This window comes from Hemicordylus capensis, chromosome 5 (assembly GCF_027244095.1).
Source record: "Hemicordylus capensis ecotype Gifberg chromosome 5, rHemCap1.1.pri, whole genome shotgun sequence".
NCBI classification, from domain to species: Eukaryota; Metazoa; Chordata; class Lepidosauria; order Squamata; family Cordylidae; genus Hemicordylus; species Hemicordylus capensis.
In genome coordinates, this window is record NC_069661.1 from 66,787,182 (window position 1) to 66,929,586 (window position 142,405).

The 142,405-nt window shown below is 44.9% G+C and overlaps 1 protein-coding gene and 1 long non-coding RNA gene across 14 annotated transcripts; one reads left to right on the plus strand and one right to left on the minus strand.

The window, feature by feature from the left end:
* The first annotated feature begins 17,996 nt into the window (after nucleotides 1-17,996).
* Nucleotides 17,997-92,895, plus strand: NPY2R (neuropeptide Y receptor Y2). 13 transcript variants are annotated; one of them, XR_008309138.1, is made up of 7 exons: nucleotides 17,997-18,588; nucleotides 19,554-19,659; nucleotides 20,628-20,743; nucleotides 57,957-58,124; nucleotides 64,141-64,213; nucleotides 90,535-90,670; nucleotides 92,367-92,895. XR_008309138.1 is itself a non-coding variant. In XM_053258175.1 (5 exons), exons 4-5 carry the CDS (start codon nucleotides 26,674-26,676, stop codon nucleotides 40,119-40,121), a joined length of 1,230 nt encoding a protein of 409 aa, XP_053114150.1. In that variant the 5' UTR covers nucleotides 18,008-18,588; nucleotides 19,554-19,659; nucleotides 20,628-20,743; nucleotides 26,553-26,673; the 3' UTR covers nucleotides 40,122-42,645. The 13 variants fall into 13 exon arrangements, 11 of the variants coding, with proteins under 11 accessions (XP_053114156.1, XP_053114158.1, XP_053114150.1 ...); XR_008309139.1 differs by having other exon boundaries at nucleotides 92,393-92,895; XM_053258175.1 differs by lacking the exons at nucleotides 57,957-58,124; nucleotides 64,141-64,213; nucleotides 90,535-90,670; nucleotides 92,367-92,895 and adding exons at nucleotides 26,553-26,697; nucleotides 38,916-42,645 and having other exon boundaries at nucleotides 18,008-18,588.
* Nucleotides 92,896-101,803: 8,908 nt separating this feature from the next.
* Nucleotides 101,804-102,564, minus strand: LOC128328102 (uncharacterized). The gene is made up of 2 exons (XR_008309014.1): nucleotides 102,410-102,564; nucleotides 101,804-102,321 (listed from the first exon to the last, which is right to left on the minus strand). It is a non-coding gene; the product is annotated as an uncharacterized LOC128328102 (long non-coding RNA).
* Nucleotides 102,565-142,405: the final 39,841 nt, after the last annotated feature.

A 142,405-nucleotide genomic window follows, 5' to 3' on the forward strand; every position in this document is an offset into this window, starting at 1 on the left:
TCTATCCCGTCTGCTGGCCTTTGCATCCTTCCTTCCTTTAGTGTCAGAGTCCTTTTTCTTTCCTTTGAAAATCATTTTTCAAAATCACTTTGCATCAATGTACCTGTACACCCTTGCACTAAGCAACCTTGATAATCTTGTCTTCTTTGAGCAAGAAATCAAAGCTTAAATGTTTCAGAATGACAGAATTCTGCTGCTTAAGCATTCAGAAAACTGCCCATTACTTGCTTCTAAATCAAGGATTCTACTTGGGCTTTTAGTTTTGGCTTTGGCAAGAACTTGATGCAGTTTCTGCAGACACATTTTTACCAGCTATAGCACAGCAGCTATAGAAGTCAGAGACACAACCTTTCAGTAACACTCAGTAACAAGACCCCAGCAGTTAGCAGAATGGTGATTACTCCAGTGTGGCCTTTGGCAGCAGCATATGATCATCCATCTTATGAAACTAGATTAAAAAGATGTGAAAAAAGGGAATAGTAACTGTGTAGGAGATGGAGTATCCTCTCAAGCCTCCACTGGTATAGGGTCTTTGATAATCAGTTATGACGGCTTCATGGATTTGGTCTTCTTTGCCATGGGATGTGGTGGTGGCCACTAGCATGGATGGCTTTAAAAGGGGCTTAGACAAATTCATGGAGGACAGGTCTATCAATGGCTACTAGTCTGGTGGCTGTAAGCCACCACCAGCCTCAGAGGCATGGTGCCTCTGAATACCAGTTGCAGGGGAGCAACAGCAGGAGCCTGTGGTCTCCCCAGAGGTATCTGGTGGGCCACTGTGTGAAACAGGATGCTGGACTAGATAGGCCTTGGGCCTGACCCAGCAGGGCTGTTCTTATGTTCTTATGTTCATGATGTGAATTTTCTGGGGGGAAATGAATTAAAAGATTTCTCAGAGAATTTGCTGAATGGTTGGACTCTGCTTTAGCATGTTTGAATTTATATTTAACAAATTCTGAAAAAAGTGCCCCATGATGTTAGTGTTAAATACTGTGTTGGTATCTCAAAAGATTTTCCATTCGCCAAAAGGAGTTGGGCTGAAATATTCAAACACATTCTGGTTAAAAAGACACATTTAAAAAAAGAAGATTCAATTGTGCTTTGAAATTTCTCATTACAAAATTATCTGATGAAAATCCATCTCATTTCTGTTATGATTATTGGCCCACATATTGTGCGGCAAGCTGTTGATCCAAGCAACAGGCACGCTCACTGCTTCTGAGCCACTCTGCTGCTCACTGGCCCTGTGTGCAAAGGTGGGACTGCCCCATGGCTACTGGCTACTAAGATGTTTGTCATCACATCTGCAATGCTACTCCCCATAATTCCCAACTGGAGCAGCATTGCAAGTGCGATGACACACTCCTTTGTAGCCACAGAGCAGCCTTCGCAAACAGTGCCAGTGGGCTGCAGAGTGTCTCAAAAGTAGCAAGAGAACCTCTCACTTGGATCAGGGGCTTGCTGTTCAGTATAGAGGCCATTACGATGATGATAATGATGATGATGATGATGATGATGATGATGATGATGATGAGTAGTAGCAGCAGCAGCAGCAGCAGCAATAGTGGAGTAGGAACTGGTCCCCATCCCCACTGGAAAAAGATGTCACTAGGGCCCTGGAAAGTGCCCACTATCTTCCCCAGCCCCAAAGGTAAGCACTTTGCTTTGGAGCACAAGGAACAGGGAGGCGTTGGCTCATCAGGTGGTCTTCATTCAAGCCTTGCAATCTGACAATTCAATTGATTGTAAAGTCTCAACTGAAATGTTTTTCAGACATTTACTTGGAATGTTGATCAATTCTGTTTGAATTACATTGGCTTTCTATTTGTTTCTGGGCTCAGTTCAAAGTACTAGTCATTACCTTTAAAGCCCTATAGTCTTGACACATGAAGGACCACCTACTGTTGCCCACCCATTGCGATCTTCTGAATGGGATCTGCTCTGAATTCCATCATGGACAGAGGCTTGATTAGCATGCATGTGGGATAGGGCCTTTCTGATTACAGACCGAAAGCTCTGGAACTCCCTACCACAAGGAGCACATGATGTTCCCTTCCTGCCAGCTTTCAAAAAGGTGTTAAAAACTTACTTGCTTTGCTGGGCTTTTAATAGCTGACTGATGTGATGTTTTAAATGCTGCATTTGGTATTTTATTGCTCTCTCTTCTGGTTTTATGACGTGCATGTTGTGAATTTTTAATTCTAATTTGTTTTATGTTGGGGTGATCAAGGAAGGCAGGGTATAAATGGAAAAATAAAAAGAAAGAAAAGTCTAACCTGAGTTTGAGTCAAATGCTAAGTAGTTGTTGCATTCCAAATTGATAGCTTAGTCTCTTAGCCACTTTGCTATACCAGCTCTCATTAAGTATTCAGTGTTAAGTGGTATAGTAATATGAATGATAAATATGTTTTTAATTTTTTAATTATGTAAACTGCCTAGAGATGTGAATGTTAGACAGTGAAGTCATTCACATGACTGGTGGGGGGTGGGGAATGCTTTTTCTATTCACCTTCCCCCCAGACAAACACTGCACTCTTGTTGGGAGCGCAGATCGTGCTCCCAGATGATCCACTGTACTGTACTACGGAGCTCTGGAGGCCAGGATGACACATCCAGGCCTTCAGTGATCCCACAATGCATTGCACAATATGCATTGCATTGGGGGATTCCCCCAGGAGATGGGTGCTCTAGGCACCCATCTCTATGTCCACTAGGGCTGAATATAGCTCCAGCAATGACACAATCCTGGCACCTAGGTTAAGGGCTCACTTAATCCCTTAGCCCTGGCTAAGAGCTGGGTTTGAAAGAGGGGCTAGGCAGCGCTGCTCCACCAGGGTCAGACCCCATCCCAGTGGTTCTCACGTGCAGCCTAACCTCAGGCTGGGCTTTTCTAGCCTGGGTTAGGGTGTGTGTGAAAATAGCCTCAGTATATAAATGTTAATAATATATTGAAATAAATATGGTAAATGTCGTATTGAACTCTGGAACACACTTCTAAGTAAACATGCTTAGGATTGCATTGTTAATGGGTGAATTATGTTGCAGCCCTATATCCATCAATATTTTGTGCATGTCAGTTCATTTGTGTCTGGCTGTAATGCAGCAATCACAATAAGTGCACACTCAGCCTAGGAGTTTTTAACTACATGCTGCAGTTTTGATGTCTCAATAGTTTTTGGCACTTAGGAAAAACTGTTTGCTGCTACTTCAGTATGCTTATTTTCATGTGAACAGGAGGCACATGTAATCGGAATGCTTATTTCTGTATCAGCCTGGAGATGTATCCTCATAACAGCACAATTATAGATTTACATTAATCAGTGAATATTTATTTTCAGACTTATTTAAGAGAAAAAAGGAAAGTGCTTCATTCTCTGGAGTAATATACCTCAGATAATTTTGTGGAAATTACACAGCTTCTCATTCTGAAGTTTTAATTAAAAATATCATTTCGCCCTAGTTTAAACATTATAAATAATTTGCATTCAAACTACCTTGTTAGATTGTTTTCTTTTACATGCTTCAAATTAACTCTGAATAATAAAATGGTTGGGGGGAAATCTCCATGTGCAGCTAAAAAGTGTGTAATTAGCCTGAAAACAACAGAGAAAGGAATGATTTGTTTCCAAACCAAAATGAGAGTACCCCAAACAGCTCTAATTCCAAAAGTTAATTTACTGTTTGTTTCATTTAGAAGATTTTTACCCCACTAAAATGTTTATCAAATGTATTCAAAGTGGCTTTTAAAAAGAATAACAATACATTAATATAAAACCAAAATACAATCAAATATAGGGTAATGTGTAGTTTGGCCTACATGTTAACTCTGTCAGCTCTCAGTTGACAGAGTTTCATCTGTTCTGGAAAGGTTTGAGTTCAAATCACCAAGAATCCATCAAGTTTACTGAGTGACTTCCAGAGTTGCTGTGAGAATAAAATAGGAAAACTTTATATATTCTGGGCTTAGCTCTTTGGATAGACAGATAGATAAGCCATGATAATGATGCAGAGCACAATACAGAGGTTAGGCTTCCTTGCTTCTTAGATATTGTCTTCAGCAGGGAAATAGAGGAACCCTAGTATTCTGCCAGGGAGGGGGTGCTTCTCAGTGTATTACATGGAGTGTGCGTGTATGACTATCTGCTGAATTCAGGTGAACTGACCAGGGCCTGACACCCAGGTCTCATGACTGCCTCTGGTAATTGCTGTGAAGGCAGAGGCAATCCAGCATTGTATTCTCAATGTTTGTGGAATGGGTACTCAAGAGAGACAATGGCCAGGCTTGGTTTCAGGTGTCTCATACATATGCAAGTACTATCACTGTGGAATGCCTTTACAATGCATGGCAGGAATATTTACACACACTAGCAATTTGGATATGTTGGTGCCCAGCTCATTTGTGTTGAATCAGAACTCATAGCCCAGTGGGCCAGATTGAGTTCTGATCTTTGCCAGTACCGCTGAACTCCTTGCAACAGGAATTCAAATGGAGTAGAATGATTAAACTCCTAAAAATTGCCTAAGCTTGCTTTCAGGTAATGTTTTTTGGGGAAGCTAGGAGCCAGGCTCTCATTTCTTCCTGCAAAAAGTCTATGTTAATCATTGATGATTGCTCTGCCCTGCCCAAAGGTGATAATCCTGTCTCTCTTTGAGAGTCATTCGCTATGTAGAATTAGAAGTATTGTTACACCTGATTGCTGTCTTTAGAAATTCCACCCTAGGTAGATGCACACAAAAGAAAATGATTTAATTGTTGTCTCACACCTATAGCTGTGATTCCTCTTTGCTAACACCTTTTAACACTCTCAAGGGACCAGCCAGAAATCTGGGGACAAGAAAAAATGCCCATTTGCAAGCTCATAGATGCAGATTTGTTTTGGGCAAATCTCAAAGAACAATCTCCTCCCCAAAACAGCAGCTAACAGGAGATGGAGCTCACCCTGGACTGAGCTAATATCCTGAACTAATATTAATAACTAAAAGACAATATCCAGAGGGTAAAAGCAAATTGTCACATTTTGGGGATCCAGGAAGGATGAGGATATTTTGAATAGACTCTATGGAGATCAAAGGTAGAAACAACTATTAGGATGGAGAGGAGAGCTGGTCCTGTGGTAGCAAGCATGACTTGTCCCCTTAGCTAAGCAGGGTCTGCCCTGGTTACATCTGAATGGGAGACTTGATGTGTGAGCACTGAAAGATATTCCCCTCAGGGGATGGAGCTGCTCTGGGAAGAGCAGAAGGTTTCAAGTTCCCTCCCTGGCTTCTCCAAGATAGGGCTGAGAGAGGTTCCTGCCTGCAACCTTGGAGAAGTCGCTGCCAGTCTGTGAAGACAATACTGAGCTAGATAGACCAATGGTCTGACTCAATATATGGCAGTTTCCTATGTTTTCCTATGTTCCTATGGAGCATACTGAACAGAGAGCTAGCAAGCTTGGCCTAACCAGCAGATTTTGCTCAAGAACAATCCTAGGGTTCTCTGCTCCAAGCCATGGGGCTAAAGCAGGAACTCTTTCTAGGGAAAAGAGACTGTCTGTGACCTCTGCTGCTCAGTGAGAAGTCAAGACTTCCCCCAGCCATGCTGCTCTTGCTCCCCACTTTGCTCTGAGCATCTGCCCTCAGCCTGCTTGACTGCTTCACACCCCAGGCTCCAGTTCTCCAGCACCTGCGTTTCCCCTCCATCTGAAGCCTCACCACTCTCAAGCCTCAAGATCCTGGTAATATGCTGCTTCTACAGTCTTGGATCCCTCTTTCCTTCCCCCTTCTTCCCCTCCCTTGTCCCTCTACTAATTCCTGATTTCCCCAGTCATACCACTCCTGCACCTTCCGTACCTCCCCACCCCTTCCATCAATGTCTGAATTATGTTAGGCTCTAGGAAGATTTAATAACACACACACATGATAGTTAGGAACACTGGGTTGATGTTGTTGCTAGTCATGATTAAAATATTAGTAGTAGTTTAGATTGATTGTTCTGTACTCCACTCAGTTAGATTGATGCTGTTGTTCTTCAATAATCAATAAAGCCCATTGAACTGTTTGAAGTATTTTTGGGTCTTCTTTTTTCTGTCTTCATGCCCAGACTATGCATGGTCACCGTATAAAGAACTGGTAACTTTGTAACACTGGTAAAACCAGCTTAATTTCATATGCTAGCTCAGGACCATATCTAGTATACAATTCAGGCTTGGTTCACAACACTACTGAGCAGCATATTGAAGTCCAGGACTTCCAGGGTAGTATTATCTGAAGTGGTACTCATTCCACGCACAGGGCGAGTGAGACAGGCGGAGCTGAAGGGTCTCAATGTGTGGATAAGACATTGGTGCTGGGAGGAGGTGTTTAGATTTGTTAGGCACTTTTCCTTTCAGCTTCCTTTTTACCAGTCCCCTCATTTTTGAGAAGTTTCCTCTTCTGAATTCCAACACATCTGTGTTGGACTTCCTTGGCAGTGCTCCCTTCGCATATAAGCTGAATTGGATCTCACTGTTCCCCAATGGTTCTACAACTCTGACATTTCACACCAACATAGGAACATAGGAACCTGCCATACACTGAGTAAGACCACTGGTCTATCTAGTTCAGTATTGTCTTCACAGACTGGCAGCGACTTCTCCAAGGTTGCAGGCAGGACTCTCTCTCAGCCCTATCTTGGAGAAGCCAGGGAGGGAACTTTGAAACCTTCTGCTCTTCTCAGAGCGGCTCTATCCCCTGAGGGGAATATCTTTCAGTGCTCACACTTCTAGTCTCCCTTGCATATGCAACCAGGGCGGACCCTGCTTAGCTAAGGGGACAAGTCATGCTTGCTACCACAAGACCAGCTCTCCTCTCCTAGGTACCACTCAGGAATAAGTCCAAAGTCACCTTCTCTCTGGTTGGTTCTGTGACCAACTGTTCTAAAGGGAGTGTTACTATGGAAATGCTATCACCCTCCAGATCAAAATGCTGAGAGTGACCTGGAGTTTGAGAAACAAATAAGAGTGGTGTCAAAGAGACATGGAGCTGTAATAATGGGTGATTTGAATTACCCTCACATAGACTGGGCAAATTCATGTGCAGGTATTGACAGAAAGGCAACATTTCTAGACATGCCAAATGATGATGCTTTCCCTCCCTGGCTTCTCCAAGATAAGGCTGAGAGAGAGTCCTGCCTGCAACTTTGGAGAAGTCGCTGCCAGTCTGTGAAGACAATACTGAACTAGATAGACCAATGGTCTCACTCAGTATATGGAAGCTTCCTATGTTCCTATGTTGGTGTGAAATGTCAGTTGTAGAACCATTGGGGAACAGTGAGATCCAATTCAGCTTATATGCGAGGGGAGCACTGCCAAGGAAGTCCAACACAGATGTGTTGGAATTCAGAAGAGGAAACTTCTCAAAAATGAGGGGACTGGTAAAAAGGAAGCTGAAAGGAAAAGTCAGGAGGGTCAAATCACTCCAGAAAGAATGGAACCTATTTAAAACCACAGTAATAGAAGCTCAATTGGAATGTTTACCAAGTCATTTATTTTGTTTCAATTGATGTTTTAACCTTTTCTGTTGTCATCTTTTTTGCTTTGTTGTAAGCTGCCTAGAGATGCAATGTTGGGTGGTATAAATATATGTCAAACAAACAAACAAACAAACAAATAAAATTCAGGAGGACACCAACCTGGCTAACAAATAGAGTCAGGGAAGCTATAAAGGGGAAGAAGACTTCCTTGCCAGGGATGCATTTTCCTTCAGAAAATGTAAGTCCTGCCCAAATGAAGAGAACAGAAAGGAACATAGTGTTGGGATCTGTGATTATTTAGCACAGCACCAAGGAAAGTAGCAATAGCAATAGCACTTACATTTATATACCGCTCTATAGCCGGAGCTCTCTAAGCAGTTTACAATGATTTAGCATATTGCCCCCAACATTCTGGGTACTCATTTTACCGACCTCGGAAGGATGGAAGGCTGAGTCAACCTTGAGCCCCTGGTCAGGATTGAACTTGTAACCTTCTGGTTACAGGGCAGCAGTTTTACCACTGCGCCACCAGGGGCTCACTCCAGGGGCTCACTCCAGGGGCTCACACCAGGGTACCACTCTAGTTACAGAGTGCAGAGTTTAGTTGTTGCAGCTATTTCAAGAAACACGCATGGAGATCACTGTAGAGCAGGCCTGCTCAACTTTGGCCCCCCAGCTGTTTTTGGACTACAACTCCCATAATCCCCAGCCACCATGGCCAATAGCCAGGGATTATGGGAGTTGTAGGCCAACATCTGCAGGAGGGCCGGAGTTGAGCAGCCCTGCTGTAGAGTCTAAGTTACTTAACTAGTTTATTGGTGAAATACATTTGGGATAGGAAAGACCTATCCTATCTCTCAGCTACATAATGAATAGGTAGGGAGAGAGGTATATGTTTCCATCTTCTCTCTAGGAGGAAAGGAAGAGGACTGACTCACTACAGGAAGTACCTGAGGAGTCAAATCAGTAGAGTAGAGGCAAGCAGGGACAGGTAAGGAGACCCTCACTAGTTACCTCTGCTCCCAGTGCCCCTAGTGGTCATTAGAATAGTTGGTGCAAAAGGTTGATGCATTGGAACTCCATCTCCAACACATAAACTCTTGCAAAAGAAATGCAAGGAGACAATAAAAAAAGAGAGTGTGAAGAACATATTGCTAGAAGTGTCAAGGGGAATACAAAAGCTTCTTTAAATATATCAGCAGCAGAAAACCTGCCAGGGAGGCAGTTGGACTCTTAGATAATGAGGACATGCATGGGATTATTAAGAAGGATAAGGAGATTGCAGAGAAGCTGAATGAGTTCTTTGCATCTGTCTTCATAGTGGAGGATAATGACCATTTACCTGCTCTGGAACCGAGCTTCTCAAGGTTGGAGGCTGAAGAACTGGGACAATGTGAGGTGATGAGGGAAGATGTTTTAAACTGTCTTTAAAAAACTAAAAATTATCAAATTGCCAGAGCCAAATGGCATCCACCCAAGAGTTCTGAAAGAACTCAAATGTGAAATTGCTGGTCTCCTAGCAAAAATATGTAGCTTGTCCCTACAGTCATGTTCTATACCAGAGAATTGGAAACAGTAGCTAATGTATCTCTGATTTTCAAAAAGAGATCCAGCTGAGAGCTGGGAAACTACAGACCGGTTAGCTTAACTTCAGTGCTGGGTAAATTAATAGAAAGCATACTTAAGGACAAAATTGTCAAACATATAGAAGAACAGGCCTTGTTGAAGGAGAACCAGCATGGCTTTCACAAGAGCAAGTCTTGCCTCACTAACCTTTTGGAGTTCTTTGAGAGTGTCAACAGGCAGGTGGATAAAGGAGATCCGGTTGACAGTATACTTGGACTTCCAAAAAGCTTTTGACAAAGCTCCCCAGCAAAGGCTCTTGAGTAAACATAGCAGTCATGGATAAGGGGATAGGTTCATGTGTAGATTGGTAACTGGTTGAAGGACAGGAAATAGAGGGTTGGAATAAATTGACAAGTTTCACAATGGAGGGAGGTAAAAGGTGAGGTCCCCAGGGATCTGTACTGGAACTAGTGCTCTTTATTTAATTTATTTTATTTTATTTATTTATATGCCACCTTTCATTAAAACAATCCCAAAGTGGTTTACAGCAAAATTTAAAAACAAGATGGTAAGAAAGACACAATTAAAATATTAAGTGAAAAATATTTTTAAAAATCTGATTAAATTTTTAAAACAAAAGCATAAAAGCAATACAGAGTACAAAGAGCAGCAGCAGAGAATCAAATTAATGCCTGGGCAAAAAGCCAAGTTTTCACACTCTTCCTAAAAGCTGTGATGGAGACCGAGGAGCGAATAGCCACCGGGAGAGCATTTCAGAGTCTGGGGGCAGCAACAGAGAATGCCCTGTCCCGCGTGCATGACAACTGAGCCTCCCTCATTGTTGGCACCCGGAGCAGAGCCCCCTCAGATGCAGTACTGCAGCGGGCAGTAACCCTTGGGAGCAGGTGGTCCCTCAGGTACCCCGGGCCCAAACCGTTAAGGGCCTTGAAGGCCTTGAATTGGACCTGGAAACAAACTGGTAGCCAGTGCAGCTCTTTCAAAATGGGTGTGATGTGCTCCCACCGGGCAGCTCCAGATAAAACCCTAGCTGCCGCATTTTGCACTAGCTGGAGTTTCCGGATATTCTTCAACGGCAGCACCACATAGAGCGAGTTACAGTAATCCAGCCGTGACGTCACTAAGGCATGGGTAACTGTGGCCAGATCTGCCTTCTCGAGAAAAGGACGCAACTGGTGCACTAGCCGAAGCTGTGCAAAGGTACCCCTGGCCACTGCCTCCACCTGAGCTTCCAAAAGCAGAGCCAGGTCCAGTAATACCCCCAAGCTGTGTACTTGCTCTTTCAAGGGGAGTGCAACCCCATCCAGAACTGGTAAAATCTCCTCATCTTGATTGGCTCTCCTACTGACCAACGTTACCTCCATCTTGTCCAGATTCAATTTCAGTTTATTAGCCCACGTCCAACGCATCACAGCTTTAAGCCCCCGATTCAGGACATCCACTGCCTCCCTAGGATCAAGTGACAAGGAGAGACAGCGCTGAGTGTCATCTGCATATTGCTGACAACTCAGTCCAAGTCTCCGGATGACCTCTCCCAGCGGTTTCATGTAGATGTTAAACAGCATGGGGGATAAGACCGAAGCCTGCGGGACCCCACAGGCCAGTGGCCATGGAGCTGAGCAGTAGTCCCTCAGCACCACCTTCTCGACCCTCCCCCCAAGAAAGGACCAGAACCACTTCTATTCCCATACTCAAGTGGTGGCCCAGAAGGATACCATTGTTGATGGTATCGAATGCCACCGAGAGGTCCAGCAGAACCAACAGGGATGCACTCCCCCTGTCTAGTTCCCGGCGTAGGTCATCCACTAGAGCGACCAAGGCAGTCTCAGTCCCACATCCAAGTGGGACAAGTAAGGAGACCCTCACTAGCTACCTGTGCTCCCAATGCCTCTAGTAGTCATTAGGATAGTTGGTGCAAATGGTCGATATACTGGAACTCCATCTCCAAACTGGGCCCCTGCCGGTCCAAAATGATGATAGGGGGACTGCTAGTGCGTCATAGGGGGACTGCTGTCCACCTCCAAGGAACTGCACCACTGTCACAGGTAAGGTAACCTACCGCCCGCCCTTTTAAAACACAGTAGAGTTCCCCTGGTGTTTGTAAAGGGGAGTCCTTACCAGATTCCCCTTTAAAAGCACAAGAACTTGGGTTGAGCTGTTTCAACTCAGTTCAAGTTACAAACTGAACCACCAGCCGATTTATCAGAACCAGTTCATGAACCGGGCAGTTTGGTTCTAACCAAATTTCTCGGCATGGTTCCAGGCACTACTGTGTTGAGACTTTGTAATGAGCATTGTCACAGTTCTTTGTGTGGGGCATGCTTCTATAGGGGTGTGCTTGAATATAGTTACGCATTGGCTTCAGGGTGGAGTCTGGGTTTATTTGTCTGCTCCTTCACTTGCTGACTTAAAATCAAACTGAGAGGTTCTCCCTCTCTCTGCATAAGAGAATGTTAGCTTGTTTATTGTTTTCCAAGCCTAAGTTTATTAAGTAATAAATATCAAACTCTTGTTTCTCAGTTAAAGTTGGCTTCCTTTTCAGTTTCTTATAAAGGAGACGTAATTTCTCGGCAACGTGCTGGGAGCAGGGAAGGTTTCCAGCAGCCTGCTGTTCTCATCCCATGTTTCTTGGAAACTTTGTAGGGCATGCAAGAAAAGATGCTCTTCAAAATGCTGGTGAGGGTCAGATTGGTCCTGAAGTGCTGCTTTGATGGTGGGCATCTTGCCACCCTACTGGCGTCCTAATAACCTGCCACCTGCGCCGACTGCCTCTTATAAGGATTTCCCCTGTGACAGAAGCATGCCTGGCTTTTCAAATGTTAATAGAATGAACAGCAGAACTCCCTTTTATCCCTTCTATTCCATGGACCAGCAGATTACTTGTAGATGAAAATGAGGGTATTGGGGGCAAGTGAAAAATAAATCAAAAATATGAGCAAATATGGCTTAAATTGTTCCAGAGCTCGGATTGCCATAAATCTGTTCGCATGACCTGGGGTGACCTCCAAAGTTCATTTTGCCATACTGCATTATCATATCCATAATATTTTCCCCATCTCTGAGTTTTCCGCTCCTCCCAAGCCTGCAAGCTGAAGAGGTAAAGTTCAAGTAGCTTCATTGATTTAGCAGAAGATGAGCTAAAATGACTGCAGCAGAGCTCTGGACCTAGAGCCTCATGGGATATAAATCTGAGCATCTATAACTATAAGAATTCAACAGAGATTGAAAGGCAGAAAGTAGGCTGCCTGTTCCCTGTTTCTCAACAGCAGCCAGTAATACCACCTATACTTGGGCTGCAGTCCACAATCAACCTACTATTAAAGGCCATATATCTCTTAATAGGAACTCTGCAATGTGAATAACACAGATATTGTACTCAGATTCCAGTGAACAGATCCCATATGTGTGTGTACACTGAACAGAATCAAATGATAAAGCTCTTCCTAGGCTACAGGTAGGGCTGGTTTTTTTTTGTGTGTGTGTGGGATGGTGGCAGTGACTGAGGGAACATCAGCCTTGGTATGACATGTGAGGGTTTTGTTTACCTTTTGCGGTGCTGCTAAAAAATTTTTGGGGGCCTCCCTACACTGTGCTGCTCTAGGGAGAACAGGCAGCTCCTATAGCCAAACTCACCCTGACAGCCATGCCCCCTACCCATACCCACGCCAATAGCCACATCCCCACAGCCACATACTCCAATTTAATAGATGCAATGATAGTTTGTGCCAGTCATTCTGTGTCTAGCAGCTGGGTGACTGGCAGAAATTCAGTAGGTGGTGTTTCCCCAACATTTGGAGATTAGAACATCACGAGTTTAAATTCTGATGGTCATGCAGCTGAAATACAGGCAGAATAATAAAAAATAACAAAATACAAAGATCTACAAATTGAAATTGAAAGGCTATGGCAGAAAAAGACCAAAATAATCCCAGTGGTAATTGGCGCCCTAGGTGCAATTCCAAAAGACCTTGAAGAGCACCTCAACACCATAGGGGCCACAGAAACCACCAGCAGCCAATTACAAAAAGCAACTATACTGGGAACAGCCTGTATTTTGCAATGATACCTATAATAATAACAACAATATTGATAATAAAATTCAGCCATCCCAGGTCCTTGGGAAGGACTCGATGTGTGGATAAAACAAACCAGTCAATAAAACCTGTCTGACTGTGTAAACAAGAAATAATAATAATAATAAATATCAACAAGTACTGCTTCCATCCATAAAGTTGCACCTGTTGAGTGTCTGCCTGTCATGCAACTGTTAAAAAAACCTTAGACCCTCTGGCCCTTACAAGGAACTCAGCAGACCCTTCCCCTATGAGTTACAAGGTTGGAGGGTGGTAAAAGCACTGAAGCCTAGCAGTTCTGAGCTAAAATGAAGGAAATAATTTTTTTTCAAATAAAAGTATGCTTAACATGACAATGTTGGGGAGAACAAACATTTTTAAGTCATTTGTACTAACAGTTATGTAGTCCTGACCCAGGAACTACACAGATTCTCCGCTGAACAACTTTCCCCTTCTCACCGCAACTACGCCTGCTTTCTGTCACTTCTTTCCTTAGGGATACACACAAATATTTTTTCCAGTGTACTTTTTGCTGTACTCTTGCACAACAGTGCTATATACCACTTGTATCTTTCTGGATTTTTCAAAAGCACAGGTTTTTAAAATCAAATTATTACAGTACAGCCAACATGGCTGTTGCCTGTTTTGGGGGTTTGTGTGCGTAGTCAAATACAGGCCCGTAGCCAGCTAGTGGCAGGGTGTGTACCTGCCACACCAAAAATTTCTCTTTCCTCCCCAGCCTCTCTGACTGTTTTCACTGAACATTTTATAACCTGCCTCGCCTGACTTCTGCAATCCGCGCCCTCCCCGCTTTTTTGAGGCTGGTTACAGGCCTGGCCAAATAGGAACTTCAGGTCTAAATTTCAGCTGCCTAGGAGCAATTTTCAGGGGGGGCGGTACCTGGTGACTTGTAACTGCTTTTTGAGGAGAACTGAATATATATAGATATATAACATTCCTATTTACACAAAAAATGCCAGTAAGTAGAATGTAGAGTCACAGACCCAGACTGAAAAACTGGTCAAAATACAACAACTCAGGCCACACAGAAGCCAATTGCGCAGGCGTTGTGGCCTCCAAAATGGCCAGCGCGCGGGAGGGGGAAGGCCCGAACAGGCTAAAGAGCCAGCCGAACAACTGGTATAGGCATGAAGGGAGGCCGGCAGGGGGAGGGGGGACCTCTGCGGTCCTCCCCGCCACCTACAACAAATCCCCCAAAGGGGGTAAATAATTTTTTAAATTTTTTTTAAAAAAATGTTCACGAACCGCCCCGGACCAAACAGGGTGGGGGTTCAAGGAGGTGCCAGACCGAAGTGGGGGTCCAAGGTGGTGCCAGACCGGGTCCAGTCTCAAACCAAACCAGCCGGTTCTATGCACACCCCTAATAGCAACCAGACTCGTAGCCATTGATAGACCTATCCTCCATGAATTTGTCTAAGCCCCCTTTAAAGTCATCCAAGCTAGTGGCCATCACCACATCCCATGGCAGAGAACTCCATAGATTTATTATGCGCTGTGTGGGAAAGTACTTCATTTTGTTGGTCTTAAAGTTCCCGGCCTTTAGTTTCACTAGATTCTAATGTTGTGAGAGAGGGAGAAAAATTTCTCTCTGTCCACTTTCTCTCTTCCATGCATAATTTTATACTCCTTGATCATGTCTCCCGTTAGTTGCCTCTTTTCCAAATTAAAGGACCCCAGATGCTGTAGCCTACCCTCATAAGGAAGGTAGTCCAGGCCCCTGGTCATCTTGGTTGCCCTCCTGCTGCACCTTTTGTGGTTCTATCATGTCCTTCTTAAGGTATAGTGACCAGAACTGCACACAGTACTCCAAATGTGGTCCTGGGTGTTCAGTTTTAAGAAATCAATCACGACAGCCTTTATTCATCTATCTAGCTATATAATTCTCTAAGGCATACCCTTGGCTAATCCCATGTGTGGCAGCTCTTGCAAGAGTTCGCAAGCAGAAGCACCTGACTGGGCAATGGGGATTCTATATGCAGATAGGGAGGAGGAGCCTGTGAGAGCAGAAGCACCATGATGATTGGGCAGTGGGGATTCCTTATGCAGATAGGGAGGAGGAGCCTGTGATGGTTGAGGTCAGTTTGAATGCAACTGTTACTGTTTGGAAGATGTTCTTGATAATGGAGGAGAGGAATCTATATATCTATATAAAAGGATAGTGGCAGCAGGGGTCTGCAAAGAGAGGGGTCGTGAGGAAAGAGCCACTTCAAGAGGAGTCTGTTGTTGTGTGAATTAGATGAGGAAACAAGATGAACAAGATCTGTTAACTCAGGAAGGAAGAGAGAGAGAGAAAAGGGAAGGGAAGAAAGACAGAGGGGAAGAATGAGTGGAGGAGAGAGAAAGAGAGAAAAAGAAGAGAAGGGAAGAGAGAACGAAGGAAGGGCGAGGAATGGGCCCAAGCCTGACAGCGGCCTGAGGGGGAACGAGCGATCATGTTGGTGGTGGCAGTGAGCAGGAGTGGGGTGAGGAGGTCTCTGGGGATAGGGGGCTGCAGCTTGGCCAATAGGCACCAACAATGCTGCAGCCACGTGAGGGGGGTGGAAGCAATGGGATGGAGGAGGAGGAGGAGGAGGGGCGCGGCTCAGGTGAGGATAGAAAGATCTCTGTGGTGACAGGGGGTGTGACAGGGAGTGAGGGGAGCCATCAAGTACTAGTGCACAGATGCTCTGTGCGAGTTAAGCTATTTGAATAATTATACTGCATAGCCTCTGCCCTACAGCCAGCTACTGGGATTGGAAATCCCAGGAAAATCCTCTCAGTTGATTCCCAGGATATGTAAGGAGAAGGGAGAAGGAGATGGTGGCAGGATCAGGGGAGAGGAAAGGAAAGAATGGAAAAGATAAAAGAAATGAGGAGCAAAGCCTGAGATGAAGTTTTGAAGGTAGCAGGAGGATGAGGGAATATGAAATACTGAGCCAAGCGCAAAGGATATTTGAGAAGAGATATAAACAGAATGCTTGAGAAGAGAAAGTCACAGGGCAAAAGACAGAGAGAGTGGAAGACGGAAGGAAGGAGAAGAAGGGAAAAGGGAAAAGAAAAGCCAACTTTTCACTTTTTAAAGCTTGTTTTCCAGGCTCCACAGTCCAGCACCATTATTTTCATTTTGAGCGCCATGCTGTAGCTGTTGCTGCTCCCTTCCCTTCTCGCAAGTGTGCTGGTGAATCTCCCCCAATCTCAATTCCCTCACCTGTTGGAGATGGAGTTCCAGTGTACTTTTGCACCAACTATCCTAATGACCACTAGGGGCATGGGAGTCGAGGTGATGAGTGAGGGTCTCCTTACCTGCCCCTGCTTTACCTCTACTCTGTGACCCCTGCCTTGACTCCTCAAGTACTTCCTGCTGTGAGTCAGTCCTCTTTCCTTTCCTCTTAGAGAGTAGATGAAAACATCTCTCTCTCCCCATCTATCCATTATGTAGCTTTTCGACAGGGCTAGGTCTTTACTATCCAGAATGTACTTCACCAATAAACCTATTTAGTGTAGATTGTACTACAATCTCCTTGCGTGTTCTGTGGATGACTGCAGCAACAAAATTGTGCACTCTCTGTAACTGGAGTGGGTACCTTCATCCTAGCCTGTGCCAAACACCAACCCAGATGAACTTGCTCTCTCCTTTCCCCCCTACTAATCTTCATCTTTAATAGGTGTGTGCATGGAACCGATTCTGGTAGTTTGGTTCAAGTTCAAGCTAAACTCAAACGAGACTGCCGGACCACAAGCTGGTTCGAGTCAAACCAGCCCCCGGTCCAGTCTGAGTGTCGACCTGGGCCAAACCAGTTCAGAACTGGTTTGGCGGTTTGAGGGAGCATGCCTGTAAAGCGGAATCCAGTAAGGATCCTCTTTTCAAGCAAAGGGGGGAACCGTGCCTACCTAAAAACAAGACCCTAATGGGAATGGTGAGAGGGCACCTGTACTCCGAGCTGGCTGGTGGTGGCAGTGCAGCACCTCCAACTTACGCGCGGAGGTCAGAACCAGTCTGTGCTGGAGCACCAGTCCCGGTCTGGAGAGTTGGTGGAGCCGTGCCGCCAGCCAGCTCAGAGGTGCCCGATTGCCGCTCCTTTTAGGGTTTTTTTTTTCCAAAGGTAGATAGGGTTTCACCCTTTGTAAAGGGGAATCCTCATCGCATGCCCCCTCAAACCACCAAACTAGTTCTGAACCGGGTCATTAGAACTGGGGCCAGTTCAGCTTGAACTTGGACTGGCACCCCTTTTGGGGGGGTCTGGTTTGGTTCATGTCTGAACTGGCTGAATCGGGCCGGTTCTATTCGAACCAGGTTCAAATAGAACCGGTTCTGCACACCCCTACTTTTCATCAAAAGCTTCTTTTTGCTGCCAGCTTTCTCTCCCACTCTGCCAGTTCAAAACACAGAGGGCCAGGAAGGGACTCACACACTTCCTCTTGCTCCAGGCTGTCCTCTGCCTTGTTGAAGATGCAGAGAGGGTGTGGGGAGGGATGGGGGTCCCAACTGTTATGCACAGAGGGGCTGGAGAGGCAGCAGCCTTTCTGGTTTGTTGCCAAAACTGCCAGATTGTCAGTCCGTGCATGGATGGTGGTATTTCAATCCGCTCCAGGGGAGACTTCCCTGCACACAGATAACCAGCACTGCAACGGAAAATGCCATTCTCAGATAAATGAAATGAAATGAAAATCCTACATTAGAGAAAAAGCTTCTAGGCTGCCTTTGTGTTCTGAGCATTTATTTGCCTTTTCAGAAATAAACCAATCAGAACTCCCACCCGGTTACTTCATTCATGTATATCTTCCCGAACGTGGAGACCTGCCTCCCCGCTTCTTCCCCATCTCTTCGACCGAGAGACGTCTCTGAATCAGAATTTCCTAAGAGTGAAGTGCTGGGGCTTAAGTTTGCCCAGAAGCCACATGCTCGCATTACGCAGAGCCGCCTGCACGAAGTCCGGACTTAGGAGGCGGGTGGACGGCGGCACTCTGCACATGGTCAGAATTCCCCTGGCGTCTTTATGATGAGTTTGCAAAGCTGCTGCCGCCGCGCTGGCATTCCACACAAGTCCCGCCAGGGCTGAGTCTGCTTAGCGCGCTCCAGCCCAAATAAAGCCCCGCCCCCATAGGGAAGGGGCCGCGTCCTCAAGGCTGCGCGGCCGGCACCTGCTCTGCCTTCCCGCCCTCGCTTCGCTTCCCATCCCTCGCACGCTCCTGCCTGGGCTCAGTGGCAAGGCGAGATCTGCCGGGTGAATAGCCTCGCTCGCCTCGCCCTGCTCGGCACTGATCTTTCCTCGTGTCGCCCTGCCCGTCCGCTAGCCAGCCAGAGATTGAGAGGAGAGCCGCTCCAAACTTTGAGCCAGGGAACGGGAAGCCGATCGTGGTGGGACTGAGCTGGGAGAACCGCGCGCTTGGCAGCCTCCCTCCTTTTCACGGCGAGAAACACGGAGGCGGAGGAGATCGGTAAGTCGACGGGGCCCCGATCCATCTCCTCAAGCTGGGCAGGAAAAGCCCTGGGTGGGGCGGGTCTTCTCTCCATTTTCATACCCTGACTTTCCCTCTGACTTTTTGAAAATTGGACGCTTCTTCCTCTATCTTATTGCTTAATGAAGCCACTGGGATGCTACTGAGCACCGTGGTGCGACCCATAGCTGTGGCTGTACCCAGCTTATGAGAGAGAAGAACTCTAGAGGCAAGGAAGAAGCGGTGTGCTTTGGTGACGCTTGATCCATTCTCCTGCAGACCTGCTCCGCGCCCAGCGGGAGCAAACAATCTTCTGCTAGCTCACAGTTGCCTCCTAGTTCTGAACTAGTAAACAAACCTACAGGCATCAGTTGCAGAGGGGATTCGGGATCAACAGGTCAAAGTGATATATGGGAAGAAGACTTCATTATAACTAGCATTCTGAGTAGTTTTTGGGTTTTTTTAAATGTGCACTAATCCTCAAGGTTACAATTTGCACATTAGGAACTATGAAAAAGCCCTATGGAGGTCTGTTAGACTCTGGATGGAGTAAACGGTGTGTGGACTGCAGTCTCTTAGTATTTAGCAGCTGCTGGCTGTCATGATGCAGAGAATTACTCAGTAGTCCTGCTGAAAGGCATTGCACTGCTCTGAGTAATTCTGCATCATGTCAGCTACTGAGCTTAGTAGTAATCAAGCATGTTATACCTCTGCTGTAGTGTGTGTGTTTTCATTCCATTGTGTATTTATCACATTATTGGGTGATAATATAACAGCTTCTCAAGAAAGCTTTATGGTTATCTGTTTTGGTTGGAGATTAATGAGCAAGTGTTGTATGCATTAAACTGTGTGCCTGATCATCTCAACTCACTGTAATAGCTCTTCTAAAAGGGTATGGTATTAATAATGGATCAGGTTGTTTGGGGCATAGCATTACTTTGATTTATTCTTTCCTTTCTCAACAGCTCAGTGTATCTTCCAAGCTGGCAGCTTCTCTTCACTGGAAGACAGCTGAGGAGCAAGTTGAAAACTTTTGCAGGAGGCGGCGATCCTAGGTGTCCTTGTTTGGAAGTATGTTTCATTAAAACCAATGGCACCAGCTTCCAAATAAATATGTTTATGGCCAAGGTGTAAATATTTGAGATGTTCCGTAAAGATCTTGCTGAACTTTTCAATCAGGAGTTCCACTACAATGTGCAGAAATACTCTGGAGTAAGAAGTTTAAGGTTTGCAAGAAGTGTGCCAACCAGCATTAGTGGAAACTGGTGCCTTTCAGAATAGGGGAGAGAGAGAGAAATATGAGATTATACTGTACAGTGGGACTACAGTAAAAGGTTTTTTGATTGTTTGTTTGCAACAACCCATCAGATATCCACATTTTTTCCATGTTTCCACATTTGTTACCCAGATGCAATTTCTTTTCTGCTTGTGCTGTTGAATTTTAAAGTATCTATTCCTCCTCTGTGCCCCAGAAGAAAACAAAAAACTGCTTCCTCAGATGGAGCTAACTCAGCAGAGCACTGGGTTTTAAATTAAGGCTGCAACAGAAAAGACCTTAATAGATCAGAGGGCTTTTTTAAAAGTTAAAAAGAGGATGAAATGGTCAGAAGAAGAGTGGGGCATGGAAAAGAAGGCAACAACTTGCTGAGAAATGACAAAACTCTTCTGTGTAATGGGTTTTGGGGGTCAAGATGATGTTAAGGTTGATCTTTTCTCTTTGCTGTTGTTGACTGGGGATGAGTTGGGGGCAGGTTCTTGTAGCTGAATGTCTTCTATGTATCCTAGTAGTATGTTGCATGAATTAATGACAAATTTTGTAATTTTATTATTTATTTAGAACACAATCCTGTGCATGCTTACTCAGAAGTAAACACTATATTAAGTGTGACTTGTTCCCTAGTAGATATGATTAGGACTGCAGTCTTAGTTGTTGCTGTTACATACGTAAGCTCAAGTGTTCAGTTACTTACAAATATATTCTCACTGAAAACAATCATAGTCTATTTCAGTGTCATCCTTTTTCCTCTTTTCCTCCAAAGGGCTCAAGGTGGTGTAAACAGTTCGGTCCCATTTTATCCTCACAAGAGCCTTGACTGAGAGAGACTGACTGGCCTGTTCATCCAGCTGAAGAGGGACTTGATTCTGGGTCTGCTGGGTAAGTCCAACACTTTAGCCACTACACAGGCAGTAATGGGTTGGATGAGAGATAATAAACTGAAGCGGAATCCAAGCAAAATGGAAGTGCTCATTATTGGGGTTGTAATCTGAAAGACGGGATAGAATTTCCTGTTCTGGAAAAGGTTGCACTGTCCCAGAAAGAACAGGTTCATAGCTTGGCAGTGCTCTTGGACTGCCAAGATACCAGGGTAAGTTCTCACTCCGGTAGCTCAGGTTGAGGCTGTGGCCAGGAGCGCTTTTAACCAGCTGAGGTTGATTCAGTAACTCTGCCTGTTTCTTGAAGAGAATGACCTGAAAACAGTGGTACACTAGCTGGTAAGCTCCAGGTTGGACTACTGCAATATGCTCTATGTAGGGCTGCCTTTGTATGTAGTTTGGAAACTTCAGTTAGTTCCAGGTGCAGCAGCCAGATTGGTCTCTGGGGTATCCTGGAGAGGAATTGCACTGGCTGCTGATAGGGATGTGCACAAAACTGTTTTGCCTGGTTTGATTCGAGTCCTAACTGGACTCAAACCAGACTGGGCTTATTTTATTTTGGCATCGCTGAACTTGGGGATTGGTTCAGTTCTAATTTGAACCAGTTACGATCTGGTTTGGGGGTGACACATGTTAGAATTACTGGGGGGAAGTCGGATTAACTGCTGCTGATGGGTTTGGCGGCCCCAGGGGTTGCTGCTGCAGCCTCAGGCGGAGATCTCCGATGGCTTACCGTCTCCCTGCCAGCCTCCAGACCATTTTTGCCCTCTGTGATTGCATGGCAGCCTCAATAATGGCTGCTTTACACTTGCAGAGAGCCAAAATGGGCCATAGGAGACTGTGGGGAGGGGAAACCACTGAAGACCTCCTGTGGCCACAGAACCTGGCGGTGGTGGTGAGTCAGACTTTAAAAAACACCCTAATTCTAATGTGTCTGGCACCCCTGAACTGGCCTCGAACCAGCCCGGGTGGTTCAGCTGGACCTCAAGCCGAACTGGGCCTGGTTCAGTTCGAGGTTGAGCCCTCAAACTAAGCTGGTTTGCAGTCAAGCCGTCTCACACATCTCTAGCTGCTGATGGGTTTCCAGGCAAAATACAAAGTGCTTCTTTAAAGCCCTGAATGGCTTAGGTCTGGGTTACCTGAGAGAGCATGTTTCTCTACAACCAAGATTCTCAATGTTGGGTCTCCAGATGTTAGTGAACTTCAACTCCCATTATCCCCAGCCCCAGTGGCCTTTGGTTGGGAATTATGGGAGTTGAAGTCCAACAACATCTGGGGACCCAAGGTTGAGAACCCCTGCTTTACAATATCCTCACCACTCACTGAGATCATCATGAGGGGTCAGTCTTTGGTTGCCACCGGTTCATCTGGTGGCAACCTGGCCTTCTCTGTTGTTGCTTCTAAGATGTGGAACACGCTCCCTGTGGATGTAAGAGGATTATCTTCCTTGGAGGCCTTCAGCAGAGCCTTAAAGAGCCATCTTTTAAGTCTGGCTTTTAATGATATATAGTTTTAATTGTATTTTGCTTTTACTTGGTTTTTGATTTTAATTATTATGTATTTTAGATTTTAATGTAAACTACTCTGAGCCACTTTAGGAAGGGTGGTATATAAATCAAATAAATAAATACACCATACTGTCTTAATAGTATGTAAGTGGGGCTTCTGTGTGAATGTGGTTTTGGGGTTCTGGCTGCAAGGGTGTTTTCACAAGGGGGACCCAAAATAATATTTTAGTCCTGTTTGTGCTACTTATGCATGCATGCGAATGACCACAATGTATTTGTTTGTTCAGGAAACCTTAGATTTTTATCTCAGTTGTGCAGGAAGATGGGTTTGCATCTTCACTCAGCCATCATGTACTTTTGCTTGAATTCTCAACAGATGTGATCTACTTGAAACACTTTCTTGGTCCTAAGTCTTTTGCTATTGTTACAACTGAGGCCCAACTTCTATGACTTGTTCAGAGATGTAACCTCTGCAGTGTGAGAAACATCCACAAAAGTAATGCAAATCAACTGGTGGGATGGAGACAGCAGCAGGAGAAGGGTGTGATGCTCTAGGGAAAATTCAAGTGCTTTCCCAATCACTTGTGAGAGCTTTGAGGCATATCTGTATCATCACTTTCTCAGTGTGGCATTTGTGTGCTAAACTAGAAAGGGACAAAGCAGGCAGCTTGAAAAGCAGTTTTCTTTTCTTTTCTCTTTTTTTGGTCAGGCTACAAGCATGACTCTTGGTAATATAAGAATGTCCCACATTAGTCACACTAACAATGATGTGGATGGACAGAGCAGGTTGAAGTTGTGTGCATGTGTTGACTGTGGGGACAGGAACCACACTGGGTGCTGATTGTTCCCCTCTTCAAAGCTTTTCCACAATGGGGTGTCCATCCTGAAGCTCCTAGCATGTATTGGACTATAACTCACATCACCCCCCACTGCAGTTTATTGCAGCAAGGAATGGTGGGAGTTTCAGTCCAACAATAGCTGCAGAGCTTAAGGTTGTCCACTCCTGTTCTACAGCAAAAAGGTAAAGTGTGCCATCGAGTCGGCGAAAGTGACATGTTTCTGGGTTCTTGGGGGGGATATTGTTTTCCAGTGGTGGCCGGTGTGGGTGCTGCTGGGGGGAGGGGGTGGCAGGAGGCACCTTTAACTGTAAATTAGTGGGTGTTTACCTCTCCTCCCACTGCACCCAAAAGCTGTTCAGAGTAGCGGCGGCCATTTGTGTGGTTAGCAAATGGCCTCCATGCATGTGCAGAGGCCAGCTGAGTGGCAGAGCCAATCCTCTGCCATAGCGGGTGTTGAACTCCACGCCACTGCTCCGAACAGTTTTCAGGGGCAGTGGGAGGAGAGGTAAGCACCTACTAATTTGCAGTTATAGATGCCTCCCGCTGCTGCTCCCTTCCCGCCCAGCGGTGCTCGCACCAGACGTTGCTGTTCTTTTCTGCAAACAATTTCTGAGGGAAGAGGGAAGTACATTCCCCCCCCCCCACAGCTTTTGTAGGTGGCCGGGCTCTATACTAGCAGCATCACTAGGACAACCCTAAATAACCCCACAAAACCCAACCATGATCTATGTGTTTGGGTCTTCCCACTCTGTGTGTCTGTGTGTGAGAGGGGGGGGGGGAGAGAGAGATATGAAAAGCAGGGATGTAGCTATAATTGAGTTAATGGGTTCAAAGAACTTGGGCCCCCCAGCTCCACCCTTCCCTATTTTCTTCATTATCTCCCTCACTTTGAGGGGTCACTGGGAAGAGGGGCAAACATGGGCCTCATCTCTCCTAGCTACTCTCCTGAAGAAAAACTGTCTTGGAGGTTGCTCAGCCCTTCTTCCTAAGGGGTGAAATGGAGGGCAAACATTTTGCACCATGATGTCAACACTGTGATGACAATTTGGGATACTGTTGGTCATTCCTGCTCCAAAGCACAGAACAGGGGACTCAGTGGAGTGAGTGAATGAATGAATGAACAAACAAGAAGCCCTTCTACAACTGAGGGGCTGCTCTTCCAACAGCAGCAGAGATGCTTTGTCTGTTCAGCTCTTTCCAGGGCTTGACAAGCTTCCAAGCTCAATCGTTTGTGCTTTCCATGGACAGTAAATATAAGGAACAGAACACAATTACTGCTGACTTAGCCTAAGGGAAGATATCTTTGGTTTATTTTTGTTTTCAAATTACAACAGACTCTGGTCGGAATTGACTTGTGGTGCTGTGTGAGACACTTTCACAACAAGGAATGCCTTTCTCCAGTCTCCTCTCCTACTGCTAGCAGAAGAAGATGGCTATTAAACCTGCTCTGCAGTGATCTCTGTCTTGATCCTTGGCCTCCATGGCTGCTATTGGCACAGGAGGGAAGCTCCCGCTGTCACAAATGGGAGCTTTCATCTTGGAGTTGAGAGCAGCTATAGGAGAGGCAGAATCCTGCTGAGATGTAAATCATACAACACTGAAGAAACAGAATCCTGTTGAGATGTAAATCATACAGCACTGAAGAAACAAACTCAGTTACACATATAGTCAACTGGCAGAAGTTCCTGTTGTCCAAATGAAACAGTTTTATTCCATGAATTTTAAGAACGTGAGAACAGCCCTGCTCGATCAGGCCCAAGGCCCATCTAGTCCAGCATCCTGCTTCGCACAGTGGCCCACCAGACGCCGCTGGAAGCCACAGGCAGGAGTTGAGGGCATGCCCTCTCTCCTGCTGTTACTCCCCCGCAACTGGTACTGAGAGGCATCCTGCCTTTGAGGCTGGAGGTGGCCCATAGCCATCCAACTATCCGTTGCTAGACCTCTCCTCCATGAAGTTATCCAAACCCCACTTAAACCCCTCTTCAAGTATGTTTTGGGGAACATACTTGAGAAAAGCAGTATAGAATGTCACATTAAAATCCCATAAGCTCTCTCTGTTAGGAGCTAGCCCAGGGATGGGCACACTCTAGCTCAGGGAATCTCAAACTTGGGTCCTCAGGTGTTTTTGGACTTCAGCTCCCATAATCCCCAGCCTCAGTGGCCTTTGGTTGGGGATTATGGGAGTTGAAGTCCAATAACACCTGAGGACCCAAGTTTGAGAATCACTGCTCTAGCTGATGTTGAACTACAGTGCCCATCACCCCCAGCCACAATTTGTTGTGGCAGGGGATGATGGGAGTTGTAGTTCAACAGCTGGAGAGGCAAGTTTGCCCTGCCCTGGGCTAGCCCTTGCCTTGATACAAAGTCGTGAAAACAATGCTTGAGAGAGGTTCATCTGACACACAGAGCTGATTCAGGTGCCACAGTGCTGTGTGGTGGTTGCTTCTCACCTCCCTGCACAGTGGCTGTGTATTCACTTGCCAAGCCAGCTGGTTGTAGTGAGAGGCTATATGGGTGAAGCTGACCTTTGCATCTAAGCTGCTGGGCAGAAATATGAGGGGAGGGGGCAAGACTGTGGCAAGGGCTGCATCACCACGTGGCCTATCCCTATAGCCAGCAGCCACTGAATACTGATAAGATAGCTCTATTCACACATGTTCAATGCATGCATAGTGGCACACTTCCTATCTGTACCTGCATTTAAGGGGGCCTATATCCAGGGTTACGTTGAAAATGAATGCATGTACAGTCACTCACACTAAAACACTTGCATATGTATAGACACCGGTACACATGTACAATGTAATGTCTGAAGGGGGCATCTGTGTCCACCACAACCTGCTGTTTTGTTTCATTTCATCTGTTCATAGGACAGGCCATTTCTTCTGAGTACCAATTGCAGGAGTTTATAGCAGCAGCAAACTATGGGAAGGATCTAAAGGTAAAGTGTGCCATCAAGTCGACTTCGACTCCTGGCAACCACAGAGCCATGTTGTTTTCTTTGGTAGAATACAGGAGGGGTTTGCCATTGCTTCCTCCCACGCAGTATGAGATGATGCCTCTCAGCATCTTCCTAGATCGCTACTGCCTGATATATGTGCATACCAGCAGGGATTCGAACTGGCAACCTGTGAAATGAATGGGAGTTGAGTTAGTAATGGCATCTGTCTCATATATTTCAATGGTACTTCTTTTTTTTATTTATTCATTCAGTTTTTATACTGCCCTTCCAAAATTGGTTCAGGGAAGTTTACAAATAAAACAAAGACAGTTAAAACCAATCAACAATTAAAAATATAAAATGCCATAAAACAATTAAAAAATAAAACAGTTCAACACTGAAAAACAGGTACATTAAAAACCCTTTATAACAATTTAAGAACCCTGGAAGGCCAGGCCAAACAGATGGGTCTTAGGGGCTCCTAAAAACCAATAAAGAAGTTCAAATTATGGATTGTTGCAGGGAGCACATTCCATAGTCCAAGAGCGGCTACAGAGAAGGCCCGCCTCTGAGTCGCCACCAGACGTACAAGTGGTAACTGGAGATGGACCTCCTCAGATGACGTTAACGTGCGGTGGGGATCATGCAGAAGAAGGCGCTCTCTAAGGTAACCTGGACCTAAGCCGTTCAGGGCTTTAAAGGTAATAACCAGCACTTTGTATTTTGCCCAGAAACATATCGGCAGCCAGTGCAACTGTGTTAAAACAGGCATAATATGGTCTCTTCGAGTTTCCCTGGAGACCAGTTTGGCTGTTGCATTTTGAACTAACTGAAGTTTCTGAACTACGTACAAAGGCAGCCCCATGTAGAGCTGATTGTAGTAGTCAAGCTGGGAGGTTACCAGCTGGTGCACCACTGTTTTGAGGTCGTTCTCTTCAAGGAATAGACACAGCTGTTGAATCGCCTTGGGGTTTTCTTTTAATGAAAGGCGGTATAGAAATGTAAAAATAAATAAATAAATAAAATAAAAATCAGCCTAAGCTGATAGAAAGCACTCCTGGCCATAACCTCCACCTGAGATACTAGGGTGAGGCCTGGGTCCAGGAGTATTCCCAAGCTGTGCTTCTGCTCCTTCTGGGGGAGTGTAACCCGATCCAGCACAGGAAGATCTAACTCACCCCTCATATTCTGAGCCCCTACAATGAGCACCTCTGTCTTGCTTGGATTCAGCTTCAATTTGTCATCCCTCATCCAGCCCATTACTGCCTGTAGGCAGGCATTTAGGGAATGAACACCATTTCCATCCTGATGATGCAGTTGAAAAGGAGAAGTAGATTTGGGTGTCATCAGCATAATGATAACACCCAGCACCAAAACTCCTGATGACCTCACCCAGCGGTTTCATGTAAATATTAAGCATTGGTAACAGAATGGAGCCCTGAGGGACTCCATATAACAGCTCTCATTTCGAGGAGCAACTGTCACCAAGCTCCACCATCTGGAGTCTACCCGAAGGATAGGAGCAGAACCACTACAAAGCTGTGCCTCCTGGTACTTAGGCATGACTAACTTAGTCTGGATCCTGCCCTATGGTTGAAGGCAGACTATTAATCCATGTGGGAAAATGTTTTAAAATGCATGGTGTGGCAGCTTCTTCTGTGTGGGGATATGTCCATCAGTGCTCAACGGCTGTACAGTAGACCCTATACCATGGAAATATATGAGACAGATGCTATGGCTAACACAAGTATTTCTGAATTATTGTGGGAGCCTGATAAAACTTAAGTTACCTCCATGTTACATTTTTAACATGTGGCTAGCACTCGCTTATTTCTTTCTTCCCTGTGGCATTCTCAGTAAGTTGCTCTTAGTGAAGCAAGAAGTATTGTTAACAGAACTAGCTCTATGATGGGTTCCAAACACATATAATCTGTGCAGTTGGATGCATGTACAGATCTGGGTGCACATACACTTATTCACATTTTCTGCTGAATGCATGTATAGCCGTACACTTTCTGTCTGCACCCTGCATTTGAAGGGGCCTGCAATTTTACAATGAATGCATGTACAGTTATGCCCCCAACTCATGCATGTGTACAGACACCTGTACACATGAACAGAACAGTGTCTAAATAGGGCTGCTTTTTTCATTCTGGATTAATTCAAAAGCAACCCTAGTTCTTTTTGCAGTGTCATAACCTAGATTAGAGCCAGCTTTTCACAATGTATTCTGAAGCATATAATGAGGATTACCCATTCGGATTATTAAAGCTGAACTAAAGTGTGTGGTTTCCACCTACATTTTCATGTCTCCTTTCTGAGTGTTATCACAAACTTAAAGTAAAGTGTGCCGTTGAGTCGGTGTTGACTCCTGATGACCACATGGTTGTCTTTGGTAGAATACAGGAGGGATTTACCATTGCCATTTCCCGCGTAGTATGAGATGATGCCTTTGAGCATTTTTCCTATATCGCTGTTGCTCGATATAGGTGTTTCCTATTGTTGGAGATGGAGTTCCAGTGCATCGAACTTTTGCACCAACTATCCTAATGACCACTAGAGGCATTGGGAGTAGAGACAGTAAGTAAGGTTTTCTCTATATCTCCCTACTCTATTACACGTGATCTGACTCCTCAGCACTTCCTGTGCTGAGTCACAATCCTTCCTTTGCTCTTAGAGAGTAGATGGAAACATATCTCTCTCCCCTTACCTATTCATTATTCAATCCTTTAGAGTAGCATTAGGTCTTTCTTATCCAAGTGTACTTAACCAATAAATACTTAGTATTTAGTTCTACACGAATCTCCATGTGTCTTCTCTAAGTAGCTGCAACAACTAAACTATCCTCTTCTACCTACTCTGTAACTGGAGTATGTGCTCTCTTCCTTAGTGCTCTGCTGTTTACCTACTGGAGGTAAAATTAACAACCCCCAACAGGATAATGGGCCCAGCAGGAGCAACAACAGGCTTTTAGGAACAAACAGAGTTTATTTTTCCTTTTTTAAAGTGCAGCTGAGTTAGATAGAACTGCAGCATGGATTCAGAAACATATTTTCCTTTTCCCAAATTGGATGGAAACAACTACGAGCTATGGGCTTTGAAGATGGAAGGAATGTTCATGGCAAGAGGTATCTTTGAGGTTGTCTGGGTGGTGTTCCATGAGAAAAGAGCTGCTGATCGAGCCTCGTGGGATAAGAGGAACCAACAGGCATATGGACTCCTCATTTTGAATGTGAGTGATGAATTGTTGATCTATATACGTGATACCAAGATTGCCTCTGAAACTTGGGAAAAATTGAGAAAGCAATGTGGACAGGTCTCTCCAAACACAGCTCTCCTTTTGTTTAAAAGACTATGCTAGATGCAGCTGCAGGAAGGGGGAGATTTTGAAGCCCACATAGCAAGTCTCTTGGAGACCAACCGACTTTTGAACAATAGCAAACATGAATTGAATAATGTTGTGCTTATTGGACTAATCCTGCAATCCTTGCCTAAGAGTTTTGATCCTCTGATCACGGCCCTGGAGGCATCAGGGACCCAATTATTTTTGGAAAATGTAATATCAATTCTGAGGGATTTCAGCTTGAAACTACAGCAAGAAAACATTAAAACTGAAACTGCTATAGCTTACTCCAGCAAACAAAGCCAGTCTTTAACATGTAAAGAAGGCGCAAAATTCAAAAGAGATGGTCACCATGGTTACCGAGCCAGTTATCATAGTGACAGACAAAGAGGCAATTCAGAGCCTAGGAATTCAACAGGAAAAGAAACCAATTGCCAGGACAACAAAGAAAACACAGGGCACAGCCTGTGCACAGAGAAATAGACAATCAAAAGGGCAAACAACGTGGTGGATTTGGAAAGCTGAATAGAAACAGCCCCAGAATAGGCAATGTTTCACCCAAAAGCTATAATGTATCATTAAAAACAGATCAAAAGCAGATTTTTATTATTGATTCTGGTGCTATGCAAAATATGTTTAATACTACTGATTGGTTCATTGAATTAGACAAAGACTACAAATGTGCAATTGCTCTATCAGATGGGATCATCGCAAGAGGAAAAGGACTTGCTAAATTCTCTGCAAAGGAGCAGATGATGAAATATGGGAAGTTCTAATAAATGTCTTCTTAGTTCCAGAAATGCAAACCAATTTGATTTCATTTGGACATGGACTTAAGAAGGGGTACAAAGTGATTTTTGAGAATGAAGGACGCTATATTTCCAAAGCTGATGAATTGATGACTGCTCATATGTGTAATGATGGACTTTTTGAATGAGACTGTGTTACTGCACAAGCAAATTTGGTAAACACCTGCCAGCACAAAAAATGTGATTTCTTGTGGCACAGGAAATTGGGCCACAGAAAGTTAAATATTAAAACTGATTTTCAAATGAGTTAATAAAAAGATTTGAATATAAGTTAATGTCCAGAAACAGCCAGCAGATGTCACTGTTGCATACTTAACAAACGAGTGATGCCTAGTTTTGCTGTTAAGAAGAGTGTGGAATCAAAAGATATCCTGCAGCTAGATCATTCTGACATTTGTGGTCCATTGCAACTAAGCCTTGCTGGAAATACATTTTGACTTTTATTGATGATTTCTCCAAATTTTGCTATGTATATGCTCTGAGAGAGAGAGAGAAGTCAATGTTATTTGGTGAATAACAAATTTGGAAGAAAACGCCAGTATTTTGAGGTCAGACAATTGCGAGGAATATGTGTCACATGATATGAGAACATTTATGAAGCAGAATGGAATTTTATGTCAAAATGTTCCCACATACACGCCTCAGCTAAATGGTGTATCAGAGAGAAATAATTGCTCTCTACTAGAAGTGGCTTCTGGTGGGATTTCCAACGGGTTCCGGTGGGGAGGGGCCTGCAGCTGCACACGTTTTTTGGCTTCAGAGTGCCTCTCCTTGGTTTTTAGTTTGTTTTAAATCATTTTTATCAGTTGGAATGCTTTTTTATTATGTGCTTGTTTCTGCTAGCAACTGTGTTTAAAGATACCGTGGCCTTGGATTTACTGAACGGCCTAGGAAGATAAGACGCTGAAAGCTATATGCGATGGGAGCAAAGCACAGAAAGAAAATCTCCAAAGATTTAAAAAAGGTGGGAAAATGTCCCATCTCACATTAAACATCTTTCTGAAAAAAACCGGAGGAGGAAAGAACACCCCTATAGAGAGGAGCGAACCTCTCATCACTCAGCGTCCTCAATCCATGAAATTAACTGATAATCAGAAAGGATATGTGGAGGAGGATGCCTTTGTGCTGCTTAATTCTCCAATGAATCCAGAAGTGAGTACTTGTAATAATCCTATGTAAAGTCCCTTTGATTGTAACTCTCACTTAACTTTTTGCGGCAGCAGTGAGGAGAGTGCAGTGAGCGAACCTTCCCTTATCCTTCTGGATCATTCTATCACGTAAAGGCAAGCCCCTTATCAGAGACCTTCATTGGATTCTGCTGAGGGAGTTTCCTCTAGTATGGCAATATCTTTTTGATGCAATATCTTTGAGGCTCCTATTCCATCGCTTATTGTTAATAACTGAACAACTAGAAATGCTGGTTATTGAATTGAGGAGGGTTTCCAGGCCCCCTCGATGGCTGAGACTGTGGTCTCCAAGGAAATGCCTGCCGTCATTGATGCCAGTATGCAGACTGATACTTATTTTAATATACTATCAGCCTCAAGGAATTTGAGAGCTCTTTATAATCCTAGTGGGCCGGCTTTACAGCCACCTCCAGCTGACACTGCATTTATTTATTTGTTTGTTTATTTATTTAATTCGATTTTTATACCGCCCTTCCGAAATGGCTCAGGGCGGTTTACAATTAAAAACAGAAACCATTAAAACCAATAACAATTAAAACAGAGATATAAACATTAACACCAATTAAAACATCTTAAAAAACAATTAAACTATCATAACAATTAAAACCCTGAAAACCAGGTTAGCATTAAAACTAATTAAAAACCCTGAAGGGCCAGGCCAAACAGATGGGTTTTAAGGGCTCTCTTGAAGGTCAGTAAGGAATTAAGATTACGAATTTCTGCTGGGAGTGCATTCCACAGCCTGGGAGCAGCCACAGAGAAGACCCGCCTCTGAGTCGCCACCAAACGAACCGGTGATAATTGGAGATGGACCGCCTCAGATGACCTTAATGTGCGGTGGGGATCATGTAAAAGAAGGTGCTCTCTAAGATATCTCAGACCCAAGCCGTTCAGGGCTTTAAAGGTAATAACCAGCACTTTGTATTTTGCCTGGAAACCTATTGGCAGCCAGTGTAACTGTTTCAAAACAGGAAAAATATGGTCTCTCTGGGTTGCCCAGAGACCAACCTGGCTGCCGCATTCTGAACTAGCTGAAGTTACCAGACTACGTACAAAGGCAGCCCCACGTAGAGCACATTGCAACAGTCAAACTGGGAGGTTACCAGCTGATGCACCACTGTTTTGAGGTCATCCTCTTCAAGGAATGGGCACAGCTGTCAAATCAGCCGAAGCTGATAGAAAGCTCTCCTGGCCATAGCCTCCACCTGAGATACCAGGGTGAGGCCTGGGTCCAGGAGTACTCTCAAGCTACGCACCTGCTCCTTCTGGGGGAGTGTAACCCCATCCAGCACAGGAAGATCTAACTCACCCCTCAGATTCTGAGCCCCAACAATGAGCACCTCTGTCTTGCTTGGATTCATCTTCAATTTGTTATCCCTCATCCAGCCCATTACTGCCTCTAGGCAGGCATTTAGAGAATGAGTGCCATTTCCTGGGGATGAAAAGGAGAAGTAGATTTGGGTGTCATCAGCATACTGATAATACCCAGCACCAAACCTCCTGATGACCTCACCCAGCGGTTTCATGTAAATGTTAAAAAGCATTGGTGACAGAATGGAGCCCTGAGGGACTCCATATAACTGCTCCTGTTTTGAGGAGCAAGTGTCACCAAGCTCCACCATCTGGAATCTACCCAAGAGATAGGAACGGAACCAGTGCAAGGCAGTACCTCTTTTTCCCAACTCCCCCAGGCGATCCAGAAGGATACCATGGTCGATTTAGCCAGGAAAATTTTGTTCTCATTTAGTCTATCAACCTACTCAACTTGTACTTGTACTGGAAATTAATTTGAACACTACTAATTGTGATAGGTGGAATTCTAAAGTACAAATTGTTAGTTCACTTGCATCTTTGTTAGCCTTCCCTCACAATGCCATTGACCTTGATTCCTTTTGTATTTTGGATTCTATTGTGCTTCATATGCTAAAATTGCACTTTACATTTGCCAGGGCTTTGATTCCACAGTCCTTGCTACGTATGAAGAACTATCTGGCTAAATGGGATATCTATCCCAGATGGGTTTTTACGGAGCTCAGGAAGCCAAATGTAATTCACGCAGGGGCCTCTCTGAAGAACCTAGGGGACTCTTGGGTGAACATAGAGAAGCCTTCCACCAGTTATCCACGTGGAAGGCATTCCGCTAGGGGGCATATCTTCTACTCCCTCAGATTACATTTCGAGTTCTGGCCCCGCAGCCTCTTCCGCAAGGGTTTGTTCTTCTCCCTCTGAGCTAGCTTTGATCCCCCCAGGAGAATCCGAGGATTTCTTTCCTTTAATTATATCGGAAGTTGGAGCGCCCCTGGTGTCGCCCGCACCTGACCACCATCATGGTCAGCTAATTTTCCCTGAGACCTCTTCTGACTTCATTCTAGCTATGGCAATGGTTGAGTTGTCTAAAATGAAGGAAGCACAAAATCCTCCTTTTTATGCTCATTCCCTGGAATCATCTGATGAGGAGAGTGATTTACTCTGGGAACCTGGATCTCTCCTTAAGGATGGACTGAGGTCCAATATCTCCAAATTGTCCCGTCTTCAAACCATTGTGACAGAAAACTGCAAACATATGAAGAGCTTTCTGCAGGTGAACGCTGGGAGTTCGGTCAACACTTTCAATCCCCCTTGCGAGGGGCTCCCCTCCGATCCAGCTCTTAGGGAAGATCCCTTGAGTTTTGAGCCTTTTGGACTTGCACCACATCGGACACAAACTAAAATCACCAACTCCACCCCCCCCCCCCCCGCGCTGTAGATAGACAGTATCGCCTGTCGACCCAGATGTCGGCCTACTCTCAGATATGACTGTCTGGGCTGCAGCCATCTCGGAGTGGGTTGCCAAACGTGTCTAATAATTCAGTTTACTCCTCTGATGCCATGTTCAACTTTAAAGGTGCGTCCTCCCTCCAGGCTACGCTTCTGTGTGATATGTCTAATCATCCTAGTGATTTAGCCATACATGAGTCTTCTCTTCCTACGGGCCTGGCATGTGGTGCTTCAGGTTCTGACCGTGTAAATTGGGGTTTTATTATTTGGAATATAGTAGGGTGGGCTGGGAAAAGATGTAATCTGGCATTTTTATCCTTTTTACAAAAGTGGGATGTGTTCTTGTTTCAGGAAACATGGTCTAAGGAAGACTTAACTACTTTACTCTATGACCCCTGATCTGACTCTTCAGCACTTCCTGTGCTGAGTCACAATCCATCCTTTCCTCTTAGAGAGTAGATGGAAACATCTTTCCTTACCTATTCATTATTTAGTCCTTTAGATTATGTTTAGGTCTTTCCTATCCAAATATACTTAACCAATAAATACTTAGTATTTAGTTCTACAAGAATCTCCATGTGGTTTCTGTAAATAGTTGCAAGAACTAAACTATCCTCTGCTAAAGCTAAAGTGTGCTGTCAAGTCTATTTCAATTCCTGGCGCCCACAGAGCCCTGTGGTAGAATACAGGAGGGGTTTACTATTGCCTCCTCCCATGTAGTAGGAGATGATGCCCTTCAGCATCTTCCTATATCGCTGCTGCCTGATATAGTAGCAGCGGGGATTCAAACCAGCAAGCTTCTGCTTGTTAGTCGAGCATTGCTACCTACTCTATAACTGGAGTGTGTGCTCTCTTCCTTCCTGTGCTCTGCTGTTTACCTACTGGGGTTAAAATTAACAACCTCCAACACCCATAGTCTGGGAAACATACCAGCGGGGATTCAAACCAGCAACCTCTGGCTTGCTAATCAAGTCATTTCCCCCGCTGTGCCATTCATTACCCTAAATTGTACATTAATCATCTGGAGAGCTATGACAACTATTAAAATTGATTAGAAAAGTACTTGTCTTCCACTTTCCTAGAGGAATGGGAGAAGGCCACTCTTGATTAGAAGAACAAAATGTTTAAACCATGTATTAAATCCTTTAGACACTGGGAAAGCCAAGGTTGGCTCTTCTTTTTCTTTTGTCATTCTTGAAAGGCACTGCAGAGTGGTGTCCCCTGCCCCCACCCCCCAACAAATACCATGTTGAGTGCATTCCACAGCCAAAGAAATGTTACCTTGGGCTATTTTTAAATGGTTTCTTAAACTTTAATTTCAGTATTAATGTGTTACAGCAACATCCCACAGCTCTTTTATTGTTGAAGGATACAGCTTGTGCTGCTGGAAGTCAAAACCCTTTTTTAAAAGGAAAAATTCCATATATTAGTTCCAGATAGTCACATCTATGACTAGTGGTCAATCACTCTCTCTTAGATGATCCTATTGAGCCTCATGAAATGATACTCTTAGCTCTTCTGCTTGAAATACAGCTTCTCAAATTCGCTTTTGCTGAGAATATCACTTTCAAATCTCCAGGATCAGAAATAGGCTGCTGGTGGTCACAAAAGCCAACATGAATTCCAAGTGCAGAGAGGCTGAGAGATGCTCCAGATGTGGCTTCCCGCCTTGACATAAATGGTTTAGGGTAGGGGTTCTTAAACTTGGGTCCCCAGATGTTGTTGGACTACAACTCCCATAATCCCCAGCTACAATAAGAATGATGGGAGCTGTAGTCCAACAACTTCTGGGGACCTAAGTTTGAGAACCCCTGATGTAGGGGAAAGCATGCAAACTCTGTCATGTGACAATTACATATGCAGCTGTTCTGCTGTGTGTACATCTGCTTGGCCACAGCATCATAGTACATGAAGCAACAGATGAGGATCAGTTCATGGCTGTACTCTATATGGAAGCAGCCACCTAATTGCGCAGTGGGGAAGCAAACTGCCTAGAGCACAGGAGGCTGTTGGTTCAAATCCCTGCTAGTGTGTTTCCCAGAATATGGGAAACTCCTATATTGGGCAGCAGCAATATAGGAAGGTGCTGAAAGGCATCATCTCATACTGCACGGGAGATGGCAATGGTAAACCCCTCCTGTATTCTACCAGGAAAACCACATGGCTCTGTGGTCGCCAGGAGTCAACACTGACTCAATGGCACAACTGTATACGTAAAAGTATTTTATTAATTTAATGTATAGAGTTACTGGGTACCTTCTCCACTGGATGAAGTGCTGTACAGTGCTGAGCTTTGTAGAAAGCAGAGATGAAGTTTCTCTTTCTGTTGGAAGAAAGGCAGACTTGGCCAAGAGAACTGAGAGGGGAAAGAACCTGGCTCCATGGCAGAGCATCTGCTTTCTATGCAGAAGGTCCTAGGTTCCATCTGTCCCTGGAATCTCCAGGTAGGGCTGGGAAGGACTCCTGCCTGGAATCATGGGCCATTGCCAGTATAGACAATACTGAGCTAGATGGACCAATGGTCTGACTCTGTATAAGGCTGCTTCCTATGTTCCCCTGAGAAGGAAGACGAGGAAGAAGTTTGAAATTCCCATAAGGAAAAGCAAGACAGTTCTACAACAGTTGTGAAACCTGTCCCTCACAATAAGAAACTGGAAAGGCAATTTTTCAAGCTATTTGATATAACAAATCCTTTTGGGTTTTGGCAATACACCTTTTGGACATAATGGTAAATCCAGCATTGCTATTTCCGCTTGACTAGAAGGCAATTTTACTGAAATCTAGGTTTTGTGTCACTGCTGATCTAAACATAGACCTCCCCATTGACATTTATAGGAATGTTTTGCAGACGTCAGTATGTATGAGCTTAGCTCAAAGCTTGTGACAAAGGATATAGATAGTCATGCACCCTGTTTCATCAGAGAGGAATTGTGACAATGTAAATGAATAAAGTGAAAACTGGGAATATTTAATGGGTATAAGATGATGTAAAGCAGTGTTAGAATTGTTATAGTCCGATGAACACACTGAGGGCAAGATATGCATTTTATATTACTTGGTAGTATACTATCCTAGCACAAGAACATGTGGTTCTTCATTGAAAGTGTTGACCAGTTTTCTGTGTGTTGCTCGTGGTGCTGGGTCATTGCTTAAAAGACCAGCCTGTTTCACCTAATCTGTGAAACTGGCTTAATTATATAACATCTTGTGCAAAATTTACTGCTGTTTTTCCTTTTTCCATAACCATGCCATTAAAACAACTTCTCTCTTTAGATAGTTTACTGTTTATTCCTTGGACATGTCTTTCTTTGGGCATGTGTAATGCCATGACTTAAGGTCTTCTGAACTGGCTTGCTGCAATTGTTGTACCTGATTCAACAATTCTAGAATACAATTCTTGGTCAGCCATTTTCTCTGCTGGCATTTGCCCTCATTTTTAGTCTCTTCTAAACCTGCTGAGGTATTTCCAGGTCTGCCCAGGACTAGGATTTGCCCATAACAGAAAGAAGTAAATAGAAATGGCTGCTTTAAGAACACAAGTACAGCCATGCTGGATCAGGCCCAAAGCATATCTAGTCCAGCATCTTGTTTCCCACAGTGGCCCACCAGATGCCTCTGGGAAGCCCACAAGCAAGAGGTGAGGGCATGCCCTCTCTCCTGCCGTTGCTCCTCTGCAGCTGCGATTTACAGTAGAAGCATCTTGCCTCCAAGGCTGGAGGTGATCCATAGCCATTAGACTAGTAGCCATTGATAGACGTGTCCTCTATTTGTCTAAGCTCCTTTTAAAGCCATCTAAGCTGGTGGCCATCATCACATCCCCTGGCAGAGAATTTCATTGGAATTCCATGGCAGAGAATGCCTTTGAAAGGAAGCTTTTGGTTTTTCTGTTGTAGTGAAGCTCTGGCAGAACCTATCTCTATGGCTTCCATTCAGGGTGAGATGACTTGTCCAATCTATTTTTTTTATTATTTTTACTTGAATCCCTGTTGTCCACCAATGTGTATGTGTAAATGTATGAAGTAGAACTGAATACTTGGGATTTAACAGTTAAAGTATAACTAATCTCTATTAAGTACTTTTGTATATGAATTCTTCCTCAATAACAGAAGTGCTTTGCAGGCTCAAACCAAGATCTTCCTACTCCAGCATACTGTGAAAGAATCCCAGAATCTAGCAGGCCATAGGTGGTCTACTGGAAATGGGTCATTTGGACCCCATCTGTTTTCTGCCGACTCTGCCTGAGTTGAAGGTGTATTTCCATTCAAATAACTATTAGACAACATGGTAATATTTGAAAAACTTAAATGCAGCAAATGGTGTTGGGGCCTTGGAGCCAAAGAATTATTGTTGTGATGTGCATCCAACAGTTTTTCAGTGGATTGTATTATATGAAAGTTTAACCAGTTTTTGAAGTAAACGCACTCAGTTGTCTAAAAGCAGACTATCCATAATTAATAACAATATTTACTATTTATATAGTGGCTTTTCAAAGGCACTGAAGATACATATTTCCCATAGGCCAGTGGTGTTATCCCCACATTATAGATGAAGAGCTGGACCTGAAAGATTTGGCTTCACGAAGGTTTCTCAGCAAATTTGTGCTGAGGTGATATTTGAATTATGGGCCCATTATCTTAACCACTATGCTACATCACACTAGTTTGATAATTATGCTGTTTTCGCCAAATTTTCCTGCACACAGCTTTGCATTTCCTGCACACACTTTTTAGCATTTTGCACAGCTTCTTTTAAATAATATAATATTTGTTTTCTTGCTATTCTTTTCAAGGAAAGCCTGGACAAATGTCCTGAATTTATCCCAGCTGCCAAGAACATGGGACCGATGGGAGGAGCAAAGGCAGTAGGGAACCAGACAAGCCTAACTAAAATGGACCTATACACCAGGCTGAGCTTTCCAGACCTCACAAAACCCTACAGTGATCTGCCTACTGACCCCAAACAAGATCTGAGGAACAGCACTGATTTGGTCGAGGTGCAGATCATCCTCATTTGTGCCTACTGTGCTATCATCTTGCTAGGGTTATTGGGCAACTCTTTGGTCATTCATGTGGTGATCAAATTCAAGAGCATGCGCACTGTGACAAATTTCTTCATTGCCAACTTGGCTGTGGCTGACCTTCTGGTGAACACGCTCTGCCTGCCTTTTACTTTAGTTTACACCTTGCTTGGAGAATGGAAACTGGGGCCAGTGCTGTGTCACTTAGTGCCTTATGCCCAAGGCCTTGCAGTGCAGGTCTCTATTGTTACTTTGACTGTGATCGCCTTGGACCGGCACCGCTGCATTGTGTATCATTTGGAGAGCAAGATTTCAAAGCGAATCAGCTTCCTAATAATTGGGGTGGCCTGGGCTGGCAGTGCTCTGTTGGCCAGTCCTCTGGCCATCTTCCGAGAATATTTCTCCATTGAGCTCAGCCATACCCTCAAGATGGTGGTCTGTGCTGAGGCCTGGCCCAGGGAAGGGCAGGTCAATTATGGCACCATCTACAGCCTCTTGATGCTCCTCATCCAGTATGTCCTGCCTCTGGTGATTATCTCCTATGCCTATATCCGTATCTGGAGTAAGCTAAAGAACCACGTCAGCCCTGGAGCAGCAAACGATCATTACCACCAGAGACGCCGAAAAACTACCAAGATGTTGGTGTGTGTCGTGGTGGTATTTGCAGTCTGTTGGCTGCCTTTTCACATCTTTCAGCTTGTCAGCGATATTGACAGCAAAGTGTTGGATCTGAAGGAATACAAACTGATCTACACACTTTTTCATGTCATTGCCATGTGCTCAACTTTTGCCAATCCTGTCCTCTATGGCTGGATGAACAACAACTACAGAACAGCTTTCCTGACAGCTTTCCGGTGTGAACAGCGGCTGGATTCCATCCACCCTGAGATGTCGCCTGCACTTAAAGCCAAGAAGAATCTGGAAGCAAAAGAGAATCATTGCAATGGGTCCCCTTTCTCACAGCCTACCAGTGTCTAGGAAAAGAAAGAAAGCTGGACAAAGAAAGCAAGAAAGAGAATCATAGAATGCAGATGCATTGTTGATGCATTTATATCTTAATCTTATGACCTGGAAGAAAACTGCCAATGCTAGAGCATCTCTCTCTACATTTCCAAGGGACTTGGCTATTTGTTATCCAGTATAAAATCTATTCCAAAGAAATATGAAAGATTAATCTGGTTTATGGTTGCCCACAGTGAGTTTAGAAAGCTGTTTTTGCATTTGACGTAGACAGTTGTAATACAGAAGAAAGAGTTTACTAATGTCAATTTCACATTTTTAATTAGGAAGAAGAAAAGGATTGGTAGTTGAAAACTGGTGAAAATAAACACTGAATGCTGGGAACATATTTCTTAGGCCAAAGGATCAAACTACCCTCTGGTGGCAAAGCTGGAAATAGCTCTGAAAGCTCAAACTTGCTTCATCTTAGAATGTCAGACATAGAAAACTGCTTTATAGTGAGTTAGACCATTGGTCCATCTGGCTTTCCAAGGTTTCAGGCAGGAATATTTCCCAGCCGTACCTGGAGATGCTCTGCCATTGAACTATGGCCCCATGTTTCCCAAAGATGTGGGGCACACTCACTTTTTCTAACCTGAATTTACATTCAGCCAAAACTGAAAGTGGACATTTCATACCGCACTTAGAATAACCATCAGTGAAAATGTAAATGCCTTCTTGTAAACCATTCACAAACAACAGATTTCAAGCCCAGTCTTCTGTATCACACTTAAAGTTAATATAATTAAATAGATGCCCAGTCTGGCATTGATTGTGCAACATGCTACGGCAAATAATATCCTGTGATTTTGCTTAGCACTCCCTTTCCTGAGGGAGAAGAAAGAGGGAACATTTTGCATGAAAGCTAGTACCTCATTAAAGAAGTCCAAATCTTTCTATTTTTCTGGACAGAAGTCTCATCTTCTGTAAAGGTCTACAGCAGACCTGCTTAACTTTGGCACCCCAGCTGTGTTTGGACTACAACTGTGTTTGGACTACTATTTAATTGTTGTTTTATGATGTTTTTAATGGTTAATTATTGTTTTTATGCTTTATTATTTTTGTTTTAATTATTAACTGATTTTAATGGTGTTTTAATATAAACCACCCTGAGCCTTTTGGAAGGGCGGTATAAAAGTTTTAATAATAAATATAAATAAATAAATAAATAAACTCCCATAATCCCTAGCCACAGTGTCCAGTAGCCAGGGATTATGGGAGTTGTAGGTCAACATCTGCAGGAGGGCCAAAGTTGAGCAGTCCTGGTCTATAGCCATGCTGGGATGAGGGGAGAGGCACAGGGGCATGGCTCACTCAAGTATAAAGCAGACTCCTCCCTGAATTTTTTTTTAATTTAAAGTCTCTAACCTTTTGGAGACAAGAGGAAAAGTGTGCAGTCAGTATTCCACCCAATGACTCCTGTAGAAGTTAAGACAAGTATTGCATTATTACAATACTTAGGAAATATTACTCTGTTAGTATTTATTTATGTGCTGACTATCTCGCAATGATTCCCAGCCCCTGTAGGCTCCATCACCACAATGTTTCTGGCTACAGACCTGGCCCCCTGCTTTCATTTTCGGAGCAGGCATCTTTAGTTTTTTCTTTCAGTGTAATGATTTTTGTGCCACTCACTTGGTGATCTCGTATGCTTATGTAAGCTGGTTATTCCATGAACCTGCAGCCTATTTCACAGCCCTTTCTTGAGGCTCCCATTCCTTTTTGCTGCATCAATTGGGGTGTGCGTGCATGCATGCATGCAATAGTGCAAATTCATGATCTTTAGAAACCTGAGTCTGCAAATCCAGCTCATATGTGAGGGTAGATTAGTGCTCAGAGAGTGAGAGTGAGAACTGTGTGAAATCTGACAAGTGTACTGTTTTAGTCACTCTTTACTTTAAGGGCAAGGCTCAGGCACTTTGGGTGCATGCTGCATAGCGAGCACATTGTGAATGCTTGAACTTTAAGGTATCTTGCTTCTTCTGATCCATGCTTAAGTGTTTGGAGGGAAGCCAGTTGATCCTCAGTGGTACTAAACTGACTCAGATTCCAGCATGTGTCTGAAATGGGTTGCAGATTGAGCTGCTGATGTCCTTCACTCATCAGCTTGGGGACTCTTCCTGCTTTATCACCAGCCAATTAAAAAGGATGAGATTTGATCCTATGGAAATGCTGCTCAGTGGTAAATGTGCTTGTTGCAGTTTGGTCATTCATGTTGCACATCTTACCTTGGATCATTGCACTCTCTGTGGTCAAACTCAGACATCTGAATGGAATGTAACCTAGACAACAGTTGTGTGCGGCTCCATTTCCATGTGCTAACAAACCAAATGTGCATGTGTGTTCATCGTTCAGCTCCTCTTACTCAGGTATAGGATTGGACTTGCCTGTAAATGCACTGCTGTAAAAATGACCACGCACAGGTCTTCGGTGTCTTTTGCTTGCCATTTTTGGAATCATTAAAGTTATTGAGTCAAAGATCCATGGCCAGCTTTTTCCCCCACCCAGTCTTAGGGAGTGACTGGTCATGACAATTGCAAACCCAGTTCTTTAACTGCCATGAGTTTTTATAATTTGGTGAATATAGAAATGCAATAAATAAATACATAAATGTCGTTAAATGGGAGAGACCCCAAGTGCATGCAATGTGATGGGTAAGATGCTCAGTTGAATTTGCAAAAGGACCCGCATGAAGGAAGGCTGCAGCATCTGCCCCTTCCCACAGCTTACTTCCCCATAGTCTTCCCTACATCCTTACTTTGTCACTTTGAAACTAGAAGCCAGCCTCACTGGGCAGGGGGAAGGGTCTGGATATAAAAGTTGTGGGGAGGTAAGTAGTGGCCATGGAGAGGGTCCTGCATCCTTTACACCAGGGACTCCCCAGCTGCTGTTGAACTACAACTCTCATCATTCCCAGCCACAATATATTGTCACTGGGGATGATGGGAGTTGTAGTTCAGCAGCAGCTGGAGGGCCAAGTTTGCCCACCCTTGTTCTAAAATGTGGTGGAAAATGGTTTCAAATCACACTTCCGACACCTGTTTTCAGGTGTAGTCCAAGCTGCTTTCACCACACCAGGGCGCTCTCCAGACTAGCGGCTCCGCAGCAGCAAAATGTCTCCGTTCAGGCAAGTCACATTCGAAACGTAAACAGGAGGGGGAGCAGTCTCACAGAAACCAACAACCAAAAAACCAGTAAGTTTTTTACACTGGATATACGGCATCCTAGCTCTATATTGCAGCGATTAAATTCGAAACAAGGCATTGGAAATGTGAACGGCACCCTGCTGTCCGCATAGGGACTGTGGTGTCACAACGCAGGAAGTGTGGAAGCACACTTCCAAGATAACGATGTGACCCTGTTGCAGGGTTTAATCTGGAAAGCGCCTTGGAAGGTTTTCCCCCCTGTATTCACCCTTTGCAGCAGCACAGAGCAGTAATGAGATATTCCAAGCTGCTGTCTACTTTCAGCCTCTGTCAGCTTAAACCTGAGGAGCCAACATGGGAGTGTTGATCTTCCATGTGTTTGTCCATAGATGGCATTTACCCAAAGGGCAGGGGGAGAGGCAAGGGATGGTGCGATGGGAGCAAGGAAAGAGAGGCAAGTGGAACATCATTTGACCTTTCAACATACATCAGGGGCTCACTGCAAAATGCATAATGTTATGTGGATTGAAAGAGGGTTTGAGCCCATCCAAGTTCAGCGGAACTTGGTGTGTAAATGTAAATTGTGACTTGGGAGGCAGAAAAAACGCTGTGATTGCTTGAGTGCAACTCCCACACTTCATAATGTGCAGGCTGCGACTCTATAGAGTCCTAAGAGGATGTTTCTGGTGCCTGTGCTGCCTTCCCAGAGTGTACTTATGCAGAGAGCTCTTTGAGATGGAGCATCTGAAACAGCTCATGTGTTATTAATTCCAGCCGATACAAGGTATGAATAATGAATGCAGCCATGCTCCAGCTCCACTCGCCTCCCACCAGGAACATATGAACGGGTTCCTAACGACGAAGCTTCCCCTGGTAGGCTGCAGCACCAGAAAAAAGACACAGCCTGGCTAACTGCTTTCCTGGGTGCAAAGTGATTCCTCAGTGATCACTAGTGTCTCTCTCTCTCTCTCTCTTTTGGCAGCTTCTGAACAGAGATGGTTATTAAGGGGCTCCGAGAGTAATTTTGTTTTACTGTCCAGACTTCTTTCCTCAGGATGAGCCAGATTCCAGCAAGACTGCCTCTTGATTTGAACAGTGTGATTTTGAGTGAATCAAGATTTGATTTGAGAGATCTGGCCAACTGGAAAGCCCTGCCACTTTGCTTGGTTTTATTATTTATTCAAAATCCTGCACGCGGCTTTCTAGCCCCAGCAGTTCTCAAAGCAGCTTACAGGACATTCTCAATACAAAATGGCTCACATTCTGTGCAAGCTCAATATGGGTGGTTGGAGCCCCACTGACGCTGCTGCGCATGTGTGAACAGCTCAGTTACAGCATGATGTTGTGCAAATACAATTGCGTAGCGGGATGCCCACTGGAAAAAATGGACATCCTGTTGTATGCTGCAGTTCTACATCTGTGTGCTGCAACTGAGCTGACCTGCAGTACAATTCCAATGTTGTTTACACATGCGCAGCAGTGCAGGTGGGGCTCCTACAACCAGTGTTGCGTTGCACAGCATATGAGCCAATAATATAAGTCGGGCAACTAACATAGGGTAGAACCCACAGTTGTCTGTAGTGTAGAACAGGAGTCCTTGCTCTGGAGCAAGCACTCCTACTGCAGGGTAAGGACTCCTGTTCTGTGGATGCTACTAATAAAGCCTATTCACATGAGCAGCCTAGCCTGGGTTAGGCTGCTTGTGTGCAGCACCTAACTCTATCTGTACCCCCAGTCTTTAGCTGAGGTTAAGGGCACGAGCGCACACAGGTGGGAGCCTAGAGGGCCCAACTCATGGAAGATTCCCAAATGTACCATGCACAGTGCATTGTGGAATATCTGGAGGCCGGGATGCTTTGTCCTGGCCCCCAGAGATCCGTGCTGCTTGGAGCAGCGCAGGTTGTCTGGGAGTGCAAGCCGCACTCCCAGCAGATTTATTTCTTTATTTATATTTGATTTCTATACCAAGAATATCCTTGATCATCTAGGGGGAGGGGAGTTTGATCTGCCTTTGCCCCACCTGCCCTCCTGCATGGTCATATGCATGGCCTTATTGTGTCTACATGGTACCATAATTATTCATGCAGCTTCCACTGAGGACATCGGAAGAAAGGAAGTAGGGCTGCGCAGGTGAAATTAACTCAGCACATGAGGGAGGCAGGCCATTCCCTTGTTGGCAATTGGTAGCTGGCAGGCAGCAGCAACTCCCACTGAAAAACTATGGGGGGCAGGTTTCCATTATGTGGTTTGTAGAGTCCCACACTACCGAAGCACACCTGAGGAGTTCGGCGACCTTGAGGAGGTTGACACATGAGAAGGTGGAGTTTGGCAACCTTTTTGCATAGCAGCATAGAATGCACAGCAGCAGCTTGTCAAGACAATTGACAGATATGGAGTCCACATGAGCTCCCTGACAGCAATAAGAAACCATCTCCAGCAAATGATCCTCAGATGAAGACAATCAAACCTGCTACTCCTTCCGCAACACTGCAGAACTTGCCTGCTCTTTTCAACATGGTGTTGAAATAAATGCTAGCTAACCAACATGTCATTAGTGGCTGTTCTGACCAAAATGTCCCACAAGGCTGTACTGAACTGTTCTAGTCGATAAGCAAAAGGTGAACATGTTCTAGCTCAGGTGTGTAGGAAGCGGGTGGCAGCTTGGGCGCCGCCCACTCATGGTGGTCCCTAGGTGCCATTGCCGTACCCCCTGCATCTGACGACAAATGCATGGGGCATGGCCATATGCAGAAATGGGGCCATGTGGTCCCATTTGTGAGAAGCTTCAGCCAGCGCTGGGTTTACAGTTTCCAGGCCCAAAATCACCTGCTCTGCCTCATTTACAAGTAAGCCAGGCTTGAGTGAAGACCTCTTTGCTGCAGTCCTCCAGTGCCCAACCTCACCTAGTCTGCTCCTGTGATGGTTTAGGAGGCGGGTGGAGTCTCCGCCACTACACATGGCATTTTAAATGGTTTTAAAAAACAGAATTAAGTTGTCCTCCAAGATGCCACTCCCCATGGTAATTCACCATAGGCAGCTGCCTGTACTGCCTCCGCGGTAGTTTGCCATTGGGGTCTAGATCAGGTTAGTCTCACAAAGAGGCACTACACACGGTCAAGGTGTGGTTTGAAGGAGGGTTTAGCGAGGAGAGCTGGCTTAGACACGAGCAGTCACTTGCGGCTGGATCGACCGCCCAGACAAGTAGCAGTTTAAGTCGGGCACTCGGGCGCCCAACTGCGACTCGCTGGGGAGCTCAGGGGGAAGGGGAGCTCCGTTGTGCAGTGCCCCAATCCCCAGGAAGGCTTTGTGCAAGTGCGTGGTGCCTTCCCGGGGTCCCCCTTCCCTCTCCTCCCCACCCCACACGACACATGATCAAACCAACAAGGTTAACAGATCTCCCCAGCAAGCCATGGCTGGATGCAGGAGTGCCCAACCCAAGCCACCGCTAATCTGGGTAGCCGATCTGGCCACCCAGCAAGTGATGACTGCTCTTGTGTGGAGAGAGTGGGCTAAGCCAGCTCTCCCCACCAAATCCTCCTCGGCTCCACACCTTGATCATGTGTAGAGCCTCAAAATCTAGGTGTCACCAGGACTTCAGCCTCCATGGTTTATAGTGGAGAAATAAAAATAATTAGTGAGGGCACACTCTCTCTCTCTCTCTCTCTCTCTCTCTCTCTCTCTCTCTCTCTCTCTCACACACACAAACACACACACACACACACACACACACACACACACACACACACACCTCCCTCTACGTAGTTCTCCTCCTAGTAGGTGTGCTTAGATCATACCTACCATAATTTAGGAAGACTGTTCCTCGAACCAGGCAGCAGTGCCCTTTAGTTATTTGATTAAATATCTTTAACCGTCTGCCTCGTTCTTCATTTTTGGAATTTAGTCAGTGAAACTGGACTTGGTCCAAACTTGAGGAACAGTTTGCTCTTCTGCTGTATAGAGAATTGCTTGAAATGTGGCTAGCTTCAAGAGAGCATCATCTGTTTTCTTGCCAGAAATGCTTTTAATTCTCTGCTCAGCCTCTGTTGCGTTTCTATAGCTGGGCCCATGTTGTGTGAGAGATTTTAGCATGTACAATCTGTGTACAGTATATGAATGTACAGATCTGTGCACAGGTACAGTTATGAGCTGTTGCTATTATGTACAGTTATTGACATTATGGTCAGTGTGTGCACAATGTACACTATCTGTACTTTGAACTTGAGGGGACCTTTTCAAAATGCTTTTAAAATGAATGTAGGTATGCTCATTCACACAAAAACATGAATGTGAGTTCAGAAACCTGTATGCATGTACAACATAATTAGGATGTTAACACAACTGAAAACTCAGGTTTGGGAGCTGTGCCCCCCTCCAATTTTCAGTCATGTGGGAGCAAACAACCTGGTAGGAGGAGGGAGAAGTGTCTGAGCCTGTTCTCATGACCTTGTGGAAGCAGGCTAAGGGAGGCTAGCCTGGTTCTGCACAGTTGTGTGCTGCAATGGGAGGTGTGTGGCTCCTGGCAGCAAACCTTCAAAAATACCCCTCCCCTTAAACCATGTTAATGGAGTGAGCGCTCTGGTTTTTTCCAATCATGAGACGACCCGGCGGCTCACAAGGAGACAGCTAACTGGGAGGCTCCAACAAGCCTCCCAGCCTCAGGGGTCTTCCCAGAATGCCCCGTGCACTCGCCACCTGCAGTATCTCTGAGCCATTCAGTACATGAGCACACACAGCCAACCACACAGTTCTCATGGGTCTTCCAACAGATCTGTTCAGTTCTCCATGTTGGTGTTGTGTATGTCTGCATGCGCACGTCTGCATACGCACACACTTCAGACAAAACAGTTTCCAGTCTTTCCTCTGCATATAAATATTCTGGAAACTTAGAATCGTTCAACAGTGGTTAAGTTTTGTCTTGTTGTCAGAATCTGAAGAGTGTAGCTGTATGGTTAGATTTCATACCGTTTACGAATACCTGGATTAGTTTATTGTTGCTATTTGAGCTGTATGTATATATTTTTCTGATCAGCAACCATAAACAAACTGAACAGTCCTTTCTCTGCATATGAATATTTCAGGAAGTTAGAATCTTTCAACAGTGGCAAAGCCGTGCCACATCCTGGCCCCTGATAGCTCAAGATGATGGGGGGAGGAGCGCAGGTGGGGCCTAGGGGAGCCACCCCCCGATACCCCCACCACTGTGGTTGGGACACTTCAGTCTGAATTAAGCATGGAAGCAAGATTGTGGGTATGTGCGCAGCTACATGTATGCAAGTCTTGGTAAAATCCATAACAGTAAGTGGTCAACAATCCTCCTCCCACCAATAACGGACGGAAGCAATTCAGTTTATTCCTCAGGCATGGAGCCTGAGTGCAAACAGAGTTGGGCACCTAGAGTGCCTGACTCACAGGGGAATCTGCCAATGCTCTGTGCTCATCACACAGTGCATTATGGGATTCCTGGAAGCTGGGACTTGTTTTCCCAGCCTCCGGTGATCCATGCTGATGGGAGCAGTGCAGATCATGTGGGCGCACAACGGCACCCTGAAGAGGAGCCCGATGCTCATCTGGGGGGAAGGTAGGTTCCACTCTGCCTTACACCCTGCCCTCCTGCCCTCCCACCCCACCCCTCTTATGGTCATGAGAACCATAACATGACTACTATTGTGCTTTCCAACTATTTCAATCTACCAGCCGCAGTCCCCGATTTTTGCTACTTGTAAATTATTGTCCTATTTTGTTCCTCGTTTTGCCTTTTGGGTATGCCTTGTTGAAATGTTGTTAGTGTGAGTCCTCCTCACACTAGTGTGAAATGTTGTTAGTGTGAGTTACTGTGAGTCCTAAAACTGTCGTCCTTCCGAGGTCAGCTGCCTCCCCCTGCATCTTCAAAAGTTACATTTCTGAAGGGACTGGTGGTGCGTGCACCTAGGCTCTAGTGCTTCATGTACATGCTTTTGAATGCATATAATGCATGTACATGAAGCACTAGATACACTGCATACTGTCTTCTATATGCTGGAAGACTGAAGTTAGCCCTTTTAAGTGTCTTACATCTGTTCAGTACAGGGACCAATCTGTGTTTGTCAACTCACAACTGGGGAAGACTAAGACCAACGATCTGATGCTCAACTTCATATTACTGGGATTAGGAATGCATTGATCCTCTCCCTGAAGCTCACTGAGGTATATGCCACCCTGAGTGCCCTTTACAGGAAGAAAATGAGATATGGTTTTAATGAATGAAATAATGAATAAGTTGTTTGGTAGAATGATGTATGATACATATGCTCTATGTATCTTTGGTCTGATGAAGCACAGGAATTCTTACGAGCTTTTATTAAAATTTATTCATTATTTATGTATTTACTTATTTAGATCACACTAATATTTACTGACCATATCTCATCCATGCCCTATGCTGCGGATGAGATAATATGATACTGTACTGAGACACAACCTTTAGCCCAAAACTGTAATAAGATTAGTTCAATGCAGGATCCAACAAAAACATGAAACTGAGATTGGGTAGCATGATAAACAATGACCACAGAATACTAGGCACAATTTATTAAATCCTGAGTTCTTATCAGGCTGACTAAGCTTTGACAAGGGTTGAGAACCCCTCCCCCCCTCTTTTTTAATGAATCCTGAATGATAGTTGGCACCAAATAATGATGCTCGTGACAGCTTCTGCTTCTCTTGTGGCTAGCTACCCTGGGGAATCTTCATGCTTCAGTTGTAGATGCTTAAGAATAGTGAAAGTTAGCTGCAGTCAACCAGTGTTAGCTGCAGTGCATTAAGAGGAAAGGAACTCATTAGATACTTGTGCCCTGAACTCATCACTATCATATCATGGCTGGTAAAACTATGATAAGATACAGTTTTTAGTTTCATATAAGGTACAATTTCCAGTCAGGAAATTAAGGTCCATGGAAAGGATTGCTTCAAGGTGTTGTTTTAATTAAAATTTTGTAATTCTCCTTCATTTCTTTTGGCCAAACAACGTAGTCTGGCAGACTCAGAGCTAAGTATGGGTGATAAAGGCTGGAGAGCTACTGAGGTATAAACTGAATGGCTTCCATCCATTATTGATGGGAGGAGGATTGTTAATCACTCACTTGTATGGCTTTTACCAAAACTTACGTACATGTAGCTGCACATACCTACTCTCTTGCTTGCATGCTTAATTCAGTCTGAAGTGTCCCAGACTGAAGGGGCAGCCAGGCCCAGGCTTGGTTACTCATGAGAACAGCCTCCTTTTTATAGTAACTCTGCTATGTATTCAGGGGCAGAGCTATCATTGTGCGAAGGGGTTCAAAGAACCCAGGCCACCAATGGGAAGGGCTGCCTAAGCCCACGGGGGGCGTGGCTCAGGCTTGGGCTCCAGAAGAGCCCTGCGTGAACTCACCCCACCCACCGTCTGGGCTCCAGCGATGTCCAGTGATGTCACACGCAAAGGGGGCATGGCCTCAGCTCCAGAGAGCCCGAGCCAGCTCTGTGCTGTCATTTCAGGCAGCGCTTGCTGCCTGGAAGCGTCTATTTCCCTTTCTCTTCCTCCATGGCTGAAATGAAAGGGCAGAGCTGGCTCGGGGCTCGCTGGAGCCCAGGTGGTGGAGTTCCCTCAGGGCTCTTCTGGAGCCCAAGCCACGCCCCATGTGCATGACATCACGTGCATGGGACATTGCATGAGGGGCCTCCGGGCAGGGCTGGACCCAGGCTACCATTCGTCTGGCTCTGCATCTGTATGTATTGCTTAGGACTCAGTGGAAGAGCCCAATATATAAAACTTAGTATGGTAAACACACACGCACGGACAATCTGTCCCCTGAAGATTGTTTCTAATTTCTTGTCCATCTCTGCCTAGTAACATTCAGAACCCTGAGCAGATAACCCAGGCTCAACCACTCATACCAATTGAAATCAACCAATTGAAATTGAATGAATGAATGAATGAACGATTGAATAAACAAATAAACAAACTGAAACTGAAATTCACGTGAACTTTTCATCCCTAGACTTTCTGGTCTTTCCTTCTAAAGAAGCAATACAAAACAAAAATGACCACAATATTACAAATGCAATCAATCAAAAACATTTATCATCAAAACAGCAACACCTTTTGTCACCACTGCAGTTTAACACTCAGAGATCAACAAAGCCTTTCCTCGTTTTAGCAGCTTGCACAGCAAACCTTGAATGTTTGTCATTCTTACGCAACCTTAAGAGTAAATGTTTGTCATTCTCACTCAATGAAATAAATTCTGTGAAATAGCCAGGCCTGCATATTGCAGAAGAAGAGGCCTATTGGTTCCTGCTAACTGAGCAAAGAGGCACCTTTTAAAAGTGGTGATTCTCTTTATTTAGTAGGGAGAGAGCAACTGGCCCTATCCATCCCCAGCACAGCATTCGTCCAGTGGCTGTTGCTAGTATCTATCTTCAATTTTTTTTTTTCAGATTGTGAGCCCTATAGGAACAGGGAGCCATTCTGTCTGTCTGTCTGTAAACTGCTTTGGAACTTTTGTTGAAAAGCAGTCAATATTCATCACCATCCTTTCTGGGGTTTTAGCTAGGTGACAATGTGTCAGATCTTCAGCTGCTGCCCTTATGGACAAGTTCTGTCAGACCACGGGATATTATTAAAACATCTTCACTTCATTAGACACTCCTCTGTAATGTAGGCAGTTGGCAGAATGAGATGAATGCTTTCTTTAAGTGAAGGAAATTCAGCCCAATAGATATAGTGATTGGTTTAGGGACTGCTTCAAAACCAAAAATCAAGGGGACTATTCGCACGACCAACAAAAATCAGGCTAGCAGAGGCTAGCCCGATTTTTGTTGGTCATCGGAACCACCGGGCTCGCAGCCGAGCCCGGTGGTTCTGGAGCGGCTAACCTGCTCGAGAACCCCTGGCAAAAAGCAGGTTTGCGGAGCGAGCGCTCCTGCAAACTTGCTTTTTGCGATCGTGAGTAGCCGCGCCGCACCTTCGCGCCATGCCTACTCATGAGTAGACCCCCAGCTGGGAGGCTTAAAAGCAGCCTCCCAGCTCAGGGGTCTCCCCAGTATGCCCTGCGTGCTTGTGCAGGGCATACTGGGGCTTGTGGGGGCCGCGTGGCCCCTGCTCCCCCACCCCCCGCAGGCTCTGTCTCGGAGCTGGCCATTGTGTGGGTGGCTGATCTGGCCGCCCAGGGCTCCCTGCCCGCTCGTGAGTGGGGAGAGCGGGCTTAGCCTGCTCTTCCCACTCACCGGACAAAACCGATCACTGATCAGGAGACCCAGTCCAAGAAGTCCTGGAAGCTTGACTTGCTGCTGGAACCTCTTAAATCTCAGTGGCTGACACAGTGACTAATGAAGGACTGATGCAATGGAAGAAGCACAGGGTGTAGCATCAGTTACAAACTAATGCTGCACTGGTGCTAGTGTGTGCGTAAGGGAATTTCAACAACCTCTTCTCCCCCTGGAAGACCTCTTTGTCACCTGAAAATGTGTCCCTGAGGTGTGTGAGAGCCTATTTTCAGGTGGCACAGACACATATGTGGCACACTCACATATTTTCAGGTGGCACAGACAGCTTCCTGGGGAAGGAGAGGACATCGAAATTTGCTCCCACTGCTGAGCTAGGAATGGAGCTGTTAGCTCACCTTTTCAGAAGCACCAGTGCGTCGTTATGTCAGCCACTATCTAAAAGGCTTAAGGAGGATCTTTGCACATAAGTGGCCTTGCTCCCCAGGATACCTCTCTGGAAATCTGTGAGGATTGCTGGAGATGTGATTTCATAGGCATCAACTCTCAGCACCAACAATTCCTATTGGCCACTGGGGACATTAGGAGTTAAGGCAGAGAGTGTGGGGCTGCACCCTTGTTTTTGTTTTTAATCTTGTTCTATGTTTCTTCCTGCTGACAGACTGACATTCTTAGGACACCCACTTCTTCTTTGCTCTCTCTGTTCTTCCTTCCACCATGAAGTAGCAGGTACAGGCTTTCTATCAAGTTTGTACCTTCTTCAAATAAACCTTCAGTTGGTTTAGACCTTAAGCAATTGTATCCAGATCTCCTCCTTGAGCACCAAACTGGGTTTGCTAAATAAGGGGTTGACTTACCAGAATAATTCTCACTGAGCCAGAATAATTTACCAGAATAATTCTCACTGAGCCAGCCAAAGAGAACATAAGAGACCTGCTCCTATAAATAAGATGTATGGAGTCCACAAACTGCACTTTCAACTAATAATTTAACAAAACAAGCCCGCTTTCATTAAAATGTGTGTCAGTTTCTAATCAAAGTAAAGTAGCAGTAGGATTGGCTGGCATTAAAAGGAGACTTTGGGGCTATTCTTACGATTACAAAAATCAGGCTAGGAAAATCCTAGCCCGATTTTTGTGATTGTAAGAACCACCGGGCTCGCAGCTGAGCCCGGTGGTTCTGGAGCGGCTAACCGGCTCCTGTGGCCCGCCCCTTAGCCCAGGTTTGCGGAGCGAGCGCTCCGCAAACCCAGGCTATCTGCTTGTGAGTAGCCACAGCGCGGCTCCACGGCACGGCTACTTGTGAGTAGACCCCCGGCTGGGAGGCTCAAAAGCAGCCTCCCGGCTCGGGGGTCTCCCCAGTATGCCCTGCACACTCACGCAGGGTATACTGGGGCTTCCGGGGGCCGCGTGGCCCCTGAGCTCCCCAGCCCCCGCCGGCTCCATCTCAGAGCTGGCCATCGTGTGGGCGGCCAATGTGGCCGCCCAGGGCTCCCTGCCCACTCATGAGCGGGGAGAGCGGGCTTAGCCCGCTGTTCCCACTCAGTGCCCCAAACCAAGTCTCACTGATCGTGAGACCCGGTCCTCTAAGTAATTTGTTTTAAACACTTTTGTTCCCCAACAAACTGCAGTTTCCCTAAACATGGACACCATATCACAATTGGATAGATACAAAACCTTCCAAGATTCTTTACAATATAAATCAGATTTCTTTAAAAAGGGTGTGTGTGTGTGTGTGTGTGTGTGTGTGTGTGTGTGTGTGTGAATGATTGCATTGCTACTAGTGATAGTCTTGATTGTAGGTGTAATGTGGTCATCCCTCACCAGCTGCGAAGGCTACGTCCCTGCAGAACCCCACAGTTGGCAAATTCGCGGTTGGCAAGGCATTGAAATCAATGGAAAACAGGGGGTTATGGGAACCACAACCAAGAAATCGCCTAAAAATCAGGGGGAATGCTTTTAAAAACCTCAAATCACCAAAACACTCTAAGTAGTTATAGAATCAAGAGTCGCCCAGAGGAATGAGCGGATTGAGCCCCTTGAAAATTCCTGAACCCCCCAAAACCACTCAAATGCACTTTAAAATCACAAGAAAACAGCAGAACATGAGAAATCTTAATGAGAAGCTTTTCCTACCTGACAGTCATGCAGATGGTCAGGATGCTGGGGAGGAGGGGTAGGAGGGATATGGTGGGAAGGGAGCTGTGCGGGGGGGTGGGGTGGCATGGCTCAGGGGGATTTTTAAGAGGAAGAGGAGGTACCTGCATCCTCCTCCTTCTCCAATGATGATGATGCTCCCTTCATTGCAGGCAGTCCACAGCTGCTCCCCAAAGTGCCAGGCTGCTCTGAAGTGCCGGGCTGTACTCTCTTGAAAAAGCTCAGGAGGGTTGGCTGTGCAATCTTCTTCCTGAGGTCTTTTTGGACCTCCGCAAATGCCCTAATCAGTTCATTCAGTCTCCGCCTGAATATCAGGCTGCGCTGCATAAAGGGGCCCATGTCCACTGCCTCATCTGCCAGCTCTGAGGCATGTTTGAGGAACTTGTTGATCTTTTCAAGGATCAGCTTTGCTGTGGCTCTGCAGTCTTCCTCTTCTTCACTGGATTCTTCCTGATCACTGGAGGATTTGATCAGGGCCTCAAGGTCTTGCTTTGTGAGCTCCTCAGAGTGTGACTCCATTTGCTCAGCAACTTCAGCTGGCTGGATGTCCTCAAAGTCCTCACTGCCAAGTTGCCTGACAGAAGCCACTATCCTCCAAACCTCTGCCTCCACAGCTGGCACAGAAGTGTTGTCTCTCACAGCCTCCTTCAACAGCTTCCATCAACAGGCATTCAGGGTGCTCATCCATGGCCTCCTTGATGATGGTCAAGCCATGGGTGATGTTGTAGCCCTTCCAGGCTTCCTTCAGGGTCATGTCGTGGTCTCCATCCATCAAGTCAGCAATGTGTTCAAAGTTCTGCCTGGTGTAGTAGCTCTCTGAAGCCTGGATGATACCTTGGTCCATCGGCTGGATGAGTGACGTGGTGTTGGAGGCATGAGCACCACTTCCACATTGGGGTGGGCAAGCAGCAGGTCCAGAGGATGCCCTGGGGCATTTTCCAACAGTAGCAGTGCCTTGAAAACCAGGTTCTTCTCTCTTAGGTAGCACTCCACCTCATGCACAAAGCATTTAACCAGGACATGAAAATGGTGCGCATTACCCAGGCCTTCATGTTTGCTGTCCAGAACACAGGGAGGTGGTTCATGTTCTTTCCCTTCAGTGCCTGTGGATTCAGGGACTGGTAGACCAGCATGGGCTTGACCATCAGGCCACCTGAGGTGTTGGCACAGAACAGAGGGGTCTCCCTGTCCTTTGTAGCCTTGAATCCTGCAGCCCTTCTCTTTTCCTTGGAAATGAAGGTGTGGTTAGGCATCCTCTTCCAAAGGAATCCAGTCTCATCCACACTGAAGGCACATAACCTTTTCCCTCGATCAGCCTCTTCAGCTCAGCAGGAAAAGCAGCTGCAGCCTCCTGGTCTGCAGAGGCAATCTCCCCAACAAGCTTCACATTGTGAAGGCTGAAGGGCTTCTTGAAGTTCTCAAACCAGCCCTTGCTGGCTTGAAACTTCTCAGAGTCTCTCTCTTCAGAGTTCTCCACCAGGTGCCTGTAGATCTTCCATGCCTTGATGCAGATTATGCGGGTGCTGAGAGGAGCCTTTTTCTGTGCCTCGTCCTCCATCCAGATGTTCAGTGTCTTCTCCATCTTCTCAACATTGGGGTCTCGTGTCATGTACGAGACCTTGAGAGAGGACTGGGTCCCACTGTCAACACTGCCTCTGATGGCATCCTCATTCTTCTTGATGCTGCGAATGGTAGATTCATTGACCCCAAACAATCTTCCAACTGCGCTGTTTTGGCCCTCCAAAAATATGCTGCTTTTGTCCTCCTTCAGGCTGTCCAAGACTGATTTTATCCTCCAGGGACATGACATTCCTTGGCCACTTGGCCATAGCATCTTCCTTTCCCTTGCCTGCACGCTTTGAACCCATTTTTGAGCGCTCTCTCTCTCTCTCTCTCTCTCTCTCTCTCTCTCTCTCTCTCTCTCTCTCTCTCTCTCTCCTATACCTCTCCATAAAAAGCAGTCCACACACAGTAGTGAAGACACAGCAGCCATGCAGCCCCCCAACACATGCAGGTTTCCCCCAGCAGCAGACAGTGAAATGCAGCCTCCCACCCAGCAACAATGAAAACACAGCAGCCATTACTGTACAGCCCCAACATCTACAGCCCCCAATATTGTACAGTTTCCCTGTGCACACATCTCACCTCCACTTCTCCCAATCTCTCCTTCCTCTGCTCTTCTTTCTTCCTCCCTCCCTCCTTCTCTCTCTCTCTCTCTCTCTCTCTCTTCTCCACCTCTCCAGCACTCCAGCGCCTCTCCACAATGCTCCTCCTCTCTCTTCTCCACCTCTCACCCTCGGAAAATCATGCCTCTTTTGAAAGGAAATCCTGCAAGAATCGCATATACTCAAGTCGCAGTTGATGAGACCGGTAACAAATTCCCAGCCGCAGATACTTAAAACCGCGATTGGGAAGACCCCAGTTGGTGAGGGATGACTGTATATTTTTCTTGTGCCTTTCAAATGTGCCTATTAGCAGAGAAACCATACCTAAATATTTATGAGTCAACTGTTGGAAATGGAGTTCCAGTGCATCAACCTTTAGCACCAACTATCCTAATGACCACTGGGGCATTGGGAGTAGAGGTTGTTAGTGATGGTCTCCTTACCTGTCCCTGCTTGCCTCTACTCTATGAACCCTGCCTTGACTCCTCAGGTACTTCCTGTAGTGAGTCAGTCCTCTTCCTTTCTTCCTAAAGAGAAGATGGAAACATCTCTCTCTTTCCCCACCTATTCATTATGTAGCCGATAGACAGAATAGGTCTTTCCTATCTCAAATGTACTTCACCAATAAATCAACTTAGTATTTAGATTGTACAACAATCTCCATGTGTGTTCTTTAACTAGCTGCAACAACTGAACTCTCCACTCTACTCTGTAACTGGAGTGGGTAGCTTCTTTTGTTGGCACTTTGCTAAATAATCACAAACCTCAACATCTACCTGATCAACTGAGTGGCCATCTAGCATATGCTTTTAATGTAGAGGTTTAACTTTATGCCACCCTGATGCTGCTTCATAATAAATACTAATTACATGTCTGACAGCTTACATTATCATAGATTCCATCTCTGTAGAAGCTGAATGTTTACAGCTCTCTGTGGGCTGTCTGTCAATTTGTTCTAGTGTACTAGAACAGAGTACCCAACTATAAAAATGTATCATCCCTAATGTTTATGGCTTACAATTAAAATGTATTCTCTGAAGTGCAAAAAGTGTTCTTGGTGTTTAGGTTTCAATGCTGAGCGTTTTTGTTTGTTTTTTTCATATCTAGGCTGCCGATCGAAAGGTTCTGGGCAGTGTTATAGCCAGTTATAGCCACTTTTATTCTGTGGCTAGACAGGAAGATGACAGAAGCAACATAAATCCAGCCGCCAGAAGATTTCCCCTTCCACCTACACACTCTGACCTGACTTCCCATAGCATCATCATGAAAGAGCAGGTAAACAGACCTTGTCTAAGGGTCTAGTCAATGAGACAAGAGTGCCATTGACATAGTTCCAGCTATCAAATCTCTCTAATGAAAGCACAGACTCTTTGGTCAGAATATCTGTTAGGTGCAGACTAAAAGAAACGAGAGTCTGGTTTGACTGATTTATATCTCACTAAGGTGTTTCTGTGTGCCTTTCTTGCAGGAATTATGGCTCTTTACCTGTGAAATAATACCATCTGTCTAAAATGCTAAGAGGCAATATTCATTAAAGCACAAAGAAGGCAGAATGACCTTAATGGCATATCAGAGACAATATTCCATTTTGTGATGGCAGGCACAGAAATACTGTCAGAAGCCTGTTACGACCAGCTGTCCTTTCGAACAAAGAGAAAAAGTCATATATTCTTCATATTTTAGTCTATACCTTTCTAATGCAATATTCTTATATTGCTTTCTGCCCCCATTTTTCAAATGATCCCCACCGCACATTAAGGTCATCTGAGGAGGTTCGTCTCCAGTTACCACCAGCTCGTCTGGTGGCGACTCAGAGGTGGGCCTTCTCTATAGCTGCTCCGGGGCTGTGGAATGCGCTCCCTGCGGAAATCCATAATTTGAATTCTCTATTAGCCTTCAGGAGAGCCCTTAAAACGTATTTGTTTGGCCTGGCTTTCCAGGGTTTTTAAATTTTAACCCAATTTGGGGGCTTTTAATGACTGTAAATTGTTTAATTGCTGTTTTAAAATGTTTTTAAATTGTTAATTGCTATACTGTTTTTAATTTGTTTTAGCTTTTTATTGTTTTATTGGCTTGTTTTAATTGTAAACCGCCCTGAGCCATTTTGGAAGGGCGGTATATAAATCAAATAAATAAATAAATAAATAAATCAGCAGAGTTTATGCCAGCGTGGAATCACTGATCTCTGAATACCCACGATTATGGATTGCCGAGGGAGAGCTTCACTGAAGGTTGACAGGAAACCTGTCCATCAATTTTCATTGTCAAAGCATCTTTCCATTTTTTCCAAGTAGCGTTACATTTAATTTGTCTGCTGCATTTGTCCCAACTACATTCAGAGGCTCCACACACGATCAGTGTGTAGAACCTGCAAGCCTTCTGCAGGGAGAGTGGGCTGGATTGGCAGCCCACAGGGCTACCAGCTCCATCATGGAGCTGGTCGGGGCAGCGGGGATTGGGGGGCCAGTCGGCCCCTGGAAGTCCCAGAATGCCCCGCACAAGTGTTCCCATGAATGAAGTGTTCACATACATTTTCACACAAGGATGTTTGTTGTTGACTCTTTCTGTCAAGTGAATATTCAGAATATATCCTTTTTGCCTGAGTTACTTATTCAGTGGGGTTTCCCTTCTCTCTCATCAGGGTTCAGCTTAGGACCTAATCATGTTTTGAATAAGAATTGTGCTAACGTACTGACCATCCTGGGGGGTTTACAGACTTTTTCTCAGCACTGTACCATGAACAAAGCAAGTCATTAACATCAAATAAAAATTCAAACAAGGCAGTAACAAAAGCAAAGTAATAATATAATAAATCAATGTATTATTACTAACAACATTATAATAATAACATTAAACAACATAATTCATTCCTAAATACTGTTAATGGAACTGGCCCTGGGGTATTTGGTCAGCACCCCAATGTTTGGGCTTTGTGGGGCAATCAGCTGTTAAAAGGGGTTCTGCTCCACCAGTTTGAATTTGTGCAAACATTCGGACTCAAGAAATTACTGGATTGAGACAAGGTTATAATTTCAAAATATAAAAGAAGAATTTATTGCAGGAGGGGGTACAAAAAAAGAAATATGTGATTAAGGCAATTAAAAATGCGTTCCTAGATAAATCCACTACTATGAGGCATTTTAGCTTAAAGTCTAATTGTGTGAGTTCCCAGGCAGGCAAGAGAAAGAAGCTGGAGAGATGGAGGGGTAGAGTGGATTTAAGAAAGAGATAGATGAGGGGCCCAAGAGCAGGGCAAGCATTCACCTTCACCTGATCTGGATGACAGGTCTTCTGCTCCTTCAGCAGGGGAGCAGGAGATTTATGGAGATAAGTAGAGGGAGGGATTCCCACGAGAAGGGGTTCTCCATGGGTCCAGCTTCCTATAGGTGCAAGGCAAGCTGGATGGATTGGCACATGGGCAGAACCAGGTAGTGATTTCAAGCTATTTTGGGGGTGCAAGAGAGCACAAAGGCTGCAATGAGCATCCGATGGAGTACCAAGTGAGAGGCACAAGGGAGCATGAAGATTGCTTGCTGGGGTTCTTCTTGGAGACTCCAGTGTAGAGCACAAGACAGCACACTGGGTCATGGAACTGGGGATACTTACATCCCAAAACATGCCTTGGGGGCACATTCCTGCTGTCGTACTTTGCTGATTAGAGGGCCAGGGCTCTTTGATTCTATCAAGAGACTTTGTGTGTGGTGCTTTAGTGAATAATAGTGAACATTAGACCCTAATGAAGAGCCTGGCAATATTCACTTTAAAATACAGTATGTATTTCTTTTAACTTTTATTGCTTTCCAGATCTGTTTTGGGGATAGAGTGAACATTTTTAATGTTCTCATGATATATAGGGGGTGGGGAAAATATGTCAGCTTTTTGCAACACATTATTTGATATAATTGAGGGAGAAGAAAACAGTACCTTGGGAAGACAGCTGAAAATATTGAGCACATGAAGATATATATTTTACTTCTGGCTATGATAAACCCCTACTATAATTTCTCACTCAGGTATAAATAAATTTTTTTGGTGGCAGCTGCAACCCCAAACATTTAATTAAATGTCAGTGTAAGATCTGTTTCCCTGCTCTCAAGAACATGTGTTAAAAGAAACTCCCAGTGGTTCTGAACAGAGGTGCTGGCAGTAATGTGCACCAATCTTGGGCCAGGGTACAAACTTTGAGGGATTGTAACCCTCACCTCAGTGAAATGGTGAGCATTATGAGGCCCCTGAATTCTTCTTCACATTTAAATCTGAGCTTAAGAAGAATTCCTGGTTTACCCTTCCCTTTCACCCTGACCCCCAAGCCCCTTCCTTCTATACAACCCCCTCCCCCATTCTCCAAATCCACTTCCCTTTCCCTTTAAACTTGACTTACCTGACTGGGGTAGCAGGAGCAGCAATGGCACTCCAGTCCCATTATAGGGAAAGAAATAGCTGTTCCTCTGGAAAACTATATTTCCCAAGGACCATTAGAGTCTTTCATGCATGTGTTGCTACCTAGTACACCAGGACCCTGGAGGTGGAGCGACCTCCATCTTTCCCTCTTCCCACAGTGTGATCTGAGTGCCACTGATGCTCATACCATTACTGGTCCCACTACGAAAGTCATTTCTGAAGGGAAGATGGGAAAATGTGGAGAATTGGGAACTGGCTGTCTACAGAGCTATTTCCAGTTTGGAGGAGGGGGAAGCAGTTCAGCATATTTTCTCAGCCAATTCAACACAGTCTTAAGAGGAGTTGCCCATCTCTGGTTCTGAGACTGTATGGGTGAAGGTTGGACAAATGTGTGGACCACCCAGACCTGTCCTTCAACCTTTAAAAGGAACTAAAGCTAAAATGTAGTTGATTTTCCAAGGTAACCCAGTGAATACCTAAGCACACATAGATCTGAAGTCTACTCACCCAGCAGCAACACGCACAGAGAAGGCATGCCTGCTACACAAACAGAACTAGGTCAAGATGTACTTAAAAACACATGGCATATCTCTCAAGGAACTCCCAAAAGAAAAGGAAATGGCAAAGGAATTAGTAAGCTCCATTGTTGGAGGTGGATGAAATGTGACAATTAGAACAAGATGTGAATATTAAGCCATTGAGAATATATATGGGAAAAGAAAGGTATTTTATTTCCAACAATCATGTACTGTTTTTATGAGATAAGAGGGTAACAAAGAATATCACATCATTTATACAAAATTAAATAATAAAAGCAACAAAGGGGCGGTAATGTTCAAAAGGGCTGTAATTTTACAGCCTGCTTTGCAAGGAGGTTTGAAAGACATTTAGAATGTAATGAATTATAGAAGCATCTTAAAGGGGAGAAAATGGAACGCTGAGAAATATAGGAAATGTGTAGGAATAGTTGCATGGAGAAGAAGTGTCATCATGAAAATGATGCCTCCAGCATGCCTGCAATCCAGCTAAACTCAGGGATGCTCCTTACAAGATATGTCATGCTCAGGTAAGACCAAAATGCACAGGCAACTTATCAATTATGAAGGATGCATGCCATTTTGTTGTCAGTTTGCCATTTTGGATTTTTCTGTGTCATGAACAGAACTGAGCCCACTCCAAAGTATTGCACATGAATTCATCATGCTCAACAATAGTCCTCTCATCTGCCACATTCCTTTCCACCATTCAACTGACTCAGCATGGGGTTGCACTGAGGATGGGGTTGCACTGGTGTGCTGTTGACATGTTGTTCTATTGTGAGGGAGGGACAATTCAGATGCACTCCCCTCTCATGTGATTAAAGGTGCTTAGACATCATGCAGTGACATCAGAATGGGAGCACTCTTGGTGTGACCGCCCATACTGTTCACGTGATGAAGCTGGTGATGGTCAGAATTCACTCTAGCTTACAAAGGAATGAGAGGAAAGAAGGGAAACAGAAGCAAAGGTTAAAGTAAAAGATTGCTTCTAAGTCATTTCTAATCCTATTCAGACATTAGTTTAAACAGGCAGTATGCAGTACAGCTATCCAGAAGCGTGCTGAAAGTCCCAATGGCACATCACTCACCCACTCACTTGCGCCATTCATGATTCCAGCAGTGTTTGAAGAGGCAAACACTGCAACTCTGATGGGGCAGGGGCGTAACTATAGGGGGGGCAGGGGGGCACGTGCCCCGGGCACCACCCCGGCAGGTCACGTGGGGGGCGCCAAAAAGTGGCTTTCCCCCCGCCGCCCCCCCCTGGATCGCTCGCCGAGTGTGGCGGCGGGCATGCGGACGGCAATTCGGCGGCGGGTCGGCCGCCAAGTGGCAGCGGCGGTGGCTGGTGTGGTAGCTGGCCTGGCGGCGATGGGATGGCCTCCTCAGTGTAGCTGTAGCGGCCGAGCGGCGACGCAGAGTGCAGGCAGTGATGCCGAGCCTGCCTTCTGGCCCGGCGTCGCTTCTGTGCAGGCGTGCCCAGCGTTGCTTCTGTGCAGGCGCGCCTGGCGCGCCTGCACAGTTGGGACGCCAATGTCACTTCCCAACTGCGCAAGTGCGCCAGGCGCACCTGTGCAGAAGCGATGCCGGGCCAGAAGGCAGGCTCGGCGTCGATGCCTGCACTCTGCGCCGCCGCTCAGCTGCTACAGCTACACTGAGGAGGCCATCCCATCGCCGCCAGGCCAGCTACCACACCAGCCACCGCCACCGGAAGGAAGGGGAAAGGCAGGACACGCCGCTCGCCTCGCCGCCCCAGCCCCGGGAAGAGGCGGTGCCGAAGCGCGGCGCGGGGCACATGGCCCAAGCTGGCCGCCTTGCCGCTGAGGATGGCCCAGAAGGCCAGAGAGGCACTGGCCTTGTACACTGGCACTTGTGTTTTGAAAAGGGCAATATAGCTGTTCAGTCCAACAGCAAAGGTGGGAATTCTGACAACAGAGTTATCTATAAGAGCTATTCATCTATAAGAGCTATTCATTCAATGTTCAGACACCTGAACATTGTAGACAACAATGTTGATACAAGCCAACTTCACAGGATTGTTGTGAGGAAAAACCTAAGTATAATGTAGTATGTATCATCATTGCATCATAATTCTGATGTTTGAGATACAGGCCAACTCCACAGGTTGTTGTGAGGAAAAACCTAAGTATAATGTAGTATGTATCATCATTGCATCATAATTCTGATGTTTGAGATACAAGCCAACTTCACAGGGTTGTTGCTTGTGAGGAAAAACCTAAGTATGTAGTGCACCACTCTGGGCTACTTGGAGGGAGAGTGGGATATAGAATGTAAAAATAAATAAATTGAGATACAAAAAATAAATACTGTTTTCTCTCAAAAAACAATAATAGCACCTCTGCTGAGCTGACTGGAAGAACTGCAGGCACAAGCAAGCAACCAGCGCTTAGTAGCAAGCCTTCTAATGTAAGTGACTATAAATGTTTGCTTTAAGTCAAATGCAATTTGATGTTTCTGTACCTGACTTGGCTGCTGGCTTGTTGGAACACTGAGAAGGGGGTACAGAGGCTTATTGGAAAGTTGGTAGCCCTGGTGTGGCTTGTTGTGCTATCAAGTTGGTTTTGACTCCTGGCAACCACAGAACCCTGTGGTTTTCTTTGGTAGAATACAGGAGTGGTTTACCATTGCCTCCTTCCACGTAGGATGAAATGTTGCCTTTCAGCATCTTACTTCCTATATCACTGCTGCCCGATATAGGTGTTTCCATTCGAACCCGCAACCTTTTGCTCCCTAGGCAAGTTACTTCCCTGCTGTGCCATTAGGTGTGGCTTGTATTCCTTGTAAATCTAGGAGTAGGCAGTTGTGGTGTGTGTGTGTGTGTGTGTGTGTGTGTGTGTGTGTGTGTGTGTGTAAGATCTTGATTATGGAAGTTGGCTGAGTGTCAGGATGGGACAGGTGTCTTGTGTGTGTGCTGCAGTAGTATTTAGGAACATAGGAAGCTGCCATATACTGAGTCAGACCATTGGTCTATCTAGCTCAGTATTGTCTACCCAGTCTGGCAGCAGCTTCTCCAAGGTTGCAGGCAGGAGTCTCTTGCAGCCCTATCTTGGAGATGCTGCCATGGAGTGAACTTGGGACCTAGATGCTCTTCCCAGAGTGGCTCCATCTCCTGAGGGGAATATCTTCCAGTGCTCACACTTCTAGTCTCCCATTCAAATGCAAACCAGGGTGGACCCTGCTTAGCTAAGGGGACCAGTCATGCTTGCTACCACAAGACCAGCTCTCCTCCTCCACAACATAGAAGTATATACTACATGTCGGCATCTGATGTAGGAATCTGCTTATGGTGGGCAAACATGTGTTATGTATGCACAGTATGTTGGGGGGGGGGGCGCGGGGGGGTGCAATTTCAGTGCTTGCCCCGGGCGCCGTTTTCCCTAGTTACGCCTCTGTGGTGGGGTTTCCCATGGAGGCTGCACTTCACAAACAGACAAGTTCCACTGGTGTTTTCTGTCGTGTAGGAATTGGCCACCCCTCCACTTTTGCCAGAGCTTTTCCTTTTGCACCTCAGAAATGTGGGAAGGGGTTAAACCACCTCCCCCCCAGCTAGGGAGAAAAAAAGTCTGGCTCCTCACCGGGAGACCTGGTCACATGCTCAGCTTGTCTCCACTGTTCTCCTTCATCAGCAGTGGGCCCTTCTTACATTTCCTAGCACATCAGCAGTATTCCCCTGGGTCCTACCCCACTTCCTTTCTCGCCCCACCTTGGTCCTCCAATCCCCCATTTCCCTGATGGCCCATGGTCCCCACTGCCCTCCATACTTCCCTTCTTGCTCCCTGCTCTCCTCCCTATTGCCCAGCAAAACCTCTCTCCAACACTTAGTCAGTCAATGGTCCACCCTCTGGGTGGGGAGCTCACTTTTTTTGGGGGGGGGCACAAGAGGCTGCACAAAAAGCCAGCCCTGCCCACCCACTAGTCTGTTGGCCATCAGAGTCCAAGCTCACCTTGGCAATGAGACAGGTGTTCAAACAGACTCCAACTGGTCCTATAAGAGAGTCACACATCATCAGGCTGGTGGGAGGAGGAGCCCATCACCCGGGTAAGTCCCAGAAATGTAGCAAATACATTAAGGGTGAATGGGTGACATGTTCCCATAGTGTTCCCTAAACATTAGGGGAAAATCCCCACACTTTGCTTAAAGTGTGAAGCAATTCTGAATGGGGCTTTGAACCCAGGTCTGTGCATTTTGTACAAGCAAGCTTTGAAGCTAGATCCTGCAGAGCCAGCCATATTCCTCCTGGTGTTCTCCTCCAAATCAAATGGAGCAGGAAAGGTTGCTGGGATTAGGAATGTGCGAACCGGTTCGGATCCGAACTGGTTCCGGTTCGGCGGTTTGGATCCGAACCGACCACCCCCAGTTCGGTTTGGATTCTAACCGAACCAGGGGTGGTTCGTTTTGAACTGGTTCAGACTGGTTTGGATCTCAAAAAGTAGCTAGGATGGTAGCTGGCACCCAGGGGTACCTGTCACCCAAACCCCAAAGCAATCGGACACTCGTACGATTTTTTATGAATTTTTGAAAATTATTTTTATTTTTTTCTCATAGGATATAATGGGACTCGAACCAGGCCATTATATCTTATTGTGGAGCACCCATGGATGCCAACTACCACCCAAACCCTGAAGCAATAGGACAGTCCTACGATTTTAAATGAATATTTGAAATATTTTTAATTATTAGCACCTAAGAGCACAAAAGTGTGGTGGGTGGTAGACAGACAGGGGTTCCTACCACCCAAAAAACCCCAAGGACACTCCTCTGATTATTGGTGAATTGTTAAAGTATTTTTGAATACCTCATAGAGAATAATTAGGATTGCAGCAAATGTATATCTTCACGTCGGGGGGGAGTCGTAGAGTGGAGTGTAATGGGTGGTAGTTCCTAGGGTGGGCAAGGAAGCTATCAGAATTATTTGAAAGGAATTGGGCAAAGGGCTGATTTTTAAAGTTTACGCGTCTTTAAGGTTTTTCTCCATAAAGAAGCATGGAGGTGTCAGCAAATGTATAGCTTCATGTCGGGGGCAAAGGGGTGGCCTAGAGCAGTGTGGGGTTGGTGGTAGTGCCAGGTAAAGGCAAGGAAGCTACTTGAATTTTTTCAAAGGATTTGGGCAGAGGGCTGATTTTTGGTGAATTGTTGAAGTTTATGCGTCTTTAAGGTTTTTCCTCATAAGCTATAATGGAGCTTTCAGCAGCCCCATAAGTGCACTTGCGGGGTGCTGGGGTGGCCCAGAGCGAGTGGTGGTGTAGTGCACATAGGGTGCCAACCACCCCCATGGGTTTCTAACCCATGGGGTACTTGTTTCTGAGGTGTTCTGAGTGTGGATTCTATGATAGCCAATGAGAGTGAGTGGATTCATGGTGTCTCATTGAAAATCTCATTTTAACATTCTTCCCGAGGAGAAACATCTAAACAATTTCAAAAAAAGCGTAACTCATTTCTATATGAAAGTTAAATTCATCGGGTGATTTCTGTGCATTCCTAGGGTTGGCACCAATATTTCACACACAGTGAAATCTGAAGCAAATTTCAGATTTCAGGAAGAAAGTCAGAAATTGTTTCAGGCAAGCCAAACAAGTTTCTGTTAAAGAAACCACACATGTGAAATTTCCCAGGGAACCATCAGCACATGCACACCCCTCCAGCTCTGATTCTGTGAATATGCCAGAAACTAAAATTGGAGTTCTGTTATGTTCTGAAACGCAGCAGCCGGGAAGGAGAATGACTTTCCTTTATTCTGTTTTTCTAAACAGAAGTCACGCTTTCCTGCACATGGTTTAGATTGAGCTGCTGGCTTGAATTGCAAATGATTTAGAGTGGGCTTCCCCTTCCTGACTCCCACTGCAGTTTTAATTATTCTGTCTCTGATCTCTGTGTGTTTAAAAACAACACAATCCTGATCTGACCTGGAACAACCTGCTGATAATCTAACTGGTAGCAGTGAGGCTTTCTGCCTATTTGTGTGAAGAAATTTTGATTCAAAAGACAGATGTTCTCTGGGGACTGCTGTTGATCAAATCCATTTTCACTTGTCACTGAAGATGACATCTGGACTTAGGGGAACTGGGATGCTCTTTCTAGACTTCTCAGGTGCATTTAAATAGAACTTTTCCTCACTCAGGGGAAAATAAAGGCTGGTGGTACCAGGGCCGGATTAAGCCAGTGCGGGGCCTGTAGCATATGTTATAAAGGGGTCCTAATTTTTTTTTTAAAAAAATGCACATAAATATTAAAACGTAAATTATTTACTTGCATAGTAAAGTAATTCAATTTTTTTCATTTGCTATATTTTGGAGTATGGGAGACCAAGCCACAAACTCACACTTACTACAACAACAGTGAACATTTATATACCGTTTTTCAATCAAAATTCTCAAAGTGATTTTCAATCAAAATTGTCAAAGTGAAAAATAAAGAGTGGATAGATGCTTCTCTGTCTCCAAAGGGCTCACACTCTAAAAAGAAAAATGTGGTAGGCACCAGCAACAGCCACTGGACAGATGCTGTGCTGGGCCTTCTCTTAAAAGGCACATTTAGCAGAAAAGGGATATTTGATCTAATATGGACCAAATAAAACAGGTAAAGTTTTAACTTTAATTCCGAGTTGGAAGCCGGGCATGTGGGGCCCTCAAAAACGTGGGGCCCGTAGCAAATGCTACATTTGCTACTACGTTAATCCGCCTCTGGGTGGCACCTTAAGGACTAACAGTTTTATGGGGACTGGCATCAGCTGTCTTGGGCTGGAACCCAATTCACACACTCAGAAACTGCTAGTTGTTTGGATGGTAGCTGTAAAGAGGAATACACAGTGAATCTCTTCTCATGCCCAGTATCTGTATGGGAAAATTGAAGAGTAGAATTGCATCACAGCAGGAGAAAAGTGATAGTGTGAAACCCGGAAATGTAGGATAGACAGAAGGAAATGCTTTTTTCCATACAGTGCATAGTTTATAAAATTATCTGCCAAGGGATGTGTTGATAGCCACCAGCTTGGATGGCTTTAAAAGGGGCTTGGACAAATCCATGAAGGGCAAGTCTATCAATGGCCACTAGCCTTGATGGCTAGGGTCTACTGCTGGGTTCAGAGGCAGGATGGCTCTAAATACCAGTTGCAGAGGAGCAAAGCGGGAGAGAGGATATAGCTTTATCTCCTGGTTGTGTGCAGACTCAGACTGGCCCACAGGACAACAGGGCACATTCCTGGTGCGCCCCACCCACGAGTAGGGGTGTGCACGGAACCGCCAACTGCGGTCTGGCACTGGGGTGGGGGGTAGCTTTAAGAGCGGTGGGAGGGTTTACTTACCCCTCCCGCCGCTTTCCCGCTCTGGCGCCGTAATGCTAAGAGTAATTGGGGTGTCAGGATACCTCCCTGCCGCCCCTTCCCCAATATTGCTGGAAAAAACTCCCAGCAGTCCTTTGCACGTGCGCACGTCACAGAGACGTGAAGCGCGCACACAACATGCGCGAGCGCAAAGGACTGCTGGGAGTTTTTTCCAGCAATATCGGGAAAGGGGCGGCAGGGAGATATCCTGACACCCCAATTACTCTTAGCATTACGACGCCGGAGTGGGAAAGCAGCGGGAGGGGTAAGTAAACCCTCCCGCCGCTCTTAAAGCTACCCCCCCTGAACCAGACCGCCCAGGTCCAGACCGGTCCGCAGGCTTTTTCAATGGCCTCTAGACCAGTCCGGGCCCATCCCTACCCACGAGGCGCCCCTGCGCCCCAACTCCCACCCTTAATTACCCATTCTGCTCAAAACCCAGCACTCTCCCCACATACATTCCACCGCCTCTCAGTGACCCTAGTCCGGCCCTGGTTGTGTGGCTTTCCAATGCATCTGGTGGGCCACTATGGGAAACAGGATGCTGGACTAGATGGGCCTTGGGCCTAATGTCTATCTGCAGTGGTGGCCACTAAGGACAGGAGGGGCAGCACCCCCCCCTCCGAAAAAAAGATCAGAGAGGAAAAAAGAACATAACCTGTTGGTAGTTTAAAAACAAACAAACAAACAGTGCCCAGCCAGCCAGGGAGAAAAGAGGCAGACGATCAGCTGTGAAAGAAGGAACTTCCTCCTTCCTTCTAACCCATGGGGTACAGGGTTCTCTTGTTTCTGAGGTATTGAGTGTGGATTCTATGATAGCATATTAGAGCAGCAATATATTCATAGTGCCTCATTGAAAATCTCATTTGCTATCATAGAATCCACACTCAATACCTCAGAAACAAGAGAACCCTGTACCCCATGGGTTAGAAACCCATGGGGGTGGTTGGCACCCTATGTGCACTACACCACCACTCGCTCTGGGCCACCGCAGCACCCCCCCAAGTGCACTTATGGGGCTGCTGAAAGCTCCATTATAGCTTATGAGGAAAAACCTTAAAGACGCATAAACTTCAACAATTCACCAAAAATCAGCCCTCTGCCCAAATCCTTTGAAAAAATTCAAGTAGCTTCCTTGCCTTTACCTGGCACTACCACCAACCCCACACTTCCTGGTTCGAACCTCCGAACCACCCCGGTTCAGATTTGAACCGGTTCGCACATCCCTACTGTGAACTGCCCTATTAGGAGAAAGTGCCAGGCAGAGAGGGAAGGAGAAAGATGGACAAACAAACAAAATTGAAAGATAAGATCTGTATTGTATGTTGGGATTAAACATGTGTTACAGGTCTTACAAGATTGATACTGCATTACACAAATGTGTTTTTAATAACTTGCATCTTTGCTATACTTCTCTTTCTGGCCCTGATGCAGAAATTATTGTGCATAGCAGTCTCACTGTTGCATGCCAGGATTTCCCTTCTTCCCTTACCTGGTAAATTGATCAGCACTGTTAAATCTGACATGCTGATTACACACTGAAGGTAATGAGTATGCACCTGGATTCATTCCAATTGTCTCATATGATTAATGTTGTTGGAGAAGGTCCAGCAAAACAACTTGGTAAGCATGGTGCAGTAGCACTACACACATAACTCTGGATTCTAGGTGCAGGGTTTTCCCTCTGTAACATTCTTATTATAGGGATGAGATCTGGAAGAGCTAACCAGATTCAGAAACTGCTTTCTGGACAACATGGATCACTTTTGCTTGTCTGGGGCACTATTAATGGTGTAGCTGAAAATAATGATTCTTGTGGGGGGTGGGGGAACTCTTACTATTCTTTGAGAGTCTTATTTCGGTATTTGAGTCTGATCAGATATATGAGCTTCTACATTGTGGGAAAGTTTCTGAGTTTATTGATTCCCCTGAGATAGCATAAAATCATATTCAGTGCAGTTCAGTTTATTTATGGTTACTGACCAGAAAAATACATACATTCAGCTCAAACAGTATCAATTGCTAATCCAGCTATTCGTAGACCTTATGGAGTCCAGATATACAGATTAGGGATGTGCATGAATTGATTTTTTTTCCCAATTTGTGCCCAGATCAAATCACTCCTGATTTGTTTTGTGTCTGAATCTGTCCCCCCAAATCATTCCAGATTCGATGTGGATTTGATTCCATTCGATTCTGATTTGGATCAATTTGGACCACTTATAAAGGTCCCAGGGCACCAAATTTGGGTGGTGGATGCCACCTACCACCCAAATTTCAAGGCAGTGGGGCACTTGGTTGATTTTTAATGATTTTTTTTTAGTTTTTACTGATTTTGTTTATTTCTGCCATAAGAAATAATGGGGATTCAAAGTTGCCCTATCCCAATCCTAACATGGATCCCCAGCTTTTTTTCTTTTTCTTTTTTTAAAAGCTAAGCTCTAGCCTTTGTAGAAGTGGAGTTATGGAGCAAAATGTGCTGTCACTATTTTTCAAGTGTTTAGATTCTTTGATGTATAATAACTTTTCCCTGTAATGAATCCCTATAAGGCTTCATTTCACATCTTCATTTCTCCTGTTCATTTTGACTATCATTTCATTGTCAGTTGGACATTGGACTATCAGTTCGACAATGGCACTGTTCAACTGTCAAATACCATGTGCCAACTACACCCCCCACACACACACACACACTCCTGCAAAGCAGTGGGGTACTTAGTTTATTTTTAAAGGAATATTTAAGTGTTTAGATTCTTTGGTGTCTTTCCTCATAATGAATCCCTATGAAGATTTATTATATGCATTTCTTCTGTTCATTTTGATTGTCATTGGACAGTGCCAACTGTCAACTGCCATGTGTCAACTTCAACCCCCCCCCCTCCGCATACACACACTGGGGTACTCAGTTTATTTTTTAGAAATTTTTGAAGTGTTTAGATTCTTTGGTGTCTTCATTGCACACCTTCATTTCTTCTGTTCATTTCAACCCCACTGCTTTGTGGGTGGGGAATTAGTGGCATCCCATGTGCCTGCCAACTACCCCCCCCCCAACCCGCAAACCACTGGGTACTCTGTTTATATTTTAGGAAATTTTGAGGTGTTTAGACTCTTTGGAGTGTAATGGTGTTTAATCCCTATGAAACTCATGGGGATTCATTATGAGGAAAGGTTATTAGACACCAAAGAGTCTAAACGCTTGGAAAAATTCCTAGAACATAAACTGAGTAGTACCCCACTCCCTTGTGGATTGGAGGGGGTGTAGTTGGCACATGGCAGTTGACAGTTGGCACTGTCCAGAGACAGTCAAAATGAATAGAAGAAATGAAGGTGTGTAATGAATCCTCATAGGGATTCATTGTGGAAAAGTTATACACCAAAGAATCCAAACACTTGAAAAATAGTAACCACACATTTTGCTCCATAACTCCACTTTTACAAGAGCTAGAGCTTAGCTTTTTTTTTTTTAAATGAAAGCTGGGAATCTGAGGGAAATGATAAGAGGAACCCAAATCTTGAATCTATTTGGATCAAATCTGGAGTGATTTGATTTGGATCCGAATCTAGCCAATGGACCACATGGGTGATTTGTTCTATCTCCAAATCTCCCAAATCAGCTAGATTTGGGTACAAATCAATTTGTACCCGAATTGATTCACACATCCCTAAGATAGATACACTCTTACTTCAAATTCTAAAGGCAATAAGACACAACTTAGCAACTGCATAAGTAATTTTGTCATCACTATCAGATAAAGATAGCTAACATAGAATTTATCCGAACACCTATTTGAAAGTTAGGTGCAATGCGGCAGGTTATCTCTCTAAAGACATTCTATCAAGCAGGCACGAAGCAAGAATGCATTCTGGCTTTGCTATTATTATTTTTTTTTAATATAAACTCTATGGTTGCATCTCTGACTAATCCATACTTTCATTCCCCAATGAAGCTTTTCTTGTAAAGCCACTATTACAAACAAAGGCACCATAACATCTCCAGTAGTCTCTTATCTGAAGAAAATGAAACCCTGTAATATTGCCTTGGAACATCTGACTTTGGGGGAAAGGTGTGGAGCACCTAACAATATCTATCTGGATTTTTCTATAAGGATCAAGTGGACAGGACAAAAGCATAGAGAATTCAGGCTCAGGTGAACAAATCTAGGGGTGTTTCCAGGAGTAGAAATATTCAATTTTAAAATGGAAATTCTTACCGCTTTTCTACTGGGTGGTCAGATGATGTTCTTGTTTGTTGTGCAGTGACATAGCACCATCTGCTGACCATTTTCTAGCTCCATGAACAGAACAGAGGTTTTTGAGGCTACCTTAAAAGTTGATGGCACTGAAAAATTGTGCGGTAGCCAATGACATCATTCAAACGCCAAGGAGAAAAGCAATAAGAACTTCTGTTTTAAAATGAAATATTGTTCTATTTGGAAACACCCAATCTCTCTTCTTTTTTGACTGGCAAATAGGTGCAGGGCAGTTATGTAAATACAGCAAAAAATAAAACAATTTTTGGAAATTGTTGTCATTTATTTGCCTTTAACAGGCTATGCACATGAAGGTATGGCAATATAAACATACAATAATGACTGTAAAAACCTGGCAGATTTCAGAATTCAGATCATCTATGTATTCTTTGCATCACTTAGGAGCAACACTATCTCTGTCACCTTTCTTGCTCCCTCTCACATGGTTAAACTCCTCTTTGAGAGAATGATGCGTTGGGCATTCTTTTGGTTCCTTTCTCTCTAGCAGATTTCCATACATATTCAGATAGGTAGTAATATATGCTTTAATCAGTTCCAGTAAATTCACATTAAAATTGTACATGATGTAGCATAATCTATTCTTGACTTTGCTGAGCACAAATAAATATTCATTATACATTGTCAGCTAGCCATTTATTTCCTTATTTTGCCAGTTGCTGTTGTGGTGTGAAGGCATGATACTCATCTGGAAACAGCCCAATTTTTGGTTGACTCATAGAAAATGTTCTCCATTTATTTCAAAAGCAACCATTATACAAACAGAATATGGTCAGCTTGATGAAAATTACAGCAACATTATTTGCTTTACATGCAAATGAAAAATTGGCTATCTGTATTCAAGGAGCAAAACGGTTTTAAGCCAGACAAAAAGTCATTTCATGGATATAATTAAATTCCATGTTTCATCAAAGATAGCAAAAATAAGACCCATGAATGGTATGCAAGGCAACTGCCCTTTTAAATACTTATTTTGCAACTCTAAGGAAGAAGACACATCTAGCACTTTTAGAGCAGTGAAGTCATTCTGGAGATACCTTCATCACTTCCAGTACAAACATATTTATTTCCTTCCAGAGTTGAGTTCAGAAAAAACTGTTTCTACAAGCTTCAAGCAAATGCTGGTTGTGTGCACAGTGATGTTTTTCTAGTCCCTGTGATGTCACCAAGAAACATCAGCACATCTAATCCTTGGAACAGTTTGCATTTTTAAAAACTCCTTAAATTTTTTTTAAGGCAATGAATGAGTTGATACATAATTGTCATGAGGAACTTTTTAAAATAAAAAAATGAGGTCCAGAAATCCACAACTCAGATATCTCTTCAATTGCTAAGTGAATAAGAAGATGCTATTCACCGAAGTCTGTACAGAAGTACTGAGAAATGGGGAATTAAATGAGAACCTGAAAGCATTTGCCACTCATAAAGAAGAAATAGCTGGCCCAGTTCAAGAGAAGCTATTGTCATCATGAGGTCATGATAGGCCCACACTTATGTGATGACCTCATAACCATCAGCAACCCTAACACAGCAGGATGGTGGGAGTGCTAGCTGTGTCACCACTCTTTTACCTCATTTGGAAAGTTACATTATATTTGTGCTTTGCTCCTGTCTTACGCAGCTGAATCTTAGTTGAAAGGAAAAGGCAGTGACACATAAGATCCTAGTCAGGAACATATTGATTCAAATGCATGCCCTCCTCCTGCTATCAAATGGGAACACAGTTCTTTTGCTATGACAATTTTGGTATGAGAATCTCATGAGTCTGAGCTCATTTATTTTTCCAGTCTCATGCTTGAAGGCCTGTTTCTTAGCTAGATGTTAACCTGGATTCAAAATGCCAAACAACTTCAGTTTCCATTCCACTTTTAATTGGATGCTTAATGAGGCTGATATAAAACACTGGGCAGACAGCAGCTGCAGATTATTTGCTACAGGCTGAAACAGTCCATATACTGCTTGGATTCCAAAATGACATTCAATGGACAATACTTTCTAATCCTGGGATGCTTCTTTTATGAAGCAGCAGGCATTTCTTGTGAGAGCATTGCCTTAGCAAGCATTTGTCCAAATTCCTATGTCCTAAGGCAGGAAGACATTCCCTGCCTTAGGACTGTTGAAGATACCATGGACAGCCAGGAAAACAAACAAATGGATCATAGAACAAAGCACAGAGGCGTATCTAGGGGAAATAGTGCCTAGGACAAGCACTGAAATTGCACCCCTGTCCAAACATCTGACACCCATCTTTCAGATAACTTTACCATAATATCAGCTCAAAAATACAACTCCAGACACTTTCAGGAGAAACAGGTTGTAAGCAACACACCCTTCAGTTTTGCCAGCTTACAAGGTATTAAACCAACAATGTCTTTTTAAGGGATGTTTTGTCCACTTACTTTTGTGCCATCTATATCTGTTTTTTAAATGCTTGGATGCATTGTATTCTTCTGACTCCATAGATCAGGGGGGAAATTGACTAGGGCTTCAGAAAGGCCATTTGAGCATGTGCGGCAGCCATTTTTTTTTAAAAAAAAAATGGCCACCGCACATGCTCAAATGGTCCCTGTGAGGTCCTATGTCTTGCCAGGCCTTGCAGAAGCCATTTGTGCATGTGTGGCTACCTCCACAATGGCCAACACACTGATCTTTGTAGGCCTGAAATCAGACCAGGATGAGCTGCGGTGGTGTTCTAAGAGGCCGGTGAGGGAGGGGAAACCTTTGCAGGCCCCGCCGCCGCTGTGGCCTTTAGGAAGTCCCCCGAAGAGGCTACAGGTTAATTTAAAAAAATATATATTAAAAAATTAATTCGTGAATTGGGGAGAGGGTGGGGGCAGCATGGCACTGGTGTCCCCTCCAAGTGGTGCCTAGGGCATGTGCCCCGGCTGCCCCCTAGTTTCACCTATGACAAAGCAATCCAGAATTTTCACTCGAGGCACAAATGAGCAGGCTTCAACTGTCATACTTTGGACACATTATGCGAAGATCCATATCCCTTGAGAAGTCCATAATGTTGGGAAAGGTTGAAGGAAAGAGAAGAAGAGGATGACAAACAGTAAGGTGAATGGACTCAATTACGACAGCAATGAATGCACCACTGAGAGACATTAAAGGCCAAGTTGAAGACAGATCATCCTGGAGAGAATCTATCTATGTGGTCGCTATGAGTCAACACCGACTTGACAGAACTTAATCAATCAATCTATCTATCTAGGCAGGAAAAGGTACTGTTGTTAGGGATGTGCAAACCGGTTCAACGGTTTGAACTTGGACCAAACAGGGCATTGATACGGCAATGCCGGTCTGAGTTTGAACCAAACAGAACTTGGTTCTGTTTGAACTGGTTTGAAGAGACTTGAAGGCTCGAACCTCCATTTTAGGTACTGGTGGCCATTTTGTGATGCTTGTGTCACTTGCTGTGATTTGCTGAGCTCCTGCTTCCCTGATTGGACAGATGTGTCTAGCCCTCTGGTAGGCTTTGCAGTGTTGCCAGTCTTAGAGAACCGGCACCCTATTGATTTCACTGAGGTGTGTGTGTGTGTGTGTGTGTGTGTGTGAGAGAGAGAGAGAGAGAGAGAGAGAGAGAGAGAGAGAGAGAGAGAGAGAGAACTGCCTGGCTGTAGATTTTTGGTTGCCCCTGGTATACTGCCTCTATCTGTCTCTGGTCTCTGCTGCTGGTGTGAGGTCTGTGACTCTGTGTCCTGCCTGTGCCCTGCTGGGTTTTTGTTTGTTTGTTTGTTTGTTGTTCTTGCTCCCACCGCCCCAACTCCTCTTCTTTTTAAAAGTAATTTTTCTTGGCTGTGTGTGGCTGCTGTGCTCTGTCTCTTTTGGATGTTTTCTCTCCTGCGATGAGTGAGTGTCTCCTCCTGCTCTGCTGTAGCCACTATCGGGGCGGGGGGACAGGCCTTTGGCCTGAGGCCTCTGGTTGTTTGTTTGTTTTTTATTTCCCCCCACCTTCCTTTTTGCGGACTAACTGGCCACTTTTTGTTTTCTGGACTGAGTTGACTCTTCCCCCAGCAGCCTCAGTCCCTTCATTCCCTTTTGGATCTGGCAGGTGGGGGAATGTTTTACTGTTTTTTTCTGGAGCAGGTACCTTTTAGATTATTATTAACCTTGTTGCTGCTTTCAAAAGTTCACTGCTTGCTCCAGCAGCAGCTGGGCTGCCTGTCCTCTACATAGGCCTAGGCTCCGCCCCCTTTCCCCAAAATTTTCCCGAGCATTTTATTTTATTTTACTCAGTGTTTATTTTAATTTGTTGTTTTGGGTGGGTAGCCTACAGCTGCCCATCTACCCTCCCCCCACCCCATCTGATTGTGCTGCTGCCACTGCTCAGGTATCCCTCCCCCCGCCGGCCTGTGTGTGTGTGTGCGTGCGTGCGTGCGTGCGTGCGTGCGTGCTGCTTCTGGGGCAGAAGACTTCAGGACTATGAGGAAATGATTGTTTTTTATTGCCCCCTTTGCCCTTAGTTTTCATTAAACAGGGCCTCCTTGGTTGGGTTGGTGGGAGGTATTTTTTTCTGTACTTTTAAAAAAAGGATGTTTCTTTTTTTGTAGGTTCCCCTTTGTCCCCCCGCCTTTTATTGTGTTGTTGTTGTGGGTGGAATGGGTGGGTATGTGTGTTTAATTAAAGGGGATTTTTGGTTAGGGTTTTTTACCCCCCCCCCCAAAAAGAAATTCTTAATTTTTAAAAAAGTCCTTGGGGATTGGAAAAATGTCTGAGCACCGTGTTCAGAGCAAGGCTCAGAGCAGGGTGGCCGGCAGAGGAAGGAAGGGTATCCCAGCTGGTAGAGGAGGGTGGGAAGGGGCAGAGAGGACAGCATGGGCTCCAATGTTACTCCTCACTGAATTCTTTGCCTCCTGTGAGGTGGCGGCACGAAGGGAGGCTCTCCTGCCAGGGAAACTGCTTCAGTGGTGGGGGTGGAGGGTAGGGGTTGAACATCTGGGAGTGCAGCCAGACTGTTCCTCTCTCTCGTGGCCCCCCACTGCTCCTCTCGCCACTCAGTGCCCCCCCCCCAATGATGCCCAAGTTGTGGCAGAGTCCCGTTCTGGCTCCTCCAGGGCCAAGTCTTACTCCAAGGGTCTGCTACTGAGGTGGAGGCGGCCCCTCAGCCTAAGCTGGGCACTTCTTCCAGCATGCAGGGTGGAAGGGGTGTGTGTGATGGCGGTGGGCAACCACCAGCAGCCCCAGTAAATCCGCTGTCACCAAAGAGGCCTAACACGGCATGCAGGACATCAGAGGTCACCCAGAGCAGTGATGTTTGGTGGCAATTTGAAGTCGCTCAAAATGCCCCAACTGCTGCTTGCTATGTTTACTGCAGGGCACAGTTCAGTCAGGGGAAGGATGCCAAGCATTTGGGGATGACCTTCATGTGGCAACACATGCAGCAGCGTCATCTGAATCTCCTTGCCTCTGCTGACAGCACTAGTGCTAGTGCCTAGTGTGCCTATGGCTAGCACTGACAAGGGCCGTACACCAGCTTCCTCAAAGCAGAGTATGCTGCCAATCAAGCGGTGGACACAGGTGTCAGGCAAGAAGCGTCCTGGTCATGTGGACCCATGTCTCCTCACCCGCCTCATAGGGGAGATGATGACCACTGATGACCAACCTTTTCAGTTGGTCAAGAACTCCGGGTTCCGCTAGATTATCCAGATGCTCACGCCTAGCTACACAATCCCCTCAAGAACCACCTTCAGCTGGATGATGGTTCCCTCCTTGTATGCAAGATGCAGGGAGCTCATGTCAGCGATGCTACATGTAGCATTGCCTGGCACCAATGTGCCTTTCACCACTGATCTGTGGAACAATGTGAGTGGGATGCATGCTGCTTTCCTGTCCCTCACTGCTCACTGCTGGGGCCCAGAGAGAGAGGGGACTTCCAGTGCTGCCCCTGGCTCCAGTGTGTCCCACACTGCATTTCAGCTCAGATGGGCCGTGTTGCACATGGAGACCTTGGATGTCAAGCACACCAAGGAGGAGGTGGCGGCCATCATCAACTGCCAAATGGAGGAGTGGATAGGTGGGTTGCCATACTTCAGACAGGGCATCATTGTGACAGACAATGGCTCCAATGTAACTGCAGTAGCATCAGTATTGGAGTGTGTGAACATCCGGTGCATGGCACACATGCTCCACCTAGCTGTGAGGGATGCCCTTGGCCTCAAGGAGGCTAAGGCATCCAGGGACCAGGGCCGTCCCGTGGCAGGTGCTGTTGTTGCCATGGCTGTGTTTGGGGACAAGGCCCACAAGACTGCAGCTCACTTCAGTGAGAAGTCCAGGCGTTTGTGCCATCAGTGGCAGCATGAGTATGGACTTCCTCACCATCTTATCCCCACGATGTAGACACCCTATGGAACTTCACCTTCAGTGCCTGTTGGAGCAGGAGGTGGCCCTCGTTGGCCCTCGGTGGTTCCTCGCAAGGAACAAGGCCTTGGGCATGTGCATCCTCTTTAACTTGGACTGGAAGCTCATGTCTGAGATGGTGTTGGTGCTCGAGCCCTTCCTGTTTGCCACAAAGAGCTTGTGTGCCAATGCCACTCCTCTGAGCCAGGCCCTGCCCGTGGCTATTCTCCCGGAAAAGCTGATGAGTGAACTCCGGCCCTCTGGCGCTGACCATGCCAAAGGGCCATGAGCTGGCTGGATGGCTGACGGCTGGGATTGTCGACAGGCTGGTTGATGAGTTGGGTGACAAAGGAGTATGTCCTGGCTTTTCTCTGTGACCTGATCCCCAAAGGCAATGTAGTTTGTGTGGATGACTTGCCCAGTGAAGGGACCTCCTGGTCGATAGAGTTAGAGAGGAGGAGATCAAGAGGACCAGAGACAAGGAGGGTGGTGATGGCATACCCCCTGAGTGTGTGTGAGCCACTCCCACCGGCAGTGTGGGCGGCCCTTCCACCCTTCCCAGTCTAGCAGCGCAGCATCCCAAGCAGTGGCACCAATGTAACAGGCAGTTCCTCCCACTAAATCAGCCCAGTGTTTTAAGCGGGTGTGCCTTGGCACCTTGTCCGGTGTGCAGGAAGCTTAGCCTACCAGGCCCACCATGAGTGCTGCACAATCTGTTGCACAGTACATGGAAGATCCTGTGGAAGACCCAGAGATGGACCGTGTACAGTTCTGGATAACCCTCCACCAAGTCTGAACAGACCTGGCAGTGGTTGCGGTGCACCTCCTCTTCTGCCCACCAACCAAAGCAAGTGAGCAGGTGTTTTCTTCATGTTCTGGCAATCTAGTAACACCCGCTCAGTCCCGGTTGGACCCTGGCTTGGTCGAGCAGCTGGTTTTCCTCAAGGTTAACCTCCCCCTGTAGGGCCACCCCAAACTGGAAGTTGAGCTCATTGAGTGATTGGCCCATGGTTGACCCATGGTGTTGGTCACCTGCCTGGTGACAGCTTCCACTCATCCTAAACCTCCCTCCTTCTTTCTTCAGCCTTGCCATGTCGCAGCATGCCACTAGTGCTGTGACATCACATCTGGACACCGACACACTGGTGCCACCCATGATGCTGAACATCCCCTGGTTCCACCTGGCCAGCAGCACTCGGGGGGCCATGGGCACACACACAAACACTAGGCCGGGGGTGGTGGTGGTTGTGTCAGTGCAGCACTGTGTATTTGTAAATGTGTAGATTTGTTAATGTGTAAATATGTAAATTTTTGAATGTGTACATAGGTGACTTGGGGGGAGGCAGTGGGGACTGTAAAAATGTGGATTTGTAAATATGTAAATCTGCAAATGTGTAGAATAAAAGTATAAATATGTAAATGTGTAAAAGTAAATATGTGAATATGTAGAACTAGCTGCTGTAAATGTGTAGAAGTGTTGTGCAGGGGTGTGTGTGTGTGTGTGTGTGTGTGTGTGTAGGTTTTTTGTTTGTGTGTGGTGGAGACTATAGGTTTCTTTCTTTTCTGTAGTTAGTGTTTTGGAAGCTTTGGTTTGTGACGATAGTTGATGTCTAATACTATAGCTTTATATAGGCCCCCTTTTCTTTTCCCTCTTCAGTTTACTTCTAGCATGCACACATCAAACATGCATGCACCACCAATGATGAGTAAGTGGTGTGGTACCACCACGTGTCTGGGGCCTGTGTGGCCTTCAGCAAAATTGTGGTGGACCTGCCAGTCTGAGGAGGGTTTTCCTTTATTGTAGCTGCATACATGAAGAGAAGTGCAGAAAAAAGCTCAAGGTGTGCTATTTTAATTTTGCATACAATGTGGTGTGTTTTTGCCTCGCCCGCTTTCTTTGTGGTTAGCATGCTGGGTTGGTTTTGCTTCCTTGAGCCATCTAGTGTGTCTTTCTTGTTAAGTTGCTAGGTGTTTGTGGCTGTAGTCTCTGGTGGTGTTTGGTTTCCTTGGTTTTGCAATTGTACAGGGCAGGTTTGTCTCTGTGGTTGTTTTTTTGGTTTACAGCTTGGTGTATTTTTAGTTGTATCTATGTCTGTTGGGTTGCAGCCTGCTAGGGGCACAAAACTGGGTTGGGGTAGAAGGCACTGATGGATGCCAACTACCATCCAAACCCCAAAGCAATTGGACACTCCTGTGATGTTTAATGATTTTTTTAAGAAATATTTTCATGTTTCATATTTCCCCCACTAGGGAACAATAGTGATATGAGGTGGCCCAGCTGGCCCTCCCCCCCCTTGGGGGGTACCTGGGCACCCCAAAGTGTGTTTGGGGGTGAGGCACATTGGGCCACAACTCTCCCTCTCAAGCCCTAAGTCAGTGGGGTGTATGGTTTTTTGTTTGTTTGTTTGTTTGTTTGTTTGTTTGTTTTAGGAAATTTTTAGTTTCTGGCCTGTTTGACAGTTCTCTCAATGGATGCACTGAGAAAAAATAACTTACACTGAGAAAAATAATTTACAAGCAACTAAGAATCCATATTCATTCATTTATTGAGAGAATTGTCAAACAGGTGAGAAACTTTAAAAATTCCTAAAAAAATTTAAAAATGATACACCTCACTGACTTGAGTGTTGAGCCGGGAGTTGTGGCCCAATGTGCCTTGCCAGCTTGAGGTGCCCAGGCACCCACCCAGGGGGAGAATGGGGCCACCTCAAATCCCCATTAATCCCTATAGGATAAATGTGAAAATTGGGGAAATCTTCAAAAAGTCATTAAGCACCACAGGAGTGTCTGATTGCTTTGGAGTTTGGATGGCAGTTGGCACCCATGGGTGCCTATCACCCACCCCAGCTTTGTGCACCTAGGTGCTCTGTCTAGGGAATAACAGGCCAGTTTGAGTCCCCATTATATCCTATGTAGAACCTATTAGAACCAGTTCGAGGGTGGGGTGGTTTGAGCTTGGTTTGAATTCAGACTGAACCACTCCAGCTGGTTTTGTGCACACCCCTAACTTCTATGTCTCTGGCCATGCAAATGAAGATGTGTGGAACATGCTCCTTGGCCATTATGGCAAGGGATACGGAGAGTTGCAGTCCAACAATGTCTGGGGACTCAAGGTTGAAAATCCCTGCTCTAGGGCATATACTTTTGTACAACTGCTGGACTTCATCATTTCCAGATGAGCGTGCACCCCACCAGACAACCAACACTATCTTGCTCTGCATGGCATGGTAAGGAAGTGCACAAAAAAAATTTTCCTGGTTCAGTTTGAATCTGAACTGGATTCAAACTGGACTCGGCTGGCTCAGTTTTGGCACCTTTGAGCCAGTTCCTGGTTCGAGCTCGAACCAGTTCAGAACCAGCTCAAAGCCCTACTGCCAAAGGGGGAATCCTGTGAGGATCACCCTTTACCTGTAAAGGGGTGGGGAGGTTCCATGAAGTAAAGTTAAAATGGAATAATTACATGTTGCTCCGGCAGCGGGGGAGGGGGAGTGGTGGTGGCTCCCTTGACCCCCACCAGCCTCCCCCGGAGTCTCCTGGGCCAAGTTTGTTGGGTACAGTTCAGGCTGTTTGGGGCCTCTGTACTGTGTAGGGGCCCCAAATGGGCTGAACTTGGTGCTGCCAGCCCAGGAGACTGCAGGGGCAGTCAGCAGGGTCAGAGGAGCCACTGCCACCCCCTCCCTACAGCTGGCACTACTAGACCAAGTATTCTATTTTAACTTTATGTAATGGTTAGGGAAGCCCCCACCCCTTTACAGGTAAATGAGGATCCTCACCAGATCCCCCTTTGCCAGTAGGGCTTCAAGCTGGCTTCAAGCTGTCTCCAAGCTGGTTGGCCAAGTTCGGTTTCAGCTCAAACTGAATTGGGACTGGTTAGGCTCGAGGTTGAGCCTTCAAACCAAGCCAGTTCAAAGTCGAAGAGATTCAAATTCAAGCTGGCTCGCACAGCCCTATGGCATAGGAATATCAGTTAAGAACAGCCCTGCTGGATCAGGCCCAAGGCCTATCTAGTTCAGCCTCCTGTTTCCCACAGTGGCCCATCAGATGCATCTAGGAAGCCCCCCAAGGAGGAGATGGAGGCATGCCTCCTTCCTGTTGTTGCTCCCTAGTAATTGGTATTTGGAAACTTGGAAAAGCACATCAAAACAGCGAACATTATCGGAAAACTGCTGTGTTTCCATAGTTCATGATATTACACTGCTCTATCGTTCTTATGTATTTAGTGCTATAGCTGTATGGTTATTACATTTTATTCATCTAGATCACCATATATATTTGATTGTTTCACTTTCAATATTATTTATATTTATATACTTAGTGGTTTTTTGTTACATTATTAGGATCTGTCATTTCATTGTTTATTTGGTGTTATAGTGAGTCAGAACATTAGTCTATCTAGCTCAATACTGTCTAGACCAGGGATTCTCAACATTGGGTCCTCAGATGTTATTGGACTTCAACTCCCATAATCCCCAGCCAAAGGTCACTGGGGCTAGGGATTATGGGAGTTGAAGTCCAATAACATCTGTAGACCCAGCGTTGAGAATCCCTGGTCTAGACGGACTGGCAGCAATTTCTCCAGGTTTCAGGAAGAAGTCTTTCCCAGCCCTACCTGGCTGGAGATGCCAGGGATTGAACCTGGGACCTTCTGTATGCAAAGCAGATGCTCTACCACCAAGCTACAGCCCCATCCCCAAGCTTCCTCCACATGCTGCCCAGTGTGATACAACCTGAGCCCCAAACAAGCTTGGATGTGGAGAAGAGGCTAACAGACTAAAACTATTGAACGAAAGGTTGCTTTTTATTAATGCACATATCACACTATAATTTATTGATGAAAGTTTTCCCCAAATTGTTTTCTTTTAAGTTGCTTTTTGAGGTTGCTCCTTTGACTTTATAGCTAATTAACTATTCATGTGCATAGATTGTTCTGCTCCCTTTCCTCTAAAATGCTCTGTTCTTCTCAAATCTCAAGTGGAAAAATGGCGCCTGCTGCATCTGCCGTTGTCCTTGATTTTGGATGCTGAGCCTAACTAGGATATGACAATATTTGCATAAAAGAAGATTAATATACTATTCATTCAGGTATCTCACAGCCCAGCAAGGAGCTTTGTGGCCAAATGAATATTCAGCTCAGGGGTTCTCATTGAGATTTATGCCAGGCCCAGCCACTTGCACTAATCACCAGCATTCATGCTGCAAAATCTCTGTTGGAAGGTCTGTTTAGGAGTCTCACAGTGTCCCAGAACACACCAAAAGAGAGTGGGAAGCAATTGAAGGGATGTGTGCATGTGCACAAAGTGAATTAAACTGTTAGTAGAATATGGTGAGCCACCTAATGGTGCAGCAGGGAAATGACTTGACTAGCAAGCCAGAGGTTGCTGGTTCGAATCCCCACTGATTTCCCAGACTATGGGAAATGCCTATATCGGGCAGCAGCAATATATGAAGATACTGAAAGGCATCATCTCATACTGTGCAGGAGGCGGCAATGGTAAACCCCTCCTGTATTCTACCAAAGATAACCACAGATCTCTGTGGTCACCAGGAGTCGACACCGACTCGAAGGAACAACTTTACCTAAAATATGATGAGGGCAGTTTTCACACGCCATGCCTGAACTGGTTCGTATACTCCAGCAGGTGTTCCCAACCACGAGTCCTTAGATGTTGTTGGGAGTACAAATCCCATCATCCATGTCTGTGGCTGGGGATGGTGGGAGTTGCAGTCCAACATCATCTGGGGACCCAAGGCTGGGAAGGGAGACCCCCTGCCCTACTGAACACCAGTTGCTGAGGAGCAAGGCAAGGGAGGGCTATTGGCTTGGCGCCCTCCTTGCAGGCTTTCTGGAGACACCTTGTTGGCCAATGTGGGGAGCAGAAGCTGGGCTAGACGGACCTCTGGCCTTATCTAGCAGGGCTCTTATTCTGTTCTTACACTTATGGACCTGCAACAGAATGAGCCTGTGGCTGAGCATAGTGAAAAAACAAACCTGAGCAGCAAAGACAGGAGTCCCCACTGTAACTTGGGCCTTAATTCATATGCATTTCCCCCCTGTTTTCTGGGTGGCTCCGTAGGGTTGAGGGGCACTGCTTGTTTTGTTTAGGTTGTATATTTTTGTGACCACTTATTTCTTTACTTTACATCCGCTTCTTACTTTTGCCCATAAATTCTGTCAAACCTACCCTGCTCATTAGATCTCCTTCACTTCTGAGAACTCAGAGCCCATTACCGCACAGTGGTCCCAGCAGCGTTGCCAACATTTCATTGCCAGAATGAGGGACACAAGTTTGGGGCTTGGGGTGGTGGGGCCAGGGGAGAGAGTGAGGCCAGGGTGTGGGGGGTGGGGGCAGAAGGTGTAGGCAATGGTAGTCAAGAGCCTAAGTATTAGTGACTTATGTTATTGAATGTGTATATGTGTGTGTGTGTGTGTGTGTGTATCTATCTATCTATCTATCTATCTATCTATCTATCTATCTATATCTCCTAGACTATGGGAAATGCCTATATCAGGCAGCAGCGATATATAACATTATTATATATTAATAATAATGCTATTGGCTCCTTGGAGGAAGAGTAGAATATAAATGTAAAAATATTGAATAATATTGTTATTATTTGGAACATAATTATATTATACCACTTTTCAACCAAAAAGTTCTCAAAATAGTTTACACAGCAAAATGAATAAAATGGCCCCCGGCAAGTATTTTACACTTCATGGTGGATGTGTATTTGTAAGCTGTTCTGCTTGCTGTTGCAGAAGCACTTGGTGGTGGGAGAGGAGGGGAGGGTCATCAAGTTCTTAAAACAAAATAAATAATGTTAGGAAGAAAGGTGGGAGTTAAAACCATGCATCACCCAGAAACCTACGAGCGAAGCAAATCCCTATCTACCGTTTGCTCACCCTAACTATTCTCCAGATCAAGGATAGCCAACCTGGGAGTTTCTAGCTGCTGTTGGACTATCATTCCCACCATCCTGTGCCACAACAGCTGGGAATGATGGGAACAATCGTCCACCAGCAATGGCAAAAGACTCCCAAGTTGGCCACACCAGTTCATGACTTGCAGGAGCTCTTTTCGCCTCCAGGAGTGATTACACCCACAGGAAGCTCCAGGTGAGTTAGCAGCAAAGGAACTCTCTGTCGTCTCCATGCTCTGTCTGGACTCTGGAGACAAAGCAACAAGACCTCCCCACCTTGCCAGAAGCATCTCCTTTTTGGCACAAAAGAACAGGAGGAAAGAAATACTTTTAGAAGTCTCCCCCGCCCCCACCTCCGTTCCCTGTTTAGGTTGTTGCAGCGAGAAGAACAACTCTGGCAAAATCAATTCAATACAGGAGCCAGAGAGAGTGCTCAGCCATTCAAAAGCTACACACAATAAATATGCTCATTCCTAATTCTTCTAAAGGCGCTACAAGAGTAGCAAAGCAATTTTAGTTCGCTCTGCTATTGAAAAGACAGAATGGGGGGGAAGGGATGAGAGAGTGGAAAAAATCCACATGGAGAATGCATGCCTGCTTCCTTTCCTCCTTCCTCCCCTGCTTGCTTTTTACCTTTCCGCACATGCCTCCCCTTCCAATTGCTCCCCACACCACCACCCTGGCCAGCCCAGACAACCTCTGCACCTTAACTTAGATTAGTGCTGCTGTGTGTGCACAACTGAGGGGCTGTGAGGAAGAGAGCAAAAAGCTGCTAGCTGCTGCTGCAGGAATTACTTTGGAGACGACTGAATGGCTAAGCCTTCTGGCAGGCTCCTGTGCAAGCCCCGCCCACCCGCCTCACAGTTAATTGGCAGGTGAACCCCAGGAGCAGCTCAACCCAAGTTACGGTGGCAGCAGGAGTCTGCAGGCTGAAAGCTAGCAAGGAAAGAGCTCTATGGAGCGGCTGCTGGCTACCAGCCTGCTTCTGTCTGCCCCCAGCCACCAAAATGTTGAAGAAATGCCATCCCGAATGGGACAAACATTTCCTCCCTGAAATGAGGGACGTCCCTCTTTATTCAGGACAGTTGACAACCCTAGGTCCCAGACTTACAGCTCAGCATGCAGACATATGTAGGCTAAACGGGTCCAAGTAAGCATGGGAACTCATCGATTGCCTCCCTGCCTTTTCTCCTTCTCCATTGTCTGGGTACCTTCTCCACTGGAGAACTTAAAAAATCCCCTCCACATCTTCCTGCCAAGGGGTGGGTGCTGTGCAGAAAGGGGTTCCCTGTTTTCACTCCCAGTCCCGTTCCCTTGGGTCTCCTTTGAATCTCTTACTTTATCTCTTAATCCTAATCTGCCGAGGAAGGAATCATGGTAGCAAAGCCCCACCACACCCCCACTCCTCGGATTCCTGCCTCTGTTTCTGCATTTTGGGTACCATCTTGCTAAAATCTTGTATTTGCCTTTCTTCAGGGCTCAACTCCCTCCCCGGAAGCTGAAGCTATGGTGGTGAGGGGTGAGGTGAGAATCAGCTCCCCAATCTAAAAACAGGGCAGGGGAAAAGAGATCCTGTTTCTTCTGTCCCCCTCCTTCTCTGGAGCTGCCTCCTTGTGAACTTCCCAGCCCCTTCCCTTCCCTTCGGGCCTTTGCAATTACCAAGTCCAGGAAGGTGCCGATGCTGCAGTCAGGGAAAGCAAAGGCTTCTTGACATGAAGCGGAGGGATGGATTGAGGAGGGTTACAAGGAGTTCCCAGTAAGTGTGGATCATAAGCATGTATTAATTAAGTCCCTTCCCTTTGTACACACTGCCTATCAAAGCTACTACTGATTGAGTAGTTTAGTGAGGTCCTCAGACTGGCACCACTGGGGTCAGCCACTGCCCTGGCGGAGTGCCGAGAAGACAGTTGAACCTGACTATCTAGAGGAAGTAAAAGTCCCTGCAGGAAAAGAAGACCCTGTTAGTCTGGCACACTGAAGAGACATGGGGGTCAATAGCCTCCTTCACTACACTTCCTTCCTTCTAGCTAGTGCATTGCTGTCTACCCTTCCTTTTCTTTATTTTTCTAACTTTGGGATTCAAGCTCTGGCCAGGCATGGCTAATGGGGAATCTTGGGTTTAAATAATTCCGATAGGAAGAGTCTCTATAGCACACAGCCCCACTTCCCCCAGGCCACTCTGTGAGTCAGGGCTGGCCCTAGGGTTTTTGGTGCCCAAGGCAAAGAATGACTGGGGTATCCTGCATTCAATGTAAGAAAAATGTGATGTCTAGAATGACCTTTTACATGGGGCTCACACAACAACCTGTTACACACTGCACAAATATCTGAGCCAAAAAGAGCTAGGAAGTGATGCTCTAAGCCAGACAGGGGAGTTGATCTGCCAGTGGCGAAACCCAATACTACTGCTTTGGACTCCATCGCCATTCAACCTCGCATACCTTGGCTTGAATTTTGTGGCTTAATTTTTCTTATTCAAGAACAAATTGGTGGGCATTCTACAATTCTTAATAAATGTAACTAATATTATTTTTAATGGTGTCATAAGTTAATAAATTTAAATATATTAGATTGCATAGATTTGAGTTTTGTCATTTCACATTAACTTATGATGGAGAATCAGAATGAAAGAAGGTAATGATGCATTGCTTTGTGCTACAGAGATGTTAAAGGACTTCACAAACCTCTGGGGTTATGATCTGACAGTGAGCTTCATTGCCAAGTAGAGTTTGAAATGGATTTATCCATGTCCACACCTTGCACACTAGCCACTGCATAATAAATACTGTTTATTTGTAGAAATTGATAGTCAAATATTTTAATAATGGTGTTTGGAACTCAATGTTCTCTCTTGTTGCCAGTTTGCTGCGAAGGAAAGGAAAGAGAGGGTGAAGTTCTATCTGTACATCATGTTTACAGTTATGAAAGGTACAGAAACCCCATCCTAGTCTTTTCCCTTTCCATTTCAAGCTAGACCTGTAAAGAAGGGACAGGCTCCACTTGAACCAAGGTGAAACCAGACAGCTGGCACATAATATCAGAATGGCCTGTGCCCAGGGTATGTAAGAGAATGCCTTCCTCGCCATGAACCCTGCCACCAATTCAGAGAGTCAGAGGAAGCTGGTCTGTGGTTACCACTAGCTCATCTGGTGGTGACTCAGTGGTGAGCCTTTTCTGTAGTTGCTCCTGGGCGGTGGAATGTACTCCCTAATAAAATCAGAGCTGCACCATCTCTAATGGTCTTCAAGACAGCATTGAAGATGCACATATTCAGTCTGATTTTTAGTTGATTTTAGATTTGGTTTTAATTTTAATTACTGTTTTAATGGATTTTAATGTTTATAAGTGTTTTTAACTAATTGTAAACCACCATTATATGCTTGTTTTTCACATTTATTCCTTTGCCAAATAAATAAATGAAATGAAAATGTGTCAGAACAGCTTTTGAACTGACTTTTTAAACTGTCGCTGAAGACCTCCCGCATTCAGAGCATTTATAAGGTTTCTATTATAAGTGGATTATTTGATGGGAAGTAAGAGTTGAGATATATCTGAAGATTTCCCCACACACTGAGCACTCATATGGTTTCTCCCTGTGTGGATTCTTTGATGGGAAGAAAGGTTTGATCTCTGCCTGAAGCCCTTTCCACACACTGAACACTGATATGGTTTCTCCCCACCAATGTGGGTTCTTTTGATGGGAAGAAAGGTGGGGACTGGCTGAAGCCCTTTCCATACACTGAGAACTAATATGTATTCTTCACCTGTGTGGATTCTGTTTTCTCAGAAACAGGAAATTCCTTTATCCTCTGCTATTTTGCTCTTGCTTTCCTTCTCTTTCATTCATTTTTTTTCTCACTCTCCCATCACTCATCTGAAGGAATAAAGAATACTCAAAGGAGGGAGAAATGGAGCTTCAAAGAACAAAACAAACACAGTGTACTGTTAGATGCAGAAGCATTTGTGGGGAAGCAAGAACTGCCACATACTCGAAGGCTCTATTGATTAACTATCTGGTGAGTTGAAATCTTTCCTATTGGACCAGGAAGCCACCCCACTAAGGAAAGAGGATGAGAGTCAAATGTTGGAATTTCCTTTTCTGGGTTGTTTTTTTTTTTTTAAAGAATAAGTCATCTTATTAGCACTATAAGAGTCTTGGATCAATTTCGGGGGGGGGGGGATGGAGGGGGTTTGATATGAGGAACTATTAGTAATTTCTTCAGCTAACTGGTGTGTAGCCTTTTAGACTTCAAAGGCAGCCCTCAACAACCCCAGGCACTAGCTCACCATTAAGACTAGAAATTTAACTCAATTCTCAGGCCCATTTAAGAAGCTCTATCAGCAAAGGACTAATGTGGTCTCTTCAAGATGACCCATAGACCAACCTGGCCTCTGCATTCTGTACCAACTGGAGTTTCCGGATTACGTACAAAGGCAGCCCCACACAGAGCACATTGCAGAAGTCAAGTCTGGAGGTTACCAGCATATGCACCAATGTTTTGAGGCCGTTCATCCCCAGAAACAGACACAACTGGTGTATCAGCTGAAGCTGATAGAAAGCCCCTCTGACCACCGCCTCAACCTGAGATACTAGGGAGAGATGTGGATCCAGAAGTACTCCCAGAATGCGTTATTAGGTGGCTTCTAAGAAAAATAGTCACCTAGCAATTTCATTTCAATCTGTATGCTCCATTCGACCCACAATATTAAGGTGGTGCTTCTTTGTTTTTTTAACTTTTTGATTGTTTTACATGCATACAGTTAAAGGGTGGTGTAAGATTTTGTTTCTGAAGTAAATTCCAGACAGTAATGAAGGGGGAAATATATGTTTGGTCCCTAAATTTGTGGGCTGGCTCCTTGGTCCAAATGGTAGAAATCCTCACTCCTGATGAGGAAGGGGCTAAGGACTTTGACCCCCTACCAATATCAGATTCAGAGAAGGCAAAGCAAAGGAAAGACCTCACAATTCCAGCATTATGAGATCATGGAACTTCTGTCATGTTTTCTTTTGGGTTTTACATGCACGGCCTTCTGCATCCAAGAAACATGGAGGAGCCATCAACATCCCCAAAGGGAAGGAGAAGCCTTACCCAGAGAGGTCAGATGCCCACAGATCTCCTCCATGACTTCCCTGTGCAGAGTCCTTTGCTCTGGATCCAGCAGAGCCCACTTCTCCTCTGAGAACTGGTTGGGAGAGCAGGCTCAGAAACACAGCAGGAGGATTTGGCTGTGAGAACAGACTCTGAAGCCGAGTTGGAATGGCAGCAGACAGAGGAATCTGAACAGCTGGCAGAGATGAGGGCTGAGAAGACTGATCAGGAGGAAGCTGGAATTTATCCTGTGTTAAGAAGTCATCTCAAGAGAAAGGCTTAGTGGGAGACCCGCAGGTGTAAGATCTTGCAGGAGAGGGAATAGAAATGCTGAGTCAGGACAGCCTGATTGGCTGCTGGTTATCTCGAGCCCTATATCAAGCAAACGCTGTTCCTGAGACAGTACTGTCAGCAATGTTGCCTAACGCAGACAGTGTTCCTCATGCTTATAATTGTTCAACCTTTCTTGTTTCAGCCTGTCCTTGTTCTGTTCCTTCCTTGCTCCTTTATTTCAGTTATTGCTCAGATATCATAGAGTGGGGTACCTAGTTTAGTTTCAAGGGGACTTTATTTTGTTTCTAGTACTTTACCTTTGAGTCATTCTTCAATTTCGTCCGTGCAGCTAAGCAGCCACTTTCTTATCTACAGAATTTCTATCTTGACTCACAGAAGTGGAACTGGAGGGACCATAAATCCTGTCGGATCAGCCATGCCAACATATTTACAACAGTGGGCCAGCCCTGTCAAAAGCCCCGAGAGCTCTGAATGGGTGACTTTTGAAGCCCTGGACAGTCAGAGATGACACTCTTTCCTTGTGGTTCCTACCCCTTGATCATGAAGGTTCCCTGAAGAGGCCTTGCTTCAAATCCCTCCATTTAACTTCTTAGATCTGAGAGGATTTGGGGGAGAATCTTCTTCATCATGGCTCACACCCTTAGGAATTTCCTTCCCAGGAAGACAGCCTCCTTATAAAGCCTCTATTCCCAGGTGAAAATATTTGGGATTACTAAGACATTTGTAAAGTAAAGTAAAGTTGTGTCATTGTGTCAGTGTCGACTCCTGGCAACTACAGAGGCATGTGGTTTTCTTTGGTAAAATACAGGATTTTGTAGCTTTCCATTTATCCTGCTGAATCCGTGTTGACTTTTACTTTGCCAGTCCAGTGTGTGTGTGTGTGTGTGTGTGTGTGTGTGTGTGTGTGTGTGAGTGTGAGAGAGAGAGAGAGAGAGAGAGAGAGAGAGAGAGAGAGAGAGAGAGAGATTGTATATTGGGCACAATTCCAAGTGCTGGATTTAAAATCTTGAGTGTGGAAGATAAACTCTCCTTTAAGCTAGCGTAAGAGGCTAGAGTTAAGATTTTTCCCACAAATTCTCAAGGAGAATGAAAAAGTAGCCCATGGTTTTCAGAACTACTCAAGTGAAAGAGACCAAGTTGAAATATGCTCTTACCTCTTACCTCTCAAAGTGTCTCCGCCATCACTCTCTTGCTGGACCCCCCTGAAGAGTGGCTTTTGTCTGGAGTTCAACAGAGCCTTCTCTGCCTTGGAGAAATCACCATCCACTTTTGACAGTCTCTGCCCCTCAATGACCAGACAGGGAATGGAGAGAAAGGTTAGGTAATGGTTGACAACCTAGGACTGATTTCTCCCATAGCAAAAAACCCAGGAACTATCCCTGGGAACTCTATTCCACATGCCCTCAAACTCTACAGTACCTGGGACAGGGCCTTCTCAACAGTAGCCCTGAGATGTTAGAACTCCAGTCCCATAGAAGTCCCCTCTACTCCATCTATTTTGGCTTTCAGACACAAGGCAAAGGTGGCTTTATTTCAGAGGATTATGGGGGAGGGGGGGAGAACAAAGTTTAAATTTCTATCTGATTGTGGTGGTAGGCTTTGTGGCTCATTTAGGAGTGGCTGCTCTATTTTGTTTGATTCCTATTAATTTCATAGCTAAAACAGCTATAAATGTTTTGTTTGCTATCTTAATCAAAAGGTGTAATATAAACCTTTAATTAAAAGGTGTAATAGAAACATTTCAAAATATCATCACCATCAATATATGGCACAAGAAAATGATCTGGGGATAGTTCTTCCTAGAATGCCTCCCCCCCCCCAAAAAAAACCCCTACACATACACTGGGCTAGCAGGGAGGATTTCTAGGAAGCACTCCTTTACATTTTGAGCCCCTGGGGCTTTTATGCACAGCAGGTTTTACCACGGGTTTATGGGGAGACTTTACTGCGAACTCGAAGTTGTCCCCCAACACAAATAGTAGATTTTTTTTTACCCCGGATATAAATCAGGTTACACTCTAATGCACAGTGAAAAACCTGAATTGTGTGTGAACTGCTCCCCAATAACTCACAGGAACTTCGGGGTAAATCTGGCTGATATGTGAATGTGTCCCCTCCATTCCAGAGGAGATGTAAGTTAAAGAGCTTCAAAGGCCCTGTGTGAAAAGTTTCCTGGGAGCTACTAGCACGGAAGAGAAACTCTTACCTGCTGCTCTTCCTGCTTCTTGTCCTCTGCCTGGCTCAAGAGGAAACCTTCTGCCAGGGAACTGGTCACCGCCGGCCTGAATCGTGGTCCATGCACACCCCTATTCTGCTCATCCCTAGTCTCAGTGCATACATTTGAGAACAAACTACACTCAGCTCCTCATTCTCTTCTGTGGCCACCCTTACTAGCCACTCTCTTACCGCCCTTACCAGCCACTCTCTACACAGCTAGGATAAGGGGTCAAAACATTGCTTCTGGGAATGTTGGAGTCTCAGTACCACTACTTTAAAATTAAGCACTGCACTCAAATGTCTACAAATTACTACAAATGTCATATGTAAAGACTGTACCGATTTCTGGATTTCTGTGGTGGCAGAAATACAGCAGCATCTTTCCCACTAAAAGTTATCACACAGCAAAGGCAGATTGTAGTGATCTTCCCAATAATTTGTTAAGTCGTCCAGGGTACACTGAGCAGTTAACAACGTCTACAATCCCGTTGTTTGTTTTTCCCCTTCATGGGAAGCTTACTAGGAAAATGGATTTTTGTCAGGACCATGTTGACAAAGCACAGTTCTATTGCTCTCTAATAACTCTGCTTAGGTATGTCTCACTTTTGCTAAGTAGGCTGTAATGGATTGAGATCTAAATTGTAAATCAAGCAGGTATGAAATGCTTTAATGGAAGTACTTTTTGTCTTCAACCTTTTCAAATGCCACATTATGAAAGAAACAAAATGAAAACCTTCTTATTCCGGCTGTTTGTGGAATACATTATTTTCACTTGTTCGTCAGAAGAAAAACATTGTCTTAGAAAAACAAGACAATATCCGAGTTTTTCATAATGAATAGGAACAGAAAGGATAACTTCTCTTTCAGCATACAATCCATGTCCTTAGACTTAGCTAGGGATGTGTACAAAATGGATATTGCATTCTGTTTCAAGCTCAAAACAAAACACAAATGTTGGAAATAGCGGTCAAGCCAGCTGTTTCGACAAAACAACTTGAAATGGCGGTTTGGGGAAAAGATTTTAAAAATTGTTAAAAATTGCCTGCTTGCCCATTTCTTTTGTGGGTTGGTTGGTAGCACCCATAATGCCCTTCCACCCAACCCACTTTGGTGTCCCTAGGAGCTACCCATGGGGAACAATGGGGTATTTCAAGTTTCCCCAATGTTCTTTATGGCTGGAACAAATTGCACTCACAGAGTGCATGAACACACAAGTTTTGCATTGCAATTTACAATGTATTTTGCAACTCTGCCTTGAAAAACACACAGACACACAGTAAAAGGGAATCTGTCCCTCTGAACACACATTTCAAACACAGTCCAAAAATGGCCCAAAATGAATCACTGAACCAGAATCCAGTGACCCAGAATCACTGACCCAGAATCCACTGCCAGACACAGTGCCTGCACTGCAGTAACATTACTGGCATAAGTTGCTCTCTCACACACAATTATGTCTTCTTACTTCTTAGCATTGCAACAGCTGCCACAGCAGCACCTATGCTCAACAGAACAACTTCAGCCACATTTTGACTGAGTACACCTTGCAATGCAGATTGCAGAACAGACATGAACAGTGTGTGAAGCACAAGTTAGTCTCAAGGCCAGACATGGAGCTCATCACAGCAATCACCAATAAATATTACACACACACACAGTCATACACACAGAGCTGCCACTGTCCATTTCTCACCACAACACTATCTCACAAACAAAACAAACTATAACTCAAGGAAGGAAGGCACCCAAGTTCTGCCTTTTTCAATCTGACAAAGATCCAGCAAAACCAGATAGTTATAGCAGCAATAGCACAACATATTATACTCAGTGCTGAGAAAATAAAACCACAAAATCAAACCTACCTTCCTCCTCTCCTGATTATCCTCTTCAGGCAAAGTATAAGGGCTCTCTCTGCCTCTAAGTCTCTGAATACATTTTGAAATTCCCTCCCTTTGTATTCCTTCCTTCCTCCCCATAGCCAATGGGGGCATAGTTGCCCATAACACTTAATTTGTATTAGAACAAGCCAACCAAGAAGCAAGGAGATTGCAAGTCAATAGGAAGCCCATACCAGAAAACCAATTAGCAAGGGAAAACAGGCCTCCAAAATGACAGTCTAAAGGATGAAATGTTTCAATCGAAAAGGGGTTGTTCTGAGATATGTCCTTGGGCTGCAATTCTATGCATACAGCAATTATTTGAGAGTAAGCCCCAATGAGTTCATCAAAGCTTTACTTGGAATAAACTGTGTAGAACTGGCTGCAGTTTTATGACTTGTATCAGATTTGAAAATTGAGTCATATAAATCACAAACCTGTCCAAAGAACTGAAGCTGAGGACCTCTCCTTTCAATACTACTACCATTCCTCACCCCAAAAAGGTAAAACACATAATAACCAACTAACAGCAAACAAAAACTGGTATAAGGACTATAGAGTGGTGAAGCAGCATGACAATTTTGGACTGGCCTGGTTTCCAAGATGTGTCTGTTGCCCATGAAGAGAAGGCAATAATCTCAGAATTCTTAAAAAATAAAAACATATTGCATTAAACACACAAACACACATTTCAAACAGGATAAGTTTGAAGTTGTCCTATCAGTAATTTCAGTTAAAATACTTTGGAATGAAAATATTTGGAATGTATAGCTCCCTTCCTTCTCTTTCACCCTCAAGAGAGTGAAAGAGTAAGAAAAGGATAAAGGAGCTAGTGCAAGGCTTTGCTTAAAGTCCCCAAGAGGGAAGGCAGGGGGCTGCTTGCTTGTTAGAAGAGGAGTGCCAGTCTATCATATCCCCCACTTTCCTCTCTTTCTCTAGATTTCTGAATTTTCCCAACATTTGCTAGTGACATTTTAAAAAGGAAAAGGAAAAGAAAAGAGCTTCCAGCAAATGCTGGACAAATCTGATGCCTCCTGAGGGCTTGGTTGGGGTACTGAAAGAGGAGGAAAGGGTTGGCTTCTCTCTGGAGAAGGAGAGACTGGAGAAAGGTAGCAGGGCTCCTACCTGTTCTGAACTCCATTTGCTTGTAGACTGAGTGATCCCATTTTGCACACAAATCTCCAGAGAGTCCACTCAGCCTGCCTAGTAGAACGGCAGGCTGGGAAATCAAATGACTGGGCTGGCTTTGTTTGCTGTTTATTAGTCAAAAGAGGTGCTTGTAAGCTATTCTGACTTCTGATTGGTTAGGGGCTGGAATCATCCCTGCCCACCCTTGTGGGGGCAGGGAGAAAAGAAAGGCACGTCCTGATTGGTGCTGAGGCACTAAATATGCAATTTGAGTAGTGACTAAATATAGTAATTATATCACTTTGGGGCAACAGATCCCACTGAACACCTTAAGAGGGAGGAAATGGCTTACAAAAGAATTTAGAAAAAAAGACCAAGAGCCACTGCCATCTACTGGCAAGCAGTGAAACTGCAAAAGCAACATCAAGCAAGAGAGACAGACACACAGAGGGGCATGACATGTTGGAAGTGAAGGACTATACTCTGTCTCTTGTCTCAATGACAGTGGAGGACAGACTAGTGAGTCAGAGGGCTAGAGGATCAAGACATTGGTCATCCCTTCTCTGCTCTGCTCTGGCACTATCCCTTTGGAATGTAGATTGCTACTCTCAGGGGACTTCCTTCTTTCCAGCCACTTCCTCCCTCCCTTCTCTTCCTGTTCCTTCTACCTTGCAACATGCAAGCTCCTCTCCCCTGCACCATGTGTGCAGAGATGCAGAATCCATCTGCATCCAGCTAGATAGATAGATTAGAGATCCTAACTCCTCACTTTCCTATCCAGAATGGAGTTCTCTAATAAATACCATTTATATTGATTTGAAACTATGAACTGGATCCAAGTTGCTTTACTCTCAGCATACAGGCATGCCTTAACTAAATTCCGCTGTGTTGTGCCTCTGTGCACTCTGCTATAATGAAAAAGGGTTTCTCCTACCAGAAAGAATTCCCAACAAGACAGAGAGAAAGAGATTGTATGTTTGATGAGATAATGGGGGGCTGGCAAGAATGTGGTGCTGACAAGGGGGGGCAATGCCTCCTCTGCCCCAAATGAGGAGTTTCCTCTGCAATTAGTGCTACATTCAATTACTTCATTACTTCCATTAATACCTAACTGCAGTTTCTCAGTATTATTTATTTATTTGTTTGTTCGATTTTTAGACTGCCTTTACAGAATAGCTCAGGGCGGTTCACAAACATCAAAGACCCTTTAAAACAATTTAAGAGCACTGGAAGGCCAGGTAGGTCTTTAGGGCTCTCCTAAATGCCAATACAGAATTCAAATTACAGATGTCTGCAGGGAGCACATTCCACTGTCCAGGCGCGGCTACAGAGAAGGCCCCACCTCTGGGTCGCCACCAGACAAGCTGATAGCAACTGGAGCTGGACCTCCTCAGATGATCTTAGCGTGCGGTGGGGATCAGACCGAAGAAGGTGCTCTCTAAGGTAACCTGGACCTAAGCCGTTCAGGGCTTTAAAGGTAATAACCAGCACTTTGTATGTTGCCCGGAAACATATCGGCAGCCAGTGCAGCTGTTTCAAAACAGGCATAATATGATCTCTCTTGGTTACCCCGGAGACCAGCCTTGCTGCCGCATTTTGAATTAACTGAAGTTTCCAAACTACATACAAAGGCAACCCCACATAGAGCGCATTACAGTAGTCAAGCCTGGAGGTTACCAGCTGGTGCACCACTGTTCTGAGGTCATCCTCCTTTAGGAATGGATGCAGCTGTCGAATCAGGCAAAGCTGATAGAAAGCACTCCTGGCCATGGCTTCCACCTGAGATACTACTGTGAGGCTTGGATCCAGGAGTACCCCCAAGCTGCATACCTGCTCCTCCCGGGGGAGTGTAACCCCATCCAGCACAGGGAGATCTAACTCATCCCTCAGATTCTGAGCCCCTTCAATGAGCACCTCTGTCTTGCTTGGATTCAGCTTCAATTTGTTATCCCTCATCCAGCCCATTACTGCCTGTAGGCAGGTATTTAGGGAATGAACGCCATTTCTTGATGAAGCAGATGAAAGAGAGAAGTAGATTTGGGTGTCATCATTATACTGATAACACCCAGCACCAAATCTCCTGCCCTGATGACCTCATCTAGCGATTTCATGTAAATATTGAAAAGCATAGGTGACAGAATGGAGCCCTGAGGGACTCCATATAACAGCTCTCATTGAGAAGAGCAACTGTCACCAAGCTCTACCATCTGGGATCTGCACAAGAGATAGGAGTGGAACCACTGCAGAGCAGTGCCTCCAATCCTGAACTCCGCCAGGCAACCCAGAAGGATACCATGGTCTTTGGTATCGAACGCCAGCGAGAGATTCAAAAGAATCAACAGAGTCACACTCCCTCTGTCGATTTCCCGGTATAGGTCATCCATCAGCCCAACCAAGGCTGTCTCAACCTCATAGCCCGCTCTAAAGCCAGTTTGAAATGGGTCTAGATAATCAGTTTCCTCCAAAACTGCCTGGAGCTGGTTGGCCACCACCCTCTTGATCACCTTGCCCAACCAAGGGAGATTAGAGATTGGCCTATAATTACTCATCACCGAGGGATGAAGAGAAGGCTTCTTAAGAAATGGTCTAATTATTGCCTCCTTCAAGCATGGAGGCACCTTACCCTCCCTCAGCGATGTATTTATGATATTCACCAGGCCTCCTCGAATAATCTCCCTGCTAAATTGAAGCAGCCAAGTCGGGCAAGGGTCCAGCGAACAAGTGGTGGACCACACCGCTCCAAGCAGCTTGTCCACATCCTCAGGAAACACAGATTGAAACTGATCCAACCTAATACTGCAAGGAGGATTGCTGGACACCTCCTCCGTAGACCCTGCAGAAAAAGTGGAATCCAAGTCGGCCTGAATACAGGAGATTTTGTCCGCAAAGAAACCACTGAGGGCATCACAGCAGAGCACCTCTGGGAGCCGATTAGAAACAGGAGTAGAAATCCCATTGCCACTAGTACCCAGATGAGAAAAGCTCTATTTTACACAACACAAGCATATCTCACTATCCTGTATCCAACTCGTATCTACGGTCAGATAATGGACACCTGACCTCGTCATACACGGAGAAAACCTGCCCTAAAAGGTGTTAATTTCATGTATGCATGGGTCAGGCAATCTTGTGGAGGAGAGCCACAAAAAACACGATTTTTCACTGCATTTCAAGGACCTTTGGACTTGTGTGGCGGGGGAGCATCCTTAGACCCCTGAAGGCCCGTGGAGCATGGTAGGGCTCTTTATTTGGTCTGGTTTCACATTTGGCCCCCCCCCTTTTTTTTTAAAAAGGCTTAAAAAAAAAAAAGTCTGGGAACCTAACCCCCACAATCTCATTGACTCAATGCCTCATTATCTGTTGTTTCATTATCATCCTCATAAAACATGAGCTTGAACAATTATACAACACTAGAAACTCAGCAACACGTTTCTGAAGTGGACAGTATCAGGGGAATTGTTTGAGCCTAGACTGTCCTTAGCTTTACTGAGGCAATTTTGAATCTCAGTATCTCAAGAGTCCTATTCAGTGGGGCTGAGTCCATTTCCTGCTCCTTTGTGGCCAATTAGAGGGATGCTACTAATCTCATGAGACTTTCCAGTCTACTGGCAGCGCAAAGCACATAGGCGAAACTAGGGGGGCAGCCAGGGCATGTGCCCTAGGCGTTACGGGGGGGCACCAGTGCTATGCTGCCCCCACCCTCTCCCAAATTTGTGGATTTTAATTTTTAAAAAAATACCTGTAGCCCTTTGGGGGGCTTCCTAAAGGCCATGGGTGTGTGTGTGTCTGCAAACATTCCCCCTCCCCCACCGGCCACTTAGATCACTGCCTCAGCCCATCCCAGGCAGATTTTCAGGCCTGTTTGGACCTACAAAGATCAGTGTGGTGGCCATTTTGGAGATTGCCGCACATGCTCAAAAGGCCTCTGCGAGGCCTGGCAAGGCATAAGACCTCGCAGGGACCATTTGAGCATGTGCAGTGGCCATTTTTTATTTTAAAAGAGAGCTGCTGAAAACAAAAATGGCCACCACACATGCTCAAATAGCCTCTGTGAGACACAAGTCTAGATTTTTCTCTGATCTAGGGAGTCAGAAGAATGCAAAGTTGTTGGCAAGGGACCTGAGCATTTAAAAAACAGATATAAATGGCACAAAAGTAAGTGCACAAAACATCCCTTAAAAAGACAATGTTGGTTTAATACTTTGTAAGCTGGCAAAACCGAAGGGTGGTCGGGGGAGAGGCAAGGAATAAAATGGAAATATTCATTCGCATGCTGTTTAATTCTCTGTACAGAGCTCTGTCTTTATCTGCATATTTGTCAAGCGATCTGATTATAAGGTTTGCAGGATTTCAGACTTGGGAAATGCCTGCCTTTAACTTGTGTGGTGCTTAAAAAAAAAACTGTTGTAAGAATTCACACCCAGAAATGTTGCATTTGCAATGTATTGCTATCCCTGTGTTGTGCAGTCTTACCATACTGAGAAATGGCTTGTCTTTTGAAATAAGTAGTTAATGAGCTGCAAATCATACCCTTCAATTTAGCTGAGTTGTACTCGGGTTTTTATTGTGTCGCGTGACAGGAGTCACGCGATAGTAACAAAAATAACCAAACAACCCACCGTGACTAGAACAATCTAAAGAGGAGTACTCAGACTGTCAACTTAACTTCCACAATAAATTTATCTGATAAACATATCAGAGCCAAAGTGGCTTACACGCTGGATATGACAAAGTGCATAAACATATATAACAAGAAGTATTCCCCCAGATGTATGTTACAACTTCACATATAGGGATAAACAGTTCTTATCCTGTAGATGTATTAGTTCACAGTAGAAGTTCAAATCCCGTGGAATCCAGTGGGGAGGATGTTTCTCTTCATAATGCTGTAATATGATGATAGTCTCCTTCTCCATATATTCCAGGTGGAGACAATCTGCATAATTCAATCATACGCTTTCAAAGCCAAATCCATGTGCAGTACAGTGAACAATATGCAATATTACAGATTTTCTGGATATTAATCTGTTTCGTAACTAATTGTTACTTCTTCAGATAAACCTAAACAAGAAAACAACGCATCACATCATAGAAACTTTCCTGCCAAATGCTGTTTCTCCCACATACAGATCCAATTCTAAACACTCACCATTTTAAGTATAAGCAATATATGCTTACATTCTGTTACCAGCCTTATCTTACCACGGTGTTTAGACTAATACGCCTGTGGAGAAGAATAATGAAGAAGAAGAAGAAGAAGAAGGACACCTGTGTTTAGAATAATACGCCTGTGGAGACATGCTTAGAATCTCTGTGCTCACCCTTCCTTTTTAAACTGATCCCCAATTAAGCACGCTAAGCTTTAATGACCCACAGCTGCGTCCTTTTACCAACTTAATCAGGTAGCTTCTTCTTTCTCTCCTGATTCTGTAAAACTCATGATAACAGCATCCATAGTTATTCCGAAGTAACTGTGTGCATTCCTCTCTTTCCTAATGTTCTCCCAAAAAACACGAAAGATCTTGATTGGTATTAAGACCTCCAACATGAGTCTTAAACAGGTGTATGAAGAACGCTTTGAAATAAAGACAAACCTCTTGTTTATAGAATACAGTTTTAAGGGAGAACTCAGCAGATTAGGTTAAAGTGTAGTTGCTTTTTAATACATGACCATTTATAAAGAGTGAGGCTATTCACATGAGCATGAAAAACTGGGCTAAGGGAGCCCAGTCCAGTTTTGCATGCTTGTGTGAACCACCGAGATCACAACCAATCCTGGTGGCTACATGGTGGCAAACCCGCCTATATAGCCTCCTTCTAAAATGAGGTTAAGGGAGCAAGTGCTCCCTTAACTTCATTTTGTTGATCATGTGTCCACCGGCTGACACCCAGACTCATGAAGTTCTTGCACAAGGAACATAAGAAGATCACATAGTTGTGCAAAGTCACAGGGATTCTCATAAGTACACTCCTCCACAAACGTTCCCAGAAAAACATATGAGGTGAGCCACAGGTTGCACTCTTTTGAGCAAAGGGTCCCAAAGCAGGCTGAGTGAATAATATTAGTTAACTGCAGTTCTGGCATGAATTTTGCAGCAAATAATGTGGTTAAATCCATTTGGACTAACTTCCATTGTCAGAGATGGCCAAAAGAGGTTGCCTGAGCCATTCCTTAACCCTTGGGAAAGATCATAACAATAATAACGTCCATTATCTGAATACAATGCCTGCAAGACATTAGGGGTGTGCAAATAGGTTCGAGGTCAAACAGGTTCGATGGTCTGGCAACATACCGAACACGCCTGGCTGTTCGGGGGTTCTTGTGATTATTTTTTTAATTAGTCACTTACCCCCTCTGGGGGTCACTAGCGTGGCTTCAGGGGGGCCTCTGGAGATGCCACTTCTGGAGATGCCTCCTCCCCCCGCCGGCCTCCAAAACTGCCCCCTCACCTGGTTTGGGCACTCTTCAGCCTGTTCTGGGCCTCACCCTCATCACGGTGGCTATTTTGGAGGCTGCTGCACATGCCTAATGGGCCTCTGTGTGGCCTGGGTCATGACGAAGCCACACAGAGGCCCATTAGGCATGCACGGCCCCGTCAGCAACACCCAGAGGGAGTAAGTGACTAAAAGATTTTTTTTTTTAATAAAAAAAATTTATTCGCAAACCCCCACCCTGAACCGAACTGGGGGGGGTTCGAGAGGGTGCCGGACCGAACTGGCCCGGTCCAGTTTGGACTAGAACCAAACTGAGCCAGCCGGTTTTGTGCGCACCCCTATAAGACATGAAATCACAGATCCGGTCTTATTTCCATCGCTTAGTAAATGCAAAGTGAAAGTGGCTTTTGGTCTTATTGTTGAAAGCCAAAGTGAAGGAGACTGACTAGATATTTCCTAGGACTCCATCAGTTCTTCATAATGATTTTTGTATTGGCACAATACTTGAAATAATTGAATGGCTAGTTAGCACTTTGCTGGAAAGAACTGCATCGCTCAAGAGTGAATAGAATCTATTTGCTTTATACTAGCTGAATGCAGTGCAAAGGAAAATGGCCCCATGAGACTTCTATTATTACCGCTGGTAAGATGAAGCCAAAAAATAATGACAGTCCACTTTTGTCCATTGAAGCAAGGAGGTGATTGTAATATTAAAGATTTTTTAAAAAAATGAAAAGGTACTAGCTCCATTTGACACATACAGGTGAGCTGGAAATGTTCAGGAGATTTGGTCTTTTGTTCTGGTATTCTGTTTTCTTCTTACTTTATGCCCCCTGACTTTTTAGAAAAGATAGAACTGGGTTTTTTTTTTTAAAGGTTCTTTAAGGTTTCCTTGTGCAGAACACACCCTCAATTAGATTTAAGACTGTTGGAGATGCAGCTCCTGATGGCATTGAGTCTTAGCCACAGCAACCCTATTAACCACTAGGGGCACTGGAGTAGAGATAGTGAGAAAGGGAATTCCCTCTCTGACTATGCTTTCACTACTCTACTTCCCCTTTGTTAGACTGATAGTCTCAGGTTTCATTCTCTCACCAGGAGAGAGAGACTTCCGTCTTCTCCTTTGCCCTCTTCCTGTATGTAGCTAGCAGCAGGCATGTAGGGAGCTTGGTGGGGGCTGGGGGATGAAGTCCAGCCAGCGGCCCTGCCCCCTTGGTGTTTCTTTGTGTGTGCCCTGAACCAGGACCCCTGCATCTGACTTCAGATGCAAGGGGGTGGGGCAGTGCCAAGAATGGGGCTGTGACAGCCCCATTCTCGGCACTGCCCCTGCCCCCTTGCATCTGATGTCAGATGTGTTGGGAATTCTCTCTGGTAAGAGATACCCTTCTATCTGTACAGAGTGCACAGAGGCAAAACACAGCGGAGTCTGCCCAGGCATGCATGTCTGCTAAGCGCCAAAAGAAACTTGGAGCCAGTTCATAGTTTCAAATCAATATGAGGAGTCTTTTTTGGAGAACTCCATTCTACATAGGAAAGTGCAGAGATAGAATCCCTAATCTAGCTAGCTAGCCGGATGCAGAGAGATGCTGTCTGCATCTCCGCACACATGGTGCAGAGAGAGAAGCAAGTGTGTGTGATAGGGAGAAGAGAGGAAGGGAGGCAGGCAGGCAGGAAGTCCCTGGGAGTAGCAATCTACATATCAAATGGATAGTGTCAGAGCAATAGAGATGAGGAATGAGCAATGTCTTGACCCCTCTAGCCCTCTGACTCACTAGTCTGTGCCCCTCTGTCATTGAGGCATGAAACAGTGCAGAGTGTGCTCACAGAGTGCTCACTTCCAACAAGATGCCGGGGAGGGACCAATGCCTGGGGAAGGGAGAGAGTCCATTCCTCCCCAGCCAGCAGTAACTGCTGTCCCCTTGGGACCTGGCGACAATTGCTCCCCGCCCTTGCTCAATGGTCGCTACACCCCTGGCTAACAGCAAGGCATGTAGGCCTGATCTATCTCCCTGATGCATTTCCTAATAAACTACTTTATTTAGAACTTTAACTCCATGTTTCCAGACAATATTAATTAGCAGCGCTCCCTAGCTGTGCACTTCTGCTGCAGCTGGGGTAGAGAAAGAAATCTCACCTGCAAGGTTTCTAACCAAGAAGTGGCTGGGTTTTGAGAAGTGGTGAGCAGTGGCAAACCAATGGTTTTGTTTTTTATAGGAGGGCTTCCCAATCTTGGGTTTCCAGATGTCGTGGGACAACAACTTCCTTCATCTCCAGCCACAGTACTGAAGGCCAATGCCTCCTCAGGGTGCTGGGAGCTGTGGTCTAACAACATCTGAGGACTCAAGGTTGAGAACCCCTACGTTATAGACAGTCCCTTGCATAGAGGATCGGAGAATGTTGGTCACTCTGCTAGCTACTAAGGAGAATGTTGCTGTCACCACCACCTCTTAGAGCAGGTGGGAGGCTGCCCGGGTTTTATCAAGCCACCTTGGTAGGGTGGTGGTGGAGGGGGGTGGCAGTAGCAACATTCTCCAACTCTAGCTTCCAAGCAAGAGTTGGAGAATGTTGCTGCCATAAGAGGCTACCAAGGTGGCTTGCAGAAGCCTGGGCAGCCTTCCACCCACTCTCAGGCACTGTTCCCTCTAAGAGGGATTCCCAGATGTTGTTGACTACAACTCCCAGAATCCCCAGCTGCAGTGGCTTTTGCTTGGGGATTATGGGAGTGGTAGTCAACAATATCTGGGAATCCCTTTTAGAGGGAACAATGCTCTTAGGCAGCAGTGACATGTCCTGAAAGTGATGCCTAGGGTTGGGAGGCAAGGGTGGGGTTAACGATTGCCTCATGGCAGAGCCTTCCCTGAAATGAATAAAAATGGTAGACCACTAAGGTCACAGTAAATTCGTGGTTTTTCTCCTTACCTGGGACTGCCTAAAAAACAAGGGGATTTTTGTCAAAGACCTGGCAAGTCACAATTCATGGCTGGCAGGCTGTGTTCAAATTGGTATATCACAACTTTTGCAGGCCTATACAATGCTATATTATGTTGAGCTGTAAGATTGCTGCCATTATGCAAATGCTAATTTATTCACCCCAGTCCCTAAAGTTTTCTATTGAATAAGTTCCTATCCAACCTCTGAGATCAAAGCTAGTGCAGAGGCTCCTTGGAGACTCAGAAATCCTGCAGTTGTTGAATACAAAGAAAACTAGCAAACAGTAGCCCAAATAGGTTTCAGCCAGCTGTGTTCATAGTGCTACATAATTGTCAAATCAAATCAAAATTCCTGCAGGCAGAAGAACCAAACAAAGAACAAACATTTATAGTTCAATAAATAATGGATTTGCAAAACAACTGAAAAGTTCCAGTCTCTTTTTCCATTCTGTAAATATGCACACATCTCTGGAAAAGCAATGCCTTTGTTGATCTGCCTTCTTTTTTCCAGCCTTCTTCAATAAGCTATATCTCCATGTTTTTTTTAAAGATTCCGCAGAACCTACAAAGTAACAGCCGCTGACAGATGATAACTCAGAATAGTCACAACTACACAAGAGACTCCAAGCCTCATGCCAATAGCTATAAAAGTAGCATTGCATTTTAAAGAAAACTAGCTGACCTGGCGTAGAGCATCTGCGCTCCTAGTTCTCCCTGTCTCTCCCCCCATCCCTTCAGCCATTCTCCCCACCCTTTCTCCTCCCCTCCTTTTTTGAAAAGGGTTACTTTCATCCCCAGTTCATTCTCCCCTCCCTCACTTCAGCCCCAGTTCATTCTCCCCCCGCACTTCATCCCCAGTTCATTCTCCCCACTCCCTTCATCCCCAGTTCATTCTCCCCCCTCACTTCAGCCCCAGTTCGTCCTCCCCCAATGGCCGGCCTGGTCACAGCTTTCTGTCACTGGCCACTCGCCTTCCTCTCCCCCTCCCCTCACTTGTGAAATCTCGTGAGAGCTGCCACGCATGGGATTAGCGATGGGTATGCCTTAGAGAAATGTATATATAGATGTTGAAAGCTGTTCTTTATATCCTCCCAAGTCTTCTCTTTCATAATGTTGACTGCATTTATTAATATTGTTCATTCAGAATTAACAAAATTTGTTCTCAAGCTCCTGTTTTACTGTTGTCATTGGCTCCCTCCAACATTTGTGTGTGTGGGGGGGGGAATCATTCCACTTTGCTGAACTCCAGACTATGAATACTGGAACTGATTCTGCAGTTCACATATGCACAGAAACTACAGTAGGCTTGTCTGTGCATGCCCAAAGGCAAAGGTCCAGTGACAAGAGGTGAATGACATCATAGACCATGCACCATTCTTGAGGCCTCTGGGCATGTGAGACAAAGCCTAATGATGCCTTGACCCCACACTATGCTGGTGGCTCTGTGTATGTGAAGTAAGGCCTAGCACTGCTTGAGGTGAGGGCTTGGTGACATTGTCTAGCTGGGCCCTTATTTACTTGGTTGGTCAAACAGCTGTATTAAGAAAAGACAGTGTGGGTCACTGCCATATATTGAGCTGTAAGAGCCATCGCTTCAGATTGAAAGAAGATGTACTGAGGCAAGGGACATGACTAGACTAAGATGGTGGGATGCTCTTATGCAGAAATGCCTACAGGTTGTGCCTAATACTGGGGCAGTGGGACCCTCAAGCAACCAGGGAGGCAGAAGGCCCAATCAGTGGTGAGTGGCAGATGGCAAGGCAGTTAGAGTCCAAGATGTAGAGTCTGGAGAATCTGGATGGTTCCATGCGGTGCTTTTCAGGACTTTGGATTAGGGATGTGCACAAACCCATTCAGAGGTCCTTTTAAGGGCCTCTGAACCGGTTCAGGCATCCAGCAGTTTGGCCAGTTCAAAAGTATCCATTGCATGTGCACCCAGGCAAAGAGGGAATGGGGCGGCAGGGAGGCATGCTGCCACCCCCAAAGGAGGCTTGAAAAATGGAGCATTGGCAGGGGGAAAGTGGAGGGAGGGGTAAGTGCCCTTAAAGTGTGACCCGCCTGCCTTTGAACCACCCCTGCCTGGTTCCGTGCACATCCCTACTTTGGATAAGTCACGGGGAGCTGGGAGCACAAAGTCTCCGCCGAACTGAGCCTTTATACCAGAGGCTATCACTAATCGAGAAGTACATAGTGATGAAATTGTAGAGCATTTAAACAAAGCAATAGAAGTGAAGCAGGTGAGGAACATTTCCTATTATCTCAGAATACAAATAGAAAGAGAAACAGATGCAAGTTATCTTTCTAACCAGAAACAAAAGATAAAAGACCTTTTCGAATGTCTGGGTCTCACAGATGCCAAGGAAGTCAGCACACCAATGGAAGCTAACTTCTTGAAGCAAGATGCAAACAGCGAGCTTCTTCCAGACAATGGGCAATATAGGAAAGCAATTGGGAAACGTCTATATATTGCGACAGTAACAAAACCGGACATCGCAGGAGCTGTGGAAATTTTATTTCCAAATTTTAGGCAGGAAAGTGAGAATACCCACCAGTGGTCCCTTTAATTTTTTTCATCTCTGTGCAGAATGAGTTTTGTTCTGGGCGGCAGTATCAAGGCAGCATGTGCACTCAGAGTGGGGCCTTCCTGATCCAACCTGAGTGGGACCTACATTTAACTGAGCAGACAGCAAAAAACTTGTGAGTGCGAGCACGTGCATACGCCTTAGAGGGAACACTGATACCCACCAAAAATGACTGGATTGCAGTAAAAAAAGACTGGGTAGGTACCTTAAAGGTACTGCTCATCTAAAACTTAAATTGCCAGCAAGTAGTAATCCTAGACTAGTGGGTTATGTGGATGCAGACTGGGCAGAAGACAGAACAGATTGTAAATCCACAAGTGGATCTCTGTTCTTTTATGGAGGTGGAACAATTAGTTGGTGCAGTCGAAAGCAAAACACTGTTGCTCTTTCCTCTATAGAAGCAGAATATGTGCCAGTCACTCAGGCTTGCCAAGAAATGGCATGGATACACAAACCGTTACAAGAATTTGGATCTGATAAACCAAAACTAACTGAATTGTTTGAGACAAAGTTGTATTGTGCTTTCACAAACAGAGAAGGCAAAATCCAGAACAAAGTATATTGAGTTAAATACCATTATGTACATGATGTACAAGAAAAGGGTCTCACAGAGTTGAAATACTGCCCAATGGAGATGTTAGCAGATGTACTTACAAAAAACCAGTGCAAAGAGATCATTTTCTAGCATTGCAAAAGATGATGGGAGTTGTTGGTTGGTGCTTGAACCAGGGGCAGATTACTGCATAGGCAAAGTAAGCACTTGCCTACAGTGACACATTTGCCTACGGTGGCAAATGTATTTATCTTGCGAGGCAGGCAGTATTCAGGACAGAGTCCAGGGACAGGATGCAAAAGACAGGGTGGTGGGTGGCGTGTGAGAGGAAGGAATGAGACAGAGAGCAAGCTAGCAACACCTGGAAATCCCTTCCCTTCCCAAGCAGAGGCTGCAGAGGGTTGCTGGGTCAGGAGGAGGAAAGGCGAGGAAAGGCAAGGAAAGGCAAGGAAAAGAAGAGAGAAGAGAAGCGAATCTGGACTGACACTGAGCAGAGTGGCTGTTGTGGCCAGCACATGCACCAGGAGGAAGAAGATCAAGCCTGCAGCCTGCAAAGAAGCCAGGGCTAGGGGTGGCAGATCTGATGGAAAGGGCCATTCTCTCCCAGCTTCCTTCTGGCAATGTTAGGCTGGGCTGGCTGCTCTGATTTCTTTGACTCTCTGCCGGCCCTGCCAAGCCTTGAGTAATTGGTACTGAACTTCCTTTAGGCCATATATTATATATGTTCCATATCATCCATTATTAATTATTAATTATGCTATTTACACACAGTCTACCGGATGTTATTGACTGGATTTGGTACTTTCATTATCAGTCTAGGATAACTAAAGAAGAATTAAAGATATCGTCATAGTATTCGTGCTGTCCCAAGGAGCATGGCCTTCTGGAGTTGATGTGTTATAATTTTATTGATGCCCATGGTGTTGAGATGGTATTCAAGTTATTTTGGTATTGCACCAAGGGCACCAACAACTATTGGCACCACTATTGTTTTCTTTTTCCAGAGCTGTTCAATTTCAATCTGAAGAGCCTTATATTTGGTTATTTTCTCCAATTATTTTTCGTCGACTCGTCTATCCCCTGGGATTGCAGTACCAATGATCAGAATCCGATTCTTCTCGATGACTGTCAGATCAGGCGTATTGTGCACTAAATACCTATCAGTTTGTATTCGAAAACTCCAAAGGATTTTTGCCTCTTCATTTTCTGTGACCTTCTCAATTGGATGATTCCACCAGTTCTTGCTTGCTGGCAATTTTATTATTTTATTTTATTTTATTTATTTATTTATTCATTTATTGAATATATATACTGCCTAGTATAGAACTCTCTAGGTGGTGTGAATTTGTATTTCAAGAATTTGTAATTCTTGCAAAGGTTCCAGTGGTTCATTGCAGCAACTTTGATGTGTCTTTCCTTATAATCAATCTGCACGATTTTCTTACAACATATAACATATTGTACAACCCCTCCAATGGGCATTACCTTGATGAGCTGGAAGGGCTTGTGAACTTTGAGGATGTAGAGGGCTATGCTGGAGGGTCACCCAAACCAGACAGGTCTCTGCTGAGAAGCCAGACTAAATGTGCCTAATCCCATAACCATGGTGAGAACAAGAAAAACAGACTCTATACAGGATCAGTTGTTGCCCGGGTCAACAAGGGCCGCGTCAAGTGCTAGAGTCCCTGGGCACTTGTCAAAAAATGAGTTACAGGACTCAGGATCTTCAGCTGAGCAACCAGGGCTGGAGACTGCAGAGCTCCTGGAAGAACAAACTCAACATTGAAAATATATAGTCACAGAAAATCAATCAATCAATCAATCAATTAATATTATTATTTTGATGTGGGTATGTTTGTGTGTGTGCATGTGTGTGTGTGTGTGTGTGTGTGCACATTTTGTAAGGAAACCTTAACACAGAAGTTGGCTCCATTTCTCCCCCCTCAATCGCCCTCTTGCAGGCATAAACCTATCAGCCTCTGTGGCAGCTATGGAATGGTGGGATAACAGTGCTCTACAGGTACACTCCGGGCCCTCTCTCTGTCTCTCCCTGCATCAGCTGGTGCCAGCGAGAAGGAAGAACAGTGGTGGGTGTGAAGGAAACCCCCGTGGGAAGTGGGAAGAGCCAAGGGGGCCAGCTAGGAGGAGAAGGCTCGTGAAGGGAAGGCAGGCGTTCCTGCAGGCTTCTCCCTCCCCCAGCCCCAGCGTGCTGCTGTCCAGGCTGATGAGGGGAGAAAGCCAGTACAAATTACCAGGGCCCAGCGGTCTGGAAAAGGGCCTGGGGCCTGACTATGTTGCATATGTTTTTGTCTTGCCTCCTGATGCCACCCTATGCCCGCCCCGCCGCCACCACGAGACTGAACCACCAAACTTTAAAATAATTCTAGCCACCATGTGCAGTTCCCAGTGAAAGTGTCAGAGTTGAAATTACAGTTTTAGATTTGCAAACAAGTCTTGATCTGATCCAGTCAATTTTGCAGTCCAGGACTTGATCTGAGCCTAGAATTCTAGGACTGAGCCCCAGATGTGAATGGAGAGGATGATCACTACTGGGGTTTTTTTTGTCATCTACTGTTCAAGAGGACAGTCTTGCAGCTGATACCAAAAATGGAATTTCTGTTCTATGGAAGTACACTGGGATGCAGACTAGAAACCATCTGCTCTAAAGATTGATTTATCATCCACAAGAATATAATATATCCTTCAGCTAGGTTTAGATGGCCAGGTTATTTTTACCGCTAGAATAATCAAACAGCCAGCTTTGACAGTTAATTTCACCTGGAGCTCACTCATATTACATCCCCAAAACCTGTTTCAGAAAATGGTGCCAGGCCCTAAATGCTTAGCCTCTTGTGCCATTAATTTCATTTGGGAGTTTTTTCTTTAGGCTGGTGAGGCATGTGCTTCTTGCATTTGAACTCCCACCGCCACTAGAAACCATTGATCAGGAGACAGAATCTCTAGGTGAATGCACCTGAAGTTTCAGTAAGCTGATAACTAGCATAGTCCAGTTAATTTGGCTTTGCTGTGGGGGTCATTGAGACTGGCCAGTCTCAATGAGGCATGATGAGGCAGTCACTTAAGATGATGGATCTTGGGAAGGGGAACTCGAAACAAAATACAGACAGCTGAAACATTCCATCGAAACAGTGGCTGACCCGGTTGTTTCAACAGAACAAACCTCAAAAAGTTTTGAGTGTTTCAGGCGTAGGGAACAATGGGGAAAATCAAAATACCCTATTGTTCCCCGTGTATAGCTCCTAGGGACACCAAAGCTCCTAGGTGGTAGGGCATGGCAGTTGCTACCTACCACCCAACCCACAAAAGAAAAGGGCAGGAAGGCAATTTTAAACACATTTTTAACCTTTCCCCAATACCCCCATAGGATTGTAAGCCAATCAGAAGCCAATGCCAGAAAACCACTCAGCAAGGGGAAAACAGGCCTCCAAAATGGTGCTTGAAACTTCAAAATGTTTTGAATTGAAACATTTTGTTCCGAGCTTGAAACAGGCCCTTTATTTAAAGGGTGTTTTGTTTCAAGCTTGAGACACTCAAAATGGCTTATTTCAAGTCAAAACATTTTGACGTCAACAATGTTTTGCACATTCCTATTATAGATGAGCACTGACTTCTCTTAGTTTATCATCTGAACACTGGATGTAATGCTATATCTGAAACTCAACATTTATATAATTATATTAAGAAAAAGATGGTGTGCCGGGAAACATCACAAAATTTCTAAACAAATAACACTTTCTCACGTCATGCTGCCCTTCTGCATCATGTGATTTCATTAACCATATTTCTAATATAAAGGCAGGTTACACAGAGTCAATCAAACTTTTAAAGAGCCTTTTAGATTTTGAACTGTTGGCTATTAATCAACAGCAGTCAGCAGATATGGACTCTAACAAGCTTGTTTCACTAGAACTCAATTCATTACTTTACAGCAGCAGACAATGGATCAGTCTGGGTTTGTGTCATTAAAAGGTGCCCCCTATGGTTAAAAGAAGGGCATTTCAAATTAGATTTTTGTTAGCAATTTCCTATCTATTGAGATAGATATATTAGTCTTTAATGTTCAACCTGCTAACTATTGATCAGTCTCACTGAAGATTCTTAAGGAGACAGTAGAACTGTAAAAAAAAAAAAAAAAAACCCCAAAAAACAACCAACCATTAGCCAGACCTAAAACAGATTATTGTCTCAGGCTGTCTCATAGCCTGAGGCTATCCCAGAGAAGCACTTGCTGCAACATACAATTAGAACAGCCTTGAGCTGAGAGCTCACCTGTCCTGATGTGACTGGAGGACATCCCAACACACTGTTGGGGCATCCCTCAAGCAGAGTTTTGGAGCATGTATACGGACAATTCAGATGATTTCCCTGCCACAGCACATTCGAACATCCTCCAGCGACATTAGGGGAGGTGGCCTCTCAGCACAACCTCATCCTGCTTGTGTGCTGCAACTGGTATTCATCCAAACCCATTGTGAGTTTTTCTTCCCTGTTCTTTTTCATTAGCCACTGCTGGTGGGATCAGAGTGATGCCAAAACATGATATGTTGAGTTCCCCTAGACATTATGGCAGGAAAGAGTCAAATGCACATGGGAAAACTGTTTTTGGCAGCATCCCTACATAGGTGGCATTAGAAATGGCTGAGGGAGGGAAAATGCTGCCTCACAAGGAGGAACTTTCTATCGCTCGCATCTATTGCTGAATCATAATCTGGAAGTTAGCACAAGACTACAATCCTAGGCATGCTTTTTTGAAAGCCAACTCTATCAAAATCAATAGGACTTACTTCAGGGAAATGTGTTTAGGATGGGAGCATATCGTTATTTCTCTTTCAGTAATTGAACATCCAGGACGAAGCTTCCCCTGCATCCCACTGAAATATGCTTTCCCACTTCTGTGCTTCCCTAGCTAACCCCCGCACCCACCCCCACCTCCTGCCACCCATTGCTGCTGCTGCATCGCAGTGGTGGGTGCAACCTGTAGTCTGGCTCTTCACCAATGGTTTAAGATTGCAGAGGAGAGTGTAGATTTGGTATTTTTACAACTGGGGCAAGTCTCATGAGATCCCATCACAAAATTTCATGCAAGCCTCTTCCAATCCTGCAAGGCCTCAGCATCTTGTGATGGTGAGACCATACCTCTCTGCTTGGGCCAGTAACAATACCTCCATGTGGGTGTTTTGTTGTCTATTTCCTCCCCTGCCCAATTGGGACATCCCTGCAAGACACTGGTGGAGGAAGCCCTGCTGCCTTGGAGCTCGCCACATTTCCCCGCAGTGATTGGCTCTGCTACGGGGATTCCTCAACAGATAGTTTGTAAAGTATGTTAGACAACAATATTCTATATCAACATTTATATCACACGTTTCAAATGCTCAAAGCACTTTGCAAATATTAATTATCTCAGCAATACCTATACGGTAGGACAAGAATTCGTCTCGATATTGCAGATGTTGGGGTGGGGCAGGGAGAGAATGACTGAGGCTCCAAGATTGTCTAAGACCACCAACTGGCTTGTCTAAGACCACCAACTGAGTTCTTGGTTCAGCTAAATTTTGAACAAGGGATGTTTCACAATTCACTCTCTGTTAACAGCTATGCTACAGAATCTACATTTACAGCTTTGAAGAAGTTGCAAACAGATTAGAAGGCTGGATACCATTTGTGATGAAGATGTTGTACAATAATATGTGATGTAAAGCACAGGAAGACTCAACAAGTAAAGGTTTATTAACTTAGAGAGAGAGAGCGCACGTGCAAAAGAGCACTTACCTGGCTTAATCATGCTCCTTGTACAGAGAGAGATTTCAATTTAAGTGATTCATCTTTGTTTCCAATTTCTAGTAGGTAGGATGCAGGTTACTGTTATTACACTGCCCACTAATTTTTGGTGTTTTTGTTGAAAAGAGTCTCTGGAGTTATCCTAATAATATTACCAGGGAAAGGATGAGACAGAAAGCTAATACCCTACCATTTTGTTTAATTTCTTTCTTTAACTTCATGCAGTGCCTCAACACATGCATATATTTGGCTTTGTCAGAAGTACATTGCCAGCAGCTGTCTGAATATTAGCTATACAACTTTTCCAATCCAGTTAGAAAGAAATACTTTGTACATAGTACAATGTTTTCCTTTGGGTGGAACTTACATAAGTTAGATCTTTGAAACAAATATAATTCCATTGCTTGTGGTAATATCTTGAGTTAAATCTCTTTCCCATTGACTTTAATATTTGTAATTGCATGGAGTGATATTCATCAAAACTGCTATGAAGCTTTGATTATAAACCTTTGATCTTAATTATAAAAAAGGAATATGTCTAAATGACGATAGCTTCTTTTGTTCTGTTCCCTATAGTCACGAATAATAATGGTGGTGATAGAGTTTGAAGAGAGTTCATAGTTAATCACCTCACACTGATCCATTTATCTAGGATGTTAGAGAGAAATTGGATGTTATATAAAAGACTGAGACTGTAGGGATGCTGCTAATGTTTACCTTACCTCAGTTTCTGCCCTAGTTTCAGCGTTCCAGAGTGGAAAAAATGCATAATGAATTTTCCATTATTCCACGCTTCATTTCCAATTTTGCACAGAATGTTGGCATGCACAATTATTAATTAATTATTTATTTTTATTTATTTATTTATTTACACAGTCAGACAGGTGTCATTGACTGGTTTGTTTTATCCAGACATCGAGTCTTTCCCAAGGACCTGGGATGGCTGAATTTTATTGTCAATGTTGTTGCTGTTGTTATAGATATCGTCACAGAATATAGGCTGTTCCCAGTAAAGTTGCTTTTTGTAATTGGCTGATGGTGATTTCTGTGGCCCCCATGGTGCTGAGGTGCTCTTCAAGCTCTTTCGGAACTGCACCCAGGGCGCCAATTACCATGGGATTATTTTGGTCTTTTCTGCCACAGCCTTTCAATTTCAATTTGTAGATCTTTGTATTTTATGATTTTTTCTGTTTCTTTTTCTTCTATTCTGCTATCCCCTGGTATTGCTATGTTGATTATTTTGACTTGTTTTTCTTTCTTCTCGACTACAGTTATATCTGGTGTATTGTGTGGCAGATGTTTGTCTGTTTGTAGTCGGAAGTCCCATAAAATTTTTACATCTTCATTTTCTTCAACTTTTTCAGTTTTATGGTCCCACCAATTCTTGGCTACAGGTAGCTTGTATTTTTTGCAGATGTTCCAGTGTATCATCCCTGCTGCCTTGTCATGCCTTTGTTTGTAGTCAGTCTGTGCGATCTTTTTACAACAGCTTATTAGGTGGTCCACTGTTTCATCTGCTTCTTTACAAAGGCGGCACTTGCTGTTTGTGGTTGACTTTTCTACTTTTGCTCTCATTGCATTTGTTCTTAGTGCCTGTTCTTGCACAGCCAGTATTAAACCCTCTGTTTCTTTCTTCAAGTTGCCATTCTTAAGCCATTGCCAGGTCTTGGTGCTGTCTGATTTTCCACTTATATTGTGCAAGTATTGACCATGCAGGGGCTTATTTTTCCATTTTTCTACTTGGTTCTTGACTTGTTCTTTCTTGTAGGCCTGCTTTCTTTCATTGGTGTTGAATAGTTTCACGTTATTGACCATTTTAAGTGCATCTTCTTCACTGTGCTTGATATATTCTTCGAGGCCTCTTTTCTCCTCCTCTACTGTTTGATGGACTTGTAGCATTCCTCTTCCACCTGAGCTGCGAGGGAGGTATAGCCTTTCTACATCACTGCGGGGGTGCAGAGCATGATTGATGGTCATGATTTTCCTGGTCTTATGATCTAGCATCTCTAGCTCTGCCTGGGTCCAGTCTATTATTCCTGCAGTGTATCTGATAACAGGTATAGCCCAGGTGTTTATGGCTTGTATGGTGTTCCCGCCATTGAGTTTGGACTTGAGGATTTTTCTAACTCTCCTGATGTATTCCCTTCCAATTTTTCTTTTCACTTCAGTTTGTGCAATGTTATCAGCCTGGAGAATGCCCAAGTATTTGTAATGTTCTTTCTTTTCCAGGTTCTTGGTGTTGCTTCCATTGGGCAGTTCTATTCCTTCTGTTTTTCTTATTTTCCCTCTGTTCATTATTAATGCAGAACACTTGTCTAGTCCAAACTCCATTGCTATATCACTGCTGAATATACGGACAGTGTTTAGCAGTGATTCGATTTCTGACTGGGACTTTCCATACAACTTCAGATCGTCCATGTACAGCAGATGGTTGGTTTTACTTGATGTTTTAGATGTTTGGTATCCGAGACCTGTTTTGTTGAGTATTTGTGAAAGTGGGGTCATGGCGATTACAAACAACAGAGGGGATAGTGAGTCCCCTTGGAAAATGCCTCTTCTAATGCTAACCTGTCCAAGTGTCTCACCATTGATTGTTAACTGTGTACTCCACATGCTCATTGCTTTTTAAAAAATAAATATCTGGATGTTTTTGCTGACACCAGTTGTTTCTAAACATTTTAGTATCCATGGGTGAGGCAATGAATCGAAGGCTTTCTTGTAGTCGATCCATGCAACACTTAGATTTGTTTTTCTTCTCTTGCAGTTTTCTAAAATCATTTTGTCAATCAGCAGCTGGTCTTTTGTGCCTCTGGTGTTTGGGCAATTTCCTTTCTGTCCAACTGGAAGCTGTTTGTTAGTTAATAAGTGTTGCATCACTTCATCTGCTATTATTCCAGTTAATAATTTGAACATGGTTGGCAGGCAGGTTATCGGTCTATAATTACTTGGAACTGCACCTTTTGCTGGGTCTTTCATTATGAGATGAGTTTTCCCAGTTGTTAGCCATTGTTCAATATCACCTCTTTGCAAAATGTGATTGAACTGTTTTGATAGTTGTTTATGAAGGCTTGTTAGGTGTTTAAGCCAAAAGCCATGCAGTTCATCGTCGCCTGGCGCAGTCCAATTTTTAATTTTCTTTGCTCTTTCACTTATTAATTCTGGTGTTATTATTAGATCTTGAGTTTGTTGGTTGCATTTTTTGACCTCTTTCACCCAGCCTGCTTTTTTATTATGATCTATTGGATTGTCCCATAATTTCCCCCAGAATTGCACTGTTTCTTCTTTGTTTGGTTTTCTATGTTTCTTGCAGTTTCTCCTTCTATGCTTTGGTAGAAATGTCTCTGATTCGACTGGAATTGGAGATTCTGCCTGTGTTGTGTAATTCTGGCTTCGTATCTACTAATCTTCTTTGACACTGCTGTTATTTGCTGCTTTATTATTTCCAGGACTTCTCTAATTTTCCTTGAATCTAGGTGGTATTTTTGGATCAGATACTGTTTGGTGTTTTCATTCTTCAGCTTCTTGTCTTTCATATCTTTCAATTTATTAGCATCTGATCTAAACCTGGAGATTTTATTTTCAAATCTAATCTTCCATTTAGGTGATGTACTACTTTCTTTTTTTACAGGTCCACTGATTTATATCCAAGCTCTTGAGTTGTTATTGTTGCTGTACTGTACATTAGTTGCTTTGTTTCTTGCAAATTCTTGGTTGTTATTTCTGCAAGTGCGGCACTGACAACTTTTAATGCCTGAGCAAGTTGTTTTTTGGCAACTGTTTTTAGAGCTGGAAGTCGAACCCTGGTAGTTGTTTGGTTCATGTGTTCAGTTTTTTTTTTTTTTTTTTTTGCTTTAGTTCTTGTTGCTTTTCTGTTAAATGGCATTCGGGTTTTTGAGGTGAAGGCAAAGGGGAGGTTGCCTGGTTTTGATTTTGAAACAGTTCAGCAACAGTGGCATCCTCTATTTCCAACAGCTCCTCCACCTGCGCCTGAGCAACTTCTTCAGTTGGTGGTAATTCTTCTTCCATATCTTGAGCCTGTGTTGCTCTTTCCAGTTCTTCCAGCTCAACTCCTGTGAATACTTTATTTCTTATTATGTATCTTCTCTGGTCTGCTAGCCTTTGTTCTGTTATTTCTGTATCTGGGTGCTTCTCTTTCCAGATTTGGTACATTCTTTTAAAATAACCCCTTCTAGTTGGACTAGACTTGTAATAGCAGATCATTATTTCCTTGTTGGCATTTCTCGTATATTTTTTTCGGTTAAGTGACGTTTCTTCCTGTAACCTTGCCGTCTCCAGCCCTGGTTACTCAACTGAAGATCCTGAGTCCTGTTGCCCACTGGCCACCAGATGTCCAGGGACTATAGCACCTGGTGCAGTCCTTTTTGACCCGGGCGACAACCGATCCGGTATAGATTTATTAAAGTTACGTCTCACCATATTGTTGATGGGAGAGGCACTCTTTGACTGGCTCCTCTGGTGAGACCTGTCCAGTATGGTTGGACCTCTGGCATAGCTCTCACCTTCCTCAGAGCACGCAAGCCCCGCAACCATGCCAAGGTAGTGCCTCATTGGGTGATTTATTATTATTATTAATTTTAATTATTTATTATTATTATTATTATTATTATTATTATTATTATTATTCACCACACTTTTTTGGTCCCTTCAGTTCATTCATCTCTCTCTCCCACCTTGCATTAGTGGCAGGGGCATACCATTAATTAGGCAAAAGGAGACAAATGTCTCCTGGCCCACAGCCACTGAGGGCCCCCCAAGGCCAGGCCTTGCCCTTTCTCTTTTCCCCATTTCTTACTCTTTCCCTTTTTGTGTTGCTGTGGGGCAGCAGCAAAGTGATCCAATACCCAGTTCTTCTTTTTGTCTCCTGACTGCCTCTCAGCATGGCTGCTCCCGGCCATGCGCTCCTGTGCTCTGCGCAGACTCACTCACTGAAAATACTGAGAGCATGTCGATTGAGTGACGTCAGGCAGGCACGAGTCAGGCTGCAGCAGCGAGAGGGAGTGCTAGAGCTTTGCAGCCAAGCTGCTGGCTGCAGGCTGCCTGGGGGATGCATAAAAGCCTTGTTTTATTTTTGTTGCTGACAGACTGACTCACAAGAAGGCAAGGGGTAAAGTAAATGCAAGTCGTATTAGGCAGGGGGAGGGGAAGAAGAATGTAAAGGAAAAGAAACTGCCCGAGGGCGGCATAATGGCCTTGTTCTGCTGTGCTGGCTGACCCCCAAGAAGCCAAGGCAGGGGGAGGACAGTAAAGGAAACTTTAATTTTTACAAGTAACCATGGGGCCAGAGAACAACTGGAATGGGAAGAAAACAAATGAATAAAGAGGGAGAGATGATCAGAAAGGGGTGGGGGCTGCCTTGGTACTGCTGTCTCACAAGAAGGGAAGGAACGATGGAAGGTAAAAGCAACTTGTATTTTTAAAAGTAAGCATGATGGAGGTAGAGAGAACAGTTGGTGTTCAGTGTTGGGATCTTGCAGGCTGAGTCATCAATTCAGTAAAGGCTAAAGAGCTGCTGAATAAATGCTTTAAAAAAGAGACTTGCATCAAAATAAGACTTTACAAATCAGTTGATGATAGAGATTTTTTTTTTTAAAGCTGCCTTTCTCTCATGTCCCTGAAATGCTTACTACTTAAATCCCAAGAAACTGGGGCAACTCCATGTATTCCATTCTGTTGTCTGGTTTGAAATCAAATTAGGAGACAGAGAGATAGAGATTGATTGTCTAAACTGATTACTGATCGCTGGTGGGTGACTTCTCTTTCTGTTGGCATAGTTCAGGGTAGTGTTTGTATGATTCTTTCTTCCTACTTTCATTCTTACAACAATCCTGTGAGGTGGGTTATGATAGATAGCATCTAGTTTAAGGTTATCCCCCTGTCCCTGAGCTTCCTAGCTGAGTATGGAAGGATTTGAACCCAATTCTCATCCAGCACTCTAACCAGGCTTTTAATTAAGTGGGGTCCTGAGTGCAGAAGACAAAGGAGACTAAACTCCTTATTTTAGCTATGAAACAAGAACTGGAGTGGCTAAACATTATTAAGGTTGGCTGGCATAAACTAAACACATACGCGTGTGCACACTTACTCCATAGTAAACCTATGTTCACTGGGATGAACTCAAGATATTTTTTTGTTCAGGGCTGAATCTGTTCCCAGTTGGTTGAGATATATGTGCAAATATGAAGTAGAAGAAAGGAAAAAATTGTGAAATCATTTTTTTCTTTCGTGTGTGTGTGTGTGTGTGTGTGTGTGTACACTTGTATCTATAATGGCGTACAAAATTTGCACACATTGCCTTGATATTGCTGCCCAAAACAAAACTCATTCTGTACATGGATGAAAGACAATAGGTGGAAGACTGGTGCTGAGGGCTGGCTGACATCCAAAGCAGAAGAGCAACAGCACAGAGTGAGAGAGGGTGAGAATCAGAGCAGAAGGCCAAAGAGCAGACAAAGAGCCCTGTGGCATCTTAAAGCAGAAGCAGGCATTAGGTAGATTGGCACCAGAAAGTTGATGATTCCCACTAATTTAACAAGAGCAAGTTAAAGAAACAAAAACCCATCTCTACAATGGCTGTCCTTGTGCTAATTGCGTATTTCAGCCTTGATGTCCATTACCAGCATGGTTCCTTTGACTAGGTGTTTGTGCAGTTCTTCTTTCCAGTGTTCTGTGTTTAATGTTAGAATCCCTGATCTGTGTTAACTGTGGTGTATGTTTGTCTGTTAGGGATCATAGTTCTGTAAAAGAGCACATGTTTTGCATGCAGAAGGAGGGTCCCAGGTTCAATCCATGGCACTGTCAGATGGGGTTGGTGTAGGGCCCCTGAAATTCTGGGTGGCCAGAATTTGACCAGTAGGTTGCCATTGGTCTATTAAGGGAAAGCATCCAAAGTAAAGTAATACCTTTATTGGGACCAACTAAAATATCACTAACAAATGTTGAAGTTATCTTTTTCAGGCTGAATGTTAAAGAGAGACAAGGAGAAGCCCCCAATCCTAGTGTTAGGCTTGCGATGGCGTATAGGAGGTTAAGACTGATAGGGCTTAAGTTGAGGGGTGGGTGGTGAGGTCTGCCTTGAAAGAACTCTGTTTCTTTTGTTGTTGTTTTTTGGTGCTGGACGTAGATTCAGCTAACTGCTAGATTTTATATTAAAGTGGGGCAGGACAGCCACTTTTTTCTTTGTCCCAGTGCCCCCGCCCCATGTACTGAGACCTGTTCTGCACCTAGTAGAAGGTGAAGGAGAGGAAGGCAGTGAGGGGTCCATTTTACAATTTTGTCTCCGGGCCCACTCCAGCCTTGGTACGCCCCTGACTACTGGTCCACATATTGTGCAGTGAGTCACTGATCCAAGCAAGAGGTACGTTGGTGCCTCCAAACCTCTCTAGACCCCACCCACCTACCCACTGAAGGCCAGGAGAATCTGTCGCTACTAAGGGGTGTGTCATTGCATTTGTGATGCTACTCCCATTAGGAATGATGGGGATATTGTCGCAATTGTGATGAGACACTTCATAGTATCCATGGAGCCATCCTTCCTTTGGAAACTGTATGGGTGGCGTGTAGAGTGGCTTGGAAGTAGTGATCTCACTTGGACTGGCCGCTTGCTGTGAAGAATGGGAGCCACTGATATTAGACAAGTGCAGGCTCATCCAAACACACCATGGATTAACTTGGAAAAAATCCAAGTTGTTGTTGTTTTTAAACCCAGCAACACAAAATCTAAAACATGTCAGATTTTTATCAAGCCATTCCAACACCTGGAAAAATGAAATTGCTGCATTATATTGAACTAGGGTGGAATTCAGATGGCTGCAGGGGCACAAACTGAGGAAGAAAGTTAATCCCCCTTGGAGGATTCATGCAGGTTGGCTTCCTCCCCACATACTTGGTTTTTTGTTCCTGCAGCATTTGAATTGGCCCCAATGTAGTGTAATGGAGCAAAGTTGCTTATTACATCAACCTGGAGTAGAATTCAGATGCTGCAGCAGCAAAAAACGAGGGTCTTTGGTGAAGGATCTACAAGTGGCTAGCATCCTCCCACCACCCTCAGTTTTTGTCCACAAAGTATCTAAGTTCACAACTCTACTTAATATAATAGAGTCATGGAACCAATTGTTCTCAACTCAGTTTTAATCTGAATTGAAGAAGAATTTGGTACTTTTAAGGCTGGCCCTGAAATTGATTCTTGAGCTTGGCTTGAAAGAACTTTACCAACATCCCTAAATATGCATGAGCCCCATCACCCATTGAGATCATCCGGAGAGGTTTGGTATAGAAATCAAATCAAATCAAATCAAATCAAATCAAATCAAATCAAATCAAATCAAATCAATAAATATTTTGTGTCTGTTTTACTTTTTGTTATGTTATGAGACATAAGTTTGGGACGGTCTACAAATATAATAATAATTTTTAAAATATGCACATCAATAAAACACTTTATATGTATGATTATTTATTTATTTTATTTATCAATCATATTTTTATACTGCCTGATATGTACATCTCTAGGTGGTGTACAAAATTTAATATTTAAAACTCAACACATTAAAATACATGACATCATAAAAACAGCATAAAACACTTATTAAAACAAATTATTAAAATTATTAAAATTAATTAAAAGCCTGCAAGAACACAGGATAATCTTGAGAGTCTTCCTGAAAACAGAGAAGGAGATGCTCTTATTTCAGCAGGGAGCATATTCCAAAGCTTTGAGAGAGCCACAGAAAAAGCCCGGTCCTGGGACACCACCAAAAAAGCTGGTGGCAACCATAACCGAACCTCTCCAGAAGATCGTAATAGGTGACTGGGTTTATGACAAAGGAGGTGCTCTCTTAAATACCCTGGACCCAAGCCATTAAGGGCTTGGGTCCAGCACTTTGTATTTCGCCCAGAAACATATCAGCAGCCAGTGCAGTTCTTTAAACACCGGTGTTATGTGGTCCCTTCCTGTTGTCCCAGAGACTAATCTGGCTGTGCATTCCATACCAATTGTAGTTTCCGAACTACATACAAAGGCAGCCCCATGTAGAGTGCATTACAGTAGTCAACCCTGGAGGTTACCAGCATTTGTACCACTTATTTAAGGTCATTCACCTCTAGAAATGGACGTAGCTGATGTATCAGCTAAAGCTGATTAAAAGTGCTCCTGGTCACTGTCTCAGTCTGAAAAACCAGGGAGAGCTTTGGGTCCAGGAGCACTCCCAAGCTATGTAACTGATCTTTCAGGGCGAGTGTAACCCCACCCAGAACAGGCAGATCTAAACCATCTCTCGGGTCCTGGCCCCCCCACAGTCAGTACCTCTGTCTTATTTGGATTCAACTTCAGTTTGTTATCCCTCATCCAGCCCATTACTGCCTCCAGACAGGCATTTAGGGAAGATATGCCATTTCCTGATGAGGTCAACATGGAGAAATAGATATGGGTGTCATCAGCTTATTGATCCCTGCACCAAATCTCCTGATGATCTCTCCCAGCGGTTTCATGTAGATGTTAGAGCATTGGAAATAGTATGGAGCCTTGTGGAACTCCACACTTCAGTTCTCGCTTAGCAGAACAACAGTCTCCAAGAGACATGATCTGGAATCAATCAGAGAGGTAGGAGCGGAATCACTGTAAAACAGTGCCACCCAATCCCACCTCCCTCAGGCGGTCCAGAAGGATGTCATGGCTGATGGTATCGAAAGCCACAGAGAGATCCAAAAGGATCAGCAGAGTCACACTCCCTCTGTCGATAGTCAGTTGGAGTTCATCCATCAGGCTGATCAAGGCATTCTTAACCCCATAGCCCACACAAAAGCCAGTTTGAAATGGGTCTAGATAATCTGCATCATCCAAAACTGCCTAGAGCTGAGATGTCACTATCCGCTCGATCACCTTGCCCAACCATGGAAGGTTAGAAACAGGTCTGTAATTAGCTAAATCTGAGGGATCCAATGCCACTTTCTTCAAAATTGGTCTAATAATAGCCTCCTTAAGATAAAGAGGCATCCTGCCCTCCCTCAGAGAAGCATTTATAATATATACCAGGAGTTCTCTGATAATATAATTATCAGAGGAGATAAGACAAGTTGGACAAGGGTCAAGAGTAATCCTATATAATAAAACCCTAGGGTACCTGCATCCGTGTCCTGTGTCCGTGTCTCTTGCAGGTGTTCTGCGCATGCGTGGCACACGCGTGCGCAGCAACGGCGAAAGGGAAGCGGAGTGGGCGGCCGCCGCCATGTTGGAAGCGTCGGGGCGGTTGTAGCCGGGAAGGCCGCGGGGGCCAGAGCGGGGCCTCAGCGGGGCCAGCCAAGTGGAAGTGGTGGCGGCGAAGCAGCAGCCGGAGGCGGCAGTGGTGTTGTGGTCAGCGGCGGCCATGACTCAGGCCGGCCGGGCTCGCCTCAGGCTCGAGGGGGCATGAGGAGGCGGTGGCGGCTGAGCTCGAAGTGCCTGCCGGGGACCCCATGGCCGTCATTGTCGCCGCCGCCGCCAAGGGGGTGGCGGTGGCGGGAGGAAGCTGAAGTGGCAGCGGCGTTGACAGCACCTGCCGCTGAGGGGAGGGGGGAGGTGGGGCAGGGGAGGTGGGGGTTGAGGCAGGTCCCCTCAGCCCCCGGCCATGGCGGAGAGGTGGCGCCGGGGGGCGAGGAGACGCAGGGCGGCCGGGGCTGGGAGGGCCGAGCAGCAGCAGGCCAAGCAGCAGAGGGCCGAGCAGGGGGGGTAAGAGAGTGGGGGGGAGGGCAAGAGAGAGTGGGGCAGGAGGGATGGCAAGAGAGAGTGGGGCAGGTTGGAGAGGGGGAGGGCAGGAAAGAAGAGCAGAGGGGAGAGAGGGCAAGAGAGGGTGGGGGAGGGGAGGGCAGGAGAGAGGAGCAGGGGGAGGGGGAGGAAGGGCAGGAGAGACGGGCAGGAGAGTGAGGGGGGGGAGGGGGAGGGAGGGCAACAGAGAGTGGGGTGGGAGGGAGGGAACATTTCTGCACAACTCTTCTAGCGCCCGTTAATGTGACGGGCTTAATGACTAGTAAATAATAAATAAGAGAACAGGTTGTAGGATGCACTGTCAGAAGCAGTTTGTGCACTTCTTCAGGAGTCACAAACTGAAATTGATTCAATCTAATCCCATAAGAGGAGTTGCTGGACACCTCCACAGGAGACTCTGCAGTAACTGTGGAATCCAACTCGGCTCAAATATGAGAGATTTTATCTGCAAAAAAAGTCTCAATTGGTCTCTTGGGACCAGTTCTCTTGGCTTTCCAGGGAGAGCTGGTCTACTAGTTGGGATTGGCTGGTAGAAGAACTCTCCATTCTGGACTTAGTGTGTCAACTCGCCGTGAAGAGCTAGTCTACCCACTGATCCCAATTTATAGATCAGCAATCCCTGTCATTTTGAGGCCCGTTTTTAAAGCAAAATGGGCTTCAAATGGTGCCAGAATCACCTGAATCAATTCAGGATGAATTGGGGAAGATTCTTTTCTACCCTGATTCTGGCCTTTTCCCACAGGGTGATTCGATTTGGGGTAGAATAAGCAAATCACCCCTGATTTGACCCAAATCGATTCATAGTCGAATCATTTTGCACATCCTACTGGCCTACACCCAGATTAAGTCACTCATTAATAGTGCTGTTGACATTATTGGGGTAGGTTTACTTGTTCAATTAATTTCAAAGTGAGTACTCTTGAGTAACTTAGTCTGGATGTAAGCCAGTGACTGTAATCATCTTTCATAACTGTAACACTTAAATTTGTGTGCAGATGCATGCACATACACACACCTCTCTGAGCTGAGAGTCTCAGACAGAAGGGCAACACTTGTTTTATAAAGACTGAAATCCCCTGATCTATCTATCATATCATATCATATCATATCATAGCATAGCATAGCATATCATATCATATCATATCATATGAATTAGTACAATGATTAAAACAACTGAGTTTTACTAGTTTTTTTTAAAAGCATGTGTCAGGTGGTGATTTCTAGATTAGGCACTGTAAAGGGAGACATTCAACAGAAGTCTAAATCTAGATATATAGATTTTATGGATCTCTATTTATTGGCCAAGATACATTACATACATACTCAAGCCAATCTTCACAGTCTGGTTTGTTGGGATTTTTCCATAGACATTGAGGCTCTACCCATGATCCATGTGTACAGCCTAATCAATCTCTGTGGGGAGAGTGGGCTTAACGATGAATTCTTGGAGAGATCGCTTGACCAATCAGCTGGCTTATGTGCATTTCATCTTTCTCATAGTTTCAATGTTAATGCTGAGAGGCAAGGTACCAAAGTATGCAGCAAGTATTTATACCCATTTTTCTGTTCAGGGGGGTTCGAGCAAAAACAAAATATAACCCCTGTTTTTACAGAATTTGGCATTCATAGCCTTCAGGAATCTCGAGGAAAACAGACCAAAAAAATCCCCTTTCTGCTTACGCATAGATCCTGTCCTCTCCATGTCATGGTGACTATTGATTTTCACTATTCATCCTGACTGGGCCAGGCTCAGTGAATATACTATAGCATCAGGAGAGAGAGAGAGAGAGAGAGAGAGTTCGTTTAAGTTAGCCCATATTAAGGACAAGTAATATGAATGTTTAGAAAGTTTGTCTTCTGGTTCAACAGAGATTTTTTAAAAAATGGTTCAGGGAATTTTTAAGGTTATGACAGGTTTTTGGTCCAGGTTCAGTTTGATTTCTTAGCAGTGGGGCATTTCCCCTTTCTGCTCCTTAGTCTGGTATATGCACGATTGCATTATCATGCTCAAAATGCTGCTGCTTGCTGGGAAGCAAGCCATATTTGGCTAAAGAAATTTTGCATGAACAACCTGCTGTGATGAGAATGTGAGCTGAGTGGAACCATGTAGTGTTCAGCTTGCATGGAAGTGATGCTATGATTGCTTCAGAATAAGCCCAGATCCACAGATTGGCCCATAGTAACCATGCAACTGTAAAGCTGCTACGAGTGAGTAAAGGAGTAGCAAATATAATAATAAATAGCATCTGTACAGCACTTTACATGGGTCATCTTCCTGTAACTCTTACAATAACCCCGATAGGTAACTATTATCATCACCATATTATAACTGTGGAGCTGAGACTGAGATGGAATAACTTTGTTAAAATTGCCTAGAAGAGGAGTTCTCAAACTTGGGTCCCCAGGTGTTGTTGGACTACAGTGCCCATCCTCCCTAGCCACAATAGGCAATTATGCAATTGCAGTCCAACCCAATTTTGAGAACTCCTAGACATATTAAGGCTATTCTCAAGAGCAGCCTAACCCAGGCTGCTCGTATGCAGTGCCAGGATCGGGGCCGATCGCAGCACTGCTTCCTCGCCTAACTTTACCCCAGCATTTAGCCAGGGTTAAGAGTGAGTGAGGACGTGCCCTTAACCCTGGCATTGGGGTCATGTGTATGCTTGGGCTTCATGCAGACTAAGCATACACTGAGCCAGGCGGCAAGAGTGCCCAGTGGAGGGAGGATCACTCAATGCACCATGCTCCTGGCACGGTGCATTGAGGAATGCTGGAGGACTTCCCCCAATGGCTTTTTTTCTAGTTGCAGAGTTGGGTGCAGGCTAGTGTTTCTTAGGTTAGTTACATTACAGATAAAACACAATAGAACAGTTGCAAGGATATGCAAGTCACACTAAATGAAAATAACGCAAACTGACTAGCAAACTGTTCCCTAAACTAAATCCCCTTTTCCTTGAAAACTCACCCCTCACCTGATGAACTTCAAGTATCCTGCAATCCTGTCTCGCAAGGACCTGCAGTCCTTTTAGGTAGCCAACTCCATGGCTACCCATCCTGTTACAAGCCAAACCTGGCTTCAACTGAATAAAGGGAAACCATCTCTTCCTGCCGCCTGGCTCTCAATGTCCTACCCACCATGTGCTAAGTGGCTGATCCCTAGAAGTCACTGCCTGTCAGTCAGGACAGGGTTCACTCTTTAGGGGAAAGAAGGGGCTGTTCACTACAACTCCTCAGGTACTCTCTGTGATTACACTGGAGCATTCATTTATGGAGCATTCATACCCTGGAATCTTCATTTCCTCTTAGAAAGAAAATGAAAACATCTCTCTCTCTCTCTCCCTACCTATTCATTCTGTAGCTGATAGATAAGATGTCTTTCCTATAGGTGAATATGCCTTACATGAGGGAAAGAAGAGTAATTCTAATAGTGTCTCTGGCCTTCACTGCTGGGTGGGAGGGTGAAAAAGTCAGATCTTGTTTGCCAGAGAGATGCAAAAAACATTTTAGAAAAGAAACCTGATAGAAGGGATAACTATGAGTAGGCTAAATTGTGGAATGATTACTTCTTTCCATTTATCACCTATCATGATGTTCTAAAAAGCCAGAAATAGCATCCATAGAAATGTTTGATTCATTTCATCAGAAATCTAGTGTGATGATAATCTGAAAGGACATGACATAACACACTTGAATGCTCCAGGGTAATCACCAGCACAATCTGCAACATCTCTACAGGCCTTAAGGCACTGATATATAAATGAAATTAAAAAAAACTATCACCTTATCTTTGTTTTCAGCTCTTCTGGGAATACATGTATATAATAGTTTCTTCCAAGTTAGAGTTCTGAGATTATGAATTATGATCTCAGATGTGGAAAAGAACAACAGGTTCCACTGAACTTCAGTTAATAGCAGAGAACTTTCATTAAAAGAGCAATGTTTTGACTTTACAGTGACTTACATTTCTTTTCCTTTCTACTTCAGTAATTCCAACTTGTTATTTTATGCTGCACTGCTAAAGGCTAAAGTTAAAGTCATAGTATAATCTGCAACATCCAATTTTTGTTCCAACCAGCCCTTTGCCTCAGGCTATAATAAGATATTGAAAACAGCTGTGGAACCTTGGTAATCCAAAGGTATGCCCATGCAGTGCATCCTCAAGTGCATATATTTCACTTGCTCTTCTATTACTTTGGAATTAACAGAAAAGCAATACATTTGACTTGAATAATATGTGCATTTATGTAGGGACAAGAGCAAATAGCTAGATAATCCTGTGTTTTTAGTCTACTTCCCAGTAGGTTTATGAGATCACCCAGCATTCTGTTTGTGTCCGTGTGTCCCCGCCACCATCAACTTCGCAACGCCTGGACCAACATGAACAAAATCGGGTACAGTTGTAGGGACACACCGGGACACCTCAACGGCGTTGTTTGTGATGATGTCATCCACCCCAATCCAAAATGGTGGACATATAAACTTTTGAGGCGCAAGTGGGCTAACTTGTGAACTGACTAACCAATTTGAACCAAATTTGCTACAGACGTAGGGACACATAGATATGCCCAAAGAGTGTGGTGTGTGATGATGTCATCCACTCCAATTAAAGATGGCAGCCATGTGAACATCTGAGGTGCAAGCAGGCTAATTTGTGGACTATCTAACCAATTTAAACCAAATTAGGTACAATTGCAGTGAGTGACACATAGGGACACCTCAATGGCATAGTTTGTGATGATGCCATCCACCGCAATCCAAGATGGCAGACGTGTAAACTTTTGAAGTGCAAGTGGGCTAACTTGTGAATCGCCTAACTGATTTGAACCAAATTTGCTACAGATGTAGGGACACATAGAGATGCCCGAAGGGTTTGGTGTATAATCATGTCATCCAGTCCAATTCAAGATGGCAGCCACATGAACATCTGAGGGAAAGTCAGATGATTAGTTCTTACTAGAACAACTTGTTCAGTTATGTGTCTGCTCTGTGCTGCTGTAGCTACATATAAAATAACTAAATGCAAAATGTATGAATGCACCTAAATGTGTTGATTGGTTTATTTATTTCAAATATTTATATAGTGCCTCTCAGTTTAAAATGTAAAAAGGTGCTTAAAATAGAAGTGTAGCAAGTTTGGGATTAACTCAGAGGCCCTGGGTTTCCACTGTGGCCATATTCTTACAACCAGCAAGCAAGTCTGAAAAGTGACCAGCTATGATTCAGAGCTATGTGCACTCTTGAAAACCATGTGTGATGGCGGAAAGCCTAGTCTGAGGGCTGGGAAATCATCGTGTGCGAGGTATGATTGTGGGTGAGGTATGATCCCAAGTCTGGTGGCACAGCATATAGGCCCAACTATAATTGTGCTTCACACACAATCACTTCCCAGTCTTCTGACTGGGATTCCTGCTACCACACGAGGGTTTCAGGAGCACTCATGGCCCTGAATCAAAACTGGCTGTTTCTCAGACTAACTATTCTGCTCATGAGAACACAGTCTGTGTCTCCCTTCATGGCTTCGGAAATTCTGAGTAGATGAGCTTGGCACACCTTTCTTCTCCTCTACTCCAGTCTCTTCTGCTACTCTCAGCTACCTGAGAGCAACAGAGGAATCTCTTCCCAATTCATTGCCTGGCTGGCTTTTAAATACCTGTCAGCAGGTTCGGCCAGAGGCGCTCTTACTGCTGGACTTCTAGGCCAAAGTCCTGGGCCTCCACACCCCCTGCCCCCCCTAAAACCCTCTTTAGTTTGACCCAGATGGTATGGTTGCTGCACTGTGGCACTGGCCATGCTGTGCAAGGCAGCCAGTTGTGACCTCTGCTTTAGAGACAGAGAGGGAAGTAGGGAAAGAAATATGTAGGATGGGAATACGTTCAATTGAAATGTTTGTGCTAATGCATATTTGCACAAATATACCTGTTTTATATGCTTACATTTTTGCCAGTTCAGTTGCTGTTTCTGCCCTCAAGAACCTCACATGTTAAAAATACTGTGTGTGTCACGGGGTGTGTGTGTGTGTGTGTGTGTGTATAGAGGGGGATGATGCTTAACTTGTGGGGGTGGGGGTGCTCCAAAGGCCTTTAGGTCCAGGCTCCAAAATTACCTAGGTGCACCTCTGGCCTCGGCAATAACCCCTCCTCCTCCCATGTCTCATGGGATAACCGGACTCTGTGGTGGAAGGGAAAGCTGTTGCCAAGGCAACAGACCCATTCTTCCTTGCCTCTTCAGCACCCCAACATTCGCTTCCTGCCAGATATGTTTCCGGGGCAACTGGAATGCTGGTTGCTGTTCAGCTCTTCTTTGGGGCAACAACCCGCTAGTAGGGGTGTGCAAGGGATTTTTATTTGTTTTCATTCATTTTCATTTGCCGTTTAATTTGTTTCATTATTGTTTTCATGCATTTTTATTTTATACTGATGTCAATGGAGACCCACCCTGTCTTCTGATGTTTGTAATTTGAGTGTTTTGAAATTTCATGAAATGATCCGGGATTGCTTAGCTCCCTTAAGGCAACATTCATGTAGACTTTCAGAGTGATTGGATGCAATGAACCCTACTGGGTGCAATTTTTAAAGGCACATATTAGTTTAAGATTTGCACTCCCCACTCCCCCCAGTTAAGAGACATCCAGCAGCTGCTTGCTGCTTGTAAATTCTATGCTTCCCATCCAATTGGCAGGATGTTTTCAGGTATTGTGCTACACCCTTAAGGCATCGTGTCAGAAGATTTCAGATACATCAGGTACTAAAGATCTATTCAGACATTTTAGGGTTTCACTTTGAAAATGAACACATGGAAAGAGATCTAAATATTGCCCTGCTAACTTTAGGAATTCATTCTTTGATATTAACATTTTCTTTGAAACTCTCACTAAATCCCTTGTTGATAGCAATGAAACTATAGCCCTTTCCAGGCTTTATACCAGAACAAGTGAGGGGGGCAATTGGGAGTGTGAAGGTTAGCCACTCCCCCTGTAACAACACATTCATTGATGGTGACCTCAAACTTTTCATGAAGTCAGGGCTTGGCCACACTCCCAGGAGGATGCTTTACCGTGGGTTTACTGCAAGGCTTTACTGCGAGTTTGAATTTGCAAAAAAAAAAAAAAAAAAAGACGCAGAAAGTGGATTTTTTTAAAACCCTGAACATAAATTTGGTTAGGCTCTGACACACAATGAAAAACCCAAATTGTGTGTGAAGTGCTCACCAATATCTTGCATGGACTTCGGCCAGATGTGCAAATGTACACCCTCCATTCCAAGCTAAAAGCCCCATTTGGAAAGGCTCCTGGCTATCTACATGTTAAGAGTTCATCTCCAAAGGGCAGTGTCAAATGAAGGGAGGGTTCATCCATGTGACCCAGATAATTCTGTTGCAGGACTGGAAGGGATCAAGAAATGCTGCTTTGTGAGAGAAGCAACTGGAGAGACGTTAATGGGAGAGAGGGTAAAAGCAACCTTGACCGCTTGAAGAGAGAGATTATTAAAATCAGGTCGGACTCTAGAACAACTAGTCTCAGGGAGCAAAGAATAAGGTTGCATTAGGGGAACAAGATTTGCTGTAAATGATATACTTATGGAGGTAAGGTAATCAATGTAATTAATGTAATCAATTTAATTAATTAATTAACCTCCCACTACCGAAGTCTCTAGGTGGTTGATAGCATATAACAAACAAACCAGGAATTGAACAGTTAAAACATATAAAAACAAGATCAACACCATTAAGTGTTGATTAATAATTATTAAGGTAATTAATGAATCCCTACCTACCTGGCTGCACTGATTCTACAATTTGTTCTGTGATGCAGGAGTGAGTGAATGAAGCTTCTTTAAACATCTGAGGCGTTTAATCAATCAATCAATCAATTAATCAATTAATAATTAAGCTAGAGGACCATGGTATACACAGTGTCAGTGCTGTCTCATGCTATAAAGTTACAATCGGTGGACAAGGGAGCAAGAAATAATTTTGGAGGAGTGCCCACTACCTCTTGCTCCCCCTTGGAGTCATCCCTGATTAAAGTTGGGGCAGTCATGCTCCACTTAGCCAGTCGATCAGCTTTACAGTAAAGGAAGGGAAGAATCAACAAACCCAAATGCCCAGAGAGCTACTTTAGTCAGGCAGTTCCCAAGCTACCTAATGCCTGCCTCTGCTTTAAGGAGCTGTTGAATGAACAGATGGTTCCCATTGAACAGGCGATTGGCTAGATGTGTGACTTTAAGGTGCTGCAACCTGGGGATTCTATCCTGTTCAGGCCTAGAAACTCCCCATCCTTAACTGGACCAGAATTGTTCATTGCCATTCCTAGTTACAGTTTACTAGCTGCGACTCAGTTCTCTGCTTAAAACCCTTTTCATACCCATTACAGAAGCTCTTCTTGAAGCACTAGGAACAGGAAGTTGCCTTATACTGAATCAGACTAGAGATGTGCACGAAATGGATTTAGTGTTCCATTCTGAGCTCTGTATGGAATGCTAAATCCCTGGGATGTTCTGTTGGAACCACTGGTTGAGTTGGTTGGTCTGGACTGGCTGGGAGGAGAGCTGGTGTTGTGGTAGCAAGCATGAATTGTCCCTGTTGCTAAGCAGGGTCTGCCTTGGTTTGCATTTGAATGGGAGGCTACATGTGAGCACTTTAAGATATTCCCCTTAGGGGAGGGGCCACCCTTGGAAGAGCATCTGCAAGCTTGCATGCAGACAGTTCCAAGTTTCCTCCCTGGTATCTCCGAGATAGGGCTAAGAGAGACCCCTAAGACAGATAGATAAGGGAGAAGCCGCTGCCATCTGTGTGGACAATACTGAGCTAGATGGACCAATGATTTGACTCGGTATAAGGTAGCTTCCTATGTTTCAGGTCTCCAAGGTTTCAGCTGGAGTCTCTCCCAGCCTTACCTACAGATGTCAGGGAGTCAGTGTGGATTGGAACTTTCTTCATGCAAACGTGCTCTTCCACTGAGCTATGGCTCCATCCCCTAGGAGCACTCACATATAGTCGCCAATTCAAATGCAAACCAAGGCAGACAATTCATGCTCACTACAAGATCAGCTGTCTTCCTTACTAGGGAACACTGAATATCACTTTTTTAAAAAGTTCTCCAACTTTTCTATTTTCATTCCAGCATTGTTTGTATTGCTATTGTTTCAGTTCATTTGGTTTTAAATAACTGCTCCAGAAAAAAGCTTATTCCCCACAAAAACCCACCAATTCTGCGATGATTTGTTACAGCTTGCTTTCATGGCACTGTTTGTATTTGCATCACTATTCTGTGTGGCCTACAGAAAACATCTAAACTGTATGGTATAAGGCACTGTGCAATTTAAATTTTGATTGGATATTTCAAGCTACTCCAAGAGGCTGACAGTCAATCCAAGTCCCAGACAATAAAATAAAAGGCATAGCGGCATATAGTCAAGGTGGCAAGTGATTTTGGAGCAGATGAACATATTGTTTCCCACATTGTAAAAGCTTTTTCAGAGCAGTTCCTATAAACTGTGATATGACTGCATTCCAGCTGTGTGATGGACTGTAATTGTGCACATCCTGTGTTCCTGCAGCTCTATGATGTGATATCCCCAGGAAGCACCAACTTTTCTAATCTTAAAAGTAACTCTGTACTGAAGCTCAGAAAGTAAACATATATCTTAAGGATTCAGTTAAGGATACATATTAAGGATTCAGTTAAGCATTCTTAAGGATTCATCTTAAGGATTCAGTTAAGGATCCAGTCAAGGATACAACCTACAGCAGATGTTCAGTATTACAAAGACACTGAATATTGCATTAACAGTGATACGAAGATTTTTTTTTTCCCTTTCCCCTCTTCTACATGGCTTATAGCAAGATCTGTTCATTTGGGTTTCTTTAAACAAATATTTTACCAACGATAAATGTCTTTTTAGCTTAATGGATTTTCTGATTTCGGACTGTTTTCTGATTTCAGACTGCTGTGGCTAAGGTATAAATAGAAGCTATAAGGATCTAACTAGCACAAGTTCTGAATATGAGTTACATACCTAATTGCTTTTGTGGAAAAACCTCCTTCGTATTACTAATTACTACAGCAGCTGCCGTGCATGAAACCTTCATTTGATTATGGGACTGCAAAAACCAGCGATATTTATGAGCAGAAGTAGCTGAAGACAATTTGCTGTCTAAGGCAAAGGACAAATTGGCGCCCTCCTCCGCCTCCTGTGTGGATAGAGGCTCAGTGCTCTCAGGCTATGCAGCTAAGCCAGACTATGCTGCCTGGTGATGGGGCATTGCTGGCCTCTAAAAAGATTCAGGCTTCAGTCCATTTTAAGCTGATCCCACCTTTTCTCCAAGGAGCTGTTACCATGCTTGCTTGAACTGGTGTTTTCTACCCACAAATGTACCTATGCATTGGGGGTGGGTGGGTGGGAATTGCTTGAGATCAATAATGTACAGATTGCTGCTCAGAGAGTGGCAAGACACACCTGACTACCTCAAAGGGAAAACAGAATAGGAGGCAGAGAGCTTTGAAAAATCAGAAATAACTAGGTGGGCCAGGTGCAGAGCATTTGTGCCTCAGGCCGGCACTGGGGCTGCCCCACGCCCCCACGCTGGCCAGGCTGCTTTTCTTCTCCTCCCCTTATCCGCCCCACCCACCAGCTTTCTGGCTGGCAGGCTGGCCAGAAAGCCAGTCCATCACCTTCTCCTGCCTGGCAACTCCCAACAGCAGCTGCCTCCTCCCACTGGCTGGGCTGCCACCACCTCCTGTTCTCGGTGGCCAGCTTGGCCTGCCACTGTCTCCTGCTCCCAGCAGCTGCTGTCGCCGCCACCGCCTCCTGCTCTCGGCTGGGCCGGATAGCCGGCCTGCTTCTCTTCTTCTCCCTTTTTCTACCCCACCCCGGCTTTCTGGCTCGTGGGCCGGCCAGAAAGCTGGCCCACCTCCTCCTCCTGCTTGCCCAACTCCCGGCAATGGCTGCCTCCTCCCGCCAGCCAGGCCACCTCTGCCTCCTGCTCTCAGCCGCCACCTCCTGCTTCCAGTGGCCGCCATCACTGTTTTCTCCCTCGTCCCCGTCACTAGTCCGGCAGAGCTGCCATGCATGGGATTAGTGACAGGTATGTTTAAGAGAATTAAATATATAGAAGATGTTGATTTTGTATAAAGGAGAAGCACAATGTGGAAATTATTGATAGGGTGGAGACGGGGAGGAGAGCTGGTCTTGTGGTAGTGAGCAAGAATTGTCCCCTTTGCTAAGCAGGGTCCACCTTGGTTTATATTTGGATGGGAGACTATATGTGAACATTGTGAGACATTTCCTTTAGTGGAGGATGGACTATAGCTCAGTAGAAGAGCATTTGCATGCTTGCATGCTGAAGGTCCCAGATTCAATCCCTGACATCTTCAGGTAGGGCTGGGACAGACTCCTGCCTGTAACCTTGGCTGAGTCAGTACAGACAATACCAAACTAGATGAACCAGTGATCGGACTCAGTATAAGGGAACTTGCTATGTTCCTATATGGTATTTGGCAATCTTGGGTAATACAGAGTGTGAAGGCATTTCCCAGGGAGAGAGTGGGAGATGGGGAAGGCAGAAGAGGCTTGGATAGCCTAGCAGTTGGTGGGTGCTGGAATGGGGGTGGAGAGGGGGGAAGAGTGGGAAAAGAAAAAAGAGTAAAGAGCAACTTTATACCTGTCCTTTAGTCTGCTGGCTCCCTTTAGTTGTGGGAACAGATCTAGGGAGATCGAAGACTCCTGACCACAAAGGTACTGCCAAAGCAGAAGGCAAGAAGAGGCAGCAAGGTACCAGGCTGGTGTCATCTTCCAAGGGGCTAAGGCACTCTGCATGCCAGGGGCCAGTCCAGGTAGTACTGGGGTAGGAGCGTTAGACCACATCAAGCCCACACAAGGAGACTCTCCACATGAGCATTGTGGAGAGCCTGCAGGGGGGTTGCATGAGCAGGCAGCATGCCCTGGGTAGCCGGATTGGCCAGCCCTGTGATTACCAGCTCCGTCACGGAGTCAGTAGGGGTGGCAGGGATCAGGGGGCCTCCTGGCCCACAGAAGTCCCAGAATGCCCCACACACTCACAGGGGCTCGTTCCGCTGACCTTGTTTTAGGGGAGGGGTATTTAGGTGGGCTAGTTGCTGCTCACCCGCGAGCCCAGTGGTTCCTATGAGCACTGGAAAGTGGGCTGGGCTGCCTTAGCCTGCTTGCCAGCGGTCATGAAAATAGCCTCAACATGTCTCCTGCCTTGACCTGGAGTTAACCCCTGGCACATGGGCTCTGGGGAAGACCAGCTCATGCACCTGAGGTTAACTCAACAGGGAGATGAGGAGGTAGACACAATATAGCCGGGATAGGGTGAGAAGAATGAACAAACCTCTCCTATGACTCATCTCCCACCCTTTTGCCCTGCCTGGCCTGGCCACCACTGAAACACAGGCTAATTGAGCTTCAGTTCATGTCTTTGTATCCTTTGTGTACTAGACTATGGCCCCTATTTTAAACAAAGGGGGAACAGACAGTGAGGTTGTGTATGTGATCTCTTACCTGGGTGGATGGGAAGGGTTGGCAGGGAGAACATGATCAATGTTCTCCCCAAGGCTCTGCTGCGTACCTTCCCTCACCTCTAAATGATTTTGCAGCCAGATCACATTCTGTAATGAACGAAAATGAGGTGTCTTCAAAGATATAGCTAGTCAGTGCAGGTTCAGCATACATGTGTGTTCCCATGCAGATAAGCCTATGTGTAAATGAATGTGAGAGTGTTCATGAATGCAGAAGTTAGGGACTTTTCCTAGGGACAGAGAAAAATAAAGGAAAGAAGAGGTATGGATGTGAAAGTTTGCAAATGTTTGCAAAGGGAATGGTCAAATGTAGCTTCAGCAAAAGAAGGAAGGAGATGTATGAAATATTCTATAGTTGTGAATTTGGGGTAGTTAGCCAGCTGACTATTCTTTTATGCGTGAAATCACTGAGTAATGGGCAAAAAAAAAAAAAAAAAAAAGCCCAGAAAATGGGCTGGAAGTTGTTTCAACTCTGAACTGATCCTGTTCATGTATGTGAACCTCCACCATTCCCTTCCTCATCTGAGAGCTCAACATGGTGTATGTGGAGTCAATTCCATAAACCTAATCCAAATTTGGTCCCAAGCTGAGAAAAATCCTCTTTCAGCTACACAGCATTGATGAAAGCTTCTCTGACAAGAAGTGCAACCGGTATTCAGAAGCCGTTCTATGCATGACTTCTTCAAACTTCGAAGAATTTGTCTCTGGCCCTTTTCTGCATTCAGGAATACAGCCAGCCGTGGAGAGAGCCAAGTGGCGACCCGGGTGCTGCCTCCACCGCAGCCCCTCCCCCTGACATCGGATGCAGAGAGCATTGAGCCACACCCTCGCATGTGATGTCAGATGCAGGGGCATGGTTTGGCTTCCAAATGGATACCAATTTGCTTCCATTTGGAAGCTCAGCTGGCCAGAGTGACTCTCCCTACCTTTTAAAGGCAGGGAGAACTGCTCCAAACTAACTCCCAAATGGGGCTGTGTGGCCCAGTTTGAGAGAGAAACTGGCCAGTGCTGCATTTGCAGCATGTCCAGGAGCAGATGTCCCTGCCTTTAAAAGGCAAGGAGAGTAGCTCCGGCCACGCTACAAACACAGCACTGGCCGATTTTGCTCCCAAATGGGGCCACGCGGCCGTTTTGAAGCAAAATCACACACACTGTGTCTGATGTCAGATGCAAGGGGCTTGTCTGGGGCTCAAGGTGCGGTCCCTGATTGTTGGCAGCCCAGGTCCTTCAAACCCATTCGCCCTATGGTGGTTCCGCCCCTGAGTACAGCTCTCTTTTCCTCATCATCATTCTTCAGCCACTGTGGTTGCAGATGATGGGAGTTAGTCGAACAACATCTGGCCACTTTCCAGATTAGACCCTGCAACACAGCAGATCTCAGAAGTGTGCTTCCACACTTCCTGTGTTGTGACACCGCAGTACTTATGCAGACAGCAGGGTGCCGTTCACATTGCCAATGCCTTGTTTCAAATTTAATCGCTGCGATATAGAACTAGGACATCATATATCCAGTGTAAAAAAGGTGTTTTTTTCGAGTTGTAAATTTTCACAAGACTGTGCCCCCTGCAGGTTTTAGGTTTTGAATGTGATTTGCCGGAACGGCATTTAGAATGCCGGCTTGCATTTCTAATCTGCAAAGCACCCTGGAGCCCAAAGGCTGTGAATCTGTGCCCTAGTGGATATACTGTTACACTGCAGAGAAGGCCAAATTTTCAACCTTTGGGCTTCTATACCTTGATAGTTGTGTCAGTTTAATACTTGCATTTGGATAGGTGAAACATCTGTTACAGGAATTGCCAACCTGAAACTCTACAGCTGTTCTTGGACTACAATTCCCATCTTCCCAAACTGCAATTTATCGCCTCTGGGGAGATGGTCTGATAACAGCTGCAGAGCCTCAGGTCGACTGTGCCTGTTCTATAATCTCTGACACACTCCGACTTGACATTTGCACAATGACTAAACGCAAGGGATCTTTACTGTTGGGCATTCCAGTTACCTTGGAATCAGCCTGCAGATATAGGTCTGGTGAGATTTCCACTCCAGTCAGCAGAATTGACTGAACACCTTCATCCATCACGAAGAACACACTTTACATTTTTGTGCACCAAGATTCATGATGTAATCTTGTCAATAGTTTGGGATAAAGGAAAGTACCATTTGCAATAAATATCAGGAGCAGGAAAGGTCATTTTAACATTCTTGATTGAATGTGGTGATTTAAGAGGAAGAGAGATGAATAATGAAGATCAAAGGGAAATTGGCAGAAAGGAAAACCAGTTCAGAATGATCTTTTATTGCACTATGGAGTATGACAAGGCTACACACAAGTGAGTTAAGAGTTGTCAAGCTGCAATCCCAGAATGCTCTTCTCTCTCTCTCTCAAGAGTCCTGCATCTGGGGCTTCTTCCTTGCTCAGTGTTACTATCAGTCCTGCACATTTAGTGATGTAAATGAAAATTCTGCTTGCTTCAGCAGCCGTGTGGTGGATGGGCTCCAGAATTGGCAGAGCGAGATGGGAAAGCCACAATTTATTCCATGACTGTAAGGTTGTTTAAGAGACATGAGGGTTCTCTGCATTGTGACTTGGCAACCTCAGGCAACCACTGCTAAAATACATACATGGCAGTTCTGCCTGAGAAGAAAACCCTTATTGCTAATTTGTATAAAAATGTAAGAACAGCCCTGCTGGATCAGGCCCAAGGCCCATCTATTCCAGCATCCTGTTTCAGTGGCCCACCAGATGCCACTGGAGCCTACAGGCAGGCGTTGAGGGCATGCCCTCTCTCCTGCTGATACTCCCCTGCAACTGGTACTCAGAGGCATCCTGGACTAATAGCCATTGATAAGAGCATATATTTTACTTCAAGTGCCTAGACATTGTATTGCCAAATACTGAAGCTCAGCTTCAAAGAAATGGTGGGATTCTATCAGGATGGTTTAAGATAATGAGGCTGTTCTCACATGCAGCCTAACCCGGGCTAGATATGCCCAGTCTGGGTTAGGCTGTGCATGAGAACTACAGGGATTGGGCCCAATCCTAGTGGGACAGCACTGCCTAGCCTGGCTTTTAGCCGAGGTTAAAAGGAACGAGCACTCCTTTATCCCCAGCTACCTGCTCATGTGCAAGCATAAGCTACTTTCAGTCTGGCTGCACAGAAACAGGTTTCTAGAGTACCCATCTCTTGGGGGGAATCCTTCAATACAGCACACATCATGTGGTGCATTGTGGGCTTCACGGAGGCCAGGACAATAAGTCCTAGCCTCAGATAAATCTGCCCTGTTCCGCACTGCACAGAATAGGACTGATTGTGTGGGAGTGCACTCTGTACTCCCTCCAGTTAAACAGTGATTGTCTGGGCAGCAGCGGGGAGAAGGCAAGGTTTAAGAAGTCCCCACCACACCCAGTAGGTCATGTAAATGGCCTCTATGTATATGCAAAATCAGTTATCAAACCTGTGGAGCCTGATAACCCTCAAAACATCAGAGCTTCTAGGTTGTGAACTGGGTACGTTCACTCACATAACTGAATTTATTAGATTATACAAC

Bases quoted from the DNA above. Each gene is read 5' to 3' on its own strand.
- NPY2R (XM_053258173.1), top strand. From the start codon at position 29,065: ATGGATTCAGAAACATATTTTCCTTTTCCCAAATTGGATGGAAACAAC. The intron at 29,263-38,915 runs GTGAGTGATGAA...ATTCTTTTCAAG, and splicing joins ATGGACTCCTCATTTTGAAT to GAAAGCCTGGACAAATGTCC.